This window comes from Ochotona curzoniae, unplaced genomic scaffold, assembly GCF_017591425.1.
Source record: "Ochotona curzoniae isolate NIBS_2020 unplaced genomic scaffold, NIBS_Ocur_1.0 contig_3520, whole genome shotgun sequence".
Lineage (NCBI taxonomy): Eukaryota > Metazoa > Chordata > Mammalia > Lagomorpha > Ochotonidae > Ochotona > Ochotona curzoniae.
Window position 1 is genome coordinate 7,149,529 of NW_024465894.1, and position 125,277 is coordinate 7,274,805.

At 50.4% G+C, this 125,277-nt stretch overlaps 2 protein-coding genes, 1 long non-coding RNA gene and 1 other non-coding gene across 6 annotated transcripts; 3 read left to right on the plus strand and 1 right to left on the minus strand.

Moving 5' to 3' along the window:
- The first annotated feature begins 32,263 nt into the window (after window positions 1–32,263).
- Window positions 32,264–52,684, plus strand: ADA (adenosine deaminase). The gene is made up of 12 exons (XM_040981434.1): window positions 32,264–32,402; window positions 42,525–42,586; window positions 45,883–46,005; window positions 48,570–48,713; window positions 49,103–49,218; window positions 50,134–50,261; window positions 50,789–50,860; window positions 50,940–51,041; window positions 51,172–51,236; window positions 51,647–51,776; window positions 52,137–52,239; window positions 52,534–52,684. The coding sequence occupies exons 1-12, from the start codon at window positions 32,370–32,372 to the stop codon at window positions 52,542–52,544; spliced, it is 1,089 nt and encodes a 362-aa protein (XP_040837368.1). The 5' UTR covers window positions 32,264–32,369; the 3' UTR covers window positions 52,545–52,684.
- A 311-nt stretch (window positions 52,685–52,995) lies between these two features.
- On the minus strand, window positions 52,996–120,786 carry PKIG (cAMP-dependent protein kinase inhibitor gamma). Of its 3 annotated transcripts, none has more exons than XM_040981436.1 (4): window positions 120,598–120,786; window positions 66,377–66,446; window positions 55,474–55,647; window positions 52,996–53,644 (listed from the first exon to the last, which is right to left on the minus strand). In XM_040981436.1, exons 3-4 carry the CDS (start codon window positions 55,619–55,621, stop codon window positions 53,565–53,567), a joined length of 228 nt encoding a protein of 75 aa, XP_040837370.1. In that variant the 5' UTR covers window positions 55,622–55,647; window positions 66,377–66,446; window positions 120,598–120,786; the 3' UTR covers window positions 52,996–53,564. The 3 variants fall into 3 exon arrangements, with proteins under 3 accessions (XP_040837370.1, XP_040837371.1, XP_040837369.1); XM_040981437.1 differs by lacking the exon at window positions 120,598–120,786 and adding an exon at window positions 75,615–75,985 and having other exon boundaries at window positions 52,996–53,641; XM_040981435.1 differs by lacking the exon at window positions 120,598–120,786 and adding an exon at window positions 75,615–75,977.
- Window positions 53,586–55,446, plus strand: LOC121157314. Its single transcript, XR_005883995.1, has 2 exons — window positions 53,586–53,652; window positions 54,657–55,446. It is a non-coding gene; the product is annotated as an uncharacterized LOC121157314 (long non-coding RNA).
- LOC121157523 lies at window positions 97,545–97,651 on the plus strand. The gene has a single exon (XR_005884045.1). It is a non-coding gene; the product is annotated as a U6 spliceosomal RNA (small nuclear RNA).
- Window positions 120,787–125,277: the final 4,491 nt, after the last annotated feature.

Sequence of the window (125,277 nt, forward strand, 5' to 3'; positions counted from 1 at the left end):
CCCCAACAGCCACAGCAGTTAGGGCTGGACCGGGCCAAGGCCAGGAGCCCAGAACTCCAATCACATCCCACACATAGATAACAGGGACCACGTACGGAAGCCATCGCCTGCTGCCTTCATGGTGTACACTGGCAGGAAACTGGCTCAGGAGAGAGGAGATGGAGCATGAACCAGGCGCTCTGATGTGGGCTGTGGGATCCCAAACAGCATCGGAACCACCTGCCCCATCCATCCATCCTTTTATCTGTTCTTCTAGTACCATTTATGCAGCCATTCAATCAACACTGAATATAGTGGGTCATAGAGAATAGGGGGCTGGCTTTCTGGCATAGTCGGTTAAGCCTCTGCCTGCAACACTAGTATTTTGTATGGGCACTGGTTCACATCCCAGCTGCTCTACTTCCAATCCAGCTCTTTGCTAGTGGCCTAGAAAAGCAGCAGAAGATGGCCCAATTACTTGATCCCTGTTCTTACACGAGAGGCCCAGAAGAAGCTTCTGGCTCCTGGTTTCAGATCTGTCTGTTGCAACCATTTAGGGAGTAAACCAATGGATGGGAGATTTCTCCCTTTTTCTTCATAACTCTGCCTTTCAAATTAAAATAAATAAATCATTTTTAAAAAATAGAGAATGGAAAAATAGGCTTTGTCCATCCTGTGCTCACAGATTAGTGGGGGAGGAAATAGGAACATTATGAGAAGTGCCAGGTTCCGGGACCAAGGAGGTGGGACCCCTACTAGGCATGACAGGTGATGGAGGGGGTGACAAGAGTATGCACTCGCAGGTGGGACAGCCACAGAGGACCAGGAAGGGGCAGGCTGGCAGCGGCCTGGCCTCAGGGATGGACAGCGAGCTGGGTGGCTGGGGTCTGGAGGACAGGAGTGGGCAGAAATGCAGAGGTCCCAAGTGGGGCCTGAGGACGTTGTGACTCTGGGGGGAGTAGGGAGCAGGGCCTTGGGCAGCCTGGAGGCTGCAGGAGAACTGGACAGGTACTGGATCAGGTGTCAAACCCCGCTCCTTGTGTCCCCCCTCCCCTGTGGAACTTCAGGTCACTACCTTGCCTCTTGGGGCCTCAGTGTCCATCAGAGAAGGGACCAGCGGCCCTCTAAGCCTTCTGGGATTTTTCTAGCTCTGGGGTCACATGTGGTTGGCAAAATGGGAAGCCCATGTGAACATCTGGCGTGCCTGAACACGGAGTTAATTGTTGCCAGGCCCCGTGTGTGTGAGGGATGGCGGGGAGGGTGTTGGTCAGGGGGACTTGGTCAGAAGCCGCCCCCGGGGGCTCCCAGTCATGGGGCAACAGGATGTGCTGAAGATGAGTCACAGAGAGGCCCCGGCCCCAGCAGGGGGTGGGATGAGGGGGCAGTCCCTGCTTCTGGCCACCTCACAGCCCGAAGACTGACATGCCCTGTCCTGTGGGGTGGAGGACAAAGCACAGGCCCCCTGCACTGTCCCTGTCCCTCGGATGAGGCCGTGTGTCTGGTCCCAACTGCACCCCTCAGCTAGGTCACCTTGCCATTAGTCGGTGGTGTCCCAGGGGAAATAGGCAGACACTCCCATTCCCTCCCCCACCAGCAGAGCCAGGACTGGCACCCAGGCGCCTGACCCAAGAGTCCTTGTTGTCATTCCTCATGTTGATTGTCACTTGAGAGTGGCCCGAGGGCATCTGAAGGTCCTGCCTCAGATGGTCCCCAGCTAGGTCAGAGTTAGAGGAGGGACCAGGTCACAGACATGGATCTGTCACCTTCATGCTGTGTGGCCTGGGACCAGTCATGTCACCTCTCCGGGACTCAGCTTGGGCTGAGGGCCAGGAACCCCAGGGATGGTGATGTGCTCTGTATTCCTTCATCATTCACCTGTGCCCAGGACCCCCATTAAGAAGGGGTGGCCATGGTTGTTGAGAGTCCCCTTCTGGTTCAGGCTGCAGAAGCTGCTGCTGACCCCCACGCTCCCGGCAAGGGCCCAGGAGCAGGTTCCAGCTACACCCTGTCTCCCTGGCCTGTCCCTGCTGGAGATCCAGAACATTAGAAGCCACTTGCCCTAAACCTGCACCCTGGGCCAGGCAGGCACACGGGCTGGAGGGGGACATGGAGCAACTTCCAGCACCTGCAGAGGAAGGGGCTGTTGACTCCAAAGGGCCCAGGATCCCACCCCCAGCAACCGCAGCAGCCCCCGGGGGAAAACACTGGGTTCCTGGAAGCGCAGCCAGACTGAGGGGGTGGAAGTGGCCAAGGGTGTTGGAGGAGATCGTCCAGGGTCAGCCAAACCTCAGCCCTTCTCGGCCAGCAGCCCGCGGGTGACCACGTGGGCTTGGCTCGCTGTGGTGTTTACAGAAACACTGCCCCTGAGGTTGGCCCAGCTGCCTGGGGGCTGGGACCCCTGGGGCACCCCAGGCTCAAAGTGCCTGCTTGGCAGGCAGCTGGGGTCCCAGTTGCCCTCATAGTCTGCCTGGGAAGAGGACAGAATGATGGGTGGTGTGGGTAGGCGTCCTGGGGCAGCAGCCTGGACTGGGAGTGGGACCATCAGGCTTGTTCTGGACACCCCTGGGAAAGCACCCCCATTACTGGGGAGGCACGGAGCCTTGGCCTCCAGAAGTAGAAAGCCTGGGTTCAAATTCCAGCTATGTCCCTGGCTGGCTAGATAGGGAGACTTCAGAATACATGTACAAGGTGGCATGCAAAGATGCACGTATTTTAGCTCCATTAGTTGGATGTGAAAACTGAAGCTTCCTCCTGGGAGATACAGGAAGTAACTTTCTTTGATTTTGGACCCCAAGGAACTGCGTGTTGGCCTGGGGCTGCTAGGACTCCCCATGCAGGTCACTGACCTAGCAACTGGGGGAACTGCCTAGGGCCCCCCCTCCTCTGGCTGCCAGGCCTAGGGACAGGGGCCTGTAGTGTCCCCTGTCCCATCTCCCTCCCCACCAGTCAGGAGGTTAAGGCCACTCCACGTTGACTGACACATGCCTCCCCTGAGTCAGCAGGTGCGCTGCCTGGGTGGGGAACAGCTGCTGCCAAGGGGAACGCTCACTTGTCTTGGGCTTCCAGGCTTTTAATATGGAATGTTGCTGGGTTGGGATCTGAGACAATGGGACCCTTGCAGTCATAGATGGCCAAACCTGCATGGCCTTTGAATCCAGGATCACATGCCATGCAGGAATCGCCATACTCACCAGGTACCTTCTTCTCCCCTTTCTGAGCACCCTGCCAGCTTATGTTTCCCAGCCTGCTTTGTGGTGAGATGAGACCATGTGACTGAGTTCTGGCCAAGGGCATGTGAACAAAAAATGACGATGGCCTGTGGGAAGCCACTGAGCAACGGGCGTGACTGAGCTCAGTGGAAATGTACACCCTCCCTAAAGCCAACCAGGGGATTCAGAATGCTGGACCCGCACCTGTGACTTCATGGAGGCTCGGTTAATGGAGGTGGTGACTACTGCCCCACGTGGTCGCGCCAGCATCAAGACTGTGGAATGCAAAGGCCAAGGGCTCTTAGGCCAGAGACTTCACCTGCCCCCACGCCATCACCACTAGGCCCCATTCTGTCTGCTGCAGACCCCTCCAAGGCAGAGCTCTGGGTCTGGGGAGGCTGTGAGGACTGTAGTTCAAGGTTGATTCAGCAGATCCCCTGGCTGTGTGACTCTGCCCAAGAGCATCCCCTTCTCTGAGCCTGTGAACCAAGGCGCCCGAGACCCCTGTGACTCTGACGTTGCTGTCTCCTTTCTCGCAGTTCAGGCACTGACCCAAGGGCGCAGGGTCAAGCTGCTGCTCTGTGGAATCTGGGCTGTGCTGCCCAGAACGCCCCTGCTGGTGCCTGGAATTCCACCAGGAGTGCTGGGAGGGGGTGGTGACTCAGGCCTCTGGGAAGCCACTGGCCTTGTCCCAGCAAGTCACCAAAGTAACCAGCCCTGCTGGCCTTGCCATGCCGGGAGCCCTGGCACTGGGAGGATCACCAGGCTCCTGTAGGCAGTGCCCTGGAGCAAGGGAGGATCCGAGGAAAGCAGCTTGTTTGAAGCCACACAGCCAGTCAGTGGCCGAGGCCAGGGGCCCCCTGGGATCACGAGACTGCCCCTGACATGTGCCCACCCAACACTTATGCAAAACAGCTAAGCCACAGAAGACCCCTAGGGGCCTGCAGACACAGGGGCTGATGGGTTCTTTGCGTTCCATCACCACATTGGGATAACACAGCCTTAAAACAGGAGGAGGTTGGGCACTGGTATTATGGTTCAATTGGCTAATCCTCCACCTGCAAGAGGTGGCTTGCCATCTGTGCATCAGTTTATGTCCCATTGCTCCACTTTCCATCCAGCTCCCTACCTATAACCTGGGAAAGCAGCAGAGGATGGCCCAAGTCCTTGGAACCCTGCACCCGCGTGGGAGACCCCAAGGAGGCTCCTGGCTCTTGGCTTCAGATCAGCTCAACTCTGGCTGTTGTGGCCATTTGGGGAATGAACCAGTGGATGAAAGATCTTTATTTTTCCTTCTCTTTGTAAATTTGCATTTCTAATTAAAACAAGAACAGAACCAAAAAACTGAGTGGGCAGAGTCACCACAACAGTGTGTTGGCCCACCCCCAGGCACAGGGCCTCACCGTGGCACTGTCCACTTCCCAGGCACAGGGCTGGGGGAGCGACCGGGGTGTCTGTGGAATGGAAAGAGACTTGCAGTGGTGCAGGGTGCAAAGGTCCTGCAGCTGGACAAGGTGACGGTGGCACAGTCGCTGGAAGGTGCCCAGTGCCCCCAAGCACACATTTCCAGATGGGAAGATGGTGAATTTCCGGGATGGCTGCCCTATGGGGAGTATGGCCTGTCATAACCATTTCCAACACCTCTACCTCGACTCATCCTGGTTTGGAGAAGTCAGGATGGGTGAGGCTGTGCTTCGGAACCTCACCTTTCAACTTCCGGGGGGGAGGCACTTAACTGCTGCCCCGGCTGACACCCCTCTCCACCCACAGCTCTCCACCCACAGCCTGCTCTGTCTACGTCCAGCCCAGGATAAGACCCTGGAATCAGACACAGTCAGCCGGGACCAGCAGTGGGTGCTGAGGGTCAGCCAGTTGACCTCTCTGAGTCAATTTACTCGTCTAGGAAATGGGCACAACAGGAGAATGTAGCTCAAGGAGGAGACATTAAGGGGTGTGGCGCTGCTCAGCGTGGGCCGGGACCTGTTAGCGTCAGCCGCAGGTGTAGTGGAGGCAGGGGCAGATGCGGCAGCCTCGCAGGAGTGGGTGGGCTCCTGCCTCGTGCCAGCCAGTCGCACAGCTGCAGCCATCTCAGGAGAGACCCTTCCCACCCTCCCGCCCTCCTGCCCACCTCGCGTCACGGCTGGGGAATGGTGGGACAAGAGCCAGAGGCTGCAGAGACAGCCGTCTCACGCCTGGAATATTTTTCTCCCTTTTCTCCCCAAGAATCTGTTTTTAATCTCATGCTCTTTCTTTTTCCCCCCTTTGCAAAGGCCGCTTGCCAAGAAGCAAGCATGCAACTGTGCGTCACCCTCAGCCCAGCCAGCCCAGGCATCCCTGGGGGATGTCTGGAACTTGGTTCCAGCCTTCACACCTTAGCAGGCCCTAGACTGTCTGGCCCCCACCCCCCACCCTGCCCAGCCTGTGCCAGCGCTGGGCCCACCCTGGCAGCACAGCCTCTGCAGTCTCACTAGGTCTTAAATTCCAGCCTCTTCTAATTATTCAAGCACTTGGAGCGTAGAGATGGCATCTTCCGGTTCTCTGCCAAGCCTGAGACTTTTCATGACTTCAAAAAGTGTTTTGAACAATACCACATCAGTGGGAGATTATGATCATTCCTATTGCACCCATTTTCCGGATGAGTAAACAGAGATCATGTGGCATGGTGTTGGGGACTCCCTAGGTCCCAAAGCAGCCTTGGGCCACCCTGCCAGGCTGAGCCCACAGCAGGCCTGGGCAGAGTGGGCCTTGGCATGGAGGCTGGCACAGACTGGGCAAGTGCTTCTTGGCTGGACACACAGCATCCTCTGCTGGTGGGGCCAGGCCTTTGGGGAACCAGAGTCCCAAGGTGCCCCCACTCCTGCCGTGCTCCTGCCCCTTTGCCCCATGACTTGGCCCCGGCTCGCCAGCTCGGGTCTGGCTTGGGGATCTTTGTTCAGTAGAACATGGAGGATTCCCCAGTGAACGTTCTGAATCTTGTGGCCGCTCTTCTCTCCACGCCCTCTTTCTCACAGACAGTTCCAGGGGCATTTTAGAAGTCACAACATCTGGTTTGATGTGTTTGAACCTTCTCTGTTCACCCAGCTCTGGCCAGCTGCGGGGAAGTGGTGGGGACGACTCCTTCTGCTTTCTACCTCTGTCCTGCAGGGGCCCAGGACAGAGAGGGGAGAGGGAAGGTCCGCCTTCAGCTACCACCCTCCTAGCTGGCTGCCTGTTCTCATCACCCAACAAACATTTGAAACTGTCCTTTCTCTCCTGCAGTATTGCTGGGGGCTCCAGGGAGATGGCCCTCGTGCAGGCCACCCTTGACTGTCGGGGGACACCTTTTGTCTCTGGGCTTGGGGGAACCCACCTGCCAACACCAACTTCTAGGTGTTGTCATTCCTCTACCTCTCTGAAAAGCCCTGCAAGACAGGACCCAGCGTGGACCCCCTGCCAGCTTCACCCATCCGCATCCACCTCCCACCACCTGCAGGCAGGAGCGCCCTCTGCAGGCCAGTGCCTGAGAGCAGGTGTTCTCCCTGCAATAGCCCTGGCCCAGCCTGGGTATGGGTGATGTATCTTCCAGCCTTTTGCCATGATCAAGACTCTAATAGGTCATCCTGTACACACTTTATTGTGTCTGTTTTTGAGATTCGAATAGTGGGATTGCTGACTCAAAGTGTGTTTGGGCACTGCCTCCAGCAGTCCAACACTCTGTCATAACCCAGCTGAGTCTGCAGCGCTTTGGTTCGCCGTGTCTTCACAGCATGACCTCACACCTGAAGCCAGGGCCCAGCTGGTGGGACACCACCAAGAGTGGCCCCGACTTGCCTTTGAATGTGGTGGCTGAGTTCTGCCCTTGAAGAAGTGGACTCATCCCACACAGCTGCTGTGCATCTACCGTTGTGAACTTGGTCCACACTGCTCTGTGCCATTGTTCATTCTCATCCCAGCGCAGTGCTCTGGCGTCTGAATATGCCACCGTATGGGCACCAGTTTGAATCCTGGCTGCTCCTCTTCCAATCCGGTTCCAGCATCAGTAGCTGGAAGATCTCTGTCTCTCCTCTCTCTGTAAACTCAAAAAGTTTTTAAAATCTTTTTTTTTAAAGCAAAAGGAAACAGGTAGAATACATTGTACGAATTATCCAGTTCATTCTACCACGAACAGTATCCTTTCAGCATCATCAGTATCAAAGCTGTACAGACATTGTTTTACCACACTTCATGTAACAAAATCAGATTAAGCATTTGACACTCCCAAGCATATCTGAGCTAGGAGCAGCACCCAGCCACTGGTGAATACCTCCCGCCCTGGCCTGGTGAGATGGAGCCCAGCCCAGCCCAAGCCCCTCAGGGCTGCCACAAACATCCTTCCTCTTGGCCAGACTGCATTCCATGGGATGTAGTTTGAATCCCATCAACGGCAGACCAAGAGTCCCCTCGCCAGGCTGTGCTGGGGGGTGCCTGGGATGAAGGACCCAGGCTCAGGGGTCTCATCAGCTCAGAAGCTGAGCACCTGCACGCATTAAAGAGCCTGGGACTTGCTTTTCTGTGCCGCGTGTGCCCCCCCTGTGGGCAGAGTGGGGGCTGCTTTAACCCTCCCTGTACTGCTCCCCTGCCTTGCAGCCTGGGCCCCACCACAGCCTGGGGCTAAGTCAGTGGCTGCCTCCCTGGCCGGGATCAGCTAGGAGAGTCATGCTGGCCAGAGCCTGAGGACAGGGCTTGTCTTTGAGGCTACACTGCCCCCTGCTGACGAACCAGGAGAGGCAGCCGAGCAGCAGGAAGCCTGGGTTAGGGCTCTCCCAGTTCCTGCTGGATGGCCCTGGGGGAGAAGTCCTCCCTGTCTTGGCTCTCACCCACCAACCCCTCAGTCCACTCACTCCCAGAGTTGCTACAAAGACACTCACGTGATGAGGTGTGAAGGGGCTTGACCAAGAAGGCCCGGCACCGGAACAGATGCAGGGTACCTGGCAGATGGGGAGTGGGGTGGGGGTGGCCATTCAGACAGTTCCTGCTGGTTCTTGTGCAGCCGCCGCTGTCTAGCCCAGTGCCAGACCTCAGTCCTCTCTTCTGTGAAATGGCCACCTCGTTTTCCAGCAAGTGGCTCCAGTGTGCTGCAGTGCTGGGACCCCCACGGGTCTGACCCCCATCCTTAGCTGGGCCAAGAGTCTGCCTCTCCCCACACCCCACCCCGCATCAAGCTAGGAGCCCCCTAGACTGTTGAACAAATCCTCAACTCCCACTGAGGTGTCTCAACTTTCCCCTGCAGGGTGCCTGTAGACACCCTGGCTTCTCCCTGAGGACCTGGGGGAGGGCCCCCAGCACCCCAGAGCACCAGCTGTCACACTCAAACCCTTCCTTGGCTGGCAGGAAACCTTCCCCAGCTCCTCACTGCCTGCAAGGGAGCCCAGAACCTGACCCCATTGTTCAAGGTCACTGCTGGTCTAAGCTTGGTCTGTTTGTCTGTGAACAGGACCCTGAGACCGCGGGAGAGACTCTCTAAAATCCTTTCCTCTCTTCACATTTGAATCACATGATACTTCACTCATGCCTGGATCCATCATTCATTCATCTGACACACTTTATCAAGCAAAACGTTGATTTAACGTGTGTCACTACTTTGTCAAGAGTTGGGCACTGGCGTGGGAAGACGCAGGGTCGGACTCAGCTACGGCTGGGATGCCTTAGCTTTGCAACTCTGCATCAAACACAGCCTGTGAACGCAGGCACCTCCAGGCTGGGCGAGGGAGCAGGGCAAAGGCACCCATGGAACCATCCCAAAGAGCCCCCTACCCTGTGGGAAACCTGTGTCTGTCCAACCCTGCAAGGACATCTGCTGGTGCACGAAGCTGTTCTTGAAGGTGGTCTTCCTCCTCCGAACTCCAAGGATTTGACCTCTGGTTCTGCGGCCCACCAGCTGTGTGACCTTGGGAAGGGCTTCCCCACGTCTGCAGCTGGAGGGAGCTGGGATCCCGTTGACCAGCCGCAGCTGCTGCCGGCGAGAGCCCGAAGTTTGCTCTCCTGTCCACTAGAGGGCACCAACACCCCAAACCAGACCTACCCGGCTCTGCGCAGCCCAGGACCTGTCCCCTGGGCTGCAGGGATAGCGGGAAGGGACTCCCAGACCAGCCAAGAATGTAGTTAAATGTCCTGGCTGCCTGTAGAGGAGGTTGGCTGCCGCAGGCCCAGCAGGGATCCCCAAACTCCAAGCTCCCAATGATGGAAAGGCACCCCCATCTCCATTCCCAAAGCCCCCATGTCCTATCCAGGCTGCAACGCACCATCCAGGACAATATGGGCAAAAGAGCTGTGGTACTTGCAACCAGCTTCTGGCATTTCTCTCTGTGTGACCTTGGGTAGGTGTCTTGACCTCTCTGAGTTGCCCTTTTCCTTTCCTACACAACAGGAACAGCTTGCAAAGAAACACTGCTCGCTATGCCTGGGGGCCAGCTGTGCCTACCTGTGGAGCTGCCAGTCAGCTATAGTGTAATGAAATGTTTCCTGCCGATGGCAACTGTCGGGAATGTATTCATTGCAACACTTCACTGTATGCCCCTCTGAGGGCAGCCCCGGGCTGAGGTAATGAGATGGACAGAAATGAAGCAGGTGGCGTGTTAGGGTTGGGGCGCTCTGCAGCATCCGCTGCCTCAGCACCGCTCTGCTCAAGATTTCTGTGCTGTTGTTGGATTGACTTCCCAGGGGCAGAAAGGGAAGAAGGAAGGGACACTGTGTGAGTTCCCACTGAGTGCCAGGTGTTTGCATCCCTCCCTGACGTCTGTGGCCTCCATGCAAGGCCAGGGTCACAGCTGTGTACTTTATCACCACATTTGCAGTGCCTGGCGTGCGATGGACCAACGGCAGTGAAGTCAGCCCTCGCCCCCAGCCTCCCGTGGAAGGCTGCACAGAATAGCTCCACATCAGATGCTAGTGTGCTGGTCAGAGGATGTTTTGGGCAAAGTTTACAAATCACATCAAAGGGTGAAGGTGGTGATGTGACTTGCTCGTTGTCATCCAGCTGGCAGGACGCAGGGCTGGAGCTGGGGGGCTTTGGGTCCTAAGGAAATGGTCTCTAGTCACTGCCTGACCCTCCCCATCTAGCATCATGAGAAATAGCAGCATTATAGCTTCAGATGCAGGCAGCATGTCCCTAACCAGGGACCTGCTCCCTCCGCATGGGACGAACTATTTCCAGCCCAAGCGTTGCTTAGCCGCTAAGCCCCTATGTGGGGACTTGCTGGGTGGGTCTCTAGGACAAGGCCATCACTGCCCATTGATCCGAGGCCACTTCCCCATGTCCCTCCCAGTCCTGTATGCACCTGCTGGCAAAGTGCAGGACAAGGCCCTGCCTGATCTCAGGCAGATAGGCGTCCAAAACTGTGGGCTCTGTGCACCCGGAGAGATGCCTGTGTGTGGATTCGTCCCCCGCACACCCTCATGCTTGGGAGCACACACGTGTGTCTGGGAATGCGGTCTCACGTGCCCCCACAGACGCAGCTATGGATCTGTAGCGTGTGTGTAAACATGCATTCACTCTACCCAGTCATGGGTAGTGTGGGAGCACAGACCCTTTGCCTGGCCTTGCTTTTCCTGTCTATCAACTGGCAATACGGACAGTGCGGTAAACGCTGTAGCGTAAGCTCCTAGGAACCTCTCGGGAGCCTGGTGCAGACTTTGCAAGCTAAGACCTTGCCGCTCCCGGGGGACAGCTTGCTTCAGATCCAGGCTCCTAGCTTCCATTTGGCTCAATGCAGGCTGTTGTAGCATCTCTGGAGGAAACCAGGGAATAGGAAGGTGGATTGTCTGTCTCTGCCTTGCAAATAAAATACACAAGCAAAATATGTGAATCAGTTGAGGACGGCCCAAAAGCCTTGGGACCTTGCACTGGCGCGGGAGACCTGGAAGAGGTTCCGAGCTCCTGGCTTCAGACCAGCTCAGCTCCGGCCATTGTGGCTGCTTGGGGAGTGAATCATCGGATAGATCTTCCTCTCTGTATATCTGCCATTCCCATAAAAATAAATAAATCTTTTTTAGAAAAACATTTAGACATTTTAACAAGCCAGCAGATTTTAGCAATGATGATTGAACTGTTGGTTCATCCTTTTATTCCCTTGCCACATTTCACGTGGGATCATCCCTCTTTATAATTGTTAGAGATAATCAAAAAAGCAGGAGGGACCCCAGGCCTCCGAAACAGGGAGAGAATTCATTCGCATGAAGAGCCGTGTTAGGCAATGTTGTATAGTAGTAAGGGGCATCTTTCTCCATCTATCAATCCTTCCTTCATTCCTTCCTATCTTTTTTGGGGTGTGTGATTGTGTGTGTTGTGTTTTTAGATTATTTATTTTTATTGGAAAGGCAGATCCAATTTTATGGAGAGAAGGAGAGACAGAAGAAGGAGAAGACAGTGGCTTCCAGCCACTGGTTCACTCCCCCAAGCAGCCACAATGGCCAGAGCTGAGCTGGTCCGAAGCCAGGAGCTCAGAGTCTTTTCCAGGTCTTCCGTGCGGGTGCAGGGTCCCAAGGCTTTGGGCCATTCTCTACTGCTTTCCCAGGCCATAAGTCTGGAACTGGATGGGAAATAAAGTACCTGAGACATGAACCAGCACCCATATGGGATGCTGGTGCTTATAAGGGGAGGATTTAGCTACTGAGCCATTGCGCTGGGCCCATGGAGCTCAATCTTGATTTTCTACATGGGTGGCAGGGACCCAACTCCTTGAGCCATCCCTTGCTGCCCACCCGTCCTCCCCACCCCCAGGAAACTGCAATCAGAAGCAGAGCCAAGGGCTCCAATATGGGATGTGGTTGTCCCAAACTTTCCTGCTGCACCAAGCACCCACCCCAGCCCCACATTCTAGGTGAAGAACTCCTGTTGTCTCCTTGGCAGGTGCACTAGGCTAACTGTATGGACGAGGTGGATGGGACACGTGGGGCCCAGGTCCCAGCTCCTCCCTTCTCTGCCCATTATCTGGCCTGGGCAGCCAGAGCTTATGGCCAGAGTGCTTTATCTCTCTCTCAAGCCTCTCCCCCAATTCAGGCCTCTCACGGAGAAGCCTAGCCTCTGGCTGTCCCAAGGCCCTGGGATGTGTTTGGAGGCCAGCCAGTCAGCTCCTCCTCCCTGCCAGCGGGAAGCCCCTGAGACTTCCCAAGTAAGGAACAAGGGCTGCTGAGACTCGGGGAGAGAAAAAGAGCGGACTTTGGGCAAATTCCAGATTGCAGCTGGAGGGGCTAGTAGTGTGTGGAGGGAAAGGAGGACAAAACATGATTTAGGATGAGGAGGGAGGGGTGACATGGCACCCAAGAGAATGGTTTGGGGTATGGGAGAAAGTGAACTGTGACCCCTTTTGCATGTAGAAGAGAGGGTCCAATTCCTGACCTCTCCGGGTTCACGAGGATGTCAGTCCACACGTGACCCTGTGGCCCCTAAGGCATGCACTGAGGGACCAGCATGTCACAGATGAAGACAGAAAGCAAGCAACAACAGGAGACACATCCCCAGGGGACACAGGATTGCCAGCTCCGGGGCCCCTCCCCCACACGCAGCTTTTCTTGTTCTTGGCACCCTGTGTGCGACTTGATCTGTAACTCTTGATTTGGGACTTCTGTTTTTTCTACTGAGCAACAAGTTGGCGGACCAAGGCAAGCAGCCTCCCCTCCCCCCTCCCCCAGCACACTCTATCAACATGCCTAATAACACATACTGACACCTGTGCATCAAAAGTTAGGGCCAAGGCCCAGCATGGTGGCCTAGCAGCCAAAGTCCTCACCTTGCACGAGCCAGGATCCCCTATGGACACCGGTTCTAATCCTGGCAGCCCCGCTTCCCATCCAGCTCCTTGCTTGTGGTCTGGGAAAGCAGTAGAGAATGACCCAACCCCTTGGGACCCTGTACCCACGTGGGAGATCCTGAAGGAGGCTTCTGGCTCTTGACTTTGGATCAGCTCAGCTCTGGCCATTGCAGCCTCCTGGGGAGTGAATCATCAGACATAAGATCTTCCTCTCTGTATCTCTTTTCTGCCTATCTGACTTTCCAATAAAAATTTTTAAAAATCTTAAAAAAAAAAAAAAAAAACTTAAAGGTGTTCATCATAACATTGTTTCAAACAGTGAAAACCAGGAAGGAAATGAGATGTGCAGTACTGGGCCTCGGTTACAATGTAACAGAACCTACAAGGCAGCCTTAAAAATTCTCTAGTAAAAATGTTTCCCAACTTGGAGGGATATTTATAGTAAGTGAGAGAGGCAGCAGTGCTGTGTGCTGCCTGGCCAGCCCCCGCTCTCTTCCTTTGATTGCCCCACATGAAAGCCCCTGTGCTTCCAGAAGTCTACCTGCCCAGCCCCTCCTTGCCACCCTGGCTGGCTCACTGTCTCTTCCCCTGGTTTTGCAGGCTGGCATGAGCCCCTGGGCCGTGCCCTTGTGGTCTTGCAGGTTCCTCATCTCTGGCTGTGGTCACATTCTGTGATTGGCCGCTTACCCGTCAGCCTCTGGGGTTTGACTCAGCAAGCTGAGGACAGACCGGTCTTACGGGTCAGCGTCAGAGGAGGCATCTGCCAGCAACTTCTTGGTAGCTGGATGAAGATCCAGGCTCTCTCCCCTGTACCGTGGGGGGCCCGTGGGATGGGGGGCCCACCTTCTCCAGTAGATCTCCTGCACTTACCATTCCCGTATGCCTTTCAGGACTTCTGGATTCCTTTGCTTTCACTGTCCCCTGTGCCTGTGATGAATGGTCAAACCATCAAGACCCACTTATCTACCTCGAGTTGTTCCCCACCGGCCCTGCCTGGGAGCTGTCATTGCCTGGTGTCCCTCCCCACTATCCCCACTCCCGCTCTCAGCCAGGCCATCCTGAATGTCCCAGGGGGGCAGGGGGTTGAGGCTCTCTGGTGACCCCCTTGGGGGCAGAGCAGCTGTGAATGGCTGTGAGCATGTTGGCCTGCAGGGCCAGGACCTGGCTTCCTGATGGATCAGGAGCAGAGACAAAGGCGGCTGTTTCCTACCCTACCCTGGGCTCAGGTGGACCCTGGCGCAGACCCTGCTTGGCTGTGTCTGCTGGCCAGAGCAGCCGCCACTTAGCAGGGGCCTCTGTGGGGTCAGCATGCAGTGACTGCTTGTCTGGTGTTCCAAGCCAGCAGGGCTCTGGGGCATACTGCATTGTGTCCTGAGCTCTGCCATGTCTCCCTGTGTGAGTCTCTCTCTTGGCTGCAAACCTGACTTGCTCTCTGCCCAGGAAAAGCCCTGGGTATGGAAGGTGCAGAGGCTCCAAATAAGGCGCTCCCTCTGTTTTCCTCACTCTCCCCCTGGTCCCGAGTACTCCAGGGAGTGGCAAGTGCATCCTGTACTTGGTCTCATCCACACTGTGCTGCAGGGCCCCTTTTCCCTCCCATTTCCCTAAGCGAAGAAATAGGAGATGTGAAGATTTGTGTAGCAGATGGAAGTGGTGTGTGACATTCCTCCAGCTGTAAGCAGTAGGAAATACAGGGAGTGTGCCAGTGGGTTCACAGCAGGGAGAAGGGCAGCCTGGTGCTCAGCAGGTGCCTCGGATTTGCCTGGCGCTGGGCAAGCGTCTGCCAAGCCTTGTCTTCCTACAGCAGGTGAGTTGCTGGGGTGGAGAGAGGTGAAGTGAGTTACCAAGGTCACCCAGCCGCACTGTGAGCTGCCTGGGACTTAGAGCCAAGACCGGCCAGCTGCTCAGGACTGTGTCCTCTGCCGTGGCGTCCCTCACCTCTGCCTCGTGCTTCAGCCATGCAGTCCACTGACAGGTGGGCCATGTGCCACACTTCTCCAGGGAAAGAACTGAGGAAGAGAGAGCTGGCAAGGCAGGTCTGCATCCCACATCCGGCAAGACCCAGACTTTGGATCTTCTAGGCAGGTTCCACATACAGAAGAAAAGGATTTTTTGCAGAGTCATCTTGGGGTGGGCATTTGGGGTAGCGGTGAGGATAGTGGTTGGAATACCACATCCCTACCAGAGTGCCTAACTTCAAGTCCCGGCTGTGTTTCTGATTCTAGCTTCTTCCTACTGCACGCCTTGGGAGGCAGCCAGTGATGGTGCCATGCAGGTGGGAGACCCAAGCTGAATGCCCAGCTCACAGCCATGGTGGGCACTTAAAGAGTAAGCCAGTGGGGCAGGGCAACTCCTTCTCTCTCCTGCTCCTTCTGTCTCTCAAATAAGATAAATGTAAACAACTAATATTTTGCTTAAATATTTTTAATGAGAGGGAAAAGAGATTTCTTTTTTTTTTTTAAAGTCATCTTATCCAACTATCTCGTTTTATAGATAAGAAAGCAGGATGTAGGTGAGTCACCCAGGGTCACACAGTCAGCAAGGCGATGCTGCACTTGGTGGCTGGAGTGTACCATTGGGGACCAAGCTCCCTTCCCTGGCTGCCCTAGCACCATGTCCTCTTCCAGCCCTCTTGCCCATCACTTCTGCCCCAGGTAACATAGGAGTTCATTGGACCAGGAAGGTCCAGTGCGTGGATCTTGTACTTGGAAAGGAGATTACCAGCTGTGCTGACTGGTGTGGACAGAGCCTGGCAGGCAGACCTGTCTCTCCATCAGGGTTCTCACTTGGAGCTGAGCCTGCAGGAGAGCCACTTGGTGTAGGGGTGTGTGTGTGTGTGTGTGTGTGTGCACTCAAATATAGATTTGTGTACATCTAGAGAGAGAGCTTTGTTGTGTGTGTACGGAGGACACACACCTGCACTGCCAAGGGTACACCCTTTCCATTACCATCTTCCGGAGGTGAGTGGTCAGCACATCTACAAAGTTGTGTCTGGGCTGGAGTTTGGCCACACCCCCTGGGAATCCTAGCCCTGCCAAATCCCACACCTGGTACTCAATCAACCAGGGTGCTTTGGTGAATGATGCTCCAGCTAGCTGAGGCAAAAGGGATTTGATGCAAGCCACATGGGAGCTTCTCCAGGAAGGTCTGCTGGGACCCTGCAGTAGGTCTCCTGTCAGCATTTACGCTGGAAGTGCTCCGAGAGCCATTGCCAGGCCCCAGCCAGGGCTGGGCTGTTTCCAATTGGCCTAAAGTTGGTTCTGTGGGTCCTTGGGATTTCTTCGAGGGTGCAAGGGGGATTCATATATGTATAAATTAGTTTCAAAGCATCTGAGTTTCTTCTTTTCAAATTATGTATCTCTTTGAAAGTCAGACTTTTGGAGACACACACATAGAAGAGAGAGATCTTCCATCCATTGGTTCACTCCCCAGATGGCCACAACAACCAGAGCTGGGCCAGGCTGAATCCAGAGCCAGGAGCATCATCTGAGTCTCTCACATGGGTAGCAGGGGCCCAAGCACTTGGGCCATCCTCTGCTGCTTTTTCTTGGCCATAAGCAGAGAGCTGGATTGCAAGTGGAGCACCTGGAACATGAGCCACCACCCACATAGGATGCTGGTAACTTTACCTGCTATGTCACGATGCCAACCCCTTGATACTGCTGTTGATATGCAGTTCTATCCCACTGCTTAGAGAACCTGCTCTGGGATTTCAGCATTTGGAAAGGAAATTCAGCCCAGGGCACGTGCTGCTTACACTGAAAAAAAAAATGCGTGCCCTGTAGGGTTTTGGTGGAATGAACAATTGACGTCAGTCAGACCAAGTGGTTACGGCAGATCGTTGCGTCCTTACTGACTTGCTTTTCTGACTAAGGTACCAATTACCTAAAAGAAGGTATGAAAGTCTCTGGCTGTCGTACTCTGTAAACATTTGTTTGTAACAGCAGCAGTCACGATCGCCAGAGGGCGGAAACTGCCCAGATGCCCGTTGCGTGCCAGGAGGAAGGAAACTGACGCTTGTCCAAAGAGGGACAGACCCTAAGGACACTGCGCTAAGTGCAACAAGCCAGTCACGAGAGGACAACGCCACGTGGCTCAGCTCCCGTGAGGACCTGGAGCAGTCCAGCTCGCAGACAGGCGGCAGATCGTGGTGCCAGGTGCTTCGTGGAGCAGAGCAAGGGCTTGCGCACCGAGCACAAAGGCTGGAGATAGATGTGTTTATGAGGTTATGCCCACAAATGTTCACAACAGCAGGGAGGGAGTCAGAAACGCCATTCGGATTCCCGTGTGAGTGTCAGGGTTCCGTATTGGTGCCACCATCTGCTGCCACCCAGTGGGAAGCAGGAATGAGTTAACAGCACCAGACTATCTGATATGGTCTGCAGGCATCCCCCATTGGTGCCTGAAGAACTATGCCAAACACGTACCCCTAGTTTGTTTCGCAAGATAACCAAGTTCCAAGGATGTGACTAACCCTCACAGGGATGAACTGTGCCCTTCATAACGGTTAGGGTGCTATATCGCAGATTGTGTGGGTTTGCCACAGCTAAAAATGTGTGTTGCTTTATAAAACCCTCCTGCTGTTATTGAGGTTCTCCCTTTAATCCAATCCCCTCTGACTGGGTGTATTTCGAAGCTCTGTCATTAGGCTTATATACAGTATTGACTATCAAAAGCTCCTGATGAAGTGACCACATTGATTATAGAGAATGTTAATATTATTCTCCCTCGCACACACTGGGATTCCCCAGTTCCAATTATTTAGTGCATTAATCCAAAGAGAGGGAGAAAATCCAAATATACTATCTGTCTGCTATGTAACTTCAGCAGGCTATTCAATCTCCTTGAACCTCAACTACTCCGTCTGTAAGCTGGGCTTCCTCATTTGCACCCTTTCCTAAGGATTGCCATAAAGATTAAGCATGTTTTGTCCCTGACTCCAAATCCTGGACATAGTAAGCACTTAATGCTTGTTAGCTGCAGCTGCCATCATCACCATCATCACCATCATCATTGGCTGGGTGGCTGGGGAACTTTGAGATGGTGGATGCAGAAGACAGGAAGAGGAATCTTGGAAGGGGGCAGGTTGTCCAGGGTGAAGACAAGATGTTTGAGGAGCAACCTTCTATGCCTGGGCACCGTGCACATCAAGCCCCAAGGAGCATGGGCAACAGTGGGGAGCTGCACAGCAGGACTTCCCACAGCCTGCACTTTGACCCAGGAAGGAGTAGGACCTGGGGGAGGCATGAGTTCCTCTTTCCAGAAGCGTGTGCCACCAAGGCTGTGGTGCATTGGCACGAGGTGGAAGTAAATGACTTGTCAAGTCGTGTCTTTATCCTTGCATAAGCATTCCAAGAACCCCTTCCCTATTTGGCCACATCACCAACAAGAGTATGCAATGTGGTAGCAGTCTAGTATACTGTTAGTTCCTTTACCTGAAAACATAGCAAACCTAACATTTGCATACCTTTCCCATTACATCTATGGTGTGCAATTACATATATTGAAATCTACATGGATATGGCTTTTATTGTAATGTCATTTTTTAGAGGGAAAAAGAAAAGAACTCAATGCTTTTTCTAGAACTTTTGACTCCCTGTTTTTCACTGTTCTTGGTTTAGAGTTGGCCATGTCCCAAAGTTTTAGAATTATTGCCAAATTTAGAAAAAAAAAAAAAAAACTTCTATCAAGTTTCTTTCACACAGGAGCTGTACAGTCTCAGGGCTTTCCATGTGTCCTTGATTACAGATTTTTCAAATGCCTTGAGGGGGGCAGGTGTTTGGCACAGTGATGGAAAAGCCACTTGGGATGCCTGCATCTCGTACAAGGCTGCCTGCTTTGAGTCATGACTCCGCTTCCAATCCAGTTCCCTGTTAATGTGCCCCACCCCCATTCCTGGGAGGCAGTGGGTGATGACTCAAGTAGCTGGGTCCCCATCACCCCCATGGGAGACCTGGCTAAAATCCTAGGCTACTGGTTTGGGTCTGACTCAGCCCAGCCTGTTCAAGACATTTGGGAAGGGAACCAGTAGGTGTGAAATCTGTCTCTGACTTTCAAATAAAAGGAAAATAAACATATCAAACTTTTTCAAACACATTTGTACCTGATGCCATCTATTGGCCAGTTTGCTGCAGGTCTCCCCTTTGCAATGGCATCTTTCAGGTTTTGTTCTTTTCATTGATGCCAATGTTCATGGATAAGCACGTGCTCTGAGCTGGGTGCCCCGACACCATGGCCGGCTGGCTGCTGCTGCTCCAGGACCCAGAGATAGCGAAGTGTGACAGAGGAGGGTGCTCCACTGGCTGTAGAGGAGCTGGCCCACCTTGCCTGCCTGAGCCTGGAGGCCCTCGCCTGTGAGTGGGTCCGGTGACCGCACCATGCAGGGTCATGGCTGGACCTGGTGACCGTGCCACGCAAGTCAGGGCTGGGCCTGGTGACTGCACCACCCCTGGTTAGTGTCACCTGTCAAGGCAACTGTAGACAGATCTCAAAACTCAATAAATTAGTAGCAGGTCAATTTCTAAGTTGACAATCTGATAGGAACCAAGACTAATGCTGTAAATCTGCCAACAGCCCTGGTGGAAGAAATGTTTCCTGTAGTGATGGAGAAGCTATGGCCCTGAGTCAGCATTGAGAAACTGCCACCTTCCCTCCCTGACCCTCCCCGGGCTGCACCTGCTCAGCCCCCACCCATGGACTCACCCAGGTCTAGAATGTGGTACCTGTTCCCTCCCTTCCTCTTTGGGTGAGGCTGACCACATCCTCTTGTGGGGCCAGGCCTTTGTCACTGCATGTCCCCAGTACCCATGGGGGCGGGGCCACGCTTAGTGGGTGCTGCCTGAGAACGGTGCTGGCAGGTGGGGGTCAGGCGGCCACACATCACCAATGTTCCAGGGTTTTCCGTGTTTCCCTTGCTTCCCAACAGCCCTGTAAGATGGATCCCATTTGCTGCCTCATAGAAGTGGGGATGGAGGCTCAGCTGCAATTTTCCCATAAGAGATTGTCCTCAGCTGGGGCAATCTCCTGGGTTAAGATGTAACACTGTGGCAGAGAACTAGGAAACTGAGCTTTGAAATCACACATTGCCCTCTTTCCTGGGTGCGTGCAGGGCGAGCCCTTCTTCCCTGGGAACAATAATGGTTGTGGCTGATGCTCAGCTTCTGTCCTCACTGCCTGTCACAGGGCCTGGGGTGAGGCAGAAATTCAACAGGTGTTTGTTGAATGACTGTGAATATGCAAGAATGTATGAATAGCCCTTCCCTCATTATGGATCTGTGCCATAACATCACAGCTCATTTGAGCGCGAGGAAACTAAGACTTAGCCTTGCATCTTCCTTGGTTCCCAATGCCAAGGATGTAGACTCTATCAGGCCCTGGGCTCCCTCCCTCAGTGGGATGCATCTTTGTCTTCTCTCTGGGGATTACAAATCCACCCCTTACTAAGGATGAGCTCACTAAAGGGAGGGAGTGACCCAATGGTCACACTGGCCTGCAGGAGTTCAGACACGAGACTTAAAACTCAGGAGTGACAGCCGCAGCTGACCTCCCACACTAGTCTGTGCTTTGAGGTGTTGTGTGGGAACCTCAAGCCCTGAAAAACCAAGTAATAACCCTCCTCCGTGTAGACTCCTGGTGGGCAGAGCCCACTTGCCACCACAGCATCTACAGATGAATACACAGGTCTCCTTCACTGACCAGTGCCCAACCACAAACACTGCAGACCAACCAGGGGACACACATGTGCCACCAACCTGCATTTTTTTTTTCTTAGAAAGGCAGATATACAGAGAAAAAGAGATACAGAGAGAAAGATCTTCCATCTACTGGCTTACTCCCCAAACAGCCACAATGGCTGGAGCTGAGCTGATCTGAAGCCAGAAGCTTCTTCCTGGTCTCCCACACAGGTGCAGGGTCCCAAGGCTTTGAGGCCTCCTCTATTGCTTTACCAGGCCACAAACAGGGAGCTGGATGGAAAGTGGAGCTGCCGGTATTAGAACTGGTGCCCATATGGGATCCTGGCGCATTCAAGGTGAGGACTTTAGCCGCTAGGCCACACCGCTGGGCCCACCCCCGCCCCCCAATTTGTTTTTAAAGATTCATTTTATTTATTTGAAAGGCAGAATGACAGAAGTAGAAACAGAGCTTCCATCTGCTGGTTTGTACCCCAAGTGGTCACAATGGCCAGGACAGAGTCAGGCCAAAGCCAGTAGCCAGGGACTCCACCTGGATCTCCCACATCTGTGTCAGGGATCCAAGTACTTGGGCCATCATTTTTTGCTTTTCCTAAGCATATTTGTGGGGAGCTGAATTGGAAGTGGAGCACTAGGGACTCAAACTGCTGTCCACGTGGGATGCTATCATTGGAGATGCTAGCTTAATGCTCTGTGGTACAATGCTGGTTCCTAAACCCTCATTTTTTAAAGTTTTTTAAAAAAAGATTTATTTATTTTTATTGGAAAGTCAGAGATATAAAGAAGAGGAGAGACAGAGAGGAAAACCTTCCATCTGTTGATTCATTCCCTAAGCGGCTGCAACAACTGGAGCTGCACCAATTCGAAGCCAGGAGCCTGGAGCCTCTTCCAGGTCTCCCACGTGGGTGCAGGGTCCCAAGGCTTTGGGCCTTCCTCACCTGCTTTCCCAGGCCACAAGCAGGGAGCTGGATGGGAAGTGAGAGATTAGAACTGTCATCCATATGGGATCCTGATACATGCAAGGTGAGGATTTCAGCCACTAAGCTATTGCTCTGGGCACCAAACCCTCGGGGAGCTGCATGAGTTCTTGCTCAGTGCAAAATGAGTACCTGCTTGCTTCTACCACCTGGTGGGCAGTGGTTGGCTTGCTGTGTGCTGGGTGAGCTGATCCAGTTTCAGAAGCTCTACAGAAGCCAGTTTGGGGAGCAGTGTTTTGTAACAGGGTCATCCAACCCAGAGGTCCCAAACTGATGGACAGGTGTGACCTAGATGGTGCCCAAAAAAGTGCCTTTTTACTCCACACAGCCCCTTTTTAGAATTTGAGTTGCTTGCCAATTTTAGTGGTTACAAGCCTTTCCATAAAATCTCCGGCTTGTGGCACAGATGGGTGAACTTTCACCAAACCCAAGCCCTTCGCTTCCTGCCATACAGCTGGAGTATTTCCCAGCCTCCCCTCCTTTGTTGGATTCACAGGACCACATTCCAGCCAATGGGACACAGGCAGAAGCAAAAAGCACCCATTTCTGTCTGAGCCCTAAAACTTGCCTCCCGGTCTTGCAGGGGACCCAGGTGGGGTCTCCTAGGCACTCAGAGCTGGCAGACACACAAAATGGAAAGGAGCGGAGCTCTTGCGTTGCCACCAGGATGTGGGTCCCCTGCTGGGCCCTGCTAGACTGTAGTGGTGACAAGAGAAAGACTCTGGAGTGTTCTGAGCTTCATTATAAATGGTTAGAAGGGGCACTTGGGGGAGGTGAGAACGGGAGGTTAATGAACAACAAGCTATAAACTGCCAAGAACAAAGGATTGCTTCATGTACTTGAATGTCTGTGAAAGTCTCAACTTAGTCTGCCACACCCCCTTGGTCCCTGGCACCTTCAATGCTAACCAATAAGGAAGGCGAAGTTGCTTGCCCGTGGACTATCCTGAGGCTTTCCCCACTCTGTGCCATTCCGCCCCTTATCTGTGGCCGAGGTAGGTTTAGGGTAAATAGCTTGCACCCTCATCCTGCCCATTTCCGCCAAGCCATTATCCCATTCTGGCTTTGCAGATTCTCTGGACACTTTGGCAGCTGATCCCCAGGCCTGCTGCTCATGGGGAGCTCAGGCACTTAGCCCAGGACTGCTTGCTTCCTGGCCAGCACCTGCTATGGCTTAATAACCCCTTTCATCTCATAGATCCTGGGAGTTTAGGGCTAATAGTGGAAACAGGACACGAAATCCTGGGCCCTGGGGCTGCTTCCTACAGCAGTCTGTGCTAACACAGCATCCCAACCCTGACAAGGAGGACCTCACTCCTTCCCAGGGCAACCACGAGCCGAGCTGGATGACAGAGCTCCCTGCAGCATGTCTGGCATTGAAAGGTTATTCTAATCAATTTGAAAGGCAGAGAGATTTCCTATCTACTAGGTTAGTTCTCAAATACCTGCAACAGCCAGGCCTGGCCAAGCAGAAAGCAGAAATCTGATGCTCAGTCTGGTTCTTCCAAGTGGCTGGCAAGGACCTTATATGGTGGCAGGAAGCAGGAATTGGGAGCAGAGCCTACTCCACCCCGGGCACCCTGCTGGCCTGCTGGTTAGGCGGGCATCCACAGCAGCATTCTAGCACTTGTGCCAACCCTTGGGTTAAGGGCAGAACTTAAACTCAACTCAAACTCAAACTCAGGCTGAGGCCTCCTAACCCCTGCTCTGCTGTTCTCTCTTGGGATTTTTCTCATCAGTCAGCTGAGCATGTTTGATGAGGGAGGGAGGAGGAAGGGACATCTTTCTGTGGTGAAAGGGGAGCTGAGAAGCACCCCAGATGAGAAGGAGCTCAACAGAGGAGGGGGGACTCCAGCTCCTCCACAGTGCCACCGCTGTTCACAGAGGCAAAGCCAGGGGCCAGAGCCCAGGGCTCAGTTAGGTCCCTGCTGGCTGAAGTTAGCTCCTGGGAAACCCTGTGTTCCCTCCCAATAAATCTCAAAACCATCTGTGTAGCTAGGCTAGTGGTGTGAGGGCCTCCCTTGAGATGTGCCTTTCCACAGCTGCTCAGAGCGAAGGCAGACTCAAAGGACAAAGCTGCCCGACTGCCTCGGAGGCTTTTCTTCTGGTGCCCCTCCCAGTATCCTGCAGGTGTACCCTGCAGCCCCAGTTTCCCCAGCCTTGCAGGTGCTTGGGGGAATCCAGGGGCTGCTGCAAAGACTTGAAGCCTCCCTAGGCTTCACTATCTCCCCTGGCCAGACATGGCGCCCACCAGAGCCCCTGCTGCAGCCTGGACAAAAGGGAGGCCTGCTTATCAAGGTCCACAGGGTCTGGCTGCCCAGCCCCAGCCCTCATCAGACTGGGGGAAGATCCTGGAGATTTGAATTCGTACCTCTCCTCCACCCGCACCACTGATGCCACATTGGAAAGATGGAGGTTAAGGGGAACACTGTTAAGTGGAGAGCTAGGAAGGGGGAGGAGAAAGTATAGCATTTACACCTTGAGAGTTACTTGGAACTGTTCCTGAAGAGCAAATGAGCCTTCTAGAAGTTTCTGGGGCCTTGCACACAAAACCTTGGAGGTGCCTGGAGTCACCATCATGCGACAGTTCCCCAGAAGGATGTGCTCCAATAATAGCAAATCCCAGCCCAGGATGTGCCACACTTCAGGCCTGTGAAGGAACTGAACAAAATACTTGAAGCTCAGCCCCCCAGTCCAGGGGTGGGGTGGGGGAAGCTAACCTGAGCAGGTGTTGAAATGTTCACACACGTCCTGGCATGCAGAAATACTCTTGTCACTCATTGCAAAAGTCTACCCAGGCCCCTCTTAGGGGTTTTGTGGCGTGCTCGGCAAGATCACAAACTCACCACCTCCCCCAGTGCTGTGCGGCTGGAAGCCCAGGGCTTCCTTGACAAGGTTGTCACCTGACCAGTGGCTCTGTAATGGGCATCGTATGAGGGCTTGGCATCCGTGAGCTGGCTCACAAGGTGGGGTTGTTGTTTTGGCTTTTTCCACGTTATGGATGAGACACAGGGAGGGGACGTGACTTGCCTGAGACCAGAAGGGAAGTCTAGAGGAAGCACTGCACAGGATGTGGTGTTTGTCTTCAGCACAGGTCCTTCCAAAGAGGTTTTCATGGACAAGTACGGCTCTACCAGCCTTGCCCCGGAAGTGTTAACATTGAACCCTACTGTGAATATGGGAAGGGGAGAATGCCTCTGAAAGAGTGGTTCTCATCCTTACCTTTGAATTTTAACTCATTAAAGCCCAAACCTACTTCCCCAAATGAGCCATTCCAGGGACTCAACATGCACCTGTCCCAACTTGCTCAGTGCTGTCTGGGTGCAGAGATGCCACAGGTGAGTGCTGTGGAGGTGGAACAGGACCATGCTGGGGCTCTAGGAGGGAGAAGAAGCCTGAGAAGAGTGGAGGGAGGTGCCTGGAACCTGTAGGAGAGGCACAGCCCCTGCCCGGGAGGCCACCATCCCCCCTGGCGGGGAAGGGCTCTGCTCTGGCTAAGAGCTCAAGCTGGAGACACAGGAACAGCAGCAGCAGCTCGCATGCCTTCCTCCCTGCCATTCTTGGGGGTTCCTAGAAAATGACCCAAAGGAGCTTTAGGATGCACACCCACCTACTAGAGCAAAAGGGACTTGGAAAGAGACACCAGCAAATGAGAAGAACCCAGAACACTCTAAAAGCCCAACTGTAGACAGTGCAAATGCCTGAGGAAGCCAAGAGCCAAACCCTGGCCACCCAGGAGCCATCTGCACAAGCTCACGGAGCACAGGGGCAGGGAAGCAGGCGTGCATCCTGTCTGATGCACTCTTTGAGTGTTTCTGCTGTGTGCAGCTGATGCCAAGCCTGTCTGCCTGTGAGAGCTGAGGGACAGCTCTGCCTTGTGTCTTGTTGCAGAATCTGCTGGAACCTTAGCCAGGCCCGGGGGCAAAATCTGGCCCACGCATGTTGCCTTTTGCTCATATCAGTTTCAAAACCTAGGAGATGTCGGACCTATTTCGAACTCTGAAGTTGAGCTTTCTGGGTTTTTGTGCTTCAGGCCTGCAGCACTGAGATGGTAGGTGTGTATGTGTGTTAGGGTTCTGCTCCCTCATTGCCATAGCCCCCGGCTCTTCTTGCTCTCGTTTTCCTATGAGCCTGGTAGTCTGTGTCTCATCTTACCAAACAGGTACATCCATAGGTTGTTCTTGAGCAAGGCATGCCTATGGCTTCTTCTAGAAGCCAGCTGTGTACACAGGCTATCTTTGAGCCGAGCTGGGATGTGTGGGCTGGGTGTCTCTGTGATTTATCCTATCAGTTAACATAATGTGAAAGATCTTTAAAAAATGCATGGAGTGGGGGACCTGGTGTTGTGGCACAGCACATTTAGCTGCCACTCACAGTGCCAGCTTTCGATACCAGAACATTAGTTCAAGTCCTGGCTGCTTCATGTTTGGTTCAGCTGTCTGTCAATGTGCTTGGGAAGGCAGCAGAAGGTGAACCAAGTACTAGGATGCCTGCCATCCTTGTGGGAGACCAGGATGTAGTTCCTGGCATTGGCTTCAGCCAGACCTGGCTGTTGTGGGGTTTTAGGGAGTAAACCAGCACATGAAGACCTCTCTCTCTCTCAATCTTTTTAAAAAATTTATGGGTACCTGGTATTGTGGTATAGTGGGTTACCCACAGGCTGTGACACCAGCATCCCATGTGGGCACTGGTCTGAGACCTGGCTGCTCTACTTCCCGTCCAGCTCCCTGCTTATGACCTGGGAAGGCAGCAGAGGATGGCTCAACTTGGGCCCCTGTGCCCATGTTGGGAGACCTAGAAGAAGCTCCAGGCCCTGGTTTCAGCCTGGCAGAGCCCTGGCCAATGTAGGCATTTAAAGAGTAAATCAATGGATGGAACTTTCTCTCTCTTCCTTCTCTCTCTTCCTTTCTCTCTGTAACTCTATCTTTCAAATACATAAATAGATTTGTCTTAAAAATTCATGGAAGACATGTATTATGGAAAAAGCTATGCGTGTGTTGCAAAAAAATCTTGCACCAAAACAAATTTATCTTTGAATCCCACTGTTTCCTGCACTTTGTGTTGCCCCATTCTGCAGATGAACCAAATCACACAGCCAAGATGCCAGACCAGCTGCATTCCATGCTGGCTCCATCAGGTCTGCCTTTGCAATCTTGACTTCGCAACCCCTTGCTTGGGGCTTCACAGAGGAAGAGGAAATCCTCCAGGACTGGTGGTACACCATGTCCCGTGGCAGGGCTGGCTCCCTAGCTGCACAGTAAGCCTCTTGTGAGCAGCAAAAGCGGGGGCTGTGCGAACACGCAGGCGGGCCTCCACCCTCAGTCACATAGCCAGAGCCCAGGCTGGGGGTGGCGGAGGAGACTCCTGCCAGCCCACCCAGGGCACTGAGCACAGGCCTGTCAGAGGCCTGGGGGCTTCCTGTGGGCCCAGGAGCTCCAGAACAAAGATCTGAGGTGCCCTTAGCTCTCTCCCTCTACCTCTAACACTCACTGGGCTAGCACTAGAGATCAGAAGCAAATGAAATCCAACTGCCTAGCTGGTAAAAGCACGGCTCTCTGACCCCAGAAAGGAGGGGTGCAGCTGAGTGCACTAGAGGCGGTGGAACTACATTTCCCAGGCTCCCCTGCAACTTGGCGGGACCTTGTGACCAGTCTGTGACCCGCTGAAGTGATGATTGGCACTTCTGAGCCTGGCTTCCCCCAAAGTTCACCCGGGTCTCAGACCTCTCTTCCCCATTACAAGCTGTAGTAAAGAGAAATGATGCTAGGACAACCTGGAGCCTCAGCCTGCCTGGGGAAGGATTAAGAGGCAAGGTACTTGTAACATTTATGCTACACTAGCTAGGGTTACCCTGGCTAATGCACCTTCTTGAAAGCCTGATTTTTGTCATCGTGTAGCTTTTCTCCCTCTCAATTGCAACAGTTCCATTGGGTGCTGAAGCACTAAGTTCCAACCTCACAACCTTGTTGGGAGCCATATACATTATAGCCATACTAAAGTCATTTTGAATATAGATCTAGGTCAGTGGAAAGTACCAGCTAGCAAAGTACAAGAGAAACCAAGTTTTAAGACACTCTGTGGTTTACAAGTCATCTAGCAACCCACCTAGCTCTGAGCACCCTTGGTGCTCATGACAGGATGTTGACTTGTGCCCTACCTGCCAGCTTTGGGAAATAGCTACCCAGGAAGAGTTGTGAAACCATGCCCGCCTCTTGCAAGCATAAAGGGCTTTTAGAGATAGCTATCCAGAAAGAGCTGTGAAACCATATCCCAGACCCTATTTCCTCTTTCCGCTCACCCATAGATTCTGTTTTACAGAGTATAAAGCCTTGTGTATGAAAATAAAATTTGGTCAGCTTGATCAGACATACTGTCTTGCTGTCCATTCCTTGTCTCTTGTCCCCCATTCTCTCCTAGGTTGGCTGCGACCCCCATTGACTGTCCTGCTCAATGGGACACAACCTCATTCCTGGTTCATCTGGCAGTACTTTTCCTGACCATTATCCTTGCAGATCAGGATCCCTCTGGTTCCTGATGACATTCATTTGGGGTTGGCTGCAGTTTGATCTTGAAATTTTCGGGAAGGCTGTGGGAGAGGGAACCCCTGTGCATGGGAGAATGGATCTCTAGTGTCTTTAGACACAAGTGACAAACTGGATAAGAGATTGGGGGTGGTGTTTCTATGCATCCCTCCTCCAACTATGTAGACCCTGCCCCAGGGTGGGCTGCTGTGGAGAAGCAAGGACCCGGGGATGCGGAGAGCGCAGGCAGCAGGAGGCAGACACATTCAGTCTGAGTAACTGGGGAGAGTTTCAAAACAGAGTTAGCTGCAAAGGTGGGCGCAGGTGTAGCTAGGACCACAGCGTCACCTTTGTTGACCATACCTACTAACTGCTATTACCTAAGTGCGCGCCTCCTTGTCTCCTTCCCTCCCTCCCCCAGCACCTCTCTCTCCTGCAGGTATTTATTAGCTGTGGAGCAAGCTCTGCTGTTGTGTTGAACAAACCGAGAGTGCCAGGAAGTTCATGTCCTGGAAGCAGCCCTGAGACAGCAGCCGAGAGTGGTGGCTGGTGGCCCCTAAGCTTCCTGGCTCTGCGTTGTACCACCTCCCAGACATTCCACATCCCCTCTGAGTGCTTCCTGGGGACCTAGTGCCAGGTGCTCAGGGGGGAACCCCCAGGAGGCCTCTCCTGCTCCCTGTCTCATTGCTGCAGGTCCCCTTCCTGGTGGGCTCAAATCTCCTCTCTTGGCTTTGCTTCTAGGGAAACCTTAGCCCAGAGGGTCCAGATTGGGGATGGCAGGGAGGGGTGGCACAGGGTTCTGGGGTTCAGAGACCTTTTCCAGAAGGTGTAGGGGCTCATGTGGAGAGGAGGGCCTGTCAAGAGCCCTCACTTTGGTAGGGACACAGTCGGTGCCACAGCTAGGCAAGGAAGGATTGTGTTGCCCTCCTCTCCCTTCTGATCTCCTGGCAGTGCCCCCTACCCACCAAACCCAAGGAGAAACCGAGGGCAAGAGAGTGGGCCAGTGCCAGACACTGCCTGTGGCTGCGGGCAGAGCCATGAGAGGGAGGAAGGTGCCCCTGGTCCAGGGGACAAACAGAAGGCTGACAGCATGCCATTCAGCTGCTTTGCTGTGTATGTGGCTTCTAGAAGGCAGCATTCTGACAGGCTAGCAGCTGGGAAAGGCTTTTCCAGGTGTCAGGGTAGAGTAAATAAAGATGTAGAAGATGGGCAGGTAGGGTAGACAGGCAGCCAGCATTCAATGACCTACAAAGATGGTGGTTTTAATAGCACTCTTTTTGCTATCTATCAAGATTTGGGCTGGGCTCATCTGCACAGTTCTGTTCCTCTTGGCTCCGAGTCAGGTTGCCAGCCAGTTGTGGGTTTGCTGGGCCCAATGTGGTTGTGCTGGCATGTTTGGTGTCCTGGTGGGGCTGGCTCAGCTGCTGTCAAATGTAGTGCCTGCATGCAAGCTCTCATGACGCTCTCCACCAGCTCATTGTTCCTGGTGAGAATGTTCACAAAGCCAGAGGAAGCGCTGAGGCTTCTGGTAACCAGGCTGTGGCTCAGAGACCCAGGAATGCTACCCCCCATTGTGTACTATCAGCCAAACAAGGGCAAGAGCAGGAAAATTAGAACCCACCCCACCCATGGAGAACAGCAAGAAGCTGCACCTGTTCACAGACCAGCGATGACTTAATGACCTGTATTTCCAGAATGTACCTGCTGGCAGGTTCAAAACCTGACACTACAGAGGGAATGAATGCTACAGTAGGTCCTGAGATATGGTCACTTGCAGCTTCAAAGGTAGATGTCACTGCTGCTACTTTCAGTCCCTGGTGCACAGGTGGGCTGGCAGGGTCCTCTGGTAATGGGGGCAGCCATGGTCCCTAGCAGGAGGGCTGGTGAGACTGAGGGGGAGGCTGCCCAGAGCGCCAGAGTCATGGATGGCAGCCAGCACTGTTACCCTGAGCAATATGACAGCCACCAGAGGCCTTCATGGTGGCACCCTTCTGGGGTCCCCGCCATCTTGCCCACTGGCTTTTTCCTGGTCTTCCCACCCCACCTTACAGCTGGGAGCCCAGGCTCCTCAAACTGCCGCAAGGTACCCCCTCAAGGCACAGGTTCAGAAAGGCTCAGTAGCTCTGGGAGCCAGCCCAGATGGGTTCCTATAACCAGCTCCCCATGAGCTGATACCAATACAATGGTTCCTGGACCGTGCCCTCAGCAGCTGAACCTATATTTTTTTATAAATGGAAGTTTGACTCTGTTTGCCTCCAATTAAAACCCTCCACTGACTCCCCAAAACTTCCAAAATTGAAAGTTAAACCTCACTATGCCCCTCTCCTCTTTCTTGTTTCGATAGACTTATTCATGCATTTGTAACAGAATGCGAGAAAATATTTCCCACCCCAGTTCTGGAACATTTCCAGCCAGCTGGATGTACTTGTTGGCCTCTCTAACCACCCCCCCCCCCCATTCTTCTCATATTCATGCCTTTTAACCCCCCTATTCTGATTTCCTCCCTTCAGGGCATATATCTATAGCACTCTATAAGTTGAACCAGGGCACATGTACTTTTCTGCAACTTCTTATTTACTCCGCACTGTTTGAGATGGACCTACTGTGGCCTGTAGCTCAAGTCCCTTCCATTTTGCTGCTGAGGAATATTCCTCAGGAACATGCAAAGATCTCACTGTTGCGAACCGAAATGGCTGGATGAGAAAATGTGGTCTTGCACGAGAAAGAATTCAGACATGACACAAAGGAGTGGTCAGCAAAGTAGCAGGTATAACGGGGTAGGCTCATCCTTCAGAGCAGATTCCAGACACAATCGGAGCCATTCAGACTGGAGTAAGCCAGGATAGGTGGTTTAATGGGGGCAGAACCCACCTGTCACATCAGGTGGACACCATGGCAAAGAAGTGGGAGAGCTGGGCTGGGCTGGGCTGGGCGTTTCTAGAAAGCCTGGAGCTGATAGGGGAATGGGGTCAGCTTCCCTCACTGTTTCTCCTACCCTCCTCTCTTCCAGACAAAGGGTTTGCTAATGTGAAATTCCTCCTGAGGTTTCTTAAAGACCAGTGTTATCATTGCCAGAGGGTATTCTCCTCTTAGATTTGTCTACTGGAAAGGGCAGATTTACAGAGAGAAGGAGAGACAGAAAGATATTCCATCATCTGGTTCATTTCTCAAATGGCCACAACAGCTGAAGCTGAGCTGATCCAAAGGCAAGAACCAAGGAGCCGCCTCAGGATTTCCCATGGGTGCCAGGTCCCAAGATTCTGGGCCATCCTCCACTACATTCACAGGCCATTAGCAGGGAGCTGGATGGGAAGCAGAGCACACAGGACATGAACCTGGTACCCATATGGGATGCTGGTGCTTGTAGGTAGAGGATTAGCTAACTGAGCCTTGGCACAAGCAGGAGGATTCTCCTAAGCTGTCTTCCTTGGCGGGGAGGCTGGGATCACCTTTGAAGTTATTGAGGGTAGGCAGGATTTGGCTGGCTGGGGTCCTGAGCTGTTTCCCAGGCCGCTTCATTCTTTCCCACAGGTGCTTTGCTTTCCTTAGGCGCCCCCTCCCCCCTCTCACACCGAAACAAATTTCTAACTCCTCCCAGATGCTGCTTGCCAACTCGCCTGCAGATGGCCCGTGGAGAGCGAGCCTTGCTAGTGCGATTGTCGTTAGCAGCAGCTGCGGTACACACGTGTTTCTCCGCACCGGGCAGGTGTCTCCAGGCTGGGAGGGGGTTTGCCGTGTGCTCCTGCGTCCCAAGCCACTCGGGGCTTCCCTCAATTCCCATTCATTCAGAAAGTCCCCTCCACCAGGAGCTCGCTCCGGAAACTCCCCGATTCCGCCGGTATGCCGCTGACTCTGCCACCGGTGCCCGGGGCTCCCGGCTGGGGCCTGGCACACCGTAGGCACCCAGAAGGCAGCAGCAGCAGGAAGGAGGCCGAGCTCGGAGCTGCGGTGGGCGCCCGGAGGCTACAGGTGTCTCGACTCAACGACCCGTGCGGATGGAGCTTTCTGAGGGGCCCCAGCTCGGGGTCTGCGATTCCAGGAAATGCGCTGCCCCGGCCGCGCCGGCGGGGCGGGGGCTCGGCCCGGGGGCGGGGCTGAAGGCGGGCCGGGCCCGGTTAAGAGGAGCGTGGCGAGCCGCGGCCAGCCAGGGCCCCGGAGCAAGCGGACCGGTCAGCGACCCTGCCAGAGCCAGAGCGGACAGAGCAGCGCCCGGGCGCACGCTTGGCACCATGACCCAGACGCCCGCCTTCGACAAGCCCAAAGTGAGCGCGGCAGGGGGAGTCTTGGGGTCGGGGCTTCCGCAGTCGCGGGCTGGGCTCGGCCTGAGCCCTGGGCGGCCTCCGCGCTGCTGAGCGAGGGACAATGAGGTGAGGAGGGTCTTGAAGCCGCAGGCCACTTTTGTTGCCTGCCTCCACCGACTCCTGCTTCTGTCGCTGGCGCGGTTCTTCTGGGGCCATCTGTCACCCGGGCATCCTGGCAGCTGGGGAACCCGCGCAGGGGGTTTCACTTGTCTGCACCTCGGCTTCCTTTGGGGCCCCTGGTGGCTCAGCGTGTGGGTGCCCGCTGTTGTGGTGACGTGCTGCAGGAGTCGAAGCCGCGTTAGCCTCCACGTTCACCTGGTGTGAGCGCCGAGGAATCCAGGGTTGCCAGATGCGCTCGCGGGAAGATCCGAGGGAAGTGGAGTGCTCTTCTCATCCGCTCTGCAGAAAGGCTGCTTGGCCTTGGGCTTTACAGGGGTTCAATTGGGATCAAGGGCGAACCCTCTGGACTCTGCTCCGGCCAGTTGCGGTCTCCTGGGCTGGGTGGGATTCGGGAGGGTCTGGGCTCAGCTGTCCGGGCCAGCGACTCCCTCCTGGGAGGGGAGGGGACCCTTTCCCCCTTGACTCCTCCAGGCAGAGTGACTATGAGGTTGTAGTGCAAACAAGTCAGCTGTGGTGGGCCTCAGCTTACCCTCCTGGGAAACAGGTGTAAATGATGATGAGTGTGAGCGCTGCCTGCCTGCTGGCTGAGGCTGGGAGGGCCTGGGCCACTGAGGCCAGCCCTCCTGCCCCCACCCACACTTGTTTTGTCTGGAGTGCTCGTTAGCACCCCTTTCCTTTGGAGCTGCTGGCTTAGATGTGAAATGGAGATAAATCGATTTTTAAAATAAATTTTAAAAATAAATATATTTTTATTTGAAAGGACAGAGTTACAGAAAGAAAAGGAAAGAGATCTTTCATCCTCTGGTCTACTCCCCAAATGGCCACAACAGCCAGAGCTGGGCTGGCCTGAAGCTGGGAGCCAGGAGCTTCTTTGGGGTCTCCCATGCAGGTGCAGGGGCCTAAGCATTTGAGCCATCTTCTGCTGCTTTCTTAGGCACCCAAGCAAGATCAGAAGTGGAGTAACTGGGACCAGAACCAGTGCCCTTATGGGCACCATAGGCAGAGGATTACTATGCCATACCACAGTTCTGGCCTAGGCTTCACTTCTATAGCCTCTGTCCTTGCAGTTTCAGGCCCCAGTGCTGTTGTCCACCACATTGTTTTGGTTTCACTCGGTTCTCTTGTGGGACTCAGGCTTGCTAGTCAGCTTGTGCCTGGGACCTCAGCTTCCATACCTGGGGAATGGGTATCACCTGTGCATGATGCTTTGGTGTCAAGGGGGAATGTCAGCTGTCATGGGGTGCGGGGTACTGTGCCATCTCCTTGTGAGAAGGAAGCTCACTAACTGGCAGGTGAAGGAAAATGGACTGCAGAGCCAGCTTCCTACCTTCCTGTGGGTGGGGCTGGCAACAGCCATTGGGATCCTTGGGGATGCTTCAGTGGTGGCTGCTCTGTGCCAGGCACCAACCTAAACTGTCCACCCCAGAGGAAGAAACCAACACAGAGAGGTTGCCTAGGCTCAAGATGGCACAGTAGGAGGTATCCAGCTTGGTGTTGGAGCCCCAGGGAAGCTGACCTACACACCCCTGTCCCTGACCATGTTCTCTGGGTGGCTGCTGCAGCTGCTTAGGGGCAAAGGTGGCACTGCCCAGGCCTCTCTGAGACAAGGAGCCTTTGGTCACTTCTGAGCTTCCCCAGCCCACTACCCACTGCAACACAAGAGCCTGCCCACCTCCAGCAGGCAGAGGAAGGCGATGTTTTTCAAACTTGGATATCACTCAGATCAGCTCACCCCTAATGCTCAGACTGACTGGGGAGGCCCTGGGGGCAGGGAGGTAGGAGGTGCCACTCAAGTTCTGGGGGAGGCTGGTGCTGTGCTGTGCACGCATGCATGCATGCACGCACATGCTGAGCAGCAAGGCCCTGGGCCAGCACCTCCCAACATTGTCTGGGTCATTCCAGCAAATGCAGTTAGAGTACCTGCTGGGCACTGGAGGTGGCAGGAAGAGGGGCAGTGGGTAGCCCTCCTCTATGCATGTATGCATCCTGGGAAATCCAGTGGTACTTGTGTCTCTGTGTCCTGGAGGGGAGTGCTCCTGTGTCCCTGTCCTAGGAATAACCAGGCCTGTCCAGGTGGCCCTGGGTACCAGGTTTTCTTGTGACTTAACGCACAGAGCCCTTTGTGTGACTGGACAAGGTGGATAGAAAAATCAAGGTCAGGACAGGTGAGGGGACAGACAACTGGCACCGAATCCGAGCCAAGAAGCTGGGGCCTGGCAAGGGAGTAGCCCAGGGTGGAGGGCAGAATGTCTTTTTGTGGTTTATTTTGAAAGGCAGAGAGAAAAATTCTCTGAGAAGCTCTTCCATCTGCCAGTTCATTCCCCAAATGGCTGCAATGGTCAAGAGCCCAGAGCTCCATCCAGGACTCCCACATGGGTTCCGGGGGCCTAAGCCCTTGTAGCATTATTTGTCCCAGTATACTGGCAAGGATCTGGACCAGCAGTGGGCTTGAACCCTCCCTCGCTGTGGAATGCTGGCATCCCAGATGATAGCTTCCCTGTTGGGCCACATTGCTGATGCCTGTATGGTGTAGTTTCTGAACTAGTCCTTCCTCTGCACAGGGGAACTGGGCTCTGTCAATCTCCGGAGTGTTGTTTTCTGCCTGTGATGTCTGCTCTTGTCTTCTCTGCCTCTGCTTTGCATGGACTGAATCATCTATGGTTCCCAGCAGCCCACTGACAACAGGCCCGTTGTTCTGCTCATTTACATTTGAGGAAGTGGAGAGAAGGAACTTGACAAGGTCTCACAGCCAGAAAGCAGCATCAGACCTGAACCTAGACACCTGAGGCTGAAGCAGATGCTTCACGCATCTATTTTTCCACATAACAAGAGTGGGAGCTGTGGTCACATGGGCCCAGGGTCTCAGCCTGAATGAGGTTGAGTTCCCATCTTGCCACTTGTTGGTACCACCCGACACCTCCCTAAGAAGATGGGCTGTACTGGCCCAGAGGCACCATTGTGGGTTCTTGGTGCCTGTCAGTTACCAGAGCCACCTGTGAGGGCAGAGACGCCTCAGTTTTGACTCTCAAGGCAGTTGGAGGGGGTGGGGCTGGGGAGTTCAAGTTTCATGGGAGCTCTTTGTTTGCTGGAGAGGAAGCCAACACCATAGAGGGGAAGTCATCTGTGGTCCCACAGGGAGTTGTACCCCATTCAAAGGACGGGATGGGGTCCTGCCCCTGGGAGGGACCCATGCACCTGCCGGGATGTCTTGAGGAGTCCTTGAGCTGAGGGAGGTAGGACTGCAGGTCAGATCTGGACAGGGAGGATGAGAAGCCCAGGATGGAGACTGAGGCCGCAGGATGGTGTGGGGGTGGAGAGCCAACCTTCACGGTCTTAGGAAGCAGGGAGACAGGAGTTTGACCTTGGGCACTAGCTGGAGCCTAGCCATCTGGATCTCAGTCCTGATTTCCTACCAGTGAGAGGAGCTGGAATGGGTTACTTCACTGTCCTGTGCCTCAGTTTCCCCCTCTGGGAATTCTGGCTGCAGCTACCTTGCAAATCCCCAAGCCTGGCTTCGAGTGGCTGGGCCCATAGAGGTTTCTAAGTCACCCTGGGAAATTATCCAAGGATTGACTCCGCCCCTGGCTACGTATTTAGAGCTCATCAACATTCTGGGTAGGTAGGTGTGGGAGGGGTAGCTGCTTAATCTGAGCATCAGCCTATTCAGCAGAAAGCTTGGAGACACTTGGGAACTTCCACCTGGAACCTTGGACTTACTGAACACTGAGGGCTTCCTGGAGGAGGAGGGATGTCTGTCTCCTGGCCTCACCCTGGAAGTCCACTGTGAGATCATGGGGTATGGAAGTGGGAACCCATGTGCCACTGAGTGTACTGCCAAGAGCATGGCTAGGAAGGGCGAAGAATGTGGTTGGCAGTGGGCACCCTACCACTAGGGGGCTGGGATTGTCAGATAGTGCTGGATCCTCTGGCTCTTCTTCTCTTGAGAAAGGGGACAGAGTGCATTTTCCCCAGTGCCACCACAGTACCCAGGTGGTGGGGGCTCCGTTGCTGCTGGCATCAAAGGCTGCTTCCTGTTCCCCAGCAGCACTGAGAGGATTTTCTGCCCTTTTTCAGGCCGGTGGGGAGCCGAACACACCAAGAGCCGGGACTGCTGCAGAGGCAGGGGCGTGGGATGCTCCTCTGGCAAGGCCAGGCACAGGTGTGGCAGTCAAGGACCATGGGAGGCACTGTGGGCTCAACTCAAGCTTTGAGACAACAGGCCTGGCTTTACCCTGATTCTGCCGTTGGTCTCTGCACCTGGGCGAGTCACTGAACTTGCACGGGCTTAGTTGCAAATGCAGTGTGGGCTGGAGGTCAGAATTAAGTGAGATAAGCGGTGTGATAGTTATAAGTCACCACCTTTATCCCTAGTACCCTTGCTGTGATGTATTACTCATACTCTAGGCTAGGCCCATGGAGGCAGTGCAGTTAGAAGGTCAAGCATCAGCTGTGGGTTTAAATTCTGACCCTGGTGATAACTGTGTCCCAGAGGGACTTTTCCAAGCTTCAGCTCCCTTCCAGGTTGGTAGTGAGATCCCTACCCCACTGACGGGGAGTGAGAAATCCCATCATGCATGTGGATGGTCTGACCCAGGGTAGCCGCTGAATGGGGCCAGAAGAGCAGGGTGCCCACCACTTCCGAGCTGGCACACGTGATTATCAGAGCTGGGGCTGGGCTGGCAGCTCCTCCACAGGCTACTGTAGCTCCCTGCTAATTTCTGGAATACTCACCTTGACTCCTCCCCCAAAACGTGTTTGGGCAGCTTCCCAGCTGCCCAGGGGAAGAGTTGGGGCCTGGTAGCCAGGCTGGTTCTTCCCAGAAGGGCTGTGGCCCCGAATGGGCACTCCACACTCCTTGGTTTGTGCTCTTGTGTAGTTTGTGCTGACAGAGCACCTGCAGGGGCTGGAGCTGTATAAGGCCTCCCCCCTCGTTCCTCATCCCCCATCTGGGCTGCTTCACAGCCTCCACCTCCTGTCCTGGCTGCCTGCCAACCTATGCCCACAGAGCAGCCGGCAAAGTCGTTTCCAAGGTGGCTGCCTTGTGTCTAATGTTTCCATGGAAATCCCGGACACCATGGCCTGTGACATCTCCCTGCCCTTCTCCGGCCTCAGCTCTCTGCCCCAGCTGATCCCTCATGCAGAAGGTGTGGCACCTGCAGTTCCCACTGCCTGGAACTCTGCTGCATACCTGCTGCCTCCTTGCTGCTGGTGCCTGCCTGCTCTTCTGCACACCCATTCTCAGTTGTACCCCATCTCCCTGTGTCCTGGGTCTGACGCTGAGCTCTGGAAAGTGTGTGTGCATCGTGGGGCAGGAGAGGTTGCCCCATGCTGGGGGTGACACTGGTCCCTCCCTACCCTGTCTTGCCTATGAAGAACATGCTCTGGGGCTCTGACTGGCATCTGGATGCTTCAGCCAGAAGTAGCCAGGCACATTCCACCTGCAAGGGTGCCAGGTGCCTTCCATGATGCTGTTGCCCACTTCCTGCTCACCAGGGCTCCAGGGCCAGGTCTGCTTTACCTCTGATTCCCCCGCCCTTTTCAGTAACCTGGTACCCTGCTCTCAGCATGCCCCTCCCCACCAGTCTCTAGAGGCTCAGTCTCCTGCCTTCAGGAGACTTCACATTCCACCTGCATCCGCCCTGCCCATCCACACTGCTGAGGTCCCCTGCAGGTGGAATTTCACGTCTTACCTGTGACTTGTCTGCCATCTTATTCCATGCCTCCCATTGCAGGCCTCCAAAGGCTTGCTCAAGGTTATTTTATAAACTTTAGCACATACAGAAAGGGTTAAAAAAGACTCTGCCTGGACCAGTCCCTAGGATTGAACTGAGCTGCAGGGTGGGTGGAGGAACCCCCGTTTGCCCCGGGGCAAATGATCTCTGATTGCTCCTCCCATGTCCATGGGTCCTGGCTTGGGTTTTGCTGCCCTTGACCTCCAGCAGGGCCTGTGTGTTTCCTGTGGTGTTGAGGTTGTGACCACATACTGGGAGGTCCTCCCATTTCCTCCAGACTCTGCAGGCTGGGAGTCCAAAGTCAAGGCACCAGCGGGGCTGTGAAACCACTGCCGGTTCCCAGGGCAGGGTGGGGCTGGGGGAGTTCACAGCTGGCCTCTTGCGGCAGCTTTTGAGGCCCTGTCCCCGCAGGAATCATGTTGCTGCTTTGTAGGGTGTAGGGCTGCATCTCAGTCCCTTGAGGATGCCTCTGACCCCTGAATGAATGAATGCTACTTCCAGGATATTTGATAGCCATAGAAAGTGACGTTTCTGGGATTGGGATATAGGCAGCTTGTGGAGCTACAGTTCTGTCCAGAACTCCAGCTAATGGGCTGCTGCCTGCTGCACACCACAGCGCTGTCCCTGCCACCTGTCCAGTCACTGAGTGTGATACCGATGCAGCTTCAGCCCAGGTCCCTCCCTGGACACCTTCTCCCTTAGGGATTCATTCATGGCCCCACTGTTGTTGCCTTCCATATCCTCATGGACGCTGGCATCCCACTGCCCCTGTCCATTTATAGAGTCCCAGAACTTTTGTCATTGATGCTGAAACCAAAGCCACCTGTGCTTCATTTCCCACACCGACCCCTCTCCTAAGCATTGCTTTCCTGGACTGTGGGAACCACCGCACCCCAGCCCAGGCTGAACTTTTAAGCGCCAGCCTTGCATTTCTGTCCCTCCACCTGTTTGTCCCTTGTCCCAGCCATGGTCATCTCTGGTGCATGTGACTGCAGTGCCCTCTGAATCATCTTGCTGTGGGCCCTCTTCTCCCAGAAGGGCTGGGCTGATCAGGTCTGATCCCTTGAGGCCACGAGGCTCTGCCTGGGGCGTCCTGCCCTGCAGCCTCCCTGGCTTGGAGCAGCTGCTTTGTCCTGCCACATGGCCTTGGCACATGCTATTCCCACCTGTCTCCCTACCCCTGCCACACCCCATTGGGTCTTCCTGCCCTTCAGCTTATAGTCCTTGCTGGTCTGTTCTCTTTTCTCGCCCTCTTCGGCAGGGCTGTGTTGGTGACTGTACATTGGCTGCCATGAGAATGGCCGACACCTCTCCCTGGGTTGGATCATAGGTATCCAGGGGAGTGGACTTGGTTATATGCAGGATTCTGACTGTGTCTCTCTAACCATGGCACAACCCTGCCTCTCGTGCTCAATCCCCTCTCCAGCCCTGTAAGGGTTAAGGTTAAGAAGACAGAGGCTCCAGGAGGGGAGGTGCCTTGCCACGAAGTGACCCCACTGCTTGGTGGGACCCTGGGCTGGCAGGCAGTGTCACTAAGGCTCTAGCCCAGCGGGAAGTGAACTTGCTTTGTCAGGAGACCCGAACACCACGTTGGCTTTGGGCCCAGGGGTGTGTGCTGCCCTGCCCAGGGCAAGCTGGAGGACTCGGTCTCCTCTGAGGCCTTGCCAAGGGGAGGGCTTGACCTCAGTGCTTGCTGCCCTTGGCACACCTCTGGAGAAAGCAGATTCCTTTGAGGTCTGGCGGGTGGTGGGTACGTGGGCCTGTCTGTCACTGGCCAGGCTGTTCCCCGTCCCCTCCCCAGCTCCCTCTGCAGGAAGCAGCTCGTGTTATGCAGTGATGGAACCGGGATGTGATGATGCTCTGGGACCGGCAGCCTCTTGGCTGACCTTGCCCATTTCTTCTCCAGGCCTCCAAGTTTGGGAGTCCCAGTGCTCCCCTAGGCCTGAAAAGTTCCCCATGACCTGGAACACACAAATGGCCAAGTCCCCTTGTCCCCTGTCTGGTACCTCCTGGACATCTATTGGCCAAGGTAAATGCACATGGCAGAAGCTGTTTACCCTGAAGCCACAGATGTGCACCTGCACTGTCATGCAAAGTTTCTGGTTTAGTTTTTGAGAGACAAATATATCTCCCATCTGTTGGTTTACTCCTCAAATACAACAATGACAGTTGAAGTTAGAAACTCGGCATGCTTCAAATGTGGGTGACAGGGGAGTGGAGTCCTCACTTGCTCCCTGCCTGTGGGTGTGTCAGAAGGAAGCTGCTGTTGGGAGCAGCACCGGGACTCCATCCCAGGCATTGCAGGAGCCCCGGCTTTCTTAATTCCTACAATTATTTCTGGTTATAGAGGCAAAATATGCCAGTTTTTCAGTAGAGGAAGCTGAGACTCAAAGAAGTCAAGTGTCTTGTCTGAAGTTGCACAGCCTGAAGAGGGGCAGAGCAGGAAGTTCCATCAGATGGGCTGTCTATAAAATTCCTACTCTTAAAAATATTCGTATTGCTTTTATTTAGAAGGCAGAGCTACAGAAAGGAGGTGAGTCAGAGAAGTCTTCCATCCACTGGTTCACTTCCCAAATGGCCACAACAGCCAGAGCAGAGCCAGTCTGAAGCCAGCAGTTTCTTCTGGGTCTCCCACATGGATGCAGGGATTCCAGACATTTGAGCCACCTATCCCTCTTTGCTTTTCCAGGCCATAAGCAGGGAGCTGGATGAGAAGTACAGCAGTGAATCAGTGCCTATATGGGAAGCTTGTGTTGCAAGTGGAGGATTAATATGTTATGTTACCATATTGGCACTGCCAAAAAAAAAAAAAAACCCTCAAAAGTTGGATTTTGTTTAGCAAAGTGGCCAAGTGCAGGAGGTACCTAGATGGTGGCCAGGGCTTAGACGTTCCATAGGCCCTGGCTGGCCTCATGATTAAAAGCAGAACCCAAGGGCTAGTGTTGTTAATTGAGTTAACCTGCTGCCTGTAGGGCCAGCATCCCATATGATGATGCTGGGTCAAGCCGTGGCTGCCCCACTTGTGATCCTAATATGACTGAGGAGACAGCAGAAAATGGCTCCAGTGCTTGGGTTTCTGCATCCATGTGGGAGACCCAGATGAAGTTCTGGGTTCCTAGCTTTGGCCTGGCCCAGCCCCAGCCATTATGGCCGTTTGGGGAGTGAACCAGTGGATGAAAGATCTTTCTCTGACTTTCAAATAAAATAAATCTTTTTATTTAACTATTTGAAATGGGCCCGGCGGCGTGGCCTAGCGGCTTAAGTCCTCATCTTGAATGCACCGGGATCCCATATGGGTGCTGGTTCTAATCCCAGCAGCTCCATTTCCCATCCAGCTCCCTGCCTGTGGCCTGGGAAAGCAGTAGAGGACGGCTCAAAGCCTTGGGACCCTGCGCCCGCGTGGGAGACCTGGAAGAGGTTCCTGGTTCCCGGCTTCAGATCGGCACAGCACCGACTGTTGCACTCAACTTGGGGAGTGAATCATCGGACAGAAGATCCTCCTCTCTGTCTCTCTTCCTTTCTGTATATCTGACTTTGTAATATAAATAAATTAATTAAAAAAAAAACTATTTGAAAGTTACACAGATCTTCCATCCATTAGTTCTGTTTGTTCACTCCCTAAATGGCTGCAATGGCCTGAGTGGGTCTAGGCTGGGCCAGGCCAAAGCTAGGAATTCAGAACTTCACCTAGGTCTCCCATGTGGTCCAGAGGTCCAAACACATGGGCCATCCTCTGCTGCCTCGCCAGGTATTTTATCAAGAAGGTGGGTCAGAAGTGGAGCAGCCAGGACTTGAACCAGTGTCCATATGGGATGCTGACTCTGCAGGCAGTGTGAGGCATTATCTGCTGCATCACAGCACTGGCCCCTAAATTAAATCATCTTTCAAAAAGAGCACAAGCTTTGGATTGGGGCCTGGATTAGAATTCTGTTTCTGCTACTCCCCAGCTATGGTTAGGGACATAATTCCCGGGATGGGGTTTTGCTTCTGTTGCCTGCTTGCTACTTGACCCTGGGCAAATATTTAACCTCTGAATACCAGAGTCCTCTACTGTGAGAGGTCCCCACTGAGCCTACCCTGCAGGTGAGGACTAGACCACTGAGCAGGTGACAGCAGCAAAGCGAGATGTGCGTGGATGGTGTGTATCCAGGGAAGGCTGAATGTTGGCATCCAGACTCCGACAGGTGCCCAGGCACCCATGGGTGTTTCTTTCTCCTCTACCCTCTTGCAGGTGGAGCTGCATGTCCACCTGGATGGAGCCATCAAGCCTGAAACCATCTTATTCTATGGCAGGTAAGTTCATGGACCTAGCCATTGTTGGAAGGGGTCCATAGCTCTGTCTGTATCCCTGTGGGAATCAAGCAAGTCCTCAGGCAGAGGATGGTCTGTAGGGTCACAAAGACCCCAACTCTGAGCTGGAGACCCTTTGCCCAGCTCTGGAGCTTCCTGCTGCCTGGAAACCAGACATGAGCAATCCCAACATGACCACACATGCTGTCATATGCAAGGAGGAATCAGGGCCACTCCTAGGGCCAGGGCAGTTGCTGGTTTCTGACTTGGCAGGTGGGGACCCATCTGTGTGCCCAGTGTTGCTTGCTGAGTACCTCCCAGTATGAGGCAGTGCTCTGCCCTTTCCTGGCCCCTGGAATCCTTCCTCACTAGGAGGTGGGGCACAGCCTAGCCCCTGGCACTACAGAGGAAGTGGCTCAGGGCAGCTGCCTGAGACATAGGACAAGTTCATGGAAGGGTCACAGGCTGAGCTTGTTCCCCTACTTGCGTAGTTCACCATACTGCCGCTGTCATATGGGATAATCCACCAGGAGTCCCAGACAAGTGATTCCCTCCTCCAGGCCTGAACATCCACACCTGTCAGATGTGGGATACGCCTCCTGCATCCCCAGCTCCACCTGAGGGCCCAATGAGAGGGGTGGCTGCTGCCTTGCTAGAACTTGTGGGCTCCTGCCAGCTCCTCCCCTGGGAGGAGAGCAGGAGAGCCCTGAATACAAATAGAGACACATCTGCCTGTTCAGCCTTGGCCTCCAGACTCAGAGTAGAACAGGGCCTGTGGGCACAGCCCACCCAGGGGATTGGGACACGTCCCACCCCACTGAGCAGTTGCTGGCTCCCTTGTGCACCCCACAGTCAGCCTGCCCAGAGCTAGGAGACCTCTACTCTTCTTCCATGTCTTAAGATGTTTAGCTCTGCACCCCAATTCCAGCATACATAGCTAGAAGCCTCCCATTACACAGACCCCCTGCTCTTGAGGACACAGTGGGGTTGTCGGGGGACAGCCCATGATACCCAGGAGCATCCCTGAGTTTCTGAGGGGGCTGCCTGCCTGCAACTGCTCCCTCCTGTCCCCCTGCCCAGCATCCAGTTCTGTGCTAGGAAGCAGCTGCAAGTTTACTCTTAACAGGTTAATATAAACTCTGGGGGTTTTTACTACACACTCCAGCACTCCTTCTCTGCATTCCTCCCTGGGTTAGCTTCTCAGATGCTTATAAGAAGTGTGCAGGGTACAGGGGCTCTCTCGGCTCTTCGTGATAGATGAGGAGACTGAGCCATGGCGGGTGCCAGGTGGAGTCACAGGCTCAGCAAGCCCTGGACAGAGGTTGGAAGCCAGGCAGTCTTGCCCCGAGTCCCTGCCTCCAACTGTTACCCTTGGGGGTTGCAGCAATGCCCATAAAATGCTTAGCTCAGGGCCTCGCACACATCACTGGCTCCATAAATGGCATTTAATGATGCTGTTATTAATCAGAGCCTTCTGGCCTTATCTCCACCTGGCCTTTGCCCACCTGAGCAGGTGACATTATACCAGGGCTCCTAGTGAGGCAGCCAGCAGCCAGGGTGGGGCCAAAATCGCATCTAATCGAGGTGCTGCTTGTTTGGGGCCATTGAGCACTCATTAGTGGGAGTGCCAAGGCAGGAGTAGAGCAGATTGCAACTTTCTGCCTCTCAATGCTACCACGGCTGGCCCTGCAGAGGGTATGTGGCAGGTGCCAGCTGGAGTTTGTCCCTGGGGTCAACAGGCAGTGACACGCAGATCTGGACGACTTGACATATGCTGGGGCACAGGCCAGAGGTGTAGGGGAGCCCTAGGCCTGGCTCAGAGCCCCATTCTATCCCTGGGACTTGAGTTGAGCCTGCCACAGTTGGCTGTCCATGCCTGTTACTCTGTCGCCCAGCTTCTGAGGCTGTACTTTCTCCAAGGGCTCTTCTAACTTTGCACAGTGTCCTTCATGGCCCCAGCATCTCTCTGAGCCACCATGTCCCTCACCTGACAGTGGCCTCTGTACTGGCCTCCAGTCTGCTGTGTCCCCAATGCCATCACAGTTGGAACCACTGTCATGAAACTTGGCGGGATTGGCTCCTTCCCATTCAGGCTGTGGGGACAGGGATGCCAGGCTTGGTGTGGCCTTGGGCAAGCTGGCCAGCAGGTACCAAGCACCTGACCTCTGGGGCTCAGGGTGGCAGTGGGGACCTTTCTCCTCAATGCTTGCAGGGACTGGGAGGGGACATTCCATAGTGGCACCAAGGGCCTTTTGCGGTCTCTTCTGGGCACCCAGATGGACTGGGGCTCCCAGGAGGGGGAAGGAGACACCTGGGGGACAGGGCACACAGGTGCTTATGGAGGAAGCATTAGTGTTGCAACAGAAGCTAGCAGTGACCTGGACCACCCACTTCTGCTTTGACAGTTTCTTCCTTTCTAATATTTGTCCTTGACTTTGGAATGAGCAGCATCCAGCCTACAGTTTAGTCTCCTGGTTCTTGGCCTGCTCCTGTCTTCACCACCTTCCTCTCATTCTCCTCTCTGCAGGCCTCCTTCGCTCTCACCCTCCCCTGCCTTCCTTTGCCCTGCCTGTCTCGTCTTCTCACCTCTTTGAGGGGCCTGTTTCAGGTGGGTTGGCTCAAGTTTGTCTTTGTTCTGTGTCCCCTTCTCCCCAGTGCTTTCTGCCTGTCCCTTGTTCTCAAATAAAATTCTTTCGCTCTCACAACTGGGGAAACTGAGGCCTGGAGCGACCTCTCCCCGGTCTCCCTGACACACATATATACATCCTAGCCCTGCCCTGAGATGAGAAGGGGACCAGGGGAGTGTGAAGCAAGCAGGGAGCAAGCCACTTTGCACCTGACTCCCTGTAGCTGGGAGGGGAAGGGAGGCAGAGACCTCACCGGGGGAGAAGAGACTGAGCCAAGCAGAGGCTGTGAGCTGGATGTGAAGTACCTTGGAGCACGCTGGAGCGAGGGGGATGGGATGCTCTGATGTGCTGGCCAGAGCAGGGCGCGGGAGGATGTCCTGGTGCCGGGAATTGTGATGCTGTGGTACCGCCCCTTGGAACCCCAGCCTCTGACTGCTCCCAGGGGGCACGGCCTGGCCCTGGTATGCTCCCTGTCCCCAGGGGAAGGGCAGAAACATGGGGTGAATGCCACATAGCTACCTCCTGAGGCTGGCGGACTTGGCTGTGGCTCCCTCTCCTCCCCAGGCCTATGCTTTCCTGCTCACCTTTCCTGCCCCTCCACTTCCTCCAGGGCCAGGCCCTGCTCCCATCAGGCCCGACCATGGTGTCATCCCACCCTCTATTTGCCTGCAGGCAAAGGGGGATCAAGCTGCCGGCTGACACAGTGGAGGAGCTGCAGAACATCATCGGCATGGACCAACCGCTCTCACTCCCCGGCTTCCTCGCCAAGTTCGACTACTACATGCCTGCCATTGCGTGAGTCACCCTGCCCTCCAGGCCTGCAGCGTGTGGCTGGCAGTCCCAGGTCCCCTTCTTACTGTGGAGCACTCCCAAGCCAATCCTAGATTCCCTCTCTGAAGACAGGGTGCAGTGTGCACAGCAACTGCCTCAAAGGCAATTCAGCAGGTTGATAAGAAATGGAGTGAGATGAGTTAGCAGCAGGTGCTGGGCACAGTGGATAAGAACCCTGTGTGGGACACAGCATCCTGTATTCGACTGCCCAGGTTCTAGGCCCAGCTCCACTCCTCAGTCTAGCTTCCTCTGGAAAATATGCATCCTGCGAGGCAGCAAGGGATGGCCTTGTGTGGTGTGGTCCCTGACACCCACTCATCTGGGAGACCCGGACTGAGGTTACAGCTCTTTATTCTGGCCTAACCCAGCCATGGCTGTGGCAAGCGTTGGAGTGAACCAACAGATGGGAGCACTCTTTTCCTTTTACAATAAGTAACATGAGTGGATCATCACATTTGTTACAAGATAAAACTTTTAATGCCCCAAATCTTGAAATCCATTCATAAGCAGATTCCCCAAGGAAGTTCGTGGATAACTTTGCATTGATTTCCAAATTTTGTGCCAAAATAGCTTTATGATTTCATTTTCTATAAGCTTGAGAAGCCCCAGAATGTGTGCGTCAGGCACATGGATTCTGTCCAGTCAGAGTCTTTTATGGAGTCTGTGAACTGGATGAAGTTTCTGTGGGCCTCAGCTGGCATGGGCTGGGCAAAATGGGAAGGCTGAGGCTCTGCAGCTCATCTTCCCAAGTTTGGGGTGGGGACATTTTCCTAGGGACTGACGAGGCTTGGAGGCAGGCATGGAGAATGAAGGCGCTTGCAGCCCACGTCCAAAAACTTGGTTTTGAGTCCCTGCTCTGGCACCTGCCTCTAGCTTCCTGTTAATCAGTTCCTGGGAGGCATCAAAGAAGGCTCAAGTATTCAGGTACCTGCCACCTACACAAAAGACCTGATTACTTCATACTTTGGCCCCAGCCACAGGAGGCATTTGGGGAATGTGCTGGTGGATGAGCTCTGTCTGCTCCTCTTCCTCTACCAAGTCGATCAATGCAGTAACAGTGGTTCCCTGCCCCAGGCTGGCAGTACTGAGGAGAGCTCAGTTGGGCACCCAGGGCCTGAGCTCGAGGTCCTTGCCTCCTGGATACCAGGCAGCCGAAGCATGGGGCCTCCCCACCTGCTCAATCTCTGCTCAGGGCCCCTTTGCAACCACTTCTCATGCTTGGTTCACATTCCTGGAACTTCTGACTGCCTAGGTGAGGTTCTTCAAAAAAGCACATGGGAAGCCTGTGGGTCTCAGGAAGATTGCATGGCTTCAGGTGTGTTTGTATCAACCAGAGACTCAGCTCTGGGCTCCCCTCTCCATGGGCCATCTGGGAGGCATCCTGTGTGTTCACTTGCCTGCCCTTCTCGCTGGAAGGTGGGCTTCTGAAAGGTAGGGGTCTTGTCTGTCCACTTCACCCTCAATGCCCAGGACATCACAGATCCCATGAAGCAAGGAAGGACCAAGCTCCTTGGCCATGAGGTGTATACCATAAGTGGTGTAGTCAGGCATCCAGAGCACAATAGTGCTCTTGTCCCTGGGAGGTCAGGCTGAGGCCGGGGTGAGAAGCAGGGTGTGTCCATCTTCTACCTCTTGGTGCCTGGAAGGCTCACTCCTGATAATGGGCTATTTCCCCAGGGCAGGGCATTCTCCGTCTCCACCCTGTCGTGAGGGCTGGGACCTGGAGCCGGCATGAGGTGGCAGCATGTCTGCTCTGTGCAGTGGCCTAGGTGAGCATCTGGTGTGACTCATCTGCCCTCACCGTCACCCTCTGCCACAGGTGTCATGTGAGCGGCCAACCTGAGGTTACAGCAGGCAAGTGTGGGGAGCAAGGGTTCAGGTCCACAAACTCATCACAAGGCCAGTCCCTCAGGAAGAATCCACATCCTTCCCTCTTACTCCTCTGCCCTGCCAGCCCCAAAGATCTGGTCATCGGCAAGGCGGTTGAGAAGCGCTGGCCTCTGGAAAATTGTATCCCCACGAGACATGGGAAATGGCCAAGACCGGAACCCTACACTAGATTAAGTGGCGAGGAGGGCCACAGAGGAAGGCCAAGCCCAGGAAAGGGGCGGAGGCTGGTGGCTAGGGGAGCTGGCCCAGCGGAGGATGGGTTGGGGAAGGGCGGGTACCAGGGTCTTCAAAGCAAGGACGCCAGAAGCTGCAGAAGCTGCAGAAGCTGGCCCAGGTGGGCTGCTCTGTGGAGTTGGAAGAGGAGTGGTGTACTTTGCTGGACTCTAACAGCCTTAGCTGTGTGAACTGGTGTTGCATGGGTGAGCCTGGAGCAGGGGCAGCAGTTAAAGCTGGCCAGGGTGAAGCTAAAATCGGCGTCATGCAAGCAGTGCCCGTGGGACATAGCATGTCTAGGGTCTTACCCTGCAGATGCCAGGGGCTGCAAGTTGCTTGACTCTGCAGGTAAAGACAGGCTTGCTTGTTCCTGGAGCTTCCGAGGAGACAGGGAAGCCATCCCTAAGTGCGCTCTTCCTTCCCAGGGGCTCCCGGGAGGCCATCAAAAGAATCGCCTATGAGTTTGTGGAGATGAAGGCCAAGGAGAAGGTGGTGTATGTGGAGGTGCGCTACAGCCCACACCTGCTGGCCAACTCAAAGGTGCAGCCAATCCCCTGGAACCAAGCCGAGTGAGTGACAACCCTGTGGCCCCACTGAGCCTTGAGGGAGGGGCAGATCCCGAGAGGACCTCCCAGACTTGTTCCCTGACCAGGCAGGGGGCCCCAGGAGGAGTCTGGGGCAAAGGATTAGGCTAGGTTTTGTGACCTGCAGCCCTGGACACACTGCCTTGGCAGTCACCACTGGGACCCCTTAGGCTTCTAGGCAAAGCCATTGTCCCTCTTCCCCAGAGCTGATTCTGGTGCTGGTGTAAGGTGGGTCATGCTGCTGGGCTATATGGGACTCAGTAGGTGCCTGATGCCCTGAGGGAGAGGAGTGCCAAGGTTGGTGGTCTTCTTGGTGCCCAGTGGGATTGAGGAAAGGGGTGCTGAGGCCTAGCCCTCTCCCTGTCCCCACTTAGAGGTGACCTCACTCCGGACGAGGTGGTGATGCTGGTGAACCAGGGCCTACAGGAGGGGCAGCGAGACTTCGGGGTCAAGGTGCGCTCCATCTTGTGCTGCATGCGCCACCAGCCTGGTGAGGAGGAGGGCAGCCCTGCCTGCTAGGGCTGGCCCTGCCGTCACTATCCCTGGGGTATCCCACAAGCCCATCAGCAGGATCCTAGGGCATCCTGAAGCTATCAGGAAGGTCAAAACCAAAGGTGCCTGAATTGAGAAAATCCCGACTCCCAATCCTACCCAGAGAAGCTGGGGACCAGGTCCCCCCTGCTGGCCCCGTCTTGCCTGGCCTCTGGGACTGTTGACGATGCCAACCTCACCTCCAGGTGCTGCATGCCCTCGCTAGACCCCCTTCCATGTTGTCACTCCCTGTTTGGATCCCCCAGACCCCATCAGCACCCAGGCCTGGGGCTTGTGGCCACTGCAGGCCTGCTGCATGCACTTGCCATCTCCCCGTGGCAGCTGGTGAGGCAGGGCTGCCTTCATTGATTCCCATTTGACAGACTGGAACACTAAGGCAGTAGTACACGAAGTCTCCTGCTCCCTACTGCAGAGGGCCCTCTGTCCCTCATTCTTGCCACCATCATGTCTTCTCCTGGTTAAGACATGCGGGAGGGGATTAGCACATGTGCTCTGCTCTGTGTGGCCTTCGACAGCCTCAACTGCCTACCCAAGGATAGTTGTGAGCATCCAGCATGCTGGCAGGGCCTCTGCTGTCCACCAGGCTAGGCCCTGAGCACTGGGTGCACCCATGCCTTGCAGAGCCTTGCCGAGACAGCAGCTTGCATGGCACTCCCACTGCGGGGGCGGGGGTGTGTGTGCTGAGACTACAGGTGGGACAATGTGTCAAAGGCTGTGAGGTTTGGACAAGCATCAGGACCTGAAAGTGAGAGCTGGGGAGAGAGGAGGGTTCTGCCAGTTGCTGGCCTTGGTATACGTAGGGCCGAATGGGCTAGGCCATGCTGCTGATGACCCTGCTGGGTGTCTTGTGCAGAGTGGTCCCCGGAAGTGGTGGAGCTGTGTAAGAAGTACCGGGATCAGACGGTGGTGGCCATTGACCTGGCGGGGGACGAGACCATTCCCGGAAGTAGCCTCTTTAACGGACACAGAGAGGCGTATGAGGTGGGTCCTTGGAGGCGTGAGGCTGCTACAGGTAGTTTGTCTCCCACCAGGACCGGTGTGTGAGGCCTGTCCCCAAGTTCCCAGTGGGCTTGTGCCGAGAAGCTGGTCACATGGCAGTGGCTGTGCTGTGTGACCTGGGCAAGACTCTCTGGGCCTGCTGCCTCTGTTGGGCAGCCCGTCCATGCTCTCCTCCAGTGCTTCTGCTTCCTGTGGAAGGGGCAGAGCAAGAGGCTCTCACCGCCTGGGTCAGAGCTTGGTCCTGCACTTGCTGTTTGACCATGGTTACATGACCCAGCTTCTCTGAGCCCTGCCCCCATCAGAAGGCTATTACCATGGTTACGCATACACATCACTGTGCATGAACCTTTTTGTCCAGCACCCGAAGCACCGGTAGCTCCTCCTTAGGGAAAGATGGGGGCACAGGGGAAGGCTCGACCCAGGGGAGGGTGAGGATGCTCCAGAGCTACAGGGACTCAAGTGTCTGGCAAACCCGGGGGCCCCCTCTTACCTGGCCCTTCCCTTTCCAGGAGGCTGTGAGGAGCGGTGTCCACCGCACTGTCCACGCTGGGGAGGTGGGCTCGGCCGAGGTGGTGCAGCAGGTAAGGAGTGGGCTGGCTACAGGCCCCTTCATCCCAGCCATCAGCCTGCCACACCTGACTCCCCTCTGTTCCTCCACAGGCTGTGGACATCCTCAAGACCGAAAGGCTGGGCCACGGCTACCATACCCTGGAGGACGAGGCGCTCTACAGCAGGCTGCGGCAACAGGACATGCACTTCGAGGTGAGGGCCCCCTCCACGCTGGGGTGGGGAGGGGCTGGAGGTACAGGCAGCAAGGATAACCCCAGTCCTGGGACACGAGGGGGCAGTGGGGCCTGGGGTTGTTGTGCCAGCCACACCCCTGCTCTTCCAGGTCTGCCCCTGGTCCAGCTACCTCACTGGGGCCTGGAAGCCGGAAACGCAGCATGCAGTGGTTCGGTGAGGCCAGGTCCTCTGTGGCCTGTCTGGTTTTGTTCCGGGAAAGCCAGGGGTCGGAGGAAACTCGGGGTTTGGACACCAGAGACACTGGTTCTCTTGAGATTCAAAATCTGACTGCAGGCTGCTGTTCTCATCTTGTGAACAGGAAGCCTGATGTGCCTGCCCAATGCCGTAGGGCCTGGCTGAGGTCCCCTAGCTCCTGAGTAGCTGTCCTGCCACTCTCTGATCCCCAAGGCAGGTCCGAGTTGCTAGTTAGCTGGTCTTACACAAGTTACCTGCTTCCTCCTTTGTACCTAGCCGAGATCTTTCAGGGCCCCCTAGGTTGCCAAGGTGATCAGGGACGGTTAGAGTTGGCAAGGATTGAGTGTTTATGGAAGGTTCTCTTCCTCTCCCCTCACCCTCGACTCCAGGTTTAAAAATGACGTAGCCAACTACTCAATTAACACGGATGATCCACTCATCTTCAAATCTACCCTGGACACAGATTACCAGATGATCAAACGGGATATGGGCTTTACTGAAGAGGAGTTTCAGAGAGTGGTGAGTGGCTGGGAGCTGGGTTGGCCTTGACCCAGATAAATGGGGGTGGAGGGTGTCTGCTATGACTCAAGCAAAACCAATCCTAGAGTGAGTGCAAGTTTTGCACCCATAGCCAGACCCAGGTTCACCCTCAAAGCAGTTAGTGGGAACTGCAGCCTTGCCCCAGCAAAGCAGGTGCAGCGGACTATCTTCTGTATACTTGTTGGGCTGCACCAGCCCCTTGGGGTGTCTCCCTTGCCCCCCACCCCACCTCTCGCTCTGCAGCTTTCTCCCGTCCCTCCTCCTTGGAGCTTGGCTGCCTGTGGTCAGTAGATGGCTGTGGGCTCCCTCCCTTACTCCCTGCCTTCCTGGTCCTTCCAGAACATCAATGCAGCCAGGTCCAGCTTCCTCCCGGAAAATGAGAAGCAGGAGCTCCTGAGCCAACTCTACAAAGCCTACGGGCTTTCTTCATCAGCCTCTGCCGGTAGGTTCCTGCAGCACTGCATGTGACAACTCCCTGAGGGTGGGTCCTGGCTGATTGTCCTGGGAGGGGACTAGGGGAAGCTTTCAGAAAGCCTGCCCAAAGCCAAGGGCAGAAGGGCCTAGGTCTTTCTGTGCTGTGCAGCCTTGGCCAGCTGTTCAACTGCTCTGATCCTTAGTCTCGCCATCTGGGTTTGGAATTCGGTGACATTTACTAGGCCCTGCTTCTGACCTGACCTGGTGGACAGGGTGGGACCCTGTGAGGACAGAGCAATAACACTCTCCCTCATTCATTCAGGAAAGCTGTGAGCCTAGGAGCCCAGTGGCTGTGTCTCGCCTCTGACCATCCCCAGGCGGGGACCGGGCTCCTGCCAGTAGCGTGGATGGAAACTGCCTGAGGGGATACAGGCAGACATCTGGTGCCCAATAAAGAGGCAAGTGGCTGGTGTCATGTGTGCTGTAATGTCAGGTGGGCTGGTGTGGGGAAGGGATGGAACCCTAGGGCCTTTATGGGTGGGCAGCCTGCTGAGCCACCAGGTCCTGGCTGGGCAGGGGATGGCAGCACTCCTAACACTGGGTCCCTAGGTTTTAAAGGGGTTCCTATGTCAGAAGCAGCTTCCTCCAGCACCTTCATCTCAGAGCACGGTTCAGAGGCTTGGGTGGCACTGGAGGCCCGATAAAGGCACGCTCGGTGGTGGTGGTGGTGGGACATGAAGCCCAGCCCCACTCTGGCTGTTGAGAGAAGAGACTCCCAGTGGCCGCTCATACACGTCAAGAGCGTTTATTTCCTGGGGCCTCAGCATCGCTGACAGGGTAGGGGGTGAACAGCCAGTTGGAGGGTTTTCAGCCAAAATCGCCTCCCTGAAAATGGCATTGTGAGGCTCCTCGGGATGGCAGTTTAGCTTAAAGAGGATTTTAAAAAGTGACTAAATTGTCAGTTCCTGCCTGCTCTGCTGAAAAAAGGCTTACTGTTTTTAAAAAGGTTAAAAGTGTTTAAAAAAGGGACAAGAAGGCATTGACCTGGAAGATTAGAGCTGGAGAGGGGCTGTTGGGATGAGGTCCTTCCTCAAGCCACCCTGGGGGCAGGCCAAGCCCCTGAGCAGGGTGCCCATCGACTACATGCCATCCCGTGGTTGCGGTACCTGGGGGAGCGTACCTGGGCCGGGGGAAGAGATGGTGGGTGCCGACAGAGGGTTGTCCTGAGGAGGGGCCACGGAGGCCCCTCGGTCTGGCCTGGGGCATGGGGCTCAGAGAAGAGGCTGTTGGGCCAGGGCCCCCAGTCCAGGAGGGGGCAGTCCTCTCTTCCAGCTGCCTTGGACAATGTCAGGCTCAGGATGAAGTGGCGCTGTCGCTGCTCTCGGGCGGGCTGCTGGCTTCCTTGTCGGGGGTGTTGGCCTCCCCCTGTCCTGCTGGAAAGGTGAGAGAGCAACAGATTTTCCTGGGCCCAGACATGATCAAGGGAGCTAAGCCCCAGGGAACCTAGTCTGGCCTGGAGCAGCGTGTGCATCCCTAGGGGAAACACATGCAATGACAATAGCATAATTAACAGGCAGCTCAAGGCCAGAGGCTGAGGGTGGCTGCTAAAGCAGCAGGTATAGGCTCCTGGAACGAGAGGGCAGTTCCAGCCGCCCAGCGTGCAATGGGGGACTCGGCCAAGTGATTGTCCTGTTAAGACAGTACAGAGATGGAACCAGGCCGAGCAGGAGTGGGTGCTATTGCCAGCCTCCGCCCCCTCCTTCTTTTCTGCCTGTCCCCCCGAGCAGCTGGGCAGACAGGGTCATGTTAACAGCAAAGTCAGGGCTCAGTGCACTCGTCCCATGAGACCTAGTGCTGGACAGAGTCCTGTTGGCTGCCCCAGGTGGTGACCCTTCCCAGAAGCAACACTCACCAGGGTTCTGCTGGTACCACCTCAGCACTTGATTTGCCCTGGCAGCAATCTTAGGACTTGGGTGGCAGTGGTGCCCCACAAGTGGGAAAGGTCTGAACTTCCCCAGTGAGCACTGCCACTTTCTTCCTGCGAGGCCCTGGGGAAGCCACTCCACCCCCCTGTACTCTGCTTCCCGAGCTAGAGGGGACAGTGATACTCCATGTAGCCCCTGTGGGTGCAGCTGCTGTGTGTGTGACATCTGGTTGTGGTAAGGCTTCCTCAAGGCCAACCTGGCCTCCGGGCTCGCCTGCTGCTTCTCTCAGCTTTAGGCAAAGTCCAGAAATATGCGTAATCGTGGCTAGGGCTCCGCAGGTCCAGGCTGAGCCTTCCAGGCAGCCAGGATGGGTTCCCTTGCAGTGCCTTGGGCCCAAATGAGGCTGTGGGTCAGAAGAGCTAGGGTGGCACTGGCAACTCTATTCCCTCAGCCTCGGCCCTGCCTGGGGAAGGTGCCGAGGCTGGTCACTCTCATCTGGACTCTCCCTTGGCTGCTTTAGTTTCTGGCAGGTAAAGGCCATGTGACCAGAGGATCCAAGCTCCTGAGTCAGGAAATGTACACCAGGAGGGCTTGGGTCGGTGGACGAGCCATACCAGTGCTGGGGTAGGAGATGGAAGTCTGGGGATGCCAGCCAAGAGCACACCATGGCAGCATGCCTGGTGGCACAGCTGGGAGCTGGCCATGTGGTCAGTCAGTGAGTAACCAGAGCCCAGGCTGCCTTACCAAGTACCAAACACTACCAGGCACGGGGGGCTCGAGAGCAGACCCTGGGCGGGAGAGGCCGCATGCAAGTGCGACTGCAGGCAGAGGGCAGGGCAGAAGTGAGTGCCACAGAGCTTGGGGGTGCTGTGCTAAGGCCCAGCGGGGGCTCGACCAGCACGAACAGAGGGCCAAAGTGACTACACAAGCTGCCCAACTCCTCTGGCTACAGTTTGTTCCCAAATAACGTGAAGGGTGGGGCCTACCCGCTACCAGGTCTTACCTGTTTTCAGTCATTTTTGGATGGGGACTGGGGTTACATAGGGAAGACCGGCTGGAAGCCCACTTGGGACAGCATGGCAGGTGCTGGGAGCAGGCAGGAAAGGATCTGGGTAGAGCAGGCTGTGTTGGGTGATGCTGAGTGGCGTGTGTTTGTTTCCTCCACACCTCCCCCCTGCTGTGAGCAGAGCCCTGGCCATGTGCTTGTTGGGTCCCTAGTGAGACCAGTGAGAACTTGCCTGGGACACCAGCAGACTCTGCACACGTCACAGACAAGCTGAGTAATGCAGAGACAGTCAGCCTGGTGCCAGCACGGGAACAACCCTGCCACCTCTCACCTGTCCCCTCGAGGGCCAGCTCGCCCATGTCTCCGGCCAATTTCCTCACGCTCACAGCCTCGGAGTCGCCCTGGATGTCGGGTACCGCATTCCGGCGGCCTGTGCGGTCGCAGGAGATGAAGTCAGAGTAGGAGGACTCGACCTCCATCACGCCTGTTGCATCGTTTCGCAGGCCTGCGGGGACAGGAGGGCGGAGGTAAGGTCAGCGCACCCAGCATGGAAGTCTGAAACGGTTGTCTAGCAAAGTACAAAGGACAACAGTACCCAGATGAAAACTGTGGCTGTCACACACATCTGCTCTCCAAGCAGAAATACTGCTTGGCACCACAGGTGGCCACTGGCAGGTGCAACCCCTACAGTCACAAGTCCCAGCGCCGTAGCCTAGCAGCTAAAATCTTCACCTTGCATGCATGAGGATCCCATATGGACGCTGGTTCTAATCTCAATGGCCCCCACTTCCCATCCAGCTCCCTGCTGGTGGCCTGAGAAAGCAGTCGATGACAGCCCAAAGCCTTGGAACTCTACACCCCGATGGGAGACCCAGAAGAAGCTCCAAGCTCCTGGCTTTGGATCGGCTCAGCCCCAGCAGTTGCGGCCACCTGGGGAGTGAATCATCAGATCTTCCCCTCTGCATATCTGAAATCCAGTAAAAATTTTAAAAATCTGTGCCCACCCCCTAATTCTTTCCTTAGAGGAGCCTCAAATTCCCAGATGAAAATTTTTAGATCTTTGACTCATTTCCAAGTTGCCTTCCCAAATGGCAGAGTGTGATTTAGAATGCCAATTGGCATTAATTATAAATTCAGGGGCTACTGTTGTGATGTAGTCCATGAAGCCTCCGCCTGCAATGCCAGCACCCCCTATGCCTGCTAGTTTGTGTCCTAGCTCTTCTGGTCCAGCTCCCTGCTAATGGCCTGGGAAAAGCAGGCCAGGGTGAACCAAGTGCTTGGGCTTATGCCCCCCCCCCCCCGAGGCTCCTGGCTTCAGTCCGGGCCTAGCTGTTACGTACCTGAGGAGTGAACCAGTGAAGAGAAGATCTTTCTTCCTTTCCAAGTTTCAAATAAATCTTTGTAAAAGACTTGTAAACTGAGTACTGTTCCAATTTCTGTTCCCACTACCAGCACCTAATGTCCGTTCACTGTGCTCTTGCTGGCAAGACATTGTTACTTTATTACTGAAAGGCTACTCTGAAGTAGAGTGGGGCATTATGGTGTTTCTAAAGATCGAGCCACTGCTGTGCTCCCCAAATGCCCCCAAGAGCAGGGCTGACATCGTCAGGAGGATGCACTCAGGGGAAGGAGTAGAGATGAGGGGTGAGGAGGAGGTAAGGAAAAGGTGACCAGCATGCAGGGTGGGCCCATGGTCCCCACAACACCCAGCTCAGAAGACACACCTAAAGAATGAATCGGGGGAGGCAGGGGCTGTTGGTGAAGTTCAAGCCTGGGATCCAAGTCAGCCTCCTCCTAACCTGCACCCTTACAGGCAACAACATGGGGCTCAAGTCCTTGGATTCTTGTCACCCATGTGGGAGACCCAGATGGAGTGCTGGCCTGGCCCAGCCCCAACTGTCGTGGGCATCTGGGCAGGAAACCAGCAGATGGAAGAGCTCTCTTGCTCTCTTTTCTTTTCAAATAAAACCAAACAAAACGAAGGGAGAAAAATGGAAGCATTTAAAGATCAGATGCGGGGGCGCGATGCTGGGAAACAAGGAGGTAAGACTAGTACATGTATGCTTAAACTTCAACTCTTGGCACAGGCATTGTAGCACAGCAAGTTAAGCCCTGCTGGTGTCGCCAGCATCCCAGACCTGAGTGCAGGTTTGAGTTTTGGCTGCCCCCCACTAATGCACTTGGGAAGGTACCACCCAGTGGGAGACCAGAATGGAGTTGCTGGTTTTAGCCTGGCCCAGCCCTGTCCACTGCAATCTCTGGAGGAGTAAACCAGCGGGTAGGAGATGGCTTGTCTGCTCGCATTCCCTGCCTTTAAGATGAAAATAAAGATTAAAAACAAAACATAAAAAAGCCCAGCTACTGAACCTTAGGCAAAACCCTGCTCTTCTCTAGGACTGCTCCCTCACCTGGAAAATAAAGGTAAAGCCAGAACTCTAAGGCAATTCCCCCTGCCTTCAGCAGGTGGCGCAGGCTGTCTTCCCCAGTGGCCTTGAAAGCAGTTGCCCTGACTAGGCTGTCCTAACTGAAGTTTGAGAAACTCCAGAAGTGGCTCCTTCTGAGGCTCAGTCTCACTACTGCCTTCTACCTGAGAGGTATGAAGCAGGGGAGGCTGAGGTGACAGCCAGCAGGCACTTGTGTCTGACTATGAGGTAGGGTCATAACCCAGGCTCTGCTAGGCTCATGCTCCACACCACACACCTCTGGGAACAGACAGACCCCAACAGGCCGCCCTGCCTACCGGGTGTCGGTTTCCTCCAATGAGAGCAGGGGTGCTAGAAGCCACTGGGCCAACACTGCTCAGGCCGCCGCTGCCCACAGGCGCTCGGAAGGAGGAGCCCTAGAGATGCTCACAGGATGCCTGCCTGTCCTATCACACACTCTTGGTCTGCCCTGCCTACCCAGAGGAGTGACTCCCTGTCAGGTCTCCTGGTGCCCCAAGACCGCACAGGCACTCAGCCTGGATCTCTGGCACCTGACACCATGCCACATGGGGTGACTGGCTCCATCTGCAAGACAGACTTCCTGTGGGAACAGCTTCCCCAGGGCTCTGCCCCAACCCCTGGGCCTGCTTGACCTTCCAAGCTGCCCAGTGCCAGACACCCAGGGTACAGGGAGGAACTGTGCCAAGCTCAAGGCTCAGTTCTGGAAGACGCCCATGGAGCTGAGGTGTTCTGGCTGTGCTGCTGCCCAGGAAACCGGGCAGATGAGCTGGGAGGTCTCTCGTCCGCAGCATACTCAGTTTCATTCTTCTGCATCAAGCGTCCTCCTCACGACCCCCGATCTTTACCACAGCACCAGATGTCCTGTCAGAAAGGGTCATTCCCCTACTTCTCTGCTGAGATCCACAGATCTATCGTGTCCTTGAGCCACTAAGCCAGTTTGTGGCATTTTATTCTAAGAAAATAACCAACAGTGCATGAAGACAAGTATACAGAAATGTTCAGTCCAGCACCATTTATAAAATCCTAAGTCAATGACACGCTGTGAAGGTGGACATGTACCACAGAACAGGGGAGGGTTCTCAGCTTGCAGGTGGTTGGGTTTTAGAGGTCATATAGCTAGGGAAGGCTTCCTGGAGGAGGTGACTTGGAGCTGAAATCTATAGATAGGGCTGAACAAGGCATGATCCAGGCAGAGCCAAAAGACAAGGTGAGTGAGAGTAATGAGCCATCTCCTGTCTTGGCTCGATTCCTGGGTGCTGTGCTCGCTTCGGCAGCACATACACTAAAATTCGAATGATCCCTGGGTGCTGGAGAGGTAGGCTCTGTCCCTCTCTCCCACACAGGAGGTCCTGGTGCCCCTGTGGCAGCTGCATACACTTGGGCTGACCCTGAATGCCCTGCCCTGGGCTTTGCCCCAGACCTCTTGGGCCTAGGGTCAGCGGCCCAGCACCTGCAGGTGCTTGCTCTGGGCTGTCAGGTTCCTCCACAGGAAGCTGCTCCTCCCTTGGGTTTTCGTTTTCTCCCAGCTTTGTGAACTGCAGAGGCTGCAGCCTCTGCCAAGGGTCCTACGACTGTTCCGCAGCTATTAGTTCTCATTGCTCAGATTCCATTACAGCTACAAGCTGTTTTCCAAACAGACTAGAAGGGTCATTTCCTGTTGTTTTTTTTTTCTAAAAAAAAAATCCAATATTTGCACAAATCACACACACAAAAACAAGTAAGCTTTGCTGAAGACAGGGCGCACATAAGTGGGAGTTGACCCATGAGAGGCGACTCCTGGGGGTGGATTCCAAGGCTTTCTGGAACAGAGGAAGGGTTGTGGAAGCCTGATGGAAATACGGGGGCCCACAGAACGCACATTCCCTGGGTTCAAAGGCACTGCCTTCTCTCTGTGATGAGCAGCCAGGAACCCAAGAGCCACCAAGGTGGGGCCCCGAAGGAGCACACTCCAAGCCTGGGAAGGGGCAGGTGCCTGTGGGCACATCCCGGCAGGCTCACCAGCCGGCTGGGGTCCTGGCCTTGGCTCTGGCTGCAGACCTGGAGAGACCTGCTTTGGGAGGGAGTGCAGAAAGGCTCCTTTCCCTAAACAGTATCTGTTGACGACCCATATTTATATTCTAAAAAGGTACTTGCACCAGCCCCTCAAACCACCCACCGGCCACTCCCTCTAGCCTTGCAGGTTCACCGAGGCTCTCTGGCCCCACAGGGGACTCCTGCGACCCAACTTTCATTTTGAGACCATCTTCTGGATGTTGTGTGGGAAGAAACAGTGGCTGGGAGTGAGAGAAAAGCAGACCTGCAGTGAGGAGCTGTGCCAGGGGTCTGGTGAGACAAAATGGGACCTGGGGCAGGGGGTGTATGTGGAAGAATAGAGGCAGATCCGAGTTACTGTGCTGTAAAATGACAGGACCTGGCGGTGTATGTGAGTGGAGGAGGAGGAGGAAGAGGGGATTCAGGAATGGCTCTCTCTAGAACACCTGCCTCTGGACCTCTGAGCTGCATATGGGCAATCTAGGGTTATCATGTTATGGGGACACCCAACCTAGCCCAGGTGGTGACTGCACAGAGATCTCTGTAGAGACAGTGCAGAGAAGCTGCCGACCCCCATGGTGTGTGAACATGAACTCTTATTTCAACAAAGCTGTAAGAAACAAACTCACATGCCCGAAATATGATGCAGGGGAATTCTCACATGCGGCACGGATGCTTTTCCCACCCACCTGTGCAGGATTTGAGAGCCCTGCTGTGCTTTTCCCGTCAGGTAGAGCACAGCAGCACTCAGCCTCACAACAATGACACAGGGCTAGCTGTCCTACACAAGCAGCCCTTTAAGCTCAAGTCCTTGTGTCCCATGCCACTCACAGACTTGCTGGCCATGTGAGCTCAAGCGAGCCATGCATGTGCTCCGTGTACATGAGAAGGCTCACTGGGTCCCTGCAGGGGTTAGATAAAGCAACGCATGTGAAGCACTCTGCCGCTCTCAGTGAGGTAGGCCACACAGTGCGTGGGCTCCCAGCACTACCCTCACGCTGTCAGGGTTGCTTCCTGCAGCAACCCTGGGCCTGGGCTGGCCACCAGAAAGCACACATGTGCATGGTGGGCTTGTTGGGTTCAGCAAGCCATCAGGGGCTGGCCAGTGCAATCTTGTGACTGGACTTCGGGACACCATCCAGGATGGCTGTGGGCTACAATGACATTGGATAATTTATCTCTAACCAGAACCCCCTAGAGGCCTGCCCTGGCCTCCTGGTGTTTAGGAGGCTGGTGCACAAGGGGACACAGTGGCCCACAACACTCTGGGGTCTCTCTAGAGCATTGGTTCTGAAACATGAAAGGGCACAGGCACCCTGAGAGTCAGAAAGTCCTGGGCCCTGGACTCAGCAAAGTGCATTCATGGATGGACACTATGGACAAGGAGCACTTGAACTCCACCCTGAAATATCTACCCAGAATCCCGTGGTTACCACCCCAGCAGTTACAGAGCTCAGACGCTCCCACAGTAGCTAGATTCTTCCCTCTGGAGGCTTGCTGCCCTCTCCCCCACGCCTCCCCCAAATGGTCTGGCCAGAAAAAGCAGCCCTGAGAGCCGACCCGCTGCTCCCTAGCTAGTCACTGCGAACATCTGTAGCCAGGGGACTCCCAGGGGGCCTGTCGGAACAGGATGCAAGCTGGTGGCTTGGGAAGCTATTAGAGGGCAAAGCCCAGAAGACTTGCTGAGAAGCAGCAGGGGAGTTCCAAGGCCAAGACCGCTTCCTGCCATGGGAGACCCAGGCTTTGCCAACAGAGAGCAGGCCAGCCCAGGAGAGGAGAGGGGGCTGGAGGCAGTACAGGCCAGGAGGGGAAACTGAAAATCCCCCCAAAGTCCAGGACGACTAGCATTTGGACAGAAAGCAGAGGGTTGGGCTCCTGTCCCCATTCCAAGTGAAGGAGGCTGGATGGGGGCGGGGACTGTGGACAGGAGCTGTCCGATCATAGTTCTGTGTGAGGCTGACAAGTCCCTCAGCCTTCCTGAGCCTCGGTCTCTTCACCTGCGAGCCAGAAATGAGAATGCCAACTTTTAGGATGGTTGGGAGACTCGACCTAGTACTATGGAGAAGCGAGGAATGAGGATGCATGGGAAGACAGCTGAGAGCTTACTCCAGTCTCATTTGACACATGTGGGTTCCAGTTCAGGCTCTACCTCTCGTTAAGGCAAGGTTGCTCTCTCTCTCTGAACCTCAAGTTAACTGGTAAAATGGAGACAGCAGCACCTTCACCATTTAAAGGTTACATTAGGATTAGAAAGAGGATGGAGGCATGCTGCCTCATGCACTGTGCTGCTTACCAAGAGGCACAACTCAAAAAGTAACTCTGGTGTTGCTGGCTGGAATGACCCTTAACCCCGGGTATGCACTGTCGAGCTTCGGGACACTGGCCAAATGCTGTCACTTCCAAGAGCCTCGTTTCCTTCTAAGAAATGGAAGAGCCCCCGAACAAGAGCAAGCGCCAGATCACTGCTGCCTGCTCCAGCACACACCACACTCCTTGGGCTGGCACAACAGCTTCCACTGCACCGAGGGAACCAGGCAAATCCCACACCCTCCCTCCCTGCCTCCAGATTTACTGGGTGTAATTTCCAAATAAAAATTATATTGCTCAAGGCTTACAATGTGACACTGCGACCTGGCCTACACTGTGAAATGATCACTGCAATCAAGCTGGTTAATATCCCCACACTCGCGGCAGTTGCCTTTTGTTGAGTAAGACCCCCCCCCCCCCCCCCCGGGCTGATTCCAGTGTATCACTTTTATCACTTCAGTTACCACACTGTACATTAGTCTCCAGGACTTATCCACCTTACAATACACCCTCAGAACAACATCTTCCCCTCCCAACACTTGCTACACATAACTTTTTTTCTTTCCTAACATTTGTTAACTCATTTTTTGTTTGTTTTTATAATAGCCACTTTAACATGTATGATATTTAATTTACATTTCCCTATTGATTTAGTGATATTGAGCACCTTTTCATGTGCCTGCTGGCCATTTATGGTTTCCTGGGAAAAAATCTCTACTTCGGTCCTATGTCCATGTTTTTTTAATCAAGTTATCTGGGTTTTTTTCCCCCCCTTTCAAGTTGTATGGATTCCTCACATATTTTGCACATACAAGTACTTTATCCTATTGTAGTTGCCTTTTCATTTTGTTGGTTATTTCCTTTGCTGTGCACAGGGTTGCTTTGTTTTGTCATGGAGCTTTTCCTGTACACAGGGGTTTTATAGTTCCCAGCTGACTTTTGCATATGATGTGAATAAGGACAGAAGTCATCATGTGCACATGGATATACTGTTTTCTCACTTAGTCAAGGTGGTCCTTTCCTCACTGTGTACTTCATAACATTTTTACTTGAGAGGCAGAAAGACAGGCACACATGCCACAGAGGGACAGAAACAGAAAAAAGATCTCCAATCTGCTGGTTCACTCCCCCAAATGCCTACAAGTGCTGGGGCTGGGCCAGGCTGAAACTGGGAACTGGAAATTCAACTTAAGTCTTCCATGTGGCTGGCAAGAGCCCCATTATGTAAGCCATCATCACTGCCTCCCAGGGTCTGCATTAACAGGTAGTCTGAGATCAGGAGTCAGACATATACCTCACACCCAGGCACCACCTGTTGATGCTCACATCTTAATTGCTTTCTTAACTGCTAAGCTACATGCTCCCACGTCCATTCCATGGTATACTGCTGACATCTGTCATTACTTGAGTATGCCTGCCTGAGTTTAATTCTGGGTTTTCTGTTCTGTTCCCCTGGTCTGTATGTCTATGTTTAAAACAGCATCACACACTGTTCTGACTACTATAGCTTTGTAATACAATTCAGAAGCAGGCAGTGTGGTGCATTTAACTTTATTCTTGCACAAGACTGCTTTAGTTATCTGGAATCTTTTATGGTCTTCAAATTTTAGGACTGCCTTTTTATAAAAATTAAGTCACTGCAATTTTAACGGGGATGGAATGAAATCAGTAGATTGCTTTGGGTACCAGGAACATTTCTGACATCAATCTTACTGGGCAGATTCTTCAAGTGGCTTGGTATGAACACAGCCTCAGCCCTTTCCAGACCAGGCCTTAAAGACCTTGCCAAGTAGCAGTCTTATCTCCTTCTCTCTCCACTTCATCAGCTCCATTCAGAGACACTGTCCTTGTGGTCAACAGATGGAGAGCACCTTCAATGTCCACACCAGGTCAGAGCAGAGGCAGCCTCTTCCAGGAGTAACACTGAGCACGACGCTCCCACGACAGGAGCAGACCTACTCCATGCACTCACAGAAAGGACTGACTGATGCTAAGAGGCCACACTGGCCCCAGACGAGACTGTCCTTGTCTGTGTGCTCTCACAGGACAGACAAGGTTTGGAAGAAACTGAGGAGTTGTGGTTGACTTCCTCACAGGTGGCCAGAATGTGGGGACAACACTGCTCTTCTTCCTGCCGCCACAGGCAAGCAGCTCCTTCTGTGAGCCTGTTTCCTCATCTATAAAATGCAAATGATGTAGGCAGACATCTTACTATAAAACATAAGTACTGGCCCGGCGTGGTACCCTAGTGGCTAATGTCCTTGCCATGGATGCACCGAGATCCCATATGGGTGCTGTTTCTAATCCCAGCAGCCCCGCTTCCCATCCAGCTCCCTGCTTGTGGCCTGGGAAAGCAGCAGAGGATGGCCCAAAGCCTTAGAACTCTGCACCCCCATGGGAAACCTGGAGGAGGTTCCTGGCTCCGGATCATTGCAGCTCCAGCCGTTGCAACCACTTGGGGAGTAAATCAGTGGATGGAAGGTCTTCCTGTCTTTCTCTCCTCCTCTCTGCATATCTGACTTCCCAATAAAAATAAGTCTTAAAAAAAAAAAGAATGTGTTTATCGTTAAATTAGCGATCTGTCAGCCACAGGCATGGTTAAGCACGTATCTAGCCTTCAGTCAGTGTTTGACACCCTCCCTCACTCACCCATGTGTTGACGTTCATGGGCTGTGGGAGCAGAGAGCTTCGAGACTGATCCTGAGCCTTTGCCACAGGGACAAGCCGTAGCTTCATGATGATTTTAAAAAATCACTACATGGCAAACAATGCGGAAGCATTACTCTAAAAGCCTCAATAGGACAGGCACACTTCCACGGTGAGATGAGGAAAGCATTATCGCCCCCATTAGACAGACAAGGATGCTGATGCTGACAGGTGGGAAGTGAGCTGTCCAGGGCCACCTGTTCTTGGCTCTATACTGGATGTCCCCCCTCCACTTGTCTCCAAGGAGACCATCTGTGCTCAAGCTGTGGGCTCTGTCTCCTGCCCTCCTGAAATCCCCAAGAAAGAAGGAGCACAGGCCATGGGAAAAGATATCAGAGAGGAGATAAGGGAGGAAGGAACTTTACCCGGTCCATCATCCATAACAGCTGTAACAAGCCTCATTTCCAGCTTTGCCTCCCAGCTGCTTCAACTCCTCACCTCCCATGACTTTCCACTACTGCTGTCAGGATAAGGCCCAAATTCGTTCATGACCTCCTGTGGGTTCAACGTGAGGCACAGCCCTTCCTTCACGTTGTGAGCAGTCCACAGAACCCCTCTCAGGTACTCAGGAGCACCGCCCCGAGCAGCTCCCAGGCCCTTAGCCTCTGCTTGGCCAATCCTCTTCTGGTCATCTCCTGCAATTTTCCACCTTTGGTTCACTCAACCGCCTGTCCTTGGCACCTACTGCAAATGACTATGTTCTTGGGCAGAGGCTGGGTCTGCTCCTTTTGCTCTGGTGCCCAGAGCCCTGTTCATGGGACGCATTGTATCAACAATCACTGATCAATGGGTGAATGAAAACTTTACTGAGCAGGGCAGGAATCTAGATGGAGCCGCTTTAGATTGAGTTGTACTGCTCCTGACATGGTGCTGCAGACAGAGAAAATAATTCGTCCTCTCCCTCCTTGGGCCTGCCTGGGTCACATGCTCAGTGGACCCAACAATTATTTCAGAGAAAAGATGGAACCCAGGTTCTTTGGCATCCCTGTGAAACTTCTAGCCATGGAAAATACCTGCATGGGTGCAGGTAATGACACATCAACAGCTTCTAATTCTGATACCCTTGGCAACACCATCCATGGATGTGTGGGTAGAGGAGCAGCTCTCTGTGGACCTGGGACTTCCAACTGGACAGTACAAGGAGAGTCACCAGTTTCGCAGATATACATGAGTGTTTTAAGTGACAATTATGACATCAGCTTGGATTTAGAATGTTTCACACATGCCAGAAACGTTTAAATGTCATAGAACTGCAGAGTGCCTGGGAACAGTGAGTGTGCCCAGTGGGGATGGACCGCAGGGCTGGGTTCTGCCCATTTTCTGGGTGGGCTTTGCCTACTTTTGCTCCTCTATCACAGCACTGCAAAGTCCCATGCCATGCCCAATCAGCTTCACAACAAACACTTGGCAGAGAGGGAAGTTGCCATCACACCCTTTGGTTACTTAGTTACTAACTCCTGTGTATGATTCCACCTGCTGAGTACGGTTCTTAAGCGCCCCCAGGAAACACCCAGAGGCAGACTGTCCTGATGGGATAAACAAAGAGTGGAATCATGGCTGTGGGACTGCAGTCTGATGTGACACAACTTCTGACAAGGACTGTCCTGCCTTTGTTTCTTGGGAGCCGAAATTCCTCTCTGCTTTCATTCTGAATCTATTTAATGCCTTTCTTCAAACAAAAAGTAAAGAGATGTTTAGGCAAAAACTTGTGATGCTGTGGTATGAACAATGGGACTACCCACCTACCTGGTTTAAGTTCTTTTTCCAGCTTGCATCTCTTCAGATTTTTCACTTGGGGTTAATCAGTGTGGAAATTCTGAGGGACCAGAAAAAACAAACAAACATTAGAGCCAGACAAATTTGAGGGCTGTAAACTGACACAATCTGGAAGGATGAGCTAATGATAGCCAGTCCGTCTGAAGTTAAGGAATTTATATTACAGATGTCTTCCATGAACAAGGGGACATTTGGTGAGCACATGTGTAGCAGCAGAAAGAAAGGTAAATGGGTTAAATCTGTGTTAACACAGTCAAATTCATCAATACAAGTAGCAACCGCACAGCTGGAGATTATAAACAATGAGGAAGATTTCACTGTATTGATATGGGAAATTGTACACGTTTGATCATTACAGAGTAAAGCTGCAAATATTCTCACTTTTTACTAAGAAGTATGAGCATGACTGTTAATGCTTAGACAAACTACAGCATTTGTATAAACCTACACTGTTAAAGGTACACACACTATCATTTGGAAATTTTAAGTGTTTGAAAAGTCAATGAGAGGGCCTGGCGCAATAGCATAGTGGTTAAAGTCCTTGCCTCGAGTGCGCCAGGATCCCATAAGGGTGCTAGTTCTGGTCCTGGCCGCCCCCACAAGCAGTCGAGGACGGCCCAAGGCCTTGGGACCCTGCACCCACGGGGGAGACCCGGAAGAGGCTCCTGGCTTTGGATTGGCTCAGCTCTGGCCGTTGCGGCCGCTTAGGGAGTGAATCATCAGACATAAGATCTTCCCGTCTCCTCTTCTCGTGTATCTACCTTTCCAATAAAAATATATATATATAAAAAAAAAATCAATGAGAAAAATCTATGTTTATTTTCCCAGAAAAACAGAAATGCAATTTAAAATTATCCCAAGAAAAAAGGAAGGGGAAGAAGGTATGTTTTGGTGCAAAAACATCTGAACACTGCATGTCCTTTGTTCACAACACACATCTTCCTCTTGAGTGCAGGAACAGCCAACAGTGAGCGGCAAGCAAAGGTTCCCTCTGGCACTAAGTGAGGCTGGGGGGAGACTCCAAGGCTGCCCCTCTGGACAGGACCTCATAATCACGGCATGCTGTTAATAAAATTCCATATCCAGCAAAAATATCAGGAGGGAAGGAAAAACATCTTCAAGCAAAGACTGGGTGAATATGTCATCACAGACCCCAGAAACACTTTGACAGAGGAAACCGAGCACACCAAGCGAGATGTTAAGATCAACACTGGACTAATAAATTTGCTGTCGCTCAGTAAAATCAAAGAATCATTGTTTGAATAAAACAAAACTAATTGGAGATTACAAAAATTGGACAAGATGAAATGTTTAATAAAGAAAACACTAGGGATCAAAGAGCCGAGTCAAGGTTTTGAGGCTCCTTGACGACTCCGCACAAACACGAACACGGGGCTCTGGTTCAGACACCCCCAGGGTGCACTGGGACACGTCAAGGATGAGACCAGAGACATTATCTTTCGCCAGGGGAAAGTTCCATGTTAAAACCTGAAGTATAAAAACAACAAAAACAGAGACAAGTGCAGTACCCTACTGGCTGTAAGTCCTCGCCTTGCATGCACAAGGATCCCACATGGGCACCGGTTCTAATCCCAACAGCCCCGCTTCCCATCCAGTTCCCTGCTTATGGCCTGGAAGGCAATTGAGGATGACCCAAAGCCTTGGGACCTTGCACCTGCGTGGGAGACCCAGAGGACGCTCCTGGCTCCTGGCTTCAGATCAGCTCAGCTCCAGCTGTTGCAGCCACTTGGGGAGTGAATCATCAGACAAACAATTTTCCTCTCTGTCTCTCCTCTGCTCTGTATATCTGACTTTCCAATAATAAATAAATAAATCTTAAAAAAAAAAAAGGAATAGAGTGCATTAATGCCAAATCAGTTAACACATTTTCGTGTGATAAAGTCTAATTACCAAAAATGTCAATCCTTTTCAAATCATCAATTTCCTTCGATTTCAACAGGACACCGACAGGCGGCCCCACACTGCTCGGGTTCTAGAGAAGGCCTTATAGCAGGGCATAAGGGAAGGGAATGTGTGTGGGAGGGAGCAGCTCCACCCTCACCACTCAGCCAGAAAAGAACAAACCCATTTCCACTTAGCACTCCAGTGCTGCCCCTGCCACCTGGGGGATCCAGCTGGGATCCACAGCCTGCATACACCATGGCACTTCAACACGCAGGCTGAAGTTGTTCAAAAGACAAAGTTAAGTGTATCCTTACCCACGATGTGCTTTTTAGTGAGAAAAACAAACTGCTAGATAATGGATAAACTAAGATTCCACTTCTGAGAAAACAATCACTCAAACCCTACACACATTCAAACAGCAGCTTTGACAGATTTCAAACTGACAATACTGGCTTAACAAGGAAGGAGACAAGAGAAAAATGGAAAAATAAAAACACCATCAAATAACAATATCAGAAAAGAACACTCGTGAACTGTTCCACACTACCCTTCAGATTAACCAGCCGATTCTATTTGGAAGGCAAAGTGACACTGAGAAGAGACAGCTCTTCTAACCACTTCCAAATGCCTGCAGCAGGGGCTGGGCCAGGGTGAAGCCAAGAGCCTGGAACTCAGCCAGGGTTTTCCTCCTGTGTGGAGGGCACCCAAGTACTTGAGCAGACACTTGCTGCCTCCCAGGAAGGTGCAGCAGAATCAGAGGTGAAGGTGGAGCTAGTGCTGTGGTACATGAGGTTAAGCCACTACCTCAAGCACTGGCATCCATAGGAGTATGGTTCGAGCCCCGGCTGCTCTACTTCTGATCCTGCTCCCTGTCAAGCTGCCTGGGAAAAACAGTGGAAGATGTAGGAGACCTGGGTGAAGTTCCTGGCTCCTGGCTTCAGTCTGACTCAGCGCTGGTCATTGCAGCCGGTTGGGGAGTGAACCACAGGATGGAAGAGCTCTCTGTGTGTCTCCCCTTCTCTGTAACTCTTCCAAATAAATACATATGAATCTAAAAAAACAAACAAACAAAAAAGGTGGCACTGGATCCTGGGTACTCCAATATGGGGTGTGGGCATCCCAAGAAATGGTTTAACCTGCTGAGCCACAATGCCCATTTCAACCTATTTATCTTTATATAGGATAATAGGGCATATTTATTATTATTTTCTTTCTGGTTAACATAGAACAGGTCTGTGGCTAGTATTGTTGCAAAGCAGATTCAAGCTGCCATTTCCAACACTGGCTGCCCATGTCACAGTGCTGGTCTGAGTCCTAACTGCTGTGCTCTTGACCCAGCTTCCTGACAATGCGCCTGGGACGGCACGCAAGGAGGGGCCAGGTACTTGGGTCCCTGCCATTCACGTAGGAGTTCCTGGCCTCCTGACTTCAGCCTGGCCATTGCAGCCACCTGGGTTGTGAACTCATGGATGGAAGTGATCACTCTCCCACTCATTCCTTTGGTCTCTCCTCCCACTATCTGTTGCTTTGCCATTCAAATAAGTAAATGAATATAAAAATCTAAAAGAACAGGTCGTCCAATATGTTGTTTTGTAGTTACAAGCAAGGGACGAGAAGGGGGAGCTCATGGGGAGAAAAGGTAATTTATTTCCTAAGTATTTGTGACTTTTATTTTAAAACATTAAAAAAATTATTTTCCCTTTTTAAAATCCAAAGACAGTCTAAAGCTTTTGAAACTACTCAGTTTTCAGGCAGTAGGAGCCAACTGGGCCTGTCTTCCGACGTGTGTCATTCCCTCCAGAGAACAGCAGCCCCACAAGCCGCAGCACCTTCCAGTCCCCAGGCCGGTTCCCTGGCATCTGGCACCCATCACAGGAGCCAGGGATCCAGGCAAGCGAAGGAAGGTGTTCTGGAATTGCTTCTGATGGGAGGAGCCAGAAGGCCAGCAGCAGCAGAGAACTCCCAGCAGGCTCCTAGGAGACACACACCTGGGCTGACACCGCTGCTTCACTGGAACCTGGAATGCATATCCACCCTCCCCTGCTAGAATGTCTTGCAAGTACATTTAGTTTTGTTTGTTTTAACTTGACAGGGAGGAAGGGAAGGAGAGAAAGTGAGAGACAGAGACAGATGAGGGGAGGAGAGAGAGAGACAGGGAAGAAGAGGGAGGCAGACAGGTAGACAGCTCCCATTTGCTGGTTTGCTCCACAAACGCCTGCAACGACCTGAGCTGAGCCAAGGGTTGAAGCCAGGAGCCAGAATTCAAGTCTCTATGTGGGCGGAAGGAACCCATTACTTAAGCTATTATCATTGCTTTCAGGGTCTGCATTAGCAGGAAGCTTAAACCAGGAACCAAAGGTGGGTTTAGAACCCAGGTATGGGCCTGGCGTGATAGCATAGTGGTTAAAGTCCTTGCCTTGCACACGTGAGGATCCCAAATGGGCACCGGTTCTAATCCCAGCAGCTCTGCTTCCCATCCAGCTCCCTGCTTGTGGCCTGGGAAAGCAGTCGAGGACAGGCCAAAGTCTTGGGACCCTGCACCCACGTGGGAGATCTAGAGGAGGTTCTTGGCTCCTGGCTTCAGACTGGCTCAGCACCGGCCGTTGCGACCACTTGGGGAGTAAATCATCAGATGGAAGATCTTCCTCTCTGTATATTTAACTTTGCAATAAAAATAAATAAATCTTAAAAAGAAAAAAAAAGAACCCAGGTACTCCAAAATGGGGTGTAGGCATCTTAGCCAGCATCTTAACTGCTGAGCCAAACATATGTCTTTGATTAAAAAAAAAAAACAAAAAAAAAACCTACTTACTTATTTGAAAGTCAGAATTTGAGAGGGAAAAACTGCCAGGGAAATCTTTCATGTCCTGGTTCACTCTGCATATGGCCGCAACAGTCAGGGCTGATTTAGGCTGCAGCCAGGAACTAGGAGCTTCGGTAGGGTTTCCCACATGGGAGGCAGGAACCCAAGCATTTGGGCCACCTGTCACGGACTGCTTCTTCTAGGGCATTAGCAGGGAACTGGATGTGAAGTGGAACAGCCTGGGCCACAAATCGGCACCTCTATGGGACACCAGTGTCATAGGTGCTGCTTTACTCATCCACTGCGCCACAATACTGGCCCTAGTTTTTAACTTAACTATTACTCGTTAATAAATGTAAAATTGAAATCAAAACACTTCCATTTCTACTTCTTCATGTTTTATAAAACACACTTACAGTAGCATCTTTATTTGGCTCCCACTCCAGCCTGCCAAAGCATTCTCCAACAGCAAGTACCTACCACAAAAGCCTACATCCTCAGGCCCTGCCTATTCCGCCTCATTTGCCCTGGCTTACGCATCACCCATCTTTCTCTTCTCTCTTCCCATGTGCTTTAGCCACAATGACCTCTTATGGGTTGCTCCAAACCTCCAAACCTTGCCTGCTTTTGGTCTCAAGCCCTTTCTCCAAGTACCACTACTTGACTGCAATATTCTTGCCACTCCGTCGCACCCGTCTTCCTCCTCACCCATTTGGTCCTCACCAGAACTGGCTCTGTATCCCAGGATAAATACAACATTGGGAACAGGGCCCCACAGCCACACAAAGGTCTCCTTTTCACTCACATAGGTTACTGACTTCATGCAACTGCCATCTGTCCCTGTCAACTTTTTGTGGGTAACAGCCATGCCTATGCTATTTCACACCATCCACCTGTCACCCTACCCAGTGTCTTACAGACAGATACTAGGGGCTCACTGCGTATGGGCTGAATACATGAAAAATGTATGGAAGTGAACTGAAGGCTTGTGATCCGTTCCTCTGCCTTCCTCAGCTTTCCCCAGCACTCAACACCTCCCTTGGGACACATTATCACATGTGGCAGCCACAGTCACCTGAGTCTTTTTTTCCGATCACACTGAGCATCCTGTTTCTCACAGCACCTTATAAAATGCCTGAACCCCAAAGAGTGGATCCAACAGAGGGTGCAGCCCCTAGCCAGTCCCAGACGGGAGCTCCTCCTGCCCAGCAGGCTGCAGTACCAGCGTCCTCGGGGATGCTGCCCAGGAGGGCGCCCAACTGGAACCAAACCAAGTGTGGTGACATGGGGGGTGGGGGACAGGCCCTTATTCAAATGTAGGAGAAGTGAACTCACTGAGTGTGTTTTTCTGCACTGTCTAGCCTTGCTTCCCTCAATAGGTTCTAATTTTATAATCAAGAAAAAAGCCAATAAATGTTACCAAAACAAATCAACAGAAAATCCAGCCATGATTTCAGACAAAACCCCCCGCCCACTCCTCCATTCTGCTTCCTTGCTGCAGCATGGGGCTCTGTCCCAGGCCGCCTAAGGACCTCTGTTTGCTAAGAGCTCTTCTCACTTCTCTGAAGCTGGCAGGAAGGTGCTGGAGAGGGAACATTTCAGCAGGGCGCAGGTGCAGGTACTCCCCAGTGCTCAGGCAGACAAGCTCTGAGTGTTAGGAACAGAGAGGGGAGAGCAAGAATGACCAGCCAGTTCAAGATCAATGCCTGCACTCAAAACTGACCCCTGAGTGTCTGGCACCCCATAGGATTTCTGCTCAGGTATTTCTCTAAGAGCACCTTCCACTTGCCTCTGTAAGGATTTATTCACCGGCCTACCCGATCTGGTGCAGAGAACTCAACAGGACCAGACAGGGTAGCTTGAACCCCACCCATCTCCCCATGCCTATAGTCTGAGCTTGGTAGAAGGAGGCCTTCCCCACATGTTCACTGGATCACAGAGACCACACCTACAAAGGACAACCCCAGTAACTGACCAAGGCACAGACCACTAAATACTTCATTTTTTTAGTGACTTAAAGTGCTAGAGTGCCAAGTTTAAATCAGTGATATCCTGGAAGACTAAAAGGGTTTCTTCCAAGGTTAGGGAATGCTGGATTCCTCAGCAAGAGTGATTCTGCAATTCAGAATCACTCAGGGGCAGGTGCCAGGCCTGGCCCTGAGTCCCCAGTTAGGATGCCAAGGGTTCCTCATTAGCATGCCTGGGTTCGAGTCCCAGCTCAGACTCCTGTTTCTAGCTTCTTCCAAAGGCATACTCGGGGAGGCAACATGTGTGGCCTTTCTGAAAGATTGCCAGGAGCTAGAGAGCTCAACCACAGGTCATGAATCATAAACTGTTTCCAAGGACTTTATATATTCCACCTGTCTCCACTTACGCACCATGGCCGGTCCCTTGTGACAGACAACGCTCAGAGGAATTCACCGGGTGAGCTCAGCTGCCTGTTGCACACAGCACCTGCTACTAGTTTCTTCCTTAAGTGGGCAGGTTGGGCCAAGGCTTCTGGTCCCAGGAGAAGCAGCTACTTCTGCTTTTGGCCTTAGCACTGACTCAAAGTTCAGCTTCACTGGACTGGGTGACGACAGAAAGCAGCACTGAGGTTTGGCTAAAGTCAATACAGCAACCCCAGGACCCATCACAGTGCTGTTCAAAACCAGAAAGTCAAAGGTTAGATGCCATCCTATGTCTGTGCATTTGGTTATTAACATTCTCTTTCCAGAAACTGTACAGTAGCAAAGTGTGTATGTGTACCAAGGAGGTGCTCCATAGCCATAGCCCATCTCAGCCCCTAGAGTACACCTCTGTGACGCAGGCATGACTGTGGCCCACTTTACAGGAAGAGAAGGCAGCCCTGGTAGAGGGCATGAGCTGCATTCATGATCTCCCAGCTCAGAGGTACAGAGGCCAGAGCTCTTTTTACCTGCTTTCCTCACTCATCTCCGAGTCCTACGTTGTCTACACTCACACACTGTGGACCCCAACCAGCCGCAAGGTGGCAAATACCTTCAGGAGCTAGGGACAGGGCAGGAGACTAGAGAGCATGGAAGCCTGGACGAGCCCACATCATAAACCCAAGAAGGCTCCACTCAGGGGATTTGAAATTAAAAATAAAAATGAAAACCTGACTGTCCTGGACCTCTGGCTCAGGGCTTCTCCCTTAGCAGGTGGAAAACATGAGGTCTGGGTGGGTACCATGACAGGTGGCATAGTGTCACAGGACTCGGCACTCCTCAGTCAGTCCCGCTCTATCACCTGCTAGCTCAGAGGCCACCTACCTGTGCCTCGCATCATTTCTGTGAACTTGAAGGGAGTCGGCACATGCAAGATGTCCAGTCCTGGGCATGACCTCGCTCCAAGGTGTAAACACCCAGCAAACACTCTATAGATACAGCAGTCTCTCTACAAACCACCTCGATTCACCATGACACCCTTAGCTCACCGCTGGCTGGTGTGAGGGTCAGAGGAGGGTGTATCAGCACAAATGACAAACCAGAGATTACTTCTCCCTTCATAAACACCAAACCTTAAAAAAAAAACACTTAAACTCAGAAGGAACTTAATAATGTTATCTGCTTCATGTCCTTTTTAAAAACTGTTCTTACAGTCACTAATTTTAAGCCATTCTGGGACACTGGAAATATCGGAAACTTTGTTCCTGAAAGTCCCCTGAAAGCCCCCAGAGATCCCCAGAAAGAAGCACAGATTGTGGGCATCCAGCTACACGTGGAAACATGGATCATCTCATTTTGCCTCCACACTTAAGGCTCAAAGCAAGACACAGACCCACAGGGTACAAAACACCCAAGGTTACAGTTTCCTTGGGTGGCCTTTCTGATACACAATAGTGTTTTGCTTTTGAAAGCTCAAATTTTTCTCCAGCAATTGCAACTTTCCAAATCTAATGACCTGCTAATAAGGGAGATGGGTCCCCATTCACTGTGGGCCACCTAAAGCCATGGGAGACCCTCAGCTCAAGGGCTGGTCAGTGAGGGCTGTGGGCACAACCAGAGCCCACTCATTTCTCTGCACACTGACTTAGCTAGAAATCCGAAAAGCAGACAACGACAAATAAATCACCAAGAGCTTGGATGTTCTGTTTATTTTCTGGGCATAAATAGCTAAGTTTTCTTTTAAAGGACCCCACATGCAATGCGGCTCTGGGGTCATCTGTGGCAACTCTGTGAAACCTAACCCTGTCCCTAACTGAAGCTCAACAGGGCTAAGGCATCACTGAGGCCGACTGTCTTTCTTCACCTCCATTTGCAGCAAGGAGCTGCTGGGAGGGCTCTGGATCCTCCAACACGGGTTTTGGGAAAGAAAGTGAAACAGCAGTTGAACAGAACCCATCTGTACCTCCTGAGGCCCCAGCTGCAGCCCTGGGCTATTTCAGACACAGCTCACGGATACCGTAACTTAAAAATAGACACTGTACAACCAACAGGCTGCCTCTCCCTGGGCAAGGGTGGGGGTGGGAGTGGCGCGGCAGAGCCAACTTGTACTTACAAAGGCGTTTTCCTCAAAGAGCAGGGTCCCGGGCAGAAATGAAGGCAGGTGGCAGGATGAAGAGGCAGCCCTGGGCTGCAGGAAGATCCTCTTACCCCTTCTCCCTCCCCTGTGTCTCCTAAATGAAAAGCACTTCGAGGTTTTAGTGGGTGTTTCCCACGTCTCGGGCCAACCAAGTCCCCATTTGTTGTAACCCAATGCTCAGTCTGATGATGTCAACCGCTCGACTCACTTGCTCAGTTTCCACCTCTCCGTCTGACGGACAGATCCATTTCCTTTGGACAATGAGCCAGGGGGCTGTAACTGCATCCCAGGCCTGTCACAATTGCCCAACATCCTTCCTTCAATTTTCAAGCCTGCAGCCTCTGTGACAAAAGGCTTCCTATGTGTGCACTCAGCCGGGGCTCCCATTACTGCTGGCTGGGGGCTTTCTAGTCTGCCCAGTTGTATTCTAAATCACTTCATTCTTAATTCACTTAATATTAAATAATAATATAATGAAAGACTGTCACCCCACCTCCATCTCTCCTTCTGCTCTATTTCCAAGAAGCCTAATTCCCCCCATAAAGCTTCCTATGCACCTGCTGGACACAGCACATGAATCTGTCCTTCATCTAGGAGACACTGCGGGCTTGCAGGAAACACCACAGTTCTGCTGTGCAGGGAATCGGGTCCTAATCCAGGTCAAGCCGGATGAATGGCCTTTACCGAGACAGCTCCCTTTCTGGATCTCTTTCCCCATGCAGAAAACAATGGCTTTGCTATTCCCTATTTCTGAAATCCCAGGCTGAAACCCAGTGCCTGAGGAGCTTTATCAACAAACACCTTAGAAGGCCTGGGACTAGAAACTAACCAACAGGCTGGAGGGGGCGGAGCCCTGGGGGAATCAGAGGCCTCTGCCCAAACTCCTTCAAGCCCCTGTACAGTGCAATGGAACCACTGGGAGAGAATGCAAAAGAATTCACTGAACAAGTCCCGGGGCCATGGGAAGCAGCAGCATCTCTACTAGACTGAGATGAGGATGGCAACCGGGCCACCCTGGGGGACCCACATGGGACATTCATCATCTGTTTGTGAAGGGCCTGGTAACAGGGGACACACAACGCCTCCCTCCCCACCTGTGTGCGCCACAGGAAGCAATGTACATGGGGCAGATGGCGGCAGTGTGCAACACTCAGACATGCAGATATGTGCTTTGCGTGACTTAGTTCCCCTGCACTTCAGCTTTTAAACAGTAAGAGGGACATTAGTGCCTCTAGAACTGTGAGATGTAAACAGCACAAGCAAGGGAATGCTAACTGGTACGTGGCACGTGCTGGAGACATCCAGCTCTGACTGCCACACGTAACCTCACCTGATTCCCACGGCACCCTTGGGAGAAGTCAGTTCTCAGCCTTTCTTGGATTGGAAAATGAAACTGAGAAGTGACTTGTCTGAGGTCACACAGCTCAAAACGAAAGGGCCAGAGTTAGAAAGAGCGTCTCTGAGCCCTAACTAGGTCGGTAACTGGCCCCGCATGCACACAAGCCAGAGATCCCTCTGTGGGGGTACCTCCGCCCAGCCTGGGAGCTGAACACTTCTGTCGCAGGGCCATGGCAACCAGTGACTTAACTGCAACCTTCATTTTTTTCAGAAAACTCCATTGCTCATCACGAAAGGTGCAAGTAGACAGCTTCATTAGGTGGGAGCAGGCCAACCTGCAGGCTTTTCAAGTGGGTGCAGGAGTGCCACAGGATAGCAGCCACCTCACACTCAGAACCTGGGGAGCAGTGGTTGACGCCTGAGGGACCCGGGTTTGCTCTGGTCCTGGGCCTCCTAGCTGTGAATGACCTTGGGCAGGGCATTTAACTTCATGCTTTGGTTTCCCAGCATGAAATGAGAATAAGGACAGCATTCACCCTACGTGGTCCCATATGAGTTAACACAGGCTGTATGTTCAGAAATCTTCACGTCAGCCAGCAGCCACGTCACAGCAGGAACATTATTTCCTAATCCTATCTCACCATCCTCTGCTCCGGTGAGGACACGACCATGACATAAAGTCAAAGAGGCCAGGAGGAGTAACGGGCCACGAGGCAGGCAGCCATGCCAGGCACAGAGACAGGAGGCCATGGTCACTGTGCAGTGGGTCTTTATTACAGATGCCAGAGTTGGGAAAAGGAGCTGGGCCCTTGCTTAACATGTGATGTTTTGAATCATATTTTGCCACTTGAATGAAAACCATAGTAAGGATACTACTCTATTACAAAGGCAAAGAATCAAATATTGAATTCCTCTGCAATGCGCACTCTGCAACCCATGTCACCTGTGAGTGGATGCCGAAAACGCAGGCATGCTCCTTTTATAGTATGAGGATGATGGTGGACATGTTTGGTGGTCTGGGGCCATGCATCATGCCAAGCATGTCCCAGACACCTGACTTCATGTGGTGTCTATGATCACCAGGCCCAGGAGACATTCCTGTTTGCCCCTCATGGCTGCGGCCAAGATGCAGGTGAGGCTGCCCAGGCTGCTCAAACTGAGAGCTCCTCAGGCCAGGCCTGCATCATAACCCACCTGTCCTGCTTGTGAAAGGGCCCTTTGCAGGAAACATGGCTGATCTCCAGATGGCACTACTGGCTCTAGCCGAGGAGAAGAAAGCTGCTGTGTGTGCAGAGCCACTTAAAAGGGGCTCAGAGAGCCTCTTCACCCCACTCCCACCCGTCTCAAAGGGTCTTTTCCACTTGAGAACCTCCTTACTCCTATCTCTCTCTGATAAACAAACATTGCAAGCTGGTGTGGTGGCTCAACAGAATAATCTGCCTTGAAGCAAACGAATAATATTAAACACATAGTTTAAGAACACCCTTCTCTGTCTCTCCTCTGTAACTCTTAAGATTTTTAAAAATTTTCATTGGCAAGACAGATTTAAAGAGAAAAGAAGAAGAAAGATCTTCCATCCACTGGTTCACTCCCTAAATGGGCACAACAGCTGGAGCTTTGGGCCGTCCTCTACTTCTACACTTGATCTTAGCCAAATGTCATCCTATTTCTTTCCCAGGTTACAGGCAGGAAGCTGGATAAGAGGTGGAGCAGCCAGGACACAAATTGGTGCTCATATGGGATGCCTGCACTTGGAGAATTAGCCATTTAAGCCAAAGCCCCAGCTGTGACCTTTCCTTTCAAATGACAATAAACTTGGGCCCAGAGCAGTGGCCTAGCAGCTAAAGTCCTCGCCTTGAACGCGCCAGGATCCCATATGACCACCAGTTCTAATCCCGGCAGCTCCACTTCCCATCCAGCTCCCTGCTTGTGCCCTGGGAAAGCAGTTGAGGACGGCCCAAAGATTTGGGACCCTGTACCCGCATGAAAGACCTGGAAGAGCTTCCTGGTTCCCAGCTTCGGATCGGCACAGCACTGGCCGATGCGGTCACTTGCAGAGTGAATCATCGGACAGAAGATTTTCCTCTCTGTCTCTCCTCCTCTGTGTATATCTGACTTTGCAATAAATAAATCTTTTCTAAAAAAATGACAATAAACATTAAAAATAAGTGGTGGAGGTGCCTGATGCCACAGCAGAGTAAGCTAACCTGTCTCTGGTGCTGGCATCCAATATGGGCACGGGTTCAAGTCCTGATTGCTCCTCTTCGGATCCAGCTCTGTGCTTGTGGCCTAGGAAAGCAGTGAAGGATGGCACAGGGGCTTGGGCTCCTGCAGTCCATATGGGAGTCCAGGAAGAGGCTCCAGGCTCCCAGTTCCTGGCTTCAGATTGGCTCATTTCCCACCTCTGTGGCTACTTGCAGAATGAACCAGTGGATGGAATGTCTGTCTCTTCTGCTCTAACTCTTCCTTTCAAATAGAAACAAATGGCTATTAAATGTGAACCACATGCAGCTGATGCTCTAACTGCTAACCCACAGGGCTCCTAATGAGGTAGGCAAAGTTTTATCTCCACTCCACACAGGAGGAAATTCCAGATACATTCCGGCCGAGTCATTTGTTTAGCCAGTAACTGACAAGTATCAGTTGCATGGAGTCTACGCATGAGTCCAGTTTTGCCACCATGACCCACTTTCTAGTACAGGCTCTTCACCCAGCCAAGGGCAGGTGTCTGCTACCATAGCTCTTCAACCCTGCCTTCTCACTCTGCCACACAGCCAGCTTGGCCTTTGCTAGACAACTGAGAGGCACAATGACTAGGATTGATTCAAAGATCAGAGTAGACTGTTTTCTTTCCCCAGCGTAAGAAGTGCTTGCTGTGAAAGAGCAAACCTACATAGCAGTAAAAGGGAAGAAAATCATTCCCCACCCCAGTCATTCTGTAGGGGCAGGGAAAACAAAGGAGGAATCAACCCCTCCAAAACGTGACATGTCTGTATCCTAGACATGATTTTGTCTTCAAGTACACCTAATGGTTTATATATTCAGGTGTGTGTTTTTGTAATTTATTTGAAAATCAGAGAGAAAGAACACACACACACACACACACACACACAGGGCTGAGGGGAAGACAGATTTCCCACCTACTGGTTCACTCCCAAATGGCAGCAGTAAGTGGGGTTGGGCCAAACTAAAGTAAGAGTCTGGTGTTTCTTCTTGACCTCCCACTTGAGTACAGGAGTCTGAGCACTTGGGCCATCTTCCACAGCTTTTCCCAAGTACATTAGTAGGGAGCAGGATTGGAAATGGAGTGATCAGGTCTTAAACCAGTGCCCATATGGGATGCCAGCACCACAGACAACAGCTTTATGCACCATACTAAGCTGGGAAGTCTGCCCCCAAGAGCCTGTGTCCAGGAAGCCTGTACCCCAGGGAGCCTGTGCCCAGGGAGCTTGCCCCAGGGAGCCTGTGTCCATGGAGCCTGTGCCCAGGGAGCATGCACCCCAAGAAGCCTGTCCCAGACAGCCTATGCCAGAAATCACATGATGTAGGGATGCAACACTGTCCTTTCCTCAGGGTTTTGTTTTCCTTCGGAACTGCTGCCCATCAGCTAGAGGTGTTTTCAGATTAGGGCAGTTATGGGAGAGATGTGTGTCCAACTAAGTTAATTCCCAACAATCTTAGTTTTATTGACTGACAGCTGAAAGGAGAAGGGAGTCTCCTCATTTCAGGCACGTGGGCAGGCTGTCAGGCCCAGAGGAGGCAAGGGACTTTGTAGAGGCTGCACAGCCTGTTACTCTAAGAGCAGGAAGACTTTCCGTTGGCTTGAGGGTCTCACCTGCCCTGAGACTCTGAAACAAATCTGAGGGGTCCTTCCTTCTGGCCTTGTTTAACTACTCCTCAACCACCAGATCTCAGACTAAATGGCACTTCCACGGGTGCGGGTGGGACTTTCTTTCTGAGTTACATTAGCTCCCACTGCTGTGCTCACTGGTAGGCTTCCTTCTGCTTCACCTCTTCACAATTCTTAGCGCATGCCACTGCAAGTACCAACCGTGTGCATTTCCCTACCACACTGTAAGCTCCCTTGGGTCAAAAACATGTCTCCCTGCCTCCCCAATGGGTCTGACCCCAAGGACTTACAACCTGGCAGAGAACAGGAAACACAGATACACACACACACACACACAAAGTCCAGGCTTGGGATAAACTGAAAAGTGCCAAGTTTTCTTTTTCTTTTAATTTATTCTTTTATAATCTTACATAGCTGATTAGGGTACAAGGGGTCAAGGGCTACAGGAAAGTGGGTACCAAGTTTTCTAAAGTAGAAATTATGTTTTCCCCTGAGAAGAAGGTCATTACAGAATAAGGGATTTCATGTCAAATCATTCCTAATGCACAGAAGAGTCCCTAGTTCATGGAAGCCTGAGGACACATGCAGGCTGAAGTGCAGCCCCAATGTCACAGGCTGTGTGGGACCCCAGGGAGGCCCTGACCTGGAGATGACAGATGTGCCAACAAGGACTTGGGGAAAAGGACAAACAGCAGGAAACCCTGTGAGGGTCCTGTGCCAGGCAGCTTCAGCCTGCACACCAGTGTCACCCCACTGGCCTGGAGGCACTGCTGAGCGTGCAGGCATGACCCTGGCCTGCTGCTTTGACACCTGAAGGGCCTCCAGGTCACGTGCCCCACAGCAAAGCACACGCACCCTTCCATTGGGCACAGGGAACTTCCCAGCAACTTCCAGAGGCCTTCCAGAGGAAACCATGCCACCGCCCCTAAAGGAGTCATCCTTATTGAACGAGAATGGCCAAGAAGAGAATTAGAGGGCGGTACTGGAAGAAACCGGCAGTAAGACCAAGGATGAAATAAAGCAGAAACGGACAAACCAAACAAGAAGCTCTTAAAACAGGGTTAGGTGGGCCAGATGTGAAAGCCTAGTGGCTAAATCCTCACCTTGCACATACATGCTGAGATCCCATTTGGGCACTGGTTGGTATCCCAGCTGCCCCACTTCCCATCCAGCTCCCTGCTTGTGGCTTGGGAAAGCAGTGGAGGATGGCCCAAAATCTTGGGACTCTGCACCCATGTGGAGACCTAGAAGAGGCTCCTGGCTTCAGACTGGTTTAGTTCCAGCCACAGCAATCACTTGGGGAGTGAACTAGCGAACGGAATATTTTTCTGTCTCTCCTCTCTGTATATCTGCCTTTGCAATAAAAAAAAATATATAATAATAAATCTTTAAACAAAACTGGTTAGGTTTTCGAGGATTTTTAAAATATCTGTTCATATGACATAAGAAAATGAATTGATTAAAAAACAAGCCCTTGGAAATAAACAATGTGAATACTGAAATTAACAATTCAATACAAAGGTCAGAAAATAAAACATCTTTCAACATATAGGGAGAAAACACTCAGGGGATTAAAAAAGGATTTTGCTATAAAGCAGTAAACCCAGAAGTCCAACATCAGATGAAATAAAAATTCCAGGTAAAAGAACAGTATATCCAAGAAACGAAGAAATCGTCCAAGAACTAACGACTTGACTCATCCAACTGACAAGTCTGAAAAGTGTTGGGTGGGAACACAGCGAGGCTCTGCTCTTAACCTTCCAGAATTCAAAAGAAAACAATTCAAAAAGCTTCCCAAGGGACAAATGCTTGTTTCAAAAGAATCAGACTGGTATCAGACTTCTCATCAGCAATACTGGTACCTGCAAACAATGGAAAACTTCTAAAGGAAAATTATTTGGAACCAAGAATTCCATGTTCAACTGGGCACAATAAAGATATTTTTAGCTATGCACCAACTAGGGACAACTGATTTCTCAGGCACTGTTTTCTAAGTTCCTGGAGAACACATTTCACCTAAATGAGTGACTGAAGACAGGAAAAAGTCATCCTTCACAAACAGGGCTGCAGCATGACTGAGGGGAGCAAAGGCCTAGGACAAGAGTGAAGGAGCCCCAAGCCTGGACAGGACCTGTCTAGTCAGCACAAGGTGACAGAACACCCCTGGGACACAGAAGTGATAGATTCCCGGATGCGCCTACAGGACAGTGTGGACAAGCTAAGCAACAAGGAACCAGAAAACTAATTTGAATGTTACTAGCTAAGAATTAAATGATATTTATAATCCCACAACTGTAAAACACTGAATACCGAATTAACTAGAAATGATGACACTGGGAAGAAGCGGGGAGTGGAGGGATGATCTAAGGATCTAAGCTAGCCTCACGTCACCCAAAAAGTCAGAAGGTCAACATCCAAAACAAGTAAGTCAAGAAAAACATGGGGCTATTGTTTGGATCTGGTTAGAGGCCCCCCAAAAGTTCCAGTTAACTAAACAGATCAGAAGCTACTTCAGGGTGGTAACAAATAATAACAGTGCTGTTGTATTTAAACAAGGATGGTGCTTATTCTCTTGTATTCTCCAATGAATGTTATGTCTAGAATTTACTTTAGAATTACACAGTAGCAGGGGAAAGTGGCAATACAAGCAGACAAAACAAGGCTCCTGATTTTTAAAGTTGGGTACTGGTAGTTGAGAACCCATTACATTGTTCTTTAGTTCTGCACGTGTTTGAAACTCCTAGCAAAGTTAAGAAAACAGAGACGGCTAATGAAGCATGCTATCCAGCTATCCGGAAGAAACACTCAACAGTGACCAGAATCCACGTTGTGGAAGAAAACTTCTGGGAAGAAAACCGGGTGGAGGCTAAAAAAGGACAGGCAGGGGACAGTGGGCATTTACGTTAATGATACTTGATTATATGATGAACTATGCGGGGGCGAAGAAGGTGAGTAAGTCTCCGTCTGTGGCACTAACATCTAACATCTTACGTGGACACTAGTTCACGTCTCAGCTGCTCTACTTCCAATACAGCTGCTTGCCTCCAGCCTGGAAAAGTACCAGAGGATAGTTCAAGTCCCCTAAAGAAGCTCCTGGCTTTGGATCGGCCCAGCCCTGGCCACTGCAGCCATTTGGGAGTGAACTAGCTCTCTGTCTCTCCTCCTCTCTGTGTAACTCTGCTTTCCAAACAAAAATCTTTTTTTTTTTTTTTTTTTTAAATAAGAAGAACTAAGCAAAAACTATTGCCTATGCTATTCTGGAAGCAAGTAGTGGGACTGACATTGAGGTACAGGGTAAGCCCCTGCCTTTGATGCTGGCTTTCCAAATGAGCATTAGTTCAAGTCCTGGCTGTTCTACTTCCAATCAAGCCGATTGCTACCATGCTTAAGAAAGTAGCAGGAGGGCCCGGCGCGGTGGCGCAAGTGGTTAAAGGTCCTCGCCTTGCACGCCCGGGATCCCATATGGGCGCCGGTTCTAATCCCGGCAGCCCCGCTTCCCTTCCAGCTCCCTGCCTGTGGCCTGGGAAAGCAGTCGAGGACAGCCCAAAGCTTTGGGATCCTGCACCCGCGTGGGAGACCCGGAAGAGGCTCCTGGCTTCGGATCGGCATAGTATCGACCCGTTGCGCTCACTTGGGGAGTGAATCATCGGATGGAAGATCTTCCTCTCTGTCTCTCCTCTCTGTATATCCGCCTTTCCAATGAAAAAATAATAAAAATAAATCTTTAAAAAAAAAAAAAAAAGAAAGTAGCAGGAGATGGACCAAGTAGTTGGGCCTCTGTCACCCAGGCAGGAGGGCTGGAAAGAGTTCTGGGCCCTGGCTTTCACCTGGCCCAGTCCCAGCCACTGTGGCCACCTGAGGAGTGAACCAGTGAATGCTAGATCTCGACTGATCTCTGTCTCTTTCCCTCTGAAACTGTTTCAACTAGATAAAATAAATCCTTCAAAAATAAACCACAGGTGATATTAGAGAAATAGAGGTAGAAGAAGTAAACTCAGAAAAACAAAAATAACTGCCTCAAGGTGAAGGGTAAGCAGGAGGGGTTGCTTTTCCGGACTCAAGATTTAAAACAAAACAAAACAGCTCTTACATTATTTCAATTCTAAAAAATCATCTACATTAAAAAAAAATGTTATTTGAAAGGCAAATTTACAGAGAGAAGGAAAGAGAAAGAGAGGTTTTCACTCCCCAAATGGCTACAACAGGCAGAGCTAAGCCAACCCAAAACCAGGAGTCGGGATCTTTTTCGAGGCACTCACCTGACTGCTTTGGCACTTCCTCTGCTGCTTTCCCAGAGGCCACAATCAGGGAGCTGGATCAGAAATGAAGCACTGGGAATTAGAACCAGTGCCCACATGCGATGCCAGCACCACAGGTGGGGGATTAGCATATTAAGCCACCTATTGATCCCTAAAAAGTCATCTGTTATTATGAGTTTCTAGTAGGGCTGATCTCAACTCCTATATACTGCACGTTTGTGAAGAACTGCCAGAGGGCATCTCCACATTAAGTGTAATAATCACTATTATTGCCATCTAACTATCTCTATTTGTCCATGCTTTATGTTATTCTGCTTCTTACAACATTCCTATGAGGAAAGCAGATACTCTCACTATTCAGATGAAAATCCTGAGGCTGAAACTGGAGCCTTTTGCTTGGGAGCACAGAGGCAAAGCCGGGACTCCTTTCCCCTATCCTGTCTGTGCTCTCCTTCCACAAGTCCAGGACCCCACTTGACCAAAGCATTTTGACAGAAAATGCTCCATGGGCCCTGTGGAACAGGAGACAGAACCACTTTCATTTGACAAAGGAAAAAACAAACAAGGCAAAGTGAGGCCGTCTGCTGGGAAACCCAGGCTTTCTGACTCCTTCCCCAGTATTCCTACCACCAGCCTTCTCTGTCCCCTCCTCAACAACAAAACGTCCAATTACTCAGAACCTCCTTGAAGGCATTTGACAAAAAAGCCACTGTAAAATACAACAAGGAATTTTTTCTAAAAAGACTTTTTTTTCCAAAGGAAGCATAGTAATACCCTGTGGAATGGCCTCACTTGCTCTGCTGTGAGTCCTCAGAGGGGCTCCCCACATGCCAAGCAGCCTGCCCGCCTGGCACGCAGCAGGGCAGCGCTGGCCTGGGGCGTGCCACAGTTCCAACAAGCAGCACCATTCCTCCTGGCTCCAGGATTCAGACACAGAAGTGACCCAGCAGGCTGCTGCCCTGAAAAGCCAACCCCTCCTCAGTCTTCACTCAACCAACCACACAGTGGCCCCAGGGCTTTAAGCAGTTGCCAGGAATCCTAGCTCAGCACCACTTAGAGCAGAAGTGGAGTTTACCAATGGTGAGACGGGTTGGATGGAGGGTGGGGGAGAGCCCAAATGGGGAACTCCAGGGGGTGAGTACCTGACCCCCAAGGGGCTGACTACCCCCTCAGGCTCAGTTTCCCCTGGCCCACTCAAGGCTGGCGTCTGATCCACTGCCAGGCAGCAGCAGCTGGGGGAGAAGCTGTGTACTGGAGTGCAGACTATTTATAGCACCTGCAATCTGCACGTATTTTGGATGACAAATCTCTGGGTTTCAAGTGAGGTTGGGGCTTTGCTCCTGGAGGACAAATCCACCAAACACATCCTCTCCCTGCAACAGCCCTGGGCCCCTCGCTCACACAGGTTGCCCTCATGATGGCTTATTTAAGTTATGGAGTTGAAACACATTACAAAAAGACATCACTTATAAAAACAAGAGACTTAGACTAGGTACAATGACTCAATCTTCCTCCTGCACACACCAGGATCCCATATGGGTGCCAGTTCAGGTCCTGGCAGCTCCATTTCCCTTCCAGCTTCCTGCTTGTGGCCTGGGAAAGCAGCAGAGGATGGTCGAAGGCCTTGGGACCCTGAGCCTACATGGAAGACCAGGAGGAAGCTCCTGGATCCTGGCTTTGGATTGGCTCAGCTCCGACTGTGGCCAGAGAACCAGTGAATGGAAGATCTCTCCTGCTCTCTGTAAATCCGCCTTTCTAAAGAAAATGTAAATAAATGTGTTAAAAAAAAAAAAACCCTCCCCAAGAGACTTTCCAGCTACTTGAGTTTGAAGTACACAGCATTCTCTTTAAGGCTTTAATCAGAAATTACATTCTAATGCTTGCTTATTCTGTTAAAAAATATACAACTTTTCCATAAACAAACAACACAGTACTGAGTGGGGTGTGAAACGTAACCAGACTGTACTGTAATGCTGCTGAATCCCACTTGAGACCCACGCAGAGAACAGTTCTTACAGCATGGGTTACAGAGGAGGCCACTAGGCTTGAGCAGAGATCCACAAACAGTAAATGCAAACATACACACACTCCAAAGAAACAACAGAGGGCTTATTACACAGCTGCTCTGGGCAGCAGCAGTCACGGTGTGCAATGTTCCCCGAGGCCCCTGCCCAAGGGCATGCCACACAGAGAGAGGGAGAGCCTTCTGCATGGTTTTAACTCACGGAAGGTAGCACAGCCTTGCCAACAAATCTGCGTGGAAAAGCCAGCCTGCCTCTCAACGCTGCCTCGGTTCCAGTGAAGGCAGAGCTGCTCAGCACCTCTCCAGAGCCAGGCGTTACCAAATTCTAAAGACGGCTAAGTGGTTGTTAACCAACAACGATCTCTTGCTAAAACACTGCAGGCCTCAGGTCAGATCACACAATGCAGACAGGAACTAGCGCAGAGAAAAAGGTCGGTGCGTGAAGAGAAAGGTTTGTAGGGTGATGCTGGAAGGGAGGGGGAACAGAAGAGATTCTCACAGGGCTGACATGTTCTCTTCTCTGGCTCATCTGGCTGATGGAGCTCATTAGAAAGCAAATGAAAAAATCCTAAAGGTAATTTTTCTATACTGTATTTGTATTTTTATTTGAGAGACTGAGAGGGAGGGAGGCAGGGAGGGGGAAGAACTTCCATCCACCAGTTCACTCCTCCAAATGCAACAGGCAGGTCTGGGCAAGACCAAAGCCAAGAGCCAAGAACTTGATCTCTGTCTCCTACAGAGGTAGGAGGGGCCAAATACTTGAGCCACCACCTGTCGTCTCCAAGGCACATTACCAGTCAGCTGGAATTGTTAACTGAGGCAGGACTTGCACCCAGGGACGCTGATACGGAAGCATACTAGTGGGGCCCGGTAACTGAGCTGGGCGCCACTGCCCTCAATACCTCTATTTTTTATGAGGAGAAAATTTCTGGAGAGAGTGAGGGACGGATCTATTTCTATATATAAAGGGAATGTATATTATTTTCAGTTATTTTGCAAGTCACTTTGTCAATACTTTGCTGACAAAAATTTTTTTGTTATTTATATTTTTATGATACAGTTCCATAGGTGACCAAAAATTTTAATGTAGCCAATCTTTGGTCCCATAATTCCATATATAGGAGTTCTAATAAAAGAATATTCTTATTCAAACCCGAAGGTAAAATTCTACTTTTTCAGACACACTTCTGTGACCCATGCATCCATCTGTAATGTCTTATTTTCACAGCTGCACAGCATCACTTTTGTTGTTTACTCATTTGTTTACCACATTTCACTACTACCACCCATCCCACACTAAAATACCAGCTCTGTAAGCACAGGGACCTGATCGGTCTTGTACAATACTCTTCCTACATGCTGGACACCAGGCAGGCACGCTGTATGCATCATGTCATTTAATCATCTCAGACAAACAAGGTTCCCTTTATTACCTCAGAGATGAGCAAACTAAGGCACAGCTGATGTCCAGTAAGTGGCAGCTGGAACTTGAATATTGGTGTGTGTGTGTGACTACAAAGGCCACGCTCTTAACCATTCCCATCAAAGTGAAGCAAAAGTCTAAATGTACGCTGCAAGCAACTCTAGTCGCAGAAATTCATGGGAGACAGACAAGAACAGGGAGACAGACAAGAACACACAGACACCCCTCATTTAGAGCTTACTGCCTGCTGACAGTAAACACTGGTAATGCATTTAGGCAAAACCTATAAAAAAACCGACTGCCTGCTTCTAACTGGCCCCTCCCACCTCAGAGACTATAAGGATGTACGAGATGAGGCACAGTACGTGGCTCCCAGCTGAGATTTGGCCAAAGTCCTCACCTTGAACATGCCGGAATCCCATATGGGCGCCAGTTCTAATCCCGGCAGCTCCACTTCCCATCCAGCTCCCTGCTTGTGGCCTGGGAAAGCAGATATACAAAAAGGAGAGATAGAGAGGAAGATCTTCTGTCCGTTGTTTCACTCCCCAAGTGGCCACAATGGTTGGAGCTGAGGTGAGCCAGTCAAGAGCCAGGAGCTTCTTTTGGGTCTTCCATGCAGGCATAGGGTCCCAAGGCTTTGGGCTATCCTCCACTGCTTTCCCAGGCCACAGGCAGGGAGCAGGATGGGAAGCGGGTCTGCTGGGATCAGAACTGGCCCCATATGGCATCCTGGTGTGTGCAAGGGGAGGACTTTAGCCGCTAGGCCACCACACTGCTCCCACCCCTCTGCATATACATTTAAACCTCTATCAGGATGTACAACATACCAGCTTGTTAACCAAGGTCATTTCTGGACAGCAGAGTTACTGTCCAGAACCCACTTTTCCAATTCCAGAACCAAGTGCTCCCTCTTGGAAACCTGGTAAAAACAGAAGATGACCCAAGTGTTTGTGTCCCTGCCACCCACGTGGGAAACCCACATGAGGCACCTGGCTTCAACCTGGCCACTCAAAGTATCAGAGGAATGAACCAGAGGATGAAATATCTGTCTCTCCTTTCCTGAATTGTGTTTTTTAAAGCAAATAAATAAATCTTAAAAAACGTATAGGGCCCAGCGCAGTGGCGCAGTGGTTAAGGTCCTCGCCTAGCACGCCCGGGATCCCATATGGGTGCCGGTTCTATCCCGGCAGCCCCGCTTCCCTTCCAGCTCCCTGCCTGTGGCCCGGGAAAGCAGTCGAGGACAGCCCAAAGCTTTGGGACCCTGCACCCGCGTGGGAGACCCGGAAGAGGCTCCTGGCTTTAGATCGGCGTAGCATGGGCCGTTGCGCTCACTTGGGGAGTGAATCATCGGACGGAAGATCTTCCTCTCTGTCTCTCCTCTCTGTATATCCGCCTTTCCAATGAAAAAAAAAAGTATATATGTGGGGCAGTTGTTTGGAGCAGTAAATTACCACTTGAAATTTCTATATGCCATACTGAAGTAGGTGAGTTCTAGTTCCAGCTACTACACTTCCTACCCAGCAACCTGATGACACATACACTTGGAGGCAGCAAGAAGGGCAGTACTTGGGTCCCTGGGACTCACATAGGAGACGTGGATGGAGTCCTGGGGCCCTGGCTTTGGCCCAAACCGGTTCTAGCTGTTGCAGGCATTTGAGGCATGAACTAGCAGCTAGAAAATCTTTCTGCCTTTTAAAAAAAATGAAAATCAATTTTTAAAAATAAATACAACGTACTTATAAAAGACGTTCATATAATCATATCCATCTCCTAGAGAGGCACCTGTCAAATGGTGTTTTGGTAGTCTGTAGGCTTACCTAGGTAAACACAAAGCTCACACAAAACTGGCAGTTGCTAAGTACTTCATACAGAAATAACTAGGATTCAAGAGAGACATCTGTAATCTACCAAAGCTGGTAATGCCTTTTAAAATTTTATTTATTTATTTAGCAGCTGGAGAGAGAATGAGTGAGCTTGCTCATTCCCATCCACTGGTGCATTCCCCAAACACCTACAAGGGTCAGGGCTAGGCTGAGACAAAGCCAAAAGTGAAGGACACGATGGGTGGTAGGGACCCAAGTACCTGATCTAGTATCTGTTGCCTCCCAAGGTGTGACAGGAAGCTGGAACAGGCAGAGGAGTCAGACCCAGGCATTCCAGTATGGAATGCAGGTGTCTGCCAACCAGCAGCTTTATGGGCAAATGCCCACCCCTGATAATGTTTATAAATGTTTGTGAGTGTGTTCTTTATTCTTGATGAAAACCAAATACAAGAGAGAATTTCAATTTTAGTCTGACAGTTCAGAAACACAGAGGAGGCACAGAAAACCAGAAGAACACATACCATAACTCCCTTTAAGCACCCCTCCCCACCTCAAAGATTCTGCAGAATGCTGTACAAACCTTGGACTCTGAGGATATAAAACAAGAGGTCAAGCTGATCTGATCCAGATCTTAAAGTCCTGAGACATCTCGGTCATGTGTATTTATCAAATGGATTAGGAATAAATTAATACATGTCTAAGTTGGCCAATCTACATTACTGAAAAACGTTTCATAACTGCATAGTGATACTTCCTCATTTTATGTCACAGATATCTATTGAATTTATCTCATTAAAGTAGGATCCTGAGCCCAATGAGGTGGCCTAGTGGCTAAAGTCCTCACCTTGCACATGCCAGGATCCCAGCAGCCCCACTTCCCATCCAGCTCTCTGCTTGTGGCCTGGGAAGGCAGTCAAGAAAGGCCCAAAGCCTTGGTACCCTGCACCCACACGGGAAACCTGGAAGAGGCTCCTGGCTCCAGATCAGTGCAGCTCCAGCCACTGCAGTCACTTGGGGAGTGAATCATAGAACAGAAGATCTTCCTCTCTGTCTCTCCTCCTCTCTGTATAAATGACTTTGCAATAAAAATAAATTTTAAAAAAGTAGAATCCTTCTCTACAGGAAATCTTTATATGAATATACTCTCGGAATTTTTGAGACTATGGCTAACTTGGGATCCATTAAAGGTCTGCAGACCAAGTTTAAAAAGTCTTGTTCTAGGGAGATTGCAACAGTGTTGATGGACATTGCTTGTTGGTGACAACCAGTATCACAAGCCGCCTTACAGTTTATATAGAAAGCCTAAGAACATCACTGACATTCATTCATCTGCAAACAGATGGTGATGGTGTGTACCTGTATACCAGATTCTCAAGACAGATGTAATGAGATCTCTTCAGGGTTATGTCTGAGGGAAGCAAAAATGGAAACAGGCCATTACAATATAGGAGGTCACATCAGACCTACTCACTCCTCAACTTCCTTCTTTGGCCCCAAGACTCACTAGCTACAAATCAAACAGGTAGAGATGATTGACATGAATTCGGAGCACAGGCAGAGAACAGAACAAGTTTCCAGGGCACCAGCGCAATCTCAAAGCTCCACTCAGTTCTTCCTGTTGACTTTTGACTCAGTCCCACCTCCCACCTGGTTCGGCATAATAGAAACCTCAAAGCAACACCAAAAATAAAAGAGGCCTTCCCACTTTAGCCAGCAGTATCCATGAGGATGTTTTAATTGTTCCTTAAAATTCCCCTTTAAGAACAGGAGGTAGAGGCAGTGGAGCAGTGCCACGTCTTGCTCATTCCCCAAACAGCAGAGCTTACGGGCTTTCGCACCCGGACAACTGTGCCAAACAAACGGAGGAGCTTCAGAGAAAGCGCAAGTGGTTTGCTGTGACCAAACAAACAGCATCCAGCCAGCCAGCCAGCCAAGCACCAGAGCTCCACTTACATCAAGTTTAGTACTGTGAAGCTGCTTCCTGAAGTGGCTGTCGGAAAAGACAAACAGGAAAATCCACATCTGTTTCAGTGTATTACTCAGAGCATGCAAAGCAACCATCATCACAAATACAAAACAAAGGCAGCAAACTAAAACAAAAAGGAGGGGAGGGGGCTTTTAGGAGAAGGCCTGTGGAGGGTGGGTGGGGAGATTTTTCTTCTTTAATGTCTTTTTGTTCTTTCTGAGCACTCAATTTTACAAAGATTGTTGGAACTCAGCTATTACCAACCACAATCAATAGTAATGGGATGAATAACATAAACATGAATTTCAGAAGGAAGAAACCTCAATCTTCTGAGTAACAAATCAGGTAAACTTTAGCACAGAAGCCATCGTAATGCTAATGCCCCGTGCTGTGGCAATATGGGCAAATGCAGGTTAGAACGGAGCACAGGACAACTTTCATGAAGAGCAGCTTGCCTTCCCTAACAGTGTACCCAAACAGGGTGTATAGGAGTCTCTGTTTTCATTATTTTTTAAATTCAGTTTTGCTGTGAATCTAAAATAGTCTTGAGAAATGAAGTCTTTTTGAAAAAGTATCTTCCCTTTGATCCAGTTCTTCTAAGAATTTATTTTAAAGAAGTCATTAAGAATGTGTGTATAGGGTCTGGTGCAGTAAGTCTGCCTTTCCAATTAAAAAAAAAATAGTAACATAAACCTTTTTAAGACAACTCAAAACTGTTCAATTCAGCACTGTTTAGAGCAGTGGGAAAAAAATCTTGAAAGAAGCTTATGGAACAGCTAAGTAAACTCTGGTGTCTCTTTGGGAAGTAACACTGCAGAGTCACAGTAAGTCGTAACAGCAGAGTACCTAATGACATGAAAATGTCATCTTGCTTAAAGTTAAGGTATGCATGTTCCGAGCTCACATCTGTCAAGGGCACTCCTGAATAGAAAAAAGCAGCAGTTACTGGCCAATAGTAACGGTGATGGCACTTCAAGAGATTTTTTAAATTTTCTTACTAGTATTCTTGATTTTTCTAAAAAGATTCTTATAATAAAGGTAGTATTTCTCCCACAAAAAATGTATAAAAAGTTAATTTTATGTTATTTAGAACATATGCTAAGATTATATTTGTAATAAAAACATGTTTCCATAAAAAGATCTATCAAATTATTCTTTAAGTTCTTTTGGACAACACATACCAAATGCTACCAATACGTGCATACTGTTAAATAAGAAAGGCATTTACGGATGAGTGAATTATAACAGAAGTAAGTAAAATAAGGAACACATTGTGTGGCCATTAAAAATGGTGACAACGGCACAAGTCACATTCTATCAGCTGAGAACAGTCTCCGGGGCCCATTCGTGCCCTCTACTGCCCTGGCATCACTCTGAAGGTGTGGTTCCCAGCTTGAGCTTGGCCAGCAGGTGCACAAGAAGGAGCACACCAAGACTCTGGTGAGAAGCAGCAGACACCCCTGAAGCTGCAAGTGGAAGGAAGTGAGCACCATGCTTTATTCACACCTCAGCCCTATAGTTCCAGCCACTTGACAGGAAGGATCAAGACAAGCTGAAGCAAAGACCCAGAAAAAGTAAAAGAAAGAGGAAAACAGGAGAAGAAAACTTGATTTTTTTTTTTTTTAAGGAAAGTGAGCTGGAGACAGTACAGAGTACAAGGCAGGATTCTCTAATATGGAAATACCCTGAGCTCCTGACCCAGGAAAGCCCTTCTTAAATCATTTGATGAGACACCCGAGGTGTAGAAGTCCTTGAGCTTCCTTCTCATTTCCTACGAATGACTGCATCGCTCCTGGCGCCTGATGCTTATCCTGAATCCAGGGGATTTCAAATATCATGAAAGGTAAGATCAAGAACAAGACCATCTGTGAAAGAACGAGATAACTTTGATCTAAATGTGTACCAGTGTCATGATTTGCAGCACAGATCATTTATTAAAGAGCTGCCAAGAGCCTACTGTGTTCACAGATGAAAATTCTCAGCCAGGAAAAATCCCCAAGCCTGAAGTAGTGTTGTCTCTAAGAGAGCAGATTTTCAAAAGTAAAGGATGCTCCCCTATCTTTTGGGCAAAACTAAGGTAGCAGGCCAAAAGATAAGAAAATTGCAGGTATCTGTTTCTGCATTAAAGGATCCAATATGAAAATACAAAGAAAGGTGATATACTTGAAGACTCATTTTGGCACAAAGATTAGAAACAGAACAGAAACCTATTGGACACACTTGTTAGACCAACTATAGGAAGACGGCTGGAAAGGTTAATTAACAGGTCGAGTTTCAAAGAAAACCAGATGCAACAACAAGACCGGGACTTCTCCATCAGGCAGATCACCTGCTAGAAGTACCTTGAAAGATGGGAAGAACATCAGAAGACTTGGTTGTGCATTGCATATGTTGCTCAAGTTCAAAAAGAGATATAAAATTAGGCCTAAATCATGTTTTGTTTAGTTTTTTTTTTTTTGAGATTGATTTATTTTTATTGCAAAGACAGATCTACAGAGAGAAGGAGAGGCAGAAAGATCTTCCATTTACTGATTCACTCCTCAAGTGGCCACAACAGTCAGAGCTGAACTGATCCAAAGCCAGAAGCTTCTTCCCGGTCTCCCACATGGGTACAGGGTCCCCAGGCCTTGGGCCATCCTCAACTGCTTTCCCAGGCCACAAGCAGGGAGCTCGATGGGAAGTGGAGCAACCGGGATACAAACCAGCTGATTATGAAAATAACAGAACCTAAAATTACGGCTAATTGAAAGATTTTCATTTTTATTCATTTATTTTGAGAGTCAGAAAAAAAAAGCTCCATGCACTGGTTCACTCCTCAAACACCTGCAACACCCAGGGCTTCTGCCAAGAATTCAGCCCCAGTCTCCTGTGTGGGTCCCAGGCAGGGACTTAGGGGAGTCACCACGTGCTGCCTTCCAGCGGTTGCAAGGGTGTGCAGTCAGGAACAGGAGTGCAGCCAAAAATGAAACCCAGCCACCCCAATATGAGACGTGGACAGTGGCATGCGGGCATCTTTCCTGCTAGGTCACAGGTCCACCCTGTAACACACACTTGAAATGAACTTGAAAATGCTTTAAGCGAAAGTTAAATAGCTAAAAATTACACCTTACATTTGTTACACTTATTTCTTAAATGTTTCACCATTTAACAATTACATCATTCCAGATTGAACAAATATAAAATAGTAACATTAAACCTAAATGGCTTTTATGTAAGTATGTTTGCTGAAAAAACTCAAAAATTGAATAGAACAGTAGTTATATAGACTGAGTTATTATATTCCTTTACACTACTATATTCAAAGCTTAAAAAGTTTATAATGAACAAATTCTCAGTGCTGCACTTAGGATACTTTACAATCTGCTCTCAATCCACCTGTAACAAACTGAAACCTGTTCCTCCAAATTCCTATGGCGAAGTGTCCCTATCTCAGAATGGGACTGGTGAGACAAGCCCTTTAATGCGATAATTGAGGTAACATGTGAGGTCATATAAACAAGCCCCAAGCATGACTGGTGTATGTGCAAGGTACATAGAGACCAGGAAGTGACCAGGTGAAGACACACAAGAAGGCAGCTATATGAACACCAAGAAGAAACCAAACCAGTCAACAGCTTCACCTAGGACGTCTGGCCTCCCGAACGCTGAGAAAGTGCATCTCAGCTGCTAAAGCCACATAGTCTGTGAACTCCATTCCGGCAGGCCCAAGCAGGCCAGAGCACCATCATTATTCTCACTGTAATCATTCCATGTAAGTACTCCAGACTCCATGTAGTATTCTAGAACAATCACTAGTCAGTCTCAGACCATTACCAAGCCGGGCATGCTTCCATGCCCTTGCACACACTGCTTCCTCCGCTGAAGGGTCCTGGCTTACGTGCCTGGGAACCGCCTGCGCAGGCCTTTTGGAGGCAGTTCAAGACTCACCTCCTGAGAATGTCAGCCGAGGGAGCCTGTCTTTATGATGTGAGATGTGGATCAGCTCATTCAGCACCTGCCATACCTCCCCTCTGGCCAGCATTCCAGGACTATATTTAAGTCTGGGGGGACAGGTCTAGGGGCCCCAGTCAGTGGGGTTCTGATGTGGCCGAGGTTCTGGGTGATCAGGGAGAGGTGGCCTATGAAGAGGGACTGAGTCTTTCGACAGAGCCCAGGGCAGACAGGCAGTTCTCACGGAACTTCTTTGGCAGGGTATCTGGCACCCGGCCCCGACTGTCACGGAAGCTGAGTGATGACGGCAATAGGATTTTCTCTAAGCAAGTCACCCTATGGTGATGGGCTTCCGTGGCCTGCAGTCCACTGGCTGCTTGGCTCAGTGAACTAGCACCTGGGCCCCATGAGATTCCATAAGCTCCTTAAATCTTTCAAATGCTTTTCTGCTTAAACTCTCTGTAGCAAACACTTCAGTAGTGTGTCACTAATTGGGGCCTGGCATGGTAACCTAACGGCTAAGGTCCTTGCCTTGCATGTGCCAGGATCCCATATAGGCAATGGTTCATATCCCAGCTTACAGCCTGGGAAAGCAGTGGAGGATGGCCCAAAGCCTTGGGACCCTGCACCCACATGGGAGACCTGGAGGAAGCTCCGGGCTTCCTCAGCTCAGCTCCAGCCATTGTAGCTACTTGGGCAGTGAACCAGCGGGTGGAAGATCTGTCTGTCTGCCTGCCTTTCCTTTTCTCTGTAAAACTGCCTTTCCAGTAAATATAAATAAATCTTTAAAAAAAAAAAAACACTAATTGAACAATCAAAACCAGAAATGATCACAGACAGGAGCCTTAAGGAAATGCAACACAGCTTGGAAGATTCATGAATGGAAAATTGTTCTTGTACCCAGGTGATAAGACTGATTGGAAGTTCATGAAATCAGTCTAACACATTGGGATTAGCATATTTTAAATATAAACATATGTATATATTTGAAAGGTACAGCGAGAGAAAAAGATCAATTTTTCATCAGCTAGTTCATTTCCCGAATGGTCACCAGACCAAAGCCAGGAACCAGGAACTCCACTGACATCTCCCAGATGGGTTGAGGGTTTCAAGAGCTTGAACTGTCTTCTGCTGCTTTCCCAGGGTCAACAAAAAGCAGAATTGGAAGTGGGGAAGCCAGGACTCAAAATTATACCATATATGGGATACTGGCACCTCAAGCAGTTGGTTGATGCACTGCACCACCCTTCACCTGCCCTAGGATTAATACAATTTTAAAAAATGAAACCAAATTGTGCTCACTTTGGCAGCACATATACAAAAATTGGAATGAAACAGATAAGATTAGCATGGCCCCTGAGCAAGGATGATATGCAAATTCATGAAGCTTTCCATATTTTAAAAAAAAATGAAACCAAACAGATTAAACGAGAAAATATTTCAGTGTACTGCAAGCACTACATAGTTTTTTTTTAAATATTTATTTGTTTTTATTAGAAAATTAGATATACATAGAGGAGGACAGAGAGGAAGATCTTTTGTTTGATGGTTCACTCCCCAAGTGGCCACAATGGCTGGAGCTGAACCGATCTGAAGCCAGGAGCTTCTTCCAGGTCTCCCAAACAGGTGCAGGGTCCCAAGGCTTTGAGCCATTCCCGACTGCCCTCCCAGGCCACAAACAGGGAGCTAGATAGGAAACGGAGCTGCCGGGATTAGAACCGGCGCCCATATGGGATCCTGGTGTGTACAAGGCAAGGACCTTAGCCACTAGGCTACTGTGTTGGGACTACACAGTATTAATTTATACTATAAATATTATTAGTATTTATTTACACTTGATGTGTATGTAGGAGTATTACACACACTTGGTAATATAAATTGTATATATTATTGGGACTCACAGTTACAAATTTCTGAAACAAATCAAACTATCTAATCTACTGGATTTAAAAAGCAAGGAGAATCCAGCACTGTAACACAGGCCATATGGGCCTGGGTTTGTGTTCCGGCTGCTCCACTTCCAATTCAACTCCATGTTAATCGGCATGGGAAAGCAGTGGACGTTGGACCAAATTCTTGGCCCCTGTACTCACTCAAGAGACCCAGAAAAAGCTCCTAGCTTCAGACGAGCTCAGCTCCAGTTATTCTGGCTGTTTGGGAAAGAGCCAGGGGATGGAAGACATCTTTCTCTAACTCTGCCTATTAAATAAATAGATGTTTTCAAAAAATAGCGGAGGGCAGGAAACATTTTAATTACCATTACTAGGGAAGTGGGTGAAAGCATTTCGTCTATTTGGTTAAGACACCACTGACCCACATGGGAGAGCCTGGGTTCAGTGCTCAAGCTATGACTTCTGATTTTATCTTCTTGTCAATGTGGACCCTGGAGGCAGCATATTGGAAAGGCAGAAATACAAAGAGAAGGAGGGACAGAAAGATCTTCCATCTGCTGGTGGTTATAATGGCTGGAGTTGAGTCAATCTGAAGTCAGGAACCAAGAGCCTCCTCCAGGTCTCCCATATGGGTGCAGGGTCCCAAGGCTTTGTGCTATCCTCCACTGCCTTCCCAGGCCACAAACAGGGAGCAGGATGAGAAGTGGAGCAGCTGGGGCATGAATCATTGCCCATATGCGATCCTGGCACGTTCAAGGTGAGGAGTTTAGCGCTAGGCTACGCCGCCGGGCCCGACCAAATACATTTTTAAAAAAAGAACACAGGGGCCCGGCGCGGTGGCGCAAGTGGTTAAGTCCTCGCCTTGCACGCCCTGGGATCCCATATGGGCGCTGGTTCTAATCCCGGCAGCCCCGCTTCCCTTCCAGCTCCCTGCCTGTGGCCCGGGAAAGCAGTCGAGGACGGCCCAAAGCTTTGGGACCCTGCACCCGCGTGGGAGACCCGGAAGAGGCTCCTGGCTTCGGACCGGCATAGTATCGGCCCGTTGCGGCTCACTTGGGGAGTGAATCATCGGACGGAAGATCTTCCTCTCTGTATCTCCTCTTTGTATATCCGCCTTTCCAGTAAAAAATAATAAAAAAATAAATCTTTAAAAAAAGAACACAGATTGTTGAATATTTTCTATAAATGGACAAACACTTTAGGTTTTGTAAGTCAGTTGGTCTCAGTTATGACTACTCAACTCCACCTTATAGTGCAAAAGCAATCTTGGGCCCAGTGCAATGGCGTAGTGGTTAAGGTCCTTGCCTTGCACGCCCAGGATCCATGTGGGCGCTGGTTCTAATCCCAGCAGCTGTGCTTCCCATCCAGCTCCCTGCCTTTGGCCCCAGAAAGCAGAAGAGGCTCCTGGCTTCGGATTGGCTCAGCTCCAGCCGTTGTGGCCGCTTTGGGAGTGAATCTTCGTACAGAAGATATTCCTCTTTGACTCTCCTCTCTGTATATCCGCCTTTCCAAGAAAAATAATAAAATAATTCTTTAAAAAAAAAAGCAATCTCAACAGAAGGCATAAACACATCATTATGGCTATATGCCAATACTGCTTTACAAAAACAGATGGAGGGGTCTATTTGACCCACAGGCCATAGTTTGCCAACCTTTGCCTTAGGAAATAGAATGTTGGGGACTGATGGCCTACACTGAAAGAGTTTTTAAAATAATCTCCTATGATCCCTTGAGGTATAGTCCAAATTGAAGGCAGGACTATTAGACTCAGTAATTGTTGCTATACAGCCAACAGGCACAAAAAGATTACGAACTGGGCTAACTATATCTAATTGTAATAGAGAACTTTATAGAAAATTCTAAGTTGGGCCCGGAGCGATAGCGTAGCAGTTAAGGTCCTTGCCCTGAACATGCTGTGATTTAGGCTAACGCAAAAACATTTTTAATAAATTTATACAAAACCTATGTAGAGCTAGCAAACTTTGGAGAAGCACATAAACAAAACTGCTATAAATCTATTTTAGGGTTTTTTAGCAGTAAACTATTTTTAAGCACTGTTCCTTCAAGTTATTTTTTAAAGGAAAATAAAGGAGGTGAAAAACAGATCTGCTCTCAATACATTTTTACGTCTGCTTATTTGAAGAAATTTAGACATTTCCTAATTAGGAACAATGAAAATAATTCTACCCACAATATCCTTTCTCACCCTTACTAATATTAGGGGCTGGCACTGTGGTGTGGTAGGTACAGCCATTGCATGCATGGCTGGCATCCTAAATGGGTGCCAGATCCTGTCCAACTGTTCCACTTCCAATCTAGCTCCCTGCTATTGACTGAGAAAGCAGTGGAGGAAGCCACGTGTGGGCCCTGCACCCAGGCGGCCCACCCACGGACACCGCAGCCATGTGGGGATGAATCAGTGGATGGATGATCTCTGCCCCCTGTAAATCTGCCTTTCATGAAATAATAATTTGGAAAAATAAAACATCACAATAAAATGTTAAATAACTGCTGACACAATGTCAAAAATTCAGGTATTACAATAAAACATTTAAATGACACTGATCTGCAGTAAATTTCTGAAACCCAGAACTGTAACAATACTTTAGTACCTTACTCTTCGAAGAAAAAAAAATGTCAACATGTGCTGCAAAAAAATAAATAACAAGGCAGTTACCTCCCCATGTTTTATCACGAAATTGGGAGAACACCTCTGTGTGCAGTTACCACTGCCCCACACCCCTGAACTTTTGGGGAAGCTTTATTCAAAGTGCAGGTGCCGCAGAAGTCCTTTCCAGGGAGACCCTGTGAATCCAGTCTTCTGAGTCTGTATAGACACTTTGAATCCCGCAAAGTACTTAGGAGATTGTTCTCTAAGATCATGTTGGGAAAACCAAGATCCTTGCATGTTCTCAGTCACCAGTTACTGGCAAAGCACCACCTCCCCAGTGCAGTCCTGTCTTCATTGATGTGCCGCCCCATCCTCCCAGTCTTGCTGGTGATCAGCATCAAATCTGGGCCCCTCCCATTGCTTCAAGCACCAAGCTGAAAGTCCTGACTTTTAACCAGATGTTTGCATTTGTCATGAGCATTTCACAACATGTAAAATTTACCCAAGCTAGCACACACACAAACATGCTTACACAAGGAATGATCTGATCCAATACTTTGGTTGAGGCTGTCCTATTCTTTTCTCCAGGTCTACCGTTTATATCCTCCTCACTGTTCTATTTGTCGCACTGGAACTTCCTTTAGTTCCACTGAGGGCAAGCTCTTCCCTTACCTTAATCCCTTCACACTCATGGTTCTTCCAGCCCAGAAAACTCAGCCATGCTCATCCACCCTAATTCCTTTCTTCTAGCCTCAGCTTGGGTGCCTTTTCCTCCAGAAAGCCCTCCTTAGTTTCTTTAAGCTCCCACAAAAGTACATGTTAACACATCAGAGTAAGGCACTGCTATACCCTCTTAGCATTTATACAAAATGCACAGAGAATAAGGTCCACAACAGTGGGCCCCATTTATACTCACTGCCACTCTAGGGCCTGGCATACCGAGTCAGGAGATGGTCACCTAGTGAATGCTGGGTGAAGGCCCAAGTATATGTGTCGTTCTGACCTGTAAATCTTCCCCATACAGCTGACTCTCCTGTGCTTCTAAATTCTGTGTCTGTCGCTCCATCTGCGAGGGCATCAAAGTGCTGGCTCCAACTCTGGGTTTCCTAGTTCAGAAGATGATACTTCTTGGATTTAACAGAATTTAACACGAAAATACAGGCAACAAAATGTATCTGACTGCTTTTTAAAAAAATATATAAAGCTCTCTCTTTTATTTGAAAAAGTTGCAGAGAAAACGGAGAGACAGAGCAGTCTTTCATTTGCTAGCTCACTCTCCACGTGGCAGCAACGATCCAGGCTGAGCCAGGAAGAAGCCAGCACTCCATCTGCATCTTCTGCCTTTCCCAAGTATCTTAGCAGTGAGTTATATCCGAAGTGGAGCAGCCAGAACTTGTGTTCATATGGGATACCTGTGCTCATGTGGGATACCAGTGTCACAAGTGGCAGCGTCCTTGCTGGGCCACAACGCCAGTCCCATATTTATTCGTAACGTGTACACTTCAGGCACTAGTTTAGCCTCTCAGCCAACAGAATGAGTTTGTCTACAGCAGGTCTTGCTTTAGATGTTCAGCTATGGTGTGGGTCACACTGGCCACGTAATGTTTAACTTTCCATGAGGTAGCATGAATGATATGACATTTCTAGATTTTTACCTTTGGGAAGGAATAAGAAAACAGTGGGGAAGGCATTTGGCAGAGTGGTTAGGGCGCTACCCCAGACACCCACATTCCATACCAGAACACCTGGGTTCAAATCCCAGCCCTGCTATTGATTCCAGCTTCCCACTAATGTACACTAGGGAGGCAACAGGTGATGGCTCTAGGATTCTGTTCTCTGTCACCCACACAGGAGACCTAAATGGAGTCCCATACGCCAGGCCTGGCCCAACCCTGGCTGGCTGTTAGAGGCATATGGGATGTGAAGCAGCTGAGGAAATATTGCTGGGCTCTCTTTCTCAAAAAAAAAAAAAAAAATTAAGTAAGTCAATTGAATTCCTTAAAAATTCTTTTCCCCTGCAAGGTTGTCATGCGGTGGTAGGAAGGGAAAAGAGAAGGATGAGTCAGTGTGAGTCAGTGTTAAGAAGAAAGCTCTGCTCTGGTAAACAGTTTGCTCTTTTACAGACAGGATTAGGATTACTCGATACCGACTACTAAAAATATACAAATAACAGGTGGTCCACATTATATAAGTAGTTCCAAAACAGAGCCTAGGATCCCTGACTCTAAAAAGGGAGCAGTTCATCAGCAAAGGGACAGACTTTCCCCAGAGCCTGCAAGAAGAGTGTAGAGAAGCTTCAAGACTAAATAGGCATTTCCTTTAAGACAATTAAGATCCTAAACGGTCACACCGTTCACTCAGGTCACCCAAAGGAATGGCTGCATTTCCCTTACAGTAACCACCATGTCATGTACATCTACAAGGTGCTGCTACTTTCCAGTCACTTCATACAAATTTTACAATAATCCTGCCAGATGATATTATCGACATTTTATAGATTAGGATTATAGATTAGTGATTTATCAAAGTTGCACAGTGGCAAGGCTTGGGGGTGAATTCAGATGTGACTTGAAATGCTCGTTTGTTTCTCTGTATTCCAAACTGAACCCAGACATTGGTATCAATCACTACATTCAAGGCAATACACCAGGCGCCAGAGGGAATCAATGGAGGAAGACACTACTCTTTCTAAAATGTGTAATTATTTATTTGTAAGGCAGACTAACAGAGGAGGAGCAGGCAAAGAGGCTGGAGGGAAGAGACAGACACAGACAGACACACACACACAGGTTGACAGATCTTCCATCTGCTGGATCACTTCCCCAAACACACATTACAGTCAGAGCTGGGGCCAGGCCAGCTCCATCCAGGTCTCCCACGTAAGTGGCACAGGCCTAACGACTTGAGCCATCATCTATTTCCTCTCCAGATGCAACATCAGAAAGTTTTATCAGAACTGGAGCGGTCAGGACTTGAACACACACTTATATAGGATGTGGTTTGTACAGTGGCTTCACCCACTTGAGTTACAACACTCATCTTGCCCCTCCGATTATTAACAAAGACGAAAATGAGACCATCTAGGAGGGATCGAGTTTCCAGATATTGAAAAAGGTTTGTCACATGGGAGTTGCTCAGGAAATTATTACTGAGCTTTGGTGGACGATAAGGGAAGCATCATCAAACGCAAGCGAAGGCAGTCTGTGGTTAGCGTCATGAGGGAAAACATGCTATGGGAATTTAGATCATATCTCAGTGCAGGCTTCAAAGAAGATTCGTGAACACTGTGACATTTGAGATAAGTCTGATGGGAAATAGTAAAAAACAGAGCTTTTTGAAGTTCAGGGATGGTTAAGTTCAGATAAACCCTTCAGAACCTCTAGCACAACACGGAGGATAAAGATTACAAACAGATGCAATACAGTGTGGGCCTCAAGCCGGCTCAGCTCCCTTGAAAGCTCAGGAGATCCCAGTTATTTCATCTCCAAATACAGCAGGAGACACAATTAATGGTTAAGTGAATGAAGACCTGCACTGCAGCATTTCTGGATCAAAATGATGGTGGTGAGAGGGTATAATTAAGTAAATGAATATATACATATGAACCCAGAACATGTGTGGTTCTCCAATAAAAGGAACATTCTAGGTGGTAAGTTCCACCACCTTCATTACCTCCACACTGATGACTATTATAAGGGTTCTGCAAGTAAGTGCCTTCTCTTCATCCAATCCACAGCTCCTTCACTGGAGCACCACCCAAGCCCATGATGCCTAACAGCATCAGTCTGCTAGAGGGGCTTTCTGGAAGTGTGGAAGGAAGGAAGAGGGTTTTTTTTTTTTTAAGTTGTTGTTGTTGTTTTAATTTATTTGAAGGACAAAGGGAGGGAGAAAGTGAGTGAGGCGAAGAGTGGAGAGAGGAAGAGTGAAGGAGGGAGCAGATGAGTGTGAGTGTGCATGTATGTTAGATCTTCCATTCAAAAGTTCATTCCTCAAACGGTCTCAACAGTGGGGGTGGATCCAGACTGAAACCAGGAGATCAGAGCTGCATCTGGGTCTCTCACGAGACTGACAGGGGCCCAGGCACTTGGGTCAGCTTCCACCGCCTTCCCAGGAACATTAGTAGGGAGTTGGGTTGGAAGCAGGGCCGACACTCAACAACACTGTGATAGGAACGCAGGCACTGTGGCAGCCACAGTGCAGACCCACCCCCGGCTTCGGCTGTCACAGTGCTTCCTCACTCAAGTGAACGTTTATTGGGGGCAGGGAGGTCAGAGTTAAAGAGCCAGCAAATTGTACAGCAGTCTTATAAAGACAAATACTACCCTTTATCCTACCCTTGGTCTGCAAATACCAAGATATTCAAGTAGGGAAAAACCTCTTTACAAAGATCTAAGCCTAAAACTTAACTCCCTTTCACAAGGAACAAAGCAGGTCCCGGCGCAACTGCTCAGTGGCTCTTGCCCTCCCAAGAAACCCATCGTTTAGCTAATTCCCTGTTGGAAGGAGCAATGTGATGTGAGGAGAGGGTGGTAGTCTAAACCACAGCCCTCCCCTCAAATGTCTCCAAGCCCCTGGTATATGTGTGAATGAAAGAATAAAACTGATGCAGGGGAGACGTTTGGCACAGTGACTAAGCTGCTGCCTGGGACACCCAAACCCCACACCAGAGCATCGCGTGTGTGTGCTGGTTCCACTCCTGACCCGGCTTCAGTCCATGCCACCTGTGTGGGAGCCCAGACAGAATTCCAGGCTCCTTGCTTCAGCCGGGTCCAGCCTAGCTGTTGTAAGCATTTGGGAAGTGAATCAACAGATGAAAAATCTCTCTCATCCAGTACATGAATTTCTCTCTTGTTCTCTCATTTGCTACCTATGTGTATGTGTGTCTCTGCCTTTCAAGTAAAGTTAAAAGAATTAAAAATTAGAGGTTGCAGCAATGACTCAACTGGCTAATCCCCCACTTCCAAGTGCCAGCATCCCATATGGGTGCCAGTTTGTGTCCTGGCTGCTCCACTTAGCATTCAGCTCCCTGCTTATGACCTGGGAAAGCAGTAGAGAATGGCTGTAGCCATAGGATGTTGCACCCAAGTGGAAGATGCAGAAGAAGCTCCTGGCTTTGGATCAGCTCAGCTATGGCCATCGCAGCCATCTGGGAGTAAACCAGCAAGTGGCAGAGCTTTCTGTATCTTCACCTCTTTGTAGATCTGCCTTTCCAATAAAAATAAATTTAAAAAATAGGGCCCGGCACGGTGGTGCAGTGGTTAAGGTCCTTGTCTTGCACGCCCGGGATCCTATGTGGGCACCGGTTCTATCCCGGCGGCCCCGCTTCCCTTCCAGCTCCCTGCCTGTGGCCCGGGAAGGCAGTCGAGGATGGCCCAAGGCTTTGGGACCCTGCACCCGCGTGGGAGACCCAGAAGAGGCTCCTGGCTTCAGATCGGCATAGCATCGGCCGTTGCGCTCACTTGGGGAGTGAATCATCTGACAGAGGATCTTCCTCTCTGTCTCTCCTCCCTGTATATCCGCCTTTCCAATAAAAAAATAATAATAAAAAATCTTTAAAAAAATAAATTTTAAAAATAATGAATATAAAATTTCAGTACATTAAAAACAAACGTATACAGCTTATGAACAGGAATCGCCTCATTCCTTCACAAGTTAAAATGAGTTCCAATTTCACTTTTCAATTATTACCAAGAAAGATCAAGAAGTATATATATAGCCTTTTCTGATTTTTTTATCATAGAACCATACAATATAAGCAGAGAAAAGCAGAGTTTTTGTAATTATATTTTTATTGTAATTACATTTTTTAAAGTTTTTTTCCTGACAACTTCCTCAAATGGAAGTTTAAATTAGAAGTAACTGTACTATTACAGTAGCTTAACGACTACTAGAGATGATTTGTGCTGATCTATTGGAAATAAACCTCAGCAAAATATACTGAAATTCCATAAAAAAGAATTCAGAAAATGGACTATCTTATGGCATTGAAATAGAACGATCTATGGGAAAAAAACAAAAAAACTAAGAATTCCTGAGGGTCAGCTGGTGGCATGAGGACTCCATCTCCAAGATAAGCTGGGTCTTGCATTTGTTTGTTTTTGTTATTTGGGAATACGGAATGGGGATTTCATTTGTTTGGATGAAGATGTTGGTAAAAGGACATGATATATTAAGTTACAAATGCCAATGCCAAGTTTTGACTCTCTGAAACAGCAAAAGTCAAACCTAAATGGCAAATGATCACTTTAAAAGCAAGTTGCTTGTTTTTTGAATTTTAAGAATTTTAAAAATTGAGAGTTGCAGTCTGGGACACTGGCTTTTCGACCTAGGTTTCTGGAACTCTCATCCCAGAGGAGGTGACAGCTGATGGTTCTGTCCAAACACTGCCCAAGTGTTTATAACCATCAGAGGGGAGTCAATTTCTCGTCCCACACTATCATACACTATCTGTGTGTTACCTCACACAGATATGTGTGTGTTGTTTAGGTGAATGTTGTGCATATTTAGGATTCTCTGCAGTGCTGAGAATAAGACAAATTATTTAAAACTTAGTCTTCATTTACAAGAAAACTGACTTCCTACAGAAATTCTGACCGTGGGCAAGTGATCTGCAGAGTACACAACCACCATTAATTAGGAACTAGACAAATGGTTAAAAGAAAAAAATCTGGATAAAGACAGTTTATATTTCACAGATGGCCAGATTCCACTTAGAAGAAAAAAAACCTAAATAAAGACAGTTTATATTTCAAAGATGGCCAGATTCCACTACAAAGTTTTTCCAACACTAATCTTCAGCAAATGACTTCACAGGAAAACTATTTTTAGCCCTTTATCAACTTGGCTGATAGATATTTCAGTTCCAGTGCATAAATGGATAAGTAAAGCTGTTTTCGTGCTTCAGAAACAAACATTTTGCAAATGGGAACGAAGCACACTGTGCTACAATGTTTACTTGCCTCGGCTGACAAATGACTTTGGGGGTGAACGTCATGAAGCCTCAGAATCCCTGCAAGGACTTGGCCTGACTCCCAAAAAAGCAGCAAACGCACGATCCCTTCAGAACATCACTCCGGCACATCACGATTACTGTTAATCTATCAGAACACAGGGACATGCATTATCTCACTGCTTTCTGTGGCACAAAATGCTATGGTTACTCCCATTTTGCAGACAAAGAAACTGTGGCTAGGAAAGGCTGATGTCTAAGGCCACTGAGGTAGCAGGTGCCAGCACCCGGGTATTCCAGGGCTGTGCGGTCAGGATGGCTGGCAGCAGCAACTGATGTACTACACTCACCACACACTGGGCACTGTGCTTGGCACTTTCACAGAAGTCCACGATTCACAAAACCCTAGAATAAAGGTAGGAGGGATTGTCTTTGAACTACCACCCTCTCCTCCTCTTTCCAGCTTATCATGCATGTCCGGCTTGTCTCCCCAAAAGAGCAAAATCAAGTATCTCAAGTCTTATGTCATCTCCACATTCATCCCAAGTCAACATTTGTCTAGAATATCAACAACTGCTGAAACTGGATAATGGGTAACAAGAGCTTTTTTACACTATTTTACCCATTTCTGTTATGCAAAGTAAATGTCACTCGCTCACTGCACACACATACACGGAGCACCCATTATATGTTAGGATATATAAAGGCCTAAAGCAGGACTCCTGCTTTCTACAAGCTAAGTGACTAGTAGCATTCACAAAACGAAGACAGAAGTGATTATGGAGTAAGACTATTTCTAAGAACCAAGATGAAAAGTTCAAACAAAGCACTATGTGAATCAGAAAAAGAAATTGCATCAGAACAAATTCCATTACTGACCTCCCTGGAACAGTCCAAACTTTTTTTAGTATATTACACATTCTTTAACATCTCAGCGGGCTGTAAAAAGTTCTTCCTCTGATGGGACCAGGACTAATAATAACATAAAAATTCACTTTTCAAAAGAATTGGTGAAAACATACGTTCTTGCCAAATGATATTGGACCATGGAGTCTAAGTAGCACGCATAGTTCCTACATGAATGACACTATGATGGCTACAATTTCCCATTTTCACTGGAAAGACATTTGTGAGGCACTTTAAAGGCAGACACCCACATTCAGATGACTTCTCTAATTTAAATATTTTTTTAAAAGATTTATTTTTATTAGAAAATTTACAGAGAGAAAGATCTTTTTTTAAAAAAAGATTTATTTTATTTTTATTGGAAAGGTGGATATACAGAGAGGAGAGACAGAGAGGAAGATCTTCCATCCGATGATTCACTCCCCAAGTGAGCGCAACGGGCCATACTATGCCGGTCTGAAGCCAGGAGCCTCTTCTGGATCTCCCACGTGGGTGTAGGGTCCCAAAGCTTTGGGCCGTCCTCGACTGCTTTCCCGGGCCAAAGGCAGGGAGCTGGAAGGGAAGCGGGGCTGCCGGGATTAGAACCGGCGCCCATATGGGATCCCGGGCGTGCAAGACAAGGACCTTAACCACTGCGCCACTGCGCCGGGCCCCAGAGAGAAAGATCTTGCACCTGCTGGCCCACTCCCAAAGTGGCTACAATGGCCAGAGCTAAGCCAATCTGAAGCCAGTAGCTTCTTCCAGGCCTCTTGCGCAGATACAGGGACCCAAGGCTTTGGGCCTATGGACATACTCAACTGCCTTCCAAGGCCACAAGCAGGGAGCTGAATGGGAAGTGGAGCAGCTGGAATACTAACTGGAGTCCATATGGGATCCTGGCGCATGCAAAGCAAGACTTAAGGCACTAGGATACCGCGCCAGGCCTTGAGCATATTTAAAAGTTGTTTTTTTTAAATCAGATCTTTCAAACACATTCAACTTTTTTCACAAAAATAATGTCCTTTTTTCCTTTCTTTCCTCATATTTCTTTAGGTAACATGTATTTTGTAACAATAATCAGGGATGAACTTAGGGCATGGGGGTTAAAACTTCCAGCAGCCTGTTGACTGCTGGTGGGTGCCAGGCCAGCTTCATCTCCATGCTAGGAGCCCGATTCCAGCCACTGCGTACACACGGTGATCTGTCCCTGAGCCTGCCTGAACTCCAGAGGCTGCTCCCTTCATGGTGAGTACACCGAGAAGGGGGAGGTCTGGAGAGCTGGGCGGGCCTGGGCCCCAGCCACGGCCATCATCGCACAGTGGATGGAATTGGGGAGGGGGCATACAATAATCAGTAAAACCTATACAGGCTTGGGAACAAATCCAAATGACTTGCTCATCATCATCATCATCATCAATACCATGGCAAACATTAAAATGTGCTTAATCTCTGCCAGGCACTATTCTAAGCACTCCACACGTACAAAGTCCTTCCAGCTTCACAAGCTACACTGTACTGTGACTGCCATTTCACAAATAACAAAACTGAGGCAAAGCGAAGCTACACAACTTGTAAATGAAAGCGTAAGAGTTCAAACCCCAGCAGTCTAGTTCCAAGTCGGCAACTTCAATCCCTATGCCCTAAAATCAAACAGGTGAGAGGTGTCATGATGGCGCTTTAAACCACAGTGTCTGCTAGGACAGGAATGTTCTACAAGTGGACCATCCCAGACAGCAACCATTACTCACATCTGCATCCTGGGCCTGAGAAATACAATTTTAATTCAATGTAGTTGAAATTTAAATAGCCACATACGGTTGGCAGCAGCAGAGAACACTCGGGGGCTATGAGAATTACATACTAAGACTCATGATGAGAACAGAAAAAAAATCTATTCATCTAGCATTTGTAGAGATTGGTTAATACGCTCCTGAGTATTAGCTAATACGAAAAGATACTTATACAAGCAGTTCCATGAGAAACATAAATTAAGCACTATTGTTAGATTTGCCAACCACCAGGAAAAGAATATCTCGGCCATACATATAAAAATTTAGATGGTCTTTATTTCAGGGAACCACAGGCAGACACAGGCTTCCCTTCCCCACGAGGCAGACATTCGTGAAGGAGAGGGCTACAGAGGAAGAAGAGCCAGGAAGAGACATGCAGGGGCCTTTTAAACTCTCCTTGACACAGAAGCCAAAACGGGGGTCGCCTCGGCCCTTACTTGGTGGGGGAATAATGGTTTGTGCCCCTCACTTTTGCAGTGGTGATTTCACAGCCCGAGAGGCTCACCAGAATTTTGATGTCCATTTCCTGCAGCTACAGTGATAACCATCAACTATGTAAGAAATGATCCTATTTTTGTTAAAAATAATTCTGAATTCAAACAAAAACAATATAATGGGGCCCAGCACAATGGCCTAGTGGTTAAAGTCCTTGCCTTGACCACGCCAGGAATCCCATACGGGTGTCAGTTCTAATCCCAGCAGCCCCACTTCTTGTCCAGCTCTCTGCTTGTGGCCTGGGAAAGCAGTTGAGGACAGCCCAAAGCCTTGGGACCCTGAACCCATGTGGGAGACCTGGAAGAGGCTCCTGGCTCCTGGCTTCAGATCAGCTCAGCTCTGGCCCATTTGGGAAGTAAACCAAGAGCTAGGAGCTCCATCTCTCTCTCTCTCTGCCTCTCAAATAAGTGTTAAAAGAACAATATATATTTATTTTGAGGGGCAGTAAAATACAGTAAGCAGATTAATTAAAATAAAAACTCAGTCTAGTCCCCACACAGAATGACTTAACAAAAAAAAAAACAAACGCTACTCATCTGCCTCTGTACAACTAAATGTCACATTTTTGCAGAGGAAGACAGAAACAGGGCACTCCCATCTGCTGGTTCATTCCCCAAATGCCTGCCTTCAGGCAAGCTGGAAACAGACTGCGGGTCTGGAATCCAACCTGTCTTCCATGAGGGTAGTAGGGACCCGATCACTTGAGCCATTGCCTGCTGTGTCCTAGGTCTGCATTACAGCAGGCTGCAGCCAGCAGCAGAGCTGGGGCTTGAACTCAGGCACTGCAATGTGGGGTGTGGCACGCCGACATGCCACTTGACCTCGTCCACACCAGTAAGTTACGTTTGTGAATGATCCATGTGTATGATCATGTCATTTTCCAGGCAGCAGAAATCCCTCCAAAGCAGAATGTTAGAGTACAGAATTTTAGGTTTTACTACTTTAATAAAAATAAAAACTCAAAAATGTAAAAAGGCCTTATTCACATTTTATGTAGTTTCTTTGTTTACAAGAAGCCTACACAACTTTCCCCAAATTCTATAATTTCCAGAGCCACCCCAACCAGGTGCTCATCTCTAACATATTACAGCTGTGAAACCCCTCAAGCCCTAAGAGACTATTAATTGTTTTCTCAGTAAGACAGCTGTGCCATCATCCCAACTAGAAGCAAAGACAGCATCTAAAATAAAGTTGAAGAAAGCCTGGGGTAACAAGAGAGAGAAAGGAAGAGGCCCAACTACTCAACAATGCAAAGCAAGATTCAGAAATAGTAATAGCAGCTAATATTTACTGCATGCTTCTCATCGCCAGGCACAAGGCTTTAACCACACACTCAATCCTAACATCAACCTTATGCAGTAGATTCAATTATTAAGGAACTCAGTCATAACAAAATACTCAGAATATTTTCAGGATATGGTAAAGTCTTAAAATTTGACTTCTTCACTTACTGGCTGTTTCTAAGCAACTTATCCTCTCCAAATATCAGCTTCTACAGCTTTAAAATGTTAACCGTGCTCTAGTCCAAAAACCAGTATTTCCCAATACCTCATGGCTTGTGCCCCTAAATATCCCATCTGCTTGTGTCCCAAAGCAGTCCTAATTAGGACGGGAACAGTATCAGGCCTACTCTTATCAACATCACAGTCATGGGCAGGATCCCATAACCAAGAAGACGGCCAAGGGCTAACTTAGTCTCCACCGGCTCATTTTTCCCCAGCCCTAACTTCTTTCCCCTTGCCAGCCAATTATAGGTTGAGCACCTCTAGCCTGAAAAGACAAAATCCAACAAGTTCCAAAATCTGCAACTTTGAATGCTGACAAGCCTAAAATGGAAAATCATACCATAGAATTGTTTCATGTAAAAAACTATTTTATAAATACACTTTACATCATGTCTCATATATAAATACAGCAGAAACAACAAAGATTTACAGAACAAAGTTTACTCTTCCCCTGAGATGCACTCCTTTTTGTTGTCTTTATTTTAAAAAAAGTACTGGAGCATCTCCCACAAATGGTTCCTCAACCTGCTAAATGGACAAAAATCGACATTTTAGAAATACTGACACAGCCTTTTCACAGAGTGCTTTGTGCAATTACCCAAGACCATCTCAGGAAAGCAGCTAGTACTGGATACAGTTACAACTTCTGCTTCCTCCTTAACACTCAACAGCTACAAATTGAGGGATTTTTTTTTTTCTCCATTGATCACAATGGAGAATACATAACAGCATGTAAAGGACTCCTTTAATTAGATGACAGTGAGATTACACAGAGTTCATGATTCGGCTAATGAGCTGTATTGTTAAACCCTTAATGAAATAATAGACAATAATAATCAATAGCAGCGGGCCCGGCGCGGTGGCGCAAGTGGTTAAAGGTCCTCACCTTGCCGCCCTGGGATCCCATATGGGCGCCGGTTCTAATCCCGGCAGCCCCGCTTCCCTTCCAGCTCCCTGCCTGTGGCCCGGGAAAGCAGCAGAGGACGGCCCAAAGCTTTGGGAACCTGCACCCGCGTGGGAGACCCGGAAGAGGCTCCTGGCTTCGGATCGGCATAGTATCGGCCCGTTGCGCTCACTTGGGGAGTGAATCATCGGACGGAAGATCTTCCTCTCTGTCTCTCCTCTCTGTATATCTGCCTTTCCAATGAAAAAAAATAATAAAAATAAATCTTTAAAAAAATAATCAATAGCAGCTACAGCCATTCTGTGAAAGAATGACGAGAAGTGTATGATGGATGAATCCTGCTAATCAAAATCCCTAAATGGTCAACCTCAGCATCACACAAACAATAACAAGATCTAACTCCCTCCTGACATGACACAAAAGTACACAGTACCACCAATGAAGCACAGTAGCAAATATTACTACTACTAATAATAGAGCAAAAGAAACAGCAGATGATGGCCCAAACATGTAGAACACTGCCACCCATGTGGAGACCCAGACATAGCTCCTGGCTCCAGCTTTGCCCAGGCCTAGTTGTGACCAACTGGGGAGTGAACCAGCAGATAAAAGATCTCTGTGTCTTTGTTTAGGATTTGCTTAGGAATAGTCTAGGTGGGAGGGAGTGGCGAGTACAGATCAAATAAATTTGACCACATGTGGATATCTTAAAGCTGGAACATGAGTATTTGGTGTTTTTATGATATTCTTTTTAAAAAAAAAAAAAAATATATATATATATATATATATATTTTATTGGAAAGGCAGGTTCACAGAGAGGACAGAAAGAAAGATCCTCTTCTACCGGCTGACCTCCCAGGTAACTGCATGGCCAGAACTGAGCCAATCTGAAGCCAAGAGACAGGAGTTTCCTCAGGTTCTCCTATGCAGGGTGCAGGGTCCCACGGTTTTAAACCATACTCTACTGCCCTCCCAGGCAACAAGCAGGGACTTGGATGGACAGTGAAGCAGCTGGAACATGAACCAGTGCCCATATGGGATCCCAATGCTTCGAAGGGGAGGACTAGACAATTGAGATATTATGCTGGGCCCCGCATCACTCTTTCTACTTACATTTAAAAATTGCTCAATAAAAGGCTAGTATAAGAATAGGAAAACCTGAGGCACGGCGTGATAGAGTGGTTAAAGTCCTCGCCTTGCCTGCGCCAGGATCCCATATGGGCGCCGGTTCTAATTACAGCAGCCCCACTTCCCATCCAGCTCCCTGCTTGTGGCCTGGGAAAGCAGTTGAGGACAGTCCAAAGCCTTGGGATCCTGCACCCACATGGGAGACCCGGAAGAGGTTCCTGGCTCCTGGTGTTGGACTGGCTCAGCTCCAGCCGTTGTGGCCGCTTGGGGAGTGAACCATTGGACAGAAGATCTTCCTCTCTGTCTTCCCTTCTCTCTGTATATCCGCCTTTCCAATAAAAATAAATAAATATTTTTTTAAAAATAGGAAAACCTGGATTCAAACTCCAGGACGTATTAGACTCATTGTGAGCTGATCAAATTTATCTCAGAAATAAGTCAGAGGCAGACTCTTTAAACGCTCAGGCATCTTTATTCGCTGGTCAGGATGGCAGCCACACCGCAAGATGCTGACAGGCTATCGCCCAAGCCTCCAAAGTGAAGGGTTTCTAAATGCTCAAAGCACAGCCTGCGCAGTAAGAAAAACCAGATGAGGCAGTACAAAACAGGACACTGCTCATCAGATAAAGGCATGAGCAGTGTTACCAGGGTCAGGGTTACAGCCAGAAACATCGAGGACTTGTTTTTCTCCCAGCTCTGGTTCAAGGACATAGGAGCTTGAGCTCACCGAGATTAAAATGGCGTCAAGTTGTTCACAGTCCAGGAATGCCCTGTAATGGGGTGGGGGGCTCAGGGAGGTGGTCCCTCACAGATCTAGGATCTCAACAGAGCCTCTCAAGAGATTCAGATCATTCATGATTTGATCTGAAAATAACAATGATAATCCCTATTTCATCTAATTGCTGGGGAGGCCTGCAAAGGGATGATGGATTTCCATCTTGTGGAAACCCAGTTATCAACTGCAAGGCTATTCATGAACGTCAGCACAACCGTGACTGCCCTCTCTGGAACTCTCTGGAACTCTTTGGGGAAAGAGTGCAAGATTAACGGAGTGGATATTGGTGATGGGCTGCTTCAGCCAGAATCTAAAAATTTTTGGATAGCAATAATCCTTAATATGACACTGTATTTTATATATATATAATACTCTATCCTTTGTAAAGGTAGAAGCTACATTTTCAGGAATCTGTGTTGTTGAGATACCACAGGCATCAATGTAATCTGAGATGTTCAAAATAATGTAGGTGCTTTACAAGAGTAAATACACACCTTTCAGGCAAGAAGATTTCAACTCAAAAATGAAAGGGAAGGATCAGAGGTCCAGGTAAGACTGGGACAACTGGAGCTATCCGGCTGCAGCTTACAGAAAGGGGTAGGAGGGAAGCTGAGTACCCTTTTTATATGCAAATACGATCAAGTTATTTCCTATCAATGGCTTCTTGTTCTGAACAAAGATGAAGGCCAGCTCTCCAGCTGAGATTCCTGCCTGCTCCAGGTCTCAAAGCCCACCCAGGGCTGCCTCAGCCATCAGCCTCAACACTGCTGATTCTGAAATGTCTTTCCCACTTGCCTTCTCTGTTCTTTCCTGCTGCTCCCTTGTCTTCCCTTCACGTCCCTAGCCCTCTAAACAAGTTATTTTCTGATTGCCCCGACTATGAAAGCTATGTGTGTCCACATACAGAGCAAAAGGAAACTAACATCTATTTTAAAAAAAAAAAAAGGACTGAGGGCCCAATGCGATAGCCTAGTGGCTAAAGCCCTCACCTCACGTACACCAGGATCCCATATGGGCACCAGTTCTAATCCTGGAGGCCCTGCTTCCCATTCAGTTCCCTGCTAGTGGCCTGGGAAAGCAATTGAGGACAGCTCAAAAACACCCATGTGGGAGACCCGTCAGAGGCTCTGGCTCCGGGCTCCTGGTTTTGGATCAGCTTAGCTTTAGCCATTGCAGCCACTTAGGGAGTGGGTCATTGGATGGAAGATCTTCTGCCTCTCCTCTCCTCTGTATATGACTCTGCAATAAAAATAAACCTTAACAAAAACAATAATAATAAATTTAAAAAGCCAAAGCATTGAGTGGAGAAATAAACATTCCCTCCCTCCATCTCACACTACACACATGAGGAGATCACCTTGTGGGGGTACTCATGTTTCAGGGTAGCGTCACTCATAGCAGCCCAAAGATGCAAGCAACCCCAGTGCCCAACCACAGATGAACAGACGCGCGAGATGTGCTACAGCCTTAAAAAACAGATTCTCACCCATGAACCTTGCGCACCATTTTAAGTAAAATAAGCCAGCCACAAAAAAAACAAATACTGTATGATTCCACCTCCACGAGGGATCTAAAACACTCGAACTCAGAAAGAAGGGTTATCGAGGCTGGAGGGGCGAGAGAGTGGGATGCTGTTTATTACACACAGCTCTGAGTGAAAAAGGACTACTGCTGCTCAGCCGTGTACAGAAATGAAGTGTTGAAAAGATTTTCCCAATACAAGGATTTCAACATAATTGCACTACATCCTTTCCAATTATCCACATTTCTTAAGTTATTTTATGTTAATTATTTTTTTAATTTAAGCAACCTGTTTACACACATTTTCCATACAGAAATTTAAATTCAAACATTAAAAAAATATATCGGGGTAGGTGTTGAGCATAGCAATGAAAGTGGTTGCTCAGAGCACTTATGTCCAAAGCTGGAGCCTAATCTGAGCCCTGGCTCTTCTGCTTCTACTTCAGCTTCCAGAAGAAGCGCATCCCAGCAGACAGCAAATGATGTGGCAAGGACCTGGGTCCCTGAGGGTCTCACGTGGAGACCCACACTGAGATTCGGGCTTCTGACTTGGGCCTGGCCCAGCCCTAGCCATCCGTGAGCATTTAGACAGTAAACCAGCAGATGGAACATGTATCTCTCTGCTTTTCAAACAAAATGAAAATGAATTGAAAAAAAAAAAACAAAAAACAAAAAAAGCCTGAATTTGGCATATGGATGATACTGCTTTGAAAACAAAACAAAAAAATAAGAGCATACTGTAATCAGCTTTTTATACCTAAGCATATAAGGCGAATATCTAACAAACATAGTTCCCACTTACTTTTCAATGTCTGATAATTGCTATCACATAGCTGTGTAATAATTTAACCAGCCTATTTTTTAGTCTGTTGATAACATAGAAACATCACAGCCATTATCATCATCTTATCACATTACCTGTTTCTCACCTGTCCCTTTTTGGAATCAATGCTCTGGTTTTCTCCATAGATAACTACCTCCTTTTCACCCTCACACCCAGCCCACAGCCAACTTTATTTATATATTGATTCATTTTGAAAGACAGGGAGAAGAGCGGACAGGACAGGGGAAGGAAGGAGTAGGAAGAGGATGGGAGAAGAGAGGAGAGATCTTCTATTTGTTGGTTCACTCCCTACATGCTGCCTGGACCAGGGCAAAGACAGGAGCCTAGAATTCCATGCAGATCTCCCACATGAGAGGCAGGAAGTCCAAGTACATGGTCATTTTCTGCTGCCTTCCCAGGCTTGTTTGCAGAGAGCCAGACTGAAAATAGAACAGATGATTTTCATACAGGAGGCCGGCACTGCAGGCAGCAGCTTAACCCCTGTGTCACAGGACAGCACACCCCACCCCTCAAGCCAACTTTTACACTGTGTGGTCAGGTTGGACATCACTATTTTTATGTTTAAGTATTTATTTTTCATATTGCCAAGGCTCCCATAGCTAAGTATCCTACTACTATCTGCATAAACAACTGCCTTTGGTCTATCTTGTATGTACTTGTTCACTTAACCTAATACTATCTAACCTAAATCCTCTTAAAATCTCTCAACTTGTGATCATAGATAGAGAACTACAGCATCGAGTAGTGATTAAGCGTTCTGGGGTCCATCTTGTGGCGTAACGGGTTAAGCTGCCTACAATACAGGCACTGGCTGCAGACAGGTCCGTTCCACTTTGGACTCAGCTCCCTGATACTGCACCTGGGAAAGCAGCAGAGATGGTCCAGGTGCTTGGGCCCCGCAGCCACGTGGGAGGCCCTGATGAAGCTCCTGGCTTCAGCCTGGTACAGTCCCAGCTGTAGCAGCCATTTGGGGAGTGGAACAGCAGATTTTCTCTATAGCTCTTCCTTTCAGATAAAATAAATCCTCAATAAATAAACTGAACAGTTAAGAGCTCTAGGACCAGGCAAACCTGGATTCAAATATGGTGCAATGGACAATCAGCATTTAACCTCAGTTTTCTCCCCACAGCATAGGCGGAGCTCTACAGAATAGGGCCTATCTCACAGGACTCTTACAAACAGCAGTTTAACTGAGATTACTACATGAACTGTGTTTGGCACAACAGGTGCCTGTTATCTGCCCATTTTGAAGACGTGGCTTCACACAATTGCATCCCTCGCTGATGGATGATTTTGAGCTTCTTTCAACAGCTACCCTACACCCCGCCTTTCCAAAACCTGGAAGCCATCAGGCTTGTTAGAGCTTCTGAACGGCGCCCATGCAGGCGCACCTGCTCAGGACAGCTGCATCGTGAATGTTCTCCCGAGGCTCTCCTTCCTCGCAGCCTTGCCCTCCCTTACAGGCTCTCTGCCAGCGAAATTCATCTCTGTCTCATGCTTCCAAAAAAACCTTCACCTATTCCCTGCTCGCTCTCCAGCCTGCTCTCTCCCCTCCTTCCCAGCCCAACTTCTTGGAGCTGCCTACACATTAGCTTCCTCACACATCCCACTCGGAACTCAGCCCACCGATACATCACTCTGAGCGTGTGCAAGCAGCTGGCAGCAGAGGTTCTGTCCTCCCCATTCCAAACCTGCCCAAAGCGATGGTCCCGAGCGACCTGTACACTGGTTTTTCTGGAAGGCACCCTTCTCTTCCTGGTGGGGGGGGTGTGGAGTGTTGGGGGACATGTAACAAGGCTGACTTGTTCCTTTGGCCACTGCTACTACACTCTCGGGGTTTCCCTCCTAGTCTTCTGGCCTCTTCTTGTTGGTGTGGCCTACGTGGCAGTTCTTCCGAAGGTGTCCAGTGCAGTAGCCCTGAACAGCTGGGGCTGTCTGGATGTCCTTCAGTGTCCATCGTTAAGTTCCAATAGTGGTGATCTGCTCTGATCTCTACGACTGTACTTCTAGACGCTTGGAAAAACAATGAACACACCCTCTCCTTGCCCTACCCTCCCCAGCAAATACACTATGTCATCTGACTCCCTGCCTGAAGCCCCAAGCGAGGCTAGGGTTCACTTTAAGATGCACCTCCTCTCACAGATCTTGTCACACTTGGACTCACCCAGGGTGCACATTTCTCTCACTACAAGGGCAGGGGCTTTTCACTTACTACCTACACAGTCACAGTGCCCGCTACAGGATGCTTGATTTGGGGGAGTTGGGAAGGGGAGCTCCATAAATCAGGAGTATGGAACACCCAGCTAACAGGCCACAGAGGGCCCACAGATTCTTCTGGTGTCACCCTGCCAGGGCAGCTACAAGGAAGGACTTGAAATGCCATACATCTACAGAGGGCTGATTTTTTAAGCTGACAATTTTGCATGGCCCATATGCGGCCAGCAGGTGGTTACAAAGAATCACACGGGCCCCTGTCAGAAAAGCAATTCCCCATCTCCACGTCACTGAGGCAGTTGGAAAAGTGCAGAATAGGTAGGCAGAGTCATGAGAACAACAACAAAAACAGTTTTCCTGAATTCCCGATCTGCACACACAACACCTTAGGATGCTTAAAGCCTGTGCAGGCTTCCCTCTGCCCTAGGGCGAAATCCAAACTCCTCAACACTTAAAAGCAAAAAAAGCTTTCCGGGAGATTGGCATACGGCTCAAACATCACCCGGCTCCCTTTCACCACTCCGGGACATCTCTACAGCAAAGCCCTGGATGCCCGCAGTTTCCCCAGGAGCCCGCACTCCAGGGCTTGGAACCCACGGCGCCGCCGACCAGACCTTAACACCTCGCCTTCGGCAGCCACCTTCTGTTGGGGTGCCCAACCACAGTTCCCACCGCAGGGACTTCTCGCGTGGGGAGCTGTCTCCTCCCCCGCGCACATTTCACTTCTCACTGACTTCACCCGCGACCCTCAGCCCGAACGCTGGCTCACCATAAACGCTCCACCAAGTTCCTCGCAGAAGTAGAACGAACGCTCCGGCGCCCCCGAGGGCTCACCTGCAGGCAGTTACGCACCCACACACACTATCAGGCTCTACTCGGCAGGCGCTGTCGTTAGCTCCGATTTGCAGGAGAGAAAACTGACGCACGAGGAAAAGTCAGCTTTCTCGGGCCCCCCGGGGAGCAGCGTACTCGTACATTTCCAGCAGTTTCCAATCCCCCCCCCCATTAAAAGGGGCTTATCTCTTCTTTAAAAAATCAAAAACTTCCGAATGAAGCCAACGTCCAACAATAAAACAACCGAAAGCACGCTCCGACCGAGCCTAGGGTGGGGTTAAGGAGTACTGGGGGGCGCCACTCCGCCCCCTCCCACTTCCGCCCCCCGCGCGAGGCCGAGGGGACAGGAGTGAAGCTCGAGCCTCCGTCCTCCGGGGTCCCCCGCGCCCGACCCTCCGCTCCCGGCGACCAGACCACGCCGGGCCCCGACCCTCTGGGCCGCCACCGCCCGCTCAGTCCCTGCTCACCTGCCTCTCGCCACCTCGCCGCGCCGGGCCCGCCGGCCTGCAGCGCCGCCCCGGGGCCGCGGACACCCGCAGGCGAGCGCGGAGCACGTTGCCTTGGCGACCGCGGCGGCCCCGCTCCCGCGCGCCGGCGCTACGGCGGCTCGGAGGGGACCCGCGTGAAGACTTGGCGTCTCCTTCCGCGGCCGCGGGGCCGGCGGAAGTGGGAATGGCTGTCCAAAACCATGAGGGACGCAGGCTTGGGTTTGCAGACCGGCAGTTAGGCAGCTGGGCAGCTAAGGGATGGAGACAGCAAGGCCAAAAGGAAGGCCCGGAGGCTGCGCGTGCCTCAGTTTATCTCTCTGTATCCTAAAATGGGGCCTGTTTGAGAAAGAGCTTCAGGTGGAAATAATTAAACTCAGAAAACTTGAGGTGGGGGCTGCAGATTTTTCCTCTTCATGCTGTCTGAGAGGGTGATGTGACGGAGAGTGAAAAAAACCTGTTTCTCCGAGCGAGCTTTAGATCACCAGGTTTAATTTCAAGATGGGAAATAATTTGTGACCAGTAGTTCGACTGCCTGGAATAATCCCGAACCTGAGCACAAAGGAAATTCGTCGCTCCGTTGTCTGTGAAATGTCCTCAATGTCCACCAGCAGGGAATTGAGTGGTAAGGTTAGATTTCTGTAGCCAGCACCTGGAGGGACCACAGTGGATGCCGGTTAGACACAGAACGGCTTTCAGGATATGCAGCTCTGGAGAGCATGTCTCCAGCCTCTGCGAGGATTCTGTCCCAGAACCCTGCCCGACCCCTGCCCCAGTCTGCACTCTAACTAGCAGCCAAACAATGCCTATAAAACCGGAATGGAATCAAACCCTTCCACCATCAACTCAAGTTCAAAAAATTGTAAAAATAACCTGACTGGGGAGAGAGAGGGTGTTGGTCTTGGGAATTACAATCCAGCAGACATAGTCTCAGCTGGGAATGGGGGCTCCAAGGAGAACAGTGATAGGGGAAGCTTATCCAATTAAGCAACATCAATTTATTACCAAATGGGAAAGATCCTTCTGTAGTATCTTTTTTTTTTTTTTAATGTAGGAAGAACAGGGATTTGTGACCAGAAGATAAAGAACAGATAGATAGATAGATAGATTGATTGATTGATTGATAGATGCCATTGCAATGGCTCAGCTGGCTAATCCTCCACCTTCAACCTCCAGGATCTCATATAGGCACCAGCTCATGTCCTGATTGTTCCACATCCCATCCAACTCCCTGCATGTGAAAGCAGTGGCCTGGGAAAGCAGTAGAGGATAGCCCAAAGACTTGGAACCCTGCACTCCCATTTGAGATCTGTAAAAGGCTCCTGGCTCCTGGTTTTGGATTGGCTTAGCTTCAGCAGTTGCAGCCACTTGGGAAGTAAACCAAGAGGGAAGATCTGTTTCTTCTCTGTAAATCTGCCTTTCCAATAAAGATAAATTAAAAAAAAAATGCCCACACTGCTGACATATGTACATATGAGCTCTAGAAAGTGATCTGGGAGATGGGTGTAGGTCAGTAAGATAAGAAGGACACTTCATTCTTACTGTATGCTTTTGAATTTTAGAAAGTGTGTATTTATTTATGTGAGAGAGAGTTCTCATTTGTCAGATCACTCCCTAAATATCCACAACAGCTGAAGCTGTGTCAGGGCCAAAGCTAGCCACCGGGAGTCCACGCTGGGTCTCCCACGGCTGCTTCCCCCATGGCTGCTTCCCAAGATCCACATTAACAGAAAGCTGGAGCAGGACTCAGGGCTAGGAATTGAACCCAGGGCCTGGGTGGTATTAACTGCTTAGCACCAAAGGTTTTTCATCAATTCAGTAATTGTATATACTGGAGATTACTTTGTGATATTTTGATACCTGCATACAATATGCAATGATTAAATCACTGTATGTCCTTACAGCCCTTACGAGTACATGTATTATTTCAAACACTTTGTGGGGAGAAAACAACCTAGTTTGGAATAAGAGCATGGAATGGACATATGTGAGGCGCTGCCTTGGGTGGTAGTCACTTTCCTTATTTACATAAGCTATTGGCTAAGGGGTCCCTGCACAAGGTGGGAAATTGGAGGGAATATTCTCGAAGATCTATTCTGCTGCACTTTGTAAACAAGAGGTGTTACAGGCATAGATGGGCTTGTCTCTCCAAAACTCCCGTGAGATGTTTACATTCTGATGTCTTCACAGTTAGTGGCTTGGGGTGGACACTCGATCTAATGATGATTTCTGAGAGGTGGTTCTGTTGCAGGAATTTTGACTCCGAGTATGGCAGCAACCTCAAATTCTTGTCTCGCAGGAAAGAAGAATTTTCATGCGGACACAGTTTAGTTTTAACACAAGATTTATTAGGAAAGTTGAGAAGAGAAGACTCCCGTCCTAGTGACGGGAGGGGGCTTTGAGATAGAAAGAACCCTTACCTCCTGCCATAGTGGCAGGAGGAAAAGGACCTCAGTGCTCTGCCATAGTGGCAGGAAAATAAGAAGCAAAACCCTAGTCCTCTGCCATAGTGGCAGGAGGCAAAGAAGAAAAACCCTAGTCCTCTGCCATAGTGGCAGGGGGCAAAGAAGTAAAACCCGTATTAATGGTGGGGAATGCACCTTTTAAAGGTTTCCCTCAAAGATGTTTCTCCATAAACAAAGAAAGTTCCTGATTTCCAAGGTACCTGGCCTTGGGACAAAAGGTCAGAGATACCAGACATAGGACATTCCAGGCCTTAGGCAGATGTGTATTACTCCTTTCAATGATAAAGAGATCAGCCTGAGGCCCTCCCACAATAGCCGAGGTAATGGCCGATACTTCAGGTGGGGAATTGATATGCTAATAGCACCACTGTCCCTTGGAAGAGACGTGCCCTGGTGAGTTCAAGACATGGTGGAGAAATTCTCTTTTACTCAGGGACCCAGAATACCCTAACTGCCTACTACCCACTCTAACTCCTCTCTCATTCCGCCCCCCAGAAGAAGTGACCCTAACTGCTGTTAGGGGGAAATGGGACGGTGACCGCTCTGACTGCTTCCTGCTGACATGGGACGAAGTTCAAAGGCAGCAGTTGGGCATTCCTCTGGGGGTCGGTCTAAGGGTCCCCAGTGGAACGTAGAAGTCATCAAAGACGCCTGGCAGAAGTCATCAGAGGTGCCTGGCAGGTTGTTTTGAACTCTGGGTGTTCCTTCTTATTGAAGTCTAGATGACAAAACAAAGACAATTATAATCTCTCCCAACCTAATATGTAATGAGCTTGGTGGAAGCATCAGTTTAAATACTTGAGTTTTAGAACTTAGATATGAGAAACATTTTGTTAAACATTGGACTTGAGCAGTGTTTAAGGCTATGAACTAGATTTATCAGTTTGAAATAGTTCTTTTTAAGCTCAAGTTTTGAGACAATTAGACTCAATGAACATTATAGAACACATGAAACTTTCTGAGCTACATGAAATTGCTATCTAGGTCCATTAGAAGGCACAGAACTAATGAAAATTAACATGTAGCTTTAGGACTTGAACCCGTATAGGGCATGTAAACATTAAGTTTCCATGGAGTTACAATTTCGTCTAGCATTGATGATTCTGAATTAAGATTCAAACTTACTTGACTTTTGAAAATACTACAGTTGCTTTGTATACAAATGGTGGATTTTTAAAATAACAATTGTACTTTACCAGTTGCTGGAAACCCTAAGAGTGTCAGAAGACATTGAGCCTAGAACATAAAGCACAGCGCTGAAAACATTTCATTGCAAGACTTATCTGGATCATAGCATAGATGGCAAAAGACTAAACTAGTTGTGAGTTACAATAACCCAGCAGCTTATGGCATTCTAGTAAGAATTCACAAAACTCCACACATTAGGGCAAAGGCAATGAACTAGTCCTGTAGTTGTAACAAGCCATACATTGACAGTTGGAGAACAGAAGAGTCTTAAATATATGAACAGAGAGATCCCCAATAATTTAGTAGATGAGGAAGACATGAACCCTGCTTCAGAATGGTGAGGGTGTTCTACCTAGTGATGTCTAGTACAAACTGAAGAGCGATGGCAAACATGCCCTGTCAGGAGCCTGGTCAGCGATACAGGCTGAGCAGTTACAGGCTAACTAACTTTTCCCTAGAAAAACTTCTTTTCTGAGCTTCTAGATTAATCTGTCTGTCACCTAAGCTAATTTGGGACTCCTGAGAGACCCTGATGGTCACCC

Excerpts from the sequence above, each read along its gene's own strand:
- ADA (XM_040981434.1), top strand. The coding sequence starts at position 32,370 with ATGACCCAGACGCCCGCCTTCGACAAGCCCAAA. Across the intron at positions 48,714-49,102 it reads ATCCCCTGGAACCAAGCCGA|AGGTGACCTCACTCCGGACG; the intron begins GTGAGTGACAAC and ends GTCCCCACTTAG. Across the intron at positions 51,237-51,646 it reads ACGCAGCATGCAGTGGTTCG|GTTTAAAAATGACGTAGCCA; the intron begins GTGAGGCCAGGT and ends CCTCGACTCCAG.
- PKIG (XM_040981436.1), bottom strand. The coding sequence starts at position 55,621 with ATGGAGGTCGAGTCCTCCTACTCTGACTTCATCTCCTGCGACCGCACA. Across the intron at positions 53,645-55,473 it reads GCTGGCCCTCGAGGGGACAG|CAGGACAGGGGGAGGCCAAC; the intron begins GTGAGAGGTGGC and ends TCACCTTTCCAG.